At 41.8% G+C, this 140,361-nt stretch overlaps 3 long non-coding RNA genes and 5 pseudogenes across 5 annotated transcripts, besides 2 other annotated features; 4 read left to right on the forward strand and 4 right to left on the reverse strand.

Moving 5' to 3' along the window:
- BNIP3P32 (BCL2 interacting protein 3 pseudogene 32) lies at positions 12,363 to 13,206 on the reverse strand (annotated as a pseudogene).
- Positions 20,521 to 96,914, reverse strand: LOC105376917 (uncharacterized). 2 transcript variants are annotated; one of them, NR_160727.1, is made up of 3 exons: positions 96,768 to 96,914; positions 78,793 to 79,059; positions 20,521 to 20,699 (listed from the first exon to the last, which is right to left on the reverse strand). It is a non-coding gene; the product is annotated as an uncharacterized LOC105376917 (long non-coding RNA). The 2 variants fall into 2 exon arrangements; NR_160728.1 differs by lacking the exon at positions 78,793 to 79,059.
- Positions 21,758 to 22,641, reverse strand: BNIP3P33 (BCL2 interacting protein 3 pseudogene 33; annotated as a pseudogene).
- Positions 35,364 to 37,055, forward strand: ZNF209P (zinc finger protein 209, pseudogene; annotated as a pseudogene).
- VN1R86P (vomeronasal 1 receptor 86 pseudogene) lies at positions 40,935 to 41,243 on the forward strand (annotated as a pseudogene).
- LOC101929124 (uncharacterized) lies at positions 85,424 to 92,378 on the reverse strand. Its single transcript, NR_110427.1, has 5 exons — positions 89,737 to 92,378; positions 89,050 to 89,166; positions 87,982 to 88,062; positions 86,380 to 86,622; positions 85,424 to 85,695 (listed from the first exon to the last, which is right to left on the reverse strand). It is a non-coding gene; the product is annotated as an uncharacterized LOC101929124 (long non-coding RNA).
- Positions 96,915 to 97,054: 140 nt separating the features above from the next.
- On the forward strand, positions 97,055 to 97,923 carry LINC01233 (long intergenic non-protein coding RNA 1233). 2 transcript variants are annotated; one of them, NR_110663.1, is made up of 2 exons: positions 97,055 to 97,343; positions 97,600 to 97,923. It is a non-coding gene; the product is annotated as a long intergenic non-protein coding RNA 1233 (long non-coding RNA). The 2 variants fall into 2 exon arrangements; NR_110664.1 differs by having other exon boundaries at positions 97,645 to 97,923.
- Positions 104,756 to 105,301: an enhancer, noted in NCBI's record as "H3K27ac-H3K4me1 hESC enhancer chr19:22723129-22723674 (GRCh37/hg19 assembly coordinates)". NCBI's record gives its function as "activates a minimal SCP1, AML or CMV promoter by ChIP-STARR-seq in naive H9 embryonic stem cells {active_cell/tissue: H9 hESC(naive)}" and the evidence as "EXISTENCE:reporter gene assay evidence [ECO:0000049][PMID:30033119]".
- Positions 105,302 to 105,847: an enhancer, noted in NCBI's record as "H3K27ac-H3K4me1 hESC enhancer chr19:22723675-22724220 (GRCh37/hg19 assembly coordinates)". NCBI's record gives its function as "activates a minimal SCP1, AML or CMV promoter by ChIP-STARR-seq in naive H9 embryonic stem cells {active_cell/tissue: H9 hESC(naive)}" and the evidence as "EXISTENCE:reporter gene assay evidence [ECO:0000049][PMID:30033119]".
- RNU6-1179P (RNA, U6 small nuclear 1179, pseudogene) lies at positions 119,690 to 119,796 on the forward strand (annotated as a pseudogene).

The raw sequence follows: 140,361 nt of genomic DNA on the forward strand, positions 1-140,361 counted from the left end.
GCCATTTAATCATGGTTACAAAAATTTTATTCAATTATCATTTTTAATACATATTTTCTGGTAATATAAAAGCTTTCTTATGCAAGAAAACTGATGTTATAACAGTAGCTAAAAGGATATAAATAAATACATTTTTCTCATGGAACATTTCTGAAAAAGCCTCCAATGATAAAGATGTTTATTTCACTAGACAAATTGTAAAACTGTTACATAAGGAATTACAGATACAATAGTATTGTGCAAAGCTAACTACATTGACTGGATTGCTTTTGTAATTGCAGATTGATGACAATCAGATCCACTGAGAGAGGAAAAAATATGTTGTCCTGGTGGGTGTGGTTGCTCATGACTGCAATCCCGGCACTCTGGGAGGCCAAGGTGCGTGGATCAGGTTAGGAGTTCGAGCCCAGCCTGGCCAATATGGTGAAACCCCATCTATACGAAAAATACAGAAATTAGTCGGGCATGGTGGTACGCACCTGTAGTCCCAGCTATTTGGGAGGCTGAGGCAGAACAATCGCTTGAACCCGGGAGGTGGAGGTTGCAGTGAGCCAAGATTGTGCCACTGCACTCCAGCCTGAGTGACAGAGTGAGACTGCATCTCAAAAAAAAAAAAAAGTTGGCCCATATAATATACTCATTGGAAGGCCTATGCACCTAATAAAAGCTCATGTATCTTCTGCTACTGAAGTCCAGTGTTTTTTGTTTTTTTTTTTTAATTTACTTTAAGTTCTGGGATACATGTGCAGAATGTGCAGGTTTGTTACATAGGTATATGTGTGCCATGGTGGTCTGCTGCACCTATTGACCCATCTTCTAAGTTTTGCACCCTTGCCCCCAACCTCCCAACAGGCCTTGGTGTGTGTTGTTCCCCTTCCTGTGTCCATGTGTTCTCATTGTTAAACTCTCACTTATGAATGAGAACATGAGGTGTTTGGTTTTCTCTTCCTGTGTTTGTTTGCTGAGGATGAGACCTTCCAGCTTCATCCATGTCCCTGTAAAGGATATTATCTCATTCTTTTTTATGGCTATGTAGTATTCCATGGTGTATGTGTACCACATTTTCTTTATCCAGTCTATCATTGATGGGCATTTGGGTTTTCCATGAAAGTCTAATATTTCTTTTTTTTTTTAGACAGAGTTTCACTCTTGTTGCCCAGGCTGAAGTGTAATGGCATAATCTCAGCTCCCTGCAACCTTGGCCTCCTGGGTTCGACCGATTCTCCTGCCTCAACCTCTCAAGTAGCTGGGATTACAGACGCCCACCACAATGCCCAGCTAATTTTTTGTATTTTTAGGAGAGATGGGGTTTCACCATGTTGGCCAGGCTGGTCTCAAACTCCTGACCTCAGGTGGTCCACCCACCTCGGCCTCCCAAAGTGCTAGGATTACAGGCGTGAGCCACTGCTCCTGGCCAGAAGTCTAATATAGCATATTTTCACCAAGTGAAGAAAGTCTTGAACAGTCTATTGACTGAGGATAGTAGAACCCTTTATAATCTAGAATCCAGAGACTGAGTCTTACTGCCATCTACCCTGAAGCAAGACTTCAAGACCTTGAACATTGGGTTCATAGTCTCACAACTTAGAAGGGCCTATCCAAACTCTTTCAATTGTAAACTCATAGGAGATCTTAAGCAAAGGTAAGCAGGAAAGTTTCTCCTCAAAAGAAGATAGCAATCTTGATCTAGACAGCTTTCTTTATAAGATCAAAAATCAAGGCCGGGCGTGGTGGCTTACGCCTGTAATAACAGCACTTTGGGAGGCCGAGGTGGGTGGATTACGAGGTCAGGAGTTGAAGACCAGCCTGGCCAACATGGTGAAACCCTGTCTCTACTAAAAATACAAAAATTAGCAATTAGCCGGGTGTAGTGGTGTGCGCCTGTAATCCCAGCTACTCAGGAGGCTGAGGCAGGAGAATTACTTGAACCTGGGAGGCGGAGGTTGCAGTGAGCCAAGATTGCACCACTGCACTCCAGCCTGGGCAACAGAGCAAGACTCCATCTCAAAAAAAATAAAATAAAATAAAAAGTATAAAAATTAGCTGGGCATTGTGACACGTGCCTATAATCCCAGCTACTCAGGAGGCTGAGGCAGGAGAATTGCTTGAATCAGGATCCAGGAGGCGGAGTTTGCAGTGAGCGGAGATTGCACCACTGCACTCCAGCGTGGGCTACAGAGCGAGACTCCGTCTCGAAAGAAAAAATCAAGACATCTCTGCTATCATAGCAGAGTTTGTTCACAGTTTTCTAATGGCTCTACAAACAACAGAAATAAAAAAGGAATCTCTTGTATGCACTCATGGGGTATACTCATAGGTAGAGAATTTTGCTGACAACATTATATATAACAAAACTTTTGCCTTGATAGGTAAAAGATGAAGAGCTAATGTGGGTGAGAAGTTTTAATGAAACATTTGTTGCCTCATAATTTCAGAAAAAGAATATCGATCCACTGCTTTAAACTTACTTCATAAGTTAAAAATAACTTCTTCAGAATGGGTTAAAGAGCATTGCCAGCAGGCCATTACTCTTCTGAATGGGCATCATTTGTTAGATCATTTTTTCCATGGCTTAGCATAAATGAAGCAATGGTAAGAAATTTATCCCCAAAAATAGGGCTCTATAGCAGATTCTAATGTAAAGACTATGGTTACGCAACAGGTGTTAAATGTTGTTACTAAAGTTGTGCTAAATAATAGAATTTCTTTTGATTACTTACTGGATAAACAGAGAACTACCTGTGCTGTTGCTGATACTTGTAGTTGCACATGGTAGAATACATTGGGTATTACAAAGATGCAATTGTAGGGGATTAATGAACAGGCTGCTTGGTTGAAATGAGATCATTTATCTAGCTAATTATTTAATCTATTGAATTTTAGTTGGTTGTTCATGGGGACCCTGGCTAAGAAGCATGGTTTCAACATTTTTTTTTTTTTTTTCTGAGACAAAGTCGCACTCTGTAGTCCAGGCTGGAGTGCAGTGGCATAATCTCGACTCACCGCAACCTCCACTTCCTGGGTTCAAGTGATTCTCCTGCCTCAGCCTCCCGAGTGGCTGGGATTACAGGTGCACACCACTGCACCTGGCTAATTTTTAGTATTTTTAGTAGAGACGGGGTTTCACCATGTTGGCCAGGGTGATCCTGAACTCCTGACCTCAGGTAATCTGCCCTCCTCGGCCTCTCAAATTGCTAATATTACAGGCATGAGCCACTATGCCCGGCTGGTTTCAACTCTTGGTATTATCCTCCTGAAAATCAAAATAGTAGTCTCCCTACTGCACCGTATTCTCTCAAAAGTTCTAAAGGTTTGCATACAGTCATCTCTAGAATGTCAAATGGTGTCTTTTTAATGGGAATGACAGAAACTCAAAGACATATGTGACTATGAAGACACCATAACCTGTGAATAACATTATAAGGACAAAAACCCTAAATAATGGAAATTGAGAGTGGCACTAAGGCCCTGAGTTTTGGTCACACTCTGACCTACGTAAGAACTTTACCAAAAAGGGAGAGTTTTAAAAACAAAGTTGGCTCAGCGCGGTGGCTCACACCTGTAATCCCAGCACTTTGTGGGCCGAGGAGGGCAGATCACAAGGTCAGGAGATCGAGACCATCCTGCCAACAGGGTGAAACCCTGTCTCTAACAAAAATACAAAAATTAGCTGGGTGTGGTGGTGCGTGCCTGTAATCCCAGCTACTTGGGAGGCTGAAGCAGGAGAATGGCTTGAACCCACAAGGCAGAGGTTTCAATGAGCTGAGATCACACCACTGCACTCCAGCCTGGCGACAGAGCGAGACTCTGTCTCAAAACAAAAAGTTATTGGAGTCCATCATTGTAAACTGAGCTTGTGCACTAGTTCCAAACAGACCAAACCAAACTGAACCAAAACAAGTCACTTGTGCTAAATGTGACATAATCAAACTGAAAATTTAAGAAAATAGGTAGATCCTAAAACAGGCCAGGTTTATATTTTTCTTCTGGAAACAGCAGATTTCAACACAAGGAAGCCCCTTCTAACCTTTTAAAAATAAATAATAGGCCTGGTGCAGTGGCTTATGCCTGTAATCCCAGTACTTTGGGAGGCTGAGGCAGGCAGATCACCTGAGGTCAGGAGTTCGAGACTAGTCTGGCCAACATGGTGAAACTCTGTCTCTACCAAAAATACAAAAATTAGCCAGCAGTGGTGGCAGGCACTTGTAATCACAGCTACTTGGGAGGCCCAGGCAGGAGAATTGCCTGAAGCCAGGAGGCGGAGTTTGCAGTGAGCCGAGATCACACCATTGCACTCCAGCCTGGGTGACTGAGCGAAACTTCATCTCAAAAAATAAAAACACAAATAAAATAAAATAACCTGAATCCATGTTTCCACTTAAAAAACCCCCACAGTTCTGCTTTTTTACAGTAGGATTTGACACTAAATAAGTAAATTTTTATTTTTATTTTTTGAAACAGTCTTGCTTTGTTGCCCAGGTTGGAGTGCAGTGGCGCGATCTCGGCTCATTATAACCTCCGCCTCCCCAGTTCAAGTGATTCTCCTGCCGCAGCCTCCCAAGTAGCTGGGATTATAGGCACTTACCATCATGCTCGGCTAATTTTTGTATTTTTGTAGAGACAGGGTTTCACCATGTGGGCCAGCCTGGTCTTGAACGCTGACCTTAGGTGATCTGCCTGCCTCGGCCTCCCAAAGTGCTGGGATTACACACGTGAGCCACCATGCCAGGCCAATAAGTACATTTTTGATGGTGACGGAGTGATATTAATATCTAAAGTTGGTTTTTTTTTTTTTTTGAGATGGAGTTTTGCTCTTGTTGCCCAGGCTGGAGTGCAATGGCGCGATCTCAGCTCACGCGCAACCTCTGCCTCCCGAGTTCAAGCAATTCTCCTGCCTCAGCCCCTCTAGTAGCTGAAATTACAGGAATGCACCACCATGCCCAGCTAATTTGTATTTTTAGTAGAGACAGGGTTTCTCCATGTTGGTTAGGCTGGTCTTGAACTCCAGCTCAAAAAAAAAAATAATTATGGGAGCCACCACAAAAATATTAAAGAATTTAATCAAAGAGAGTTGTTCAAAAATTATAGAGCACCCCTATGGGTTGTAGTTTGTGGTCCATTGCAGGGGCTTTAAGAAAAGACTTTTATAAAGTGCATGATGAAAAAATCCAAATTCAGTAATCAGATATAGTTACGTAGTTTCCTAATTTCCACCTTGAGCCTACAAATTTCCTGGTTATGCAATCAAAGCTTAATTGGCAGATTATAGTTGGTTAAACTTGAATTTTGTTTCCTCTAATGTAGTAATTTATAAAAAATCGAACTCATTTGAGTTCGATTTTTTTTTAAATAGGAATCCTTCTTTTCTCTTCTCTCTTCTCTTCTTTTCTTTGCTTCTCCCTCCCTTCCTTCTTTCTTTCTTTCTTTTTTTTGAGACGGAGTTTCGTTATTGTTGCCCAGGCTGGAGTGCAGTGGCGCGATCTCAGCCAACGGCAACTCCGCCCCCCGGGTTCAAGCGATTCTCCTGCCTCAGCCTCCCGAGTAGCTGGGATTACAGGCACCCGCCACCATGCTCGGCTGTTTACATGTTTTTCAAGCAGGGTCTCGAATGTACCCCCCAATAACTTTTTTTTTTTTTTTGAGATGGAGTCTCCCTCTGTTGTCCAGGCTGGAGTGCTATGGCTCACCGTAACCTCCGCCTCTCGGGTTCAAGCAATTCTCCTGTCTAGCCTCAGGAGTAGCTGGGATTACAGGCGCCTGCCACCACGCCCGGCTAATTTTTTTTTTTTTTTCCAGATGGAGTCTCGCTCTTGTTGCCCAGGCTGGAGTGCAACGGTGCAGTCTTGGCTCACTGCAACCTCCACCTCCCGGGTTCAAGCGATTCTACTGCCTCAGCCTCCTGAGTAGCTGGGATTACAGGCATGCACCACCATGCCCGGCTAATTTTTGTATTTTTAGTAGAGAAGGAGTTTCACCATGTTGGTCAGGCTGGTCTTGAACTCCTGACCTCAGATGATCCATTCACCTCAGCCTCCCAAAGTGTTGAGATTATAGGTGTGAGCCACTGAGCCCAGCCTTTTTTTTTTTTTTTTTTTTTGAGATGGAGTCTCTCTCTGTTTCCCAGGCTAGAGTGCAGTGGCATAATCTCAGCTTTGCCTCCCGGGGTTCAAGCAATTCTCTTGCCTCAGCCTCCCCAGTAGCTGGGACTACAGGTGCATGACACCGCATCCAGCTAATTTTTTTGTTTTTGTTTTTGTGTTTGTGTTTTTTTTGAGTTGGAGTTTTGCTCTTGTTGCCCAGGCTGGAGTGCAATGGTGGGATCTCAGCTCACCACAACCTTCAAATCCCGGGTTCAAGGGCTTCTCCTGCCTCAGCCTCCTGAGGAGCTGGGATTACAGCCATGCACCCCTACGCCCGGCTAATTTTGTATTTTTAGTAGAGATGGGGTTTCTCCATGTTGGTCAGGCTGGTCTCGATCTCCTGACCTCAGGTAATCTGCCTACCTCGGCCTTCCAAAGAAAGTACTGGGATTATAGGCGTGAGCCATCATGCCTGGCTTTTTTTTTTTTTTGTATTTTAGTAGAGATGGCTTTTCACCATATTGGGCAGGCTGATCTCGAACTTCTGACCGCAGGTGAATTGCCTGCTTCAGCCTCCTGTTTTTAATATTTTCATCATAAAATCTTTGTCAGTTTCTATGTCTAGAATGGTATTTCCTAGGTTGTTTTCCAGGGCATTTCTTCCTTATAATTTTAAATTTTACATTTAAGTCTTGAATTCATCTTGAGTTTATTTTTGTATATGGTGTAAGGATGGGGTGCAGTTTCAATCTTCTACATAGTATTTGCTAGTTATTTCAGCATCATTTATTAAATAGGGAATTATTCCCGCATTCCTCTTGTCAGCCTTGTCAAAAATCAGATGGTTGTAAGTGTGAGGCATTATTTCTGGGCTCTCTGTCCTGTTGCATTGGTCTATGAGTCTGCTTTTGTACTAGTACCATGCTGCTTTGGTGTCTATAGCCCTGTAATATAGTTTGAAGTTGGGTAATGTAATGCCTCTAGCTTTATTCTTTTTGCTTAGGATTACCTTGGCTGTTTGGGCTCTTTTTTGGTTCCATATGAATTTTAAAATAGTGTTTTTTAGTTCTATTAAGAATGTTGCTGGGTGTGGTGGCTCACGCCTGTAATCCCAGCACTTTGGGAGGCCGAGGTGGGTGGATCACAAGGTCAGGAGATTGAGACCAACCTGGCTAACACAGTGAAACCTTGTCTCTACTAAAAATACAAAAAATTAGCCAGGCGTGGTGGCACCCGCCTGTAGTCCCAGCTACTTGTGAGGCTGAGGCGGGAGAATCACTTGAACCTGGGAAGTGGAGGTTGCAGTGAGCCAAGACCACGACATTGTACTTCAGCCTGGGTGACAGAGTAAGATTCTGTCTCAAAAAAAAAAAAAGAAAAAGAAAAAAGAAAAGAATGTCTTGGTAGTTTAATAGAAATAGCACTAAATCTGTAAAAAAATTTTAGGCAGTATGGCTATTTTTTTTTTTTTTTTTTGAGACTGGGTCTCACTCTGTGGTCAGGCTGGAGTACAGTGGTGCCGCCTTGGCTCACGGCAACCTCTCTCTCCTGGGTTCAAGTGATTCTCCCACCTAAGCCTTCCCAGTACCTGGGACTACAGGTGTGTGCCACCACATCATCTAATTTTTGTATTTTTTTGTAGAAACGGGGTTTCACTATGTTGACCAGCCTGGTCTCAAACTCCTGACCTCACGTGATCCAGCCACCTCAGCCTTCCAGGCTATGAAACAGTTTTCCATTTGTTTGTGTCATCTCTGACTTCTTAGCAGTGCCCTGTAATTTTCGTCTTAGAGATCTTTCACCTCCGTGGTTAGCTATATTCCTAGATATTTTATTCTTTTTGTGGCAATTGTGAATGGGATTATGTTTTTGATTTGGCTTTTGGCTTGGATGTTTTTTATGTACAGGGATGGTACTGATTTCTTTACATTTATTTTTTATCCTGAAACTTTGCTGAAGTTGTCAGTTTAAGAAGCTTTTCCAGGCCAGGCATGGTGGCTCACACCTGTAATCTCAGCACCTTGGGAGGCCAAGGCAGGTGGATCACCTGAGGTGAGGAGTTCGAGATCAGCCTGGCCAACATTGTGAAACCCGTCTCTGCTAAAAATACAAAAATTAGCTGAGCATGGTGGCGCATGCCTGTAATTCCAGCTACTCGAGAGGCTGAGGCAGGAGAATCGCTTGAACCCAGGAGGTGGAGGTTGAAGTGAGCTAAGATCATGCCATTGCACTCTAGCCTGGGTGACAGAGCAAAACTCTGTCTCAAAAAAAAAAAAAAAAAGAAGAAGCTTTTCTGCAAAGATTATAGGGTTTTCTAGATATAGAATCATGCCATCTGAAAACAAGGATAATTTGATTTTTTTTTTCTTTTTGGATGCCTTTTATTTCTTTCTCTTGCTTGATTGCTCTGGCCAAGACTTCCAATTCTATGTTGAATACAAGTGGTGAGAGAAGGCATCCTTGTCTTGTGCCATTTTTCAAGAAGGAATGCTTGCAGCTTGTGTCCATTCTGTATGGTATCTATGGATTTCTCATAAATAACTCATTATTTTGAAATATGTGCTTTTAAGGCTTTTAGTTTTTTGAGGGTTTTAAACATGAAGGATGCTAGATTTTATTGAAATATTTTTCTGCATCTATTGAAATAATCTTGTGATTCTTGTATTTAGTTCTGTTTATGTGATGAATCAGATTTATTAATTTGTGTGCACTGAACCAACCTTGCATCCCAGGACTAAAGCCTAATTGATCATAGTGCATTAGCTTTTTAATTTGCTGCTGGATTTGCTTTGCCAGTATTTTGTTGAGGATTTTTGAAGCAACATTCGTCAATGATATTGGCGTGAAGTTTTCTTTTTTGTTTTGTTTCTATCAGGTTTTGGTGTCAGAATGATGTTGTTCTTACATAATGAGTTAAGGGTTAAGGGGGAGTCCCTTCTTTTCAATTTTTAATAATAGTTATAGAAGGTATAATACCAGCTTTTCTTCGTACATCTGCTAAAATTCAGCTGTGAATCTGTCTGGTCTTTTTTTTTCCCCTGTTTTTGGTTGGTAGGCTATTTACTACTAATTCAATTTTGGAGCTTGTTATTGGTCTATTCAGGGCTGCAATTTAGTATTTTTTTAGTCTTGGGAGAGTTTACTCATCCAGGAATTTATTCACTTCTTTCAGATTTTCTAGTTTGTGTGCATAGTGGTGTTCATAGTAGACTTCAATAGTTATTTGTATTTTTGTGGGACTCAATGGTAATGTCCCTTTTGTCATTTCTAATTGTGTTTATTTGGATCTTCTTTCTTCACAGTCTTGCTATGGTTCATCTCATTATTTTTTCCAAAAGATTTAACTCCTGGATTTCTTGATACTTTGTATAACTTTTCATGTCTAAATCTCGTTCAGTGCAGATCTGATTTTGGTTATTTCTTGTCTTCTGCTAGCTTAGGGGTTGGTCTTCTCTTGCTTCTCTCATTCTTTTATTTATGATGTTAGGTTTTAAAATTTATTTTTAACTTTTTTATTTGAGTTTTTAGTGCTATAAAGTTTTTTCTTAAGACTGCCTTAGCTGTGTTGCAGAGATTCTGGTAGGTTGTATCTTCGTTGTCATTTGTTTCAAAGAACTTCTTGATTTTTGCCTTAATTTCATTATTTTCCCAAAAGTCATCCAGGTTCAGATTGTTTAATTTCCATGTAATTATATGGTTTCAGGTGGTTTCCTATATATTGAATTATATCCTTATCAAGCTGTGGTCTGTTTGTGTTTTTGGTATGATTTTGGGAAGACTGAATTTGCTGAGAATTGTTTTATTTCTGATCATGTGGTCAATTTTAGAGTATGTGACACGTGGTGATGAGAAGAATGAATACAATGTTGGTTTTAGATGGACACTTCTATAGATGTCTAGTAGGACTATTTGATCAAGTGTTGAGTTTAGGTTTTAAAATCTTTGTTAATTTTCTGCCTAATAATCTGTCTAATAGAGTCTGTGGGGTGTTGTAGTCTCCCACTATTATTTTTTCAGAATCTAACTCTCTTCATAAGTCTCTAAGAAATTGCTTTATACATATACACCCATGCATTTTTTAGAACACTTTTCTCTCTTCTGCTTTTTTGTTTTTGAGATGGAGTCTCACTCTGTCGTCCAGGCTGGAGTGCAGTGGTGCGTTCTCGGCTATTTTTTATGTTTTTAGTAGAGACAAGGTATCACCGCGTTAGCCAGGATGGTCTCGATTTCCTGACCTCTTGATCCGCCTGACTCGGCCTCCCAAAGTGCTGGGATTACAGGCGTAAGCCACCACGCCCGGATATAAGCATTCTTTCAAGTGCACACACGGTATGCCCAAGGCTGCTTCTTAGATGTCTGAATACAGTGTCTAATTAAATTCAGATGTCCAAGAGTTTAAGAACATGTCCAGAGACTTGGCTGTTGTAGGAGAAAATATAAATTAGAAATAAGAAGCTTTATTCTGTTAACTGAAAATAAGGGAGGATATTGTGTTTCTCTCTTTTCTTAAAGCATTTAGATTATATGTACATATTTTTCTCTGCTTTTAAAAAATATTTGTAAATCTTTTTTGTTGTTGTTTGTTTTGTTTTGTTTTTTGAAATGGAGTCTTGCTCTGTCGCCCAGGCTGGGGTGCAGTGGCACAATCTCAGCTCACTGCAGCCAATCTCTGTCTCCCAGGTTTAATCAATTCTCTGCTTCAGCCTCCCAGTACCTGGGATTACAGGCACCCGCCACCACGCCCGGCTAATTGTTTTGTATTTTTAGTAGAGACGGGGTTTCACCATCTTGGCCAGGTTGGTCTTGAACTCCTGACCTTGTGATCCACCAGCCCTGGCCTCCCAAAGTGCTGGGATTACAGGCGTGAGCCACTGCACCTGGCCAATATTTGTAAATCATATTTACAGCTAGATCAATCTTGTGGTTTTTTGTTTTGTTTTGTTTTTTACTCAGAATCGTCTTAATTGAGAACCACAGAACCATTGCTTTGTTTTTGCTTTGGCAAAAGTATATACATATATATATATTTTTTTTTAGTCTTTTAAAGTAGACATAGATTTGTTTAGATTAAAGCTCATTTTAAGAGCCACAAAAATTGAACACAAAGATAGGATTACATTTAGCACTACAGAGTGATAGAGATTAAAAGATGCTGAGTAAGGTTCTTTGACAGAAAATTGATAATCCAAGGTAATTATCTAATATTTGCAGGCTGAAGTACTTACACTGCAAAATCAAAAACCGTTCAGTGTATAAACTGAACAGTGGAGTCTGTAGTTGTATTTGGTTTCGATTTATTACTTCAGAACAATTAGCATAGTTATTTGTAGTGTTTGTAGACAACTTGCATTCATATAAATTATGCAGTATTTTCTACAATAGTATGAATATGACACAATATTTAGTAAATTTTTTTTTTTTTGAGATGGAGTCTCACTCTGTTGCCCAGGCTGGAGTGCAGTGGTGCCATTTTGGCTCACTACAACCTCTGCCTCCTCGGTTCAAGCAGTTTTCCTGCCTCAGCCTCCTGAGTAGCTGGGATTATAGGAGCACGCCACCACGCCTGGGTAATTTTTGTATTTTTAGTAGGTACGGGGTTTCACCATGTTGGCCAGGCTGGCCTCAGACTCCTGCCTCCCAAAGTGCTGGGATTTCAGATGTGAGCCACCATGCCTGGCCACAATATTTACTTTCAATGAGTTTCCTTTATTTTTTTTTTTTTTTGAAGCAGAGTCTTGCTCTGTCTCCCAAGCTGGAGTGCAGTGGCACAATCACGGCTCACTGCAACCTCTGCCTCCCAGGTACAAGCGATTCTCCTGCCTCAGCTTCCCCAGTAGCTGGGATTACAGGCGCGCACCACCATGCCCGGCTAGAATTTCTTAAATAGTTATTTTAATATTGTTATTCATACTTTTTAAATATAAAATGTTTTAACTGAATTATGGTTACAAGTAATTTTTAATAATTCTACATTATGACTAGTACATTAAAATTATTTATCCTTAGATATTTATATCTAATATCCAAAGAAAATTCACTACAAAATTGTTGTAGTAGATATGAGTCTGACATGCTTATTAGTTTATCCAATAGGGATAATTATAGGTAAGCATGATTTTAATGTCTATTATGTCACTAAATTTGAATGCTGCTATTACAGGACAAGCAAACATGACAAGTGATGTGGCCATGCCAAGATTGTAATAGCTCTTCAGTTAGCTATGCTGCAAGCTCAAATATATTCCAGTGTGTAAACAAAGCCAGATTCAAATTCTTCATCTAATGTGCTAGTGGAAATTGTCAGATGTGTTTCAATATAGTTCCCCCATCTAATGGTTAGGAGATGAGACAGCAGCAGAGATGAAAGAGAAACCTTATAAAATTTTGCTGAGAATTTGTACCCCCTGCTTTTTTTTTCGAGACAGAGTCTTGCTCTGTTGCCCAGGCTGGAGGGCAGTGGCACGATCTCGGCTCACTGCAACCTCTGCTTCCCAGGTTCAAGCGATCCTTTTGCCTCAGCCCCCCTAGTAGCTGGGATTACAGGCACGCAACACCAGGCCTGGCCAATTTTTGTATTTTTAGTAGAGACGGGGTTTTGCCATGTTGGCCGGGCAGGTCTTGAATTCCTGTCCTCAGGTGATCCGCCCTCCTCAGCCTCCCAAAGTGCTGGGATTACAGGAGTGAGCCACCACGCCTGGCTCATCCCCTTTTTAAATAATGTTCATGTTTCTCATGCTGAGAATAGTTGTGCACTTTGGGTATTTAAAGAGAAATTTTTAACTTTTTATTTTCTCTCAATATAATCTTGCTCAGATAGAGAGCTGTTTTTTGCTCAAATCCTTTGGGTGTCTGTTTCAGGGGTCCTATTAGTATCCCATGGTGTCTGTGAATAAGGTGGGCTGTCACAGGGAGAATTCTTAGATCTATCTCTATCTGGACTCATGCTGGAAATCCAGCAGTATTTTTTTCATGTCACCATTATAAATAGAAGCTGAGGCTGAAACACTGCTCCCATTCCCATTATCGTGAAGGTGCAATTTCACCCAGGAGGCCTGCAGGCTCTCCTCCTGCAGCTCAGGCTTCATTGTCTGATGGGACGCTGGAGTGCTGCTGTGGCAACTGGGGTTCATGTAAGATGTGAGCTGCCAGTGACAAGCTTTATGTTGTGGCCTCTGCGTCAGTGGCAGATGGTAGGCGTCAAGAGAGGACATGGCCATCAGGAGAGGGCAAGCAGGGTGCTCTAGCCCAGTGCTAAAGGAGTAAAGAGCCATTGCTTTAAAATATAAATAGCCAAAAAGATAACACCCTATTCAACCATTTCTGTAGGAGAGTGGGAGCCTACCTTCAGCAGGCACCTGGCTTCAAGTTGCAAAATTACCTCCTGTTATGAAGATGTGAAAAGTTTATTTTGTCATTGAATATAACCAATTAGCATACACGGATGGCCTTGCCAATTACCAGCGGAATTTAGGATGAACTACGTATGACATGGTGCTGTAAATTTTTCTACTTGTGGACTAACTATGGTGACTGTCTTTCTGTCTTTGCAATCTGTTGAGCAGATTGACTGTGATGCGTGTCACATTCAGGTTAAATTGTGTAATAAAACAGTTTTCTTTCTGTTCTCTCATTTTGGAGATTTTCTGGGGCTGGAGAAAATTTTTCTTTTAATTATATTTTCCATACACTGTCTAGAATTAGCAGACATGATATAAACACATGCCAACCAAGCTTTACTCTAGAGAGGATTTTTCCTCTCAGGCTTCCAGTCAGCTCATACATTTCTACAAACTTCACAGGATGGCAATCAACCATTTCACCTCTTTCAGTGACTCTTGTATCTTCAGACCTGAAACTAATTCAGAGACCAGGGGGCCCAGAAACCCAATCAGAGTAACATGTGAGTGTTGAGTAGACATGTAGATATGAGAATCTCCACTTTCCCCTTCCTCCTATTGCTAAAATACCCACAAATATGCAAATAACACCTGCTGAAGCTCCAAATTCTAAATCTAGGTCTTGAGATTTGGAAAACAAAAAAAAAAACAAAAAACCTTTCATCTGAGGAATGCAAGTTCTTTTAGTTGTCAAACTCAGAGAGACATTAAAATGACAACACAGTTTTGTCTTTTTCCCATCTTTAAATTATGTGTTTTTTTTTTTTTTTTTTTTGAGACAGAGTCTTGCTCTATGACCAAGGCCAGGGTACAGTGGTGCGATCTCTGCTCACTGCAACCTCCGCCTCCTGGGTTCAAGTGATTCTCCTGCCTCAGCTTCCCAAGTAGCTGGAATTACAGGCACGTGCCCTGGCTAATTTTTGTATTTTTAGTAGAGACAGGGTTTCACCATGTTGGCCAGGCTGGTCTTGAACTCCTGACCTCAAGTGATCCACCTGCCTCGACCTCCCAGACTGCTGGAAAATTACAGGCGTGAGCCGCTGCGCCCGGCCCTGAATTATGTATTTATCTCTTAAAACTGTTAGCTACTGCCACCAATAGCTATAAATTAAACTAATAATGCCACACTGGACACTATAACCATACTCTAAATTTTAACGATGTATATCCAATCAATAATCAATGTCATTTCTGTAAATTAATGAAAATTTCTGATAAACAATTTTATATCAGCCATCTCTCTGTCCTTCTCTTTTTGCCTTTTCGGATCGACTTATAACTGCTCCTAATCAAAGTGTAGATGACCTGCAACTTGAAGGTTTGCTCCCAGGTTACAATCCTCAAGCTTTGCCTCAATAAACTGTCTACTTATATTCATGTTGCCTTAGCTTTATTTCTTTTAGGTAGACATATCATTTAGAACGTGCTAAAGCAGCCTCTATAAAGGGATCTTTCCTTTGATTGTACTCTGCTTGCTGTAACACCCAAGAATGAAAAGCCAGGTTGATCCCACCTAGAATCTGTAAATAAGGTCTGGCGTCTTCCTGGAATTTATAAGATAAGGCCAGACTTTGAATTGAGAATGTAGAAAAAACCAACAAGAGACATTTTCTGCATTGTCAGATGTCAACATAGACATCTTAAAGTTCCCCTTTGAGAATGTGATTCTTTCAGCTTCTCAGATCTTGTCCGGTGACATGCTACAGTTATGTAAGGGGCATCAGGTATAAATAGAATCTGATGGCAGAATATGTAAGTGTGAACAAGTATCTTCAGAGTGAGAGATCAAGATGATAATGTATCCAGAGCCATAACCAAAACTATACCTACCTATAAAATGTGGGACTGGAGTAGAATATTCCTGTTCTTCCTCTTACCTAAGAGCTAGATAATCAGGACAGGTGATCCAGATTCTCGAGCTTCTCCAGGGCAGTTTAATTTTTTATTTAGAATTAGCCTGAGTCGGCCGAGCGCAGTGGCTCACACCTGTAATCCCAGCTCTTTGGGAGGTCAAGGTGGGCAGATCACCTAAGGTCAGGAGACCAGCCTGGACAACATGGTGAAACCCTGTCCCTACTAAAAATACAAAAATTAGCCAGACGTGTTGGCATGTGTCTGTAATCCCAGCTACTCAGGAGGCTGAGGCAGGAGAATCGCTTGAACTTGGGAGGTGGAGGTTGCAGTGAGCCGAGATTGTGTCACTGCACTCTAGCCTGGGAGACAGAGCGAGACTCCGTCTCAAAGAAAAAAAAAAAAAAAGAATTAGCTAATTAGCTTGAGTCTCTCCTGCCTGGCTTATCATTGGGCCATCAGCCCAGGGTCACTGGGAACTCTCACAATCAGCTGGGTGTCTTTGAGACATTTGAGCACGTCCGGAGCAGAATTGTGCCAGGTTAACAAAAGTGGTTAATTCTGCTTGTCTCAGTGTAAAAATTGAGTCATCCTGTGTTTGCTCCTTCCCTCACACAAGAGATGACTTTGGTGGGTACCCAGATGAGAGTTTCTCCAGTTTTCTGGTACTTGGGTGAAAAACAACCAGGATGTCTGGAGACTCAAACGAATAAACTAATTGCTTTTATTTCATATGGCCATTAGAAAAATAGATGAAGCAGTCATAGTTCCTACCATCCAGGAACTTTTAGTCTAGACTAGCACCTGAATAAAGGGTTGAAGTAAGCATCGTATGGTTGATACAATGAACAGATGTGTGCAAAAAACCTTGGGCTTTATCTGGGCCCCTTTCTTTATCTTGTAGTGACTTCTTATGTCATCAACTAAAGGGATATTTATGAAAAGAAGAGTTGTTATTATTACATGCATTTCTATTACCTAAGAATATATATTTATCTTCTAATAATTACCCTAGAAAGCCTTACGATATTTATTTAAATTGCTTATTAGTATGCATTATATAATCGACAGGGCAGTGGCTAAAAAAAAATTATATAAACTCTGAGATATAAGTTTCTCTTAGGCAAGCTTAGGGAAACACAACTGGAAATACCCCAGTGGCACAGAGAACAGAATTCTACATAAGGTCCACTCCCTGCCCAGTTCTGTTCAGATTCACTCTATTTGAGGGTCTTATTTAGATCTGGCCCCACTCTGGAGTCTTGCCTCACAGAACTGATTGGAAGAGATCAGAGTTTTGGCTGGTGAATCCTGCTGCCTTTCTAAAGCTGGTACTCACAATTTTCTGCACCCCGAAGGAGATAAATGGGAAAAATAAAGTATATATTTTAAGGTCTTCATTTTTAAATTTTCTATTAAATCAGTGCTTGCAGAGACATTCCATTTAGCAACTTGTTTTCTATTCCTGCAGATTCAGTAGTTGCTCCACAAGTCACAAAAAAGCAAATATAAACCACAATAAAAGTTTCTCTAAACTGCATTAAACTTTTCTGTATTCCAGTCATCTGTCTACATTTAGCTTTTATTGTATACATTTTCTTTAAAAAACCAAGAACAGAAACAGAAGATGAAATACATATGCTGGGCCCTTAACCTAATGCTGGGAATTATCAAACACTTAGTACCAACTCCCAGTGTGTTATGAGGATTAAATCACATAATGCATTATTTCTAGCGCAGTGCTCTGCAACATACTCTTGCTTACCTAGTACCTGCTTAGTAAACATTGCATTAGTCCATGTGTACATGTTGTTTTCCAAATGCAGGCTTATTCAGGCACTGCTACCTTTTGTTGCCTCTGTAAACTTTAAAGAGCCAGCGAAGAATTTGATGCTTTAGGATGGAGATTAGTTGTCTTCATTTGTGCCAGAAGTATTTGTGTTGTGACAACAGTGCCAAGTATAAGGGACTCTGTGCTGTGCCTGCTTTCTCTAACTAATGCTAATAATGAGCCTGGGGGAGCATCATCCGCATTGACAGGGGACTTATTTAAAACACACATTCATGTACTCTTTGAAAACCTGAAGAATCACATTACACAGAAAGAGATTAAAATTACCGAGTGGTTTATAAACTCATTAAAGCTTGAGAGACAATGCTTAGCTAAGTGGTTATAAACCCAGGGTTCTATTAGTTTGGTGCAAAAGTTATTACAGTTTCTGCCATTGTAATTAATGTGGATTACTTAGATGTGGATACTCAGATTACATGGCCAATTCACAGAAATATCTTTGCTCGTGCCCTTTCCACGGGTTCTTTTTATTGTTGGACACATCCATGTTGTTTTAATTAAGAGCCTCATGTGATTCTAAGGTGAGGCCAGAATCACGTATGAGGGGTTGAAGATACACTCATGAGAGTTCAGTTTCACCTCTTTACTACAGGGTGATCATAGGGCCTGTTCTGTTTGGTTTTGGTATGGACAGGGCAGTGTGGCCCATATTTTCATTACTGTAGCAGAGATTGTTGGTATCTGTGCCAGGGAAGGGCACCTAAGACAGGAAAGGAGAAACACATATTTCTATAATCATGGAGCAACTAATTGTTCCTGAATTTTTCATGTTATAAAGGACAGAAATGGGTGGACTTTTTCAGCGGGTCTTGGTACTTCTGCCTGTGGGTGTGGTGGTAGCAGGTAAACAGGTGGTGCTGACACCTTTAAAGGCATATTCTCAAGATGCAGGTCTAATTTGTCCAGAGAATCTCAACTGAAAAGGAATCCCAGGGAAGGAGGAGATACGGAAAAAATATGCCTTTTTTTAAGCTAAACACGTCTCAGATCAAGAGCTGTGTCCATTCTGCCTCCTGAAATTCCATGCGTTTAGTACTTGCAAACCTTTACTTCTCTTCTTGTGTTTTTCCTCCCTAATGAGTTTAACTACTTTTTAAAAATTTTATTGATAGTCAAGGGTCTCTGAAAAATATTTCTTATTTATTTATTTATTATTTTTATTTATTTATTTATTTTTTTAGAAGGAGTCTCGCTCTGACACCCAGGCTGGAGTGCAGTGGCGCGATCTCGGCTCACCGCAAGCTCCGCCTCCCGGGTTCACGCCATTCTCTGCCTCAACCTCCCGAGTAGCTGGGACTACAAGCGCCTGCCACCACGACCGGCTAATTTTTGTATTTTTAGTAGAGATAAGGTTTCACTGTGCTAGCCAGGATGGTCTCGATCTCCTGACCTCGTGATCCGCCCGTCTCGGCCTCCCAAAGTGTAGGGATTACCGTCGTGAGCCACCACGACCGGCCCCTGAGAGAAGGCATTCTTGTCTTGTGCCAGTTTTCAAAAAGAAATGGTTTCAACTTGCATCTATTTGGTATATTGGCTGTGGGTTTTTCATAGATAACTCATTATTTTGAAGAATGTACCTTCAATGCCTAGTCTATTGAGGGTGATAACATAAAGGATGTTAAACTTTATTGAAAGATTTTTCTGCATCTATTGAGATAATCTTGTGGGTTTTGTCTTTATTTCTGTTTATGCGATGAATCACTTTTATTGATTTGAAGCAACCCTGCATCCAGGGATAAAGCTTACTTGATCATAGTCGACTGACTTTTATTTTATTTATTTATTTTTTGAGATGGAGTCTCATTTTCTCGCCTAGGCTGGAGTGCAGTGGCGTGATATCAGCTCACCGCAACCTCCGCCTCCCGGGTTCAAGCGATTCTCCTGCCTCAGCCTTCCAAGTAGCTGGGATTACAGGTGCCTGTCACCATGCCCGCCTAATTTTTGTATTTTTAGTAGAAACGAGGTTTCACCATTTTGGCCAGGCTGGTCTCGAACTCCTGACCTCAGGTGATCCACCCACCTCGGCTTCCCAAAGTGCTGGGATTACAGGCGTGAGCCACCACACCCAACCCATAGTCGATTAACTTTTTGATGTGCTTCTGGATTTGGTTTGTCAGTATTTTGTTGGGAATTTTTTATCAATGTTTATTAAGAATATTGGCCTGAGGTTTTCTTTGTTTTGTTTTGTCTCTGCTAGGTTTTGGTATCAGAATGATGCTGTTCTTATATAACGAGTTGGGGAGGAGTTCCTTCTCAATTATTTGGAATAGTTTTAGTAGGAATAATAGCAGTTCTTTGTACATCTGGTAGAATTCAGCTGTAAGTCTGTCTGGTCCTGGGCTTTTTTTGGTTGGTAGGCTGTTTATTACTAATTAAATTTTGGAGCTTTTTATTGTTCTATTAAGGGATTCAGTTTTTGTTGTTGTTGTTGTTCAATCTTGGGAAGATGTATTTGTCCAGGAATTCATTCATTTCTTCTAGATTTTCTAGTTTGTGTGCGTAGAAATGTTCACTGTAGACTTTAATTATTATTTGTATTTTTGTTGGGTATTGTCTGTTTTATCATTTCTAATTGTTTCTTCATTAATCTAGCTAGTGGCTTATTTATTCTTCATTAATCTAGCTAGTGGCTTATTTATTCTTCATTAATCTAGCTAGTGGTTTATATTATTAATTTTTTCAAAAAATTTACTCTTCGATTTCTCCATCTTTCTTGTAGTTTTTTATGTTTAAATCTTCTTCAGTTCAGATGTGATTTTTGTTATATCTTGTCTTCTGCTAGCTTAAGGGTTGATTTGTTCTTGCTTCTCTCATTCTTCTATTTATGACATCGGGTTGTTAAATGGAGATTTTTCTAACTTTTTGATGTGAGCACTTAGTTTATAGCACTGCCTTAGTTGTGTTGCAGTGATTCTGCTGTGTTGTATTTTTGTTCTCACGTATTTCAAAGAACTTCTCAATTTCATTTTAGTCATTCAAGTGTAGGTTGTTTAATTTTTTATGTGTCTGGTTTCAAGTGCTTTTATTTGTATTGAATTATATTTTTATCAAGCTGCAGTCTGAGTGTGTTGCTGATATGATTTGGGGATTTTTGAATTTGCTGAGGATTGCTTTAGTTTTAAATGTGTGGTCAGTTTTAAAGTATGTGCTCTGTGGTAATGAGAACGATGTATATTATGTTGTCTTTAGATGGAGAGTTCTGTAGGTGTCTGTTAGGACAATTTGGTCAAGTGTTGAGTTCAGGTCCTAATATCTTTGTGGTTTTTTTTTCCTCAGTAATCCATTTATTAGTGTCTGTGGGGTGTTGTAGTTTCCTCCTATTATTGTGTCAGAGTCTGTCTTCATAAGTCACTAAGAACTTGCTTTATTTATTTGCACCCATAAATTTATATAACACATTTTTCTCTTCTGCTTTTTTCCCCATAAACACAGTGTGCCCAAGGCTATTCCACAGATGTCTGAATTCATTGTCTACTGAAATTCCGACGTCTTGACAGTTCAACATGTTCCAGGACATGGCTGTTGTAGGAAAAAATATGAATTAGAAATAAGAGGATTTATTCACATACCTTAAAATAAAGGAGAATATTTTGCTCTTCTCTCTTTTCTTATAGCATTTATATTATATGTAGACAATTTTCTCTGTTTTTTTTGAAATATATGGAAGTCATATTAACAGCTAAATAAACCTTTTGGCATTCTTTTTTACTCGGGATTGTCTTTATCTAGGACCTTAGATTCATTGCTTGTTTTTGCTTTGGCAAAAGTTTATATTTTTTGTTATTAGCCTTCTAAGGTAGACACAGATTTGTTTAGATAAATGTCATTTTAAGTGCACACAAAAGTTTGGCACCAAGATAGGATTAAATTTAGCAATACAGAATGATTAAAGCCAAGAGATACTGAGTAAGTTCCTTTGACAGAAAACTGATTATCTGAGGTAATGATCTAATATTTGCAGGTTGAAGTACTTACACTGCAAAAGCAAGTGTAGTTCAGTGTATAAACTGTGGAGTCTGTAGTTGTACTTTGCTTTCTATTTTATACTTCAGAATAATTAGCATAGTTATGTGTACTGTTAGTAAACAACCTGCATTTATATAAATTAAACGGTATTTTCTACAATAGTATTCATACAATAGTAGGAATATAAGGGCAAAATATTTACTTTGAATAATTGTTTTAAATAATCATTTTAATATTGTTAATCATACTGTTGAAATGAAGTTTTTTAACTGAATTATGGCTACAGATACTTTTAAAATATTTTACATACATTATGACTATTACATTAATTTATACTTATTTATATCTAATATCCAAAAAATTGCTACCAAATTGTTACAGTAAATATTTGTCTAACATGCTTATTAATTGATCCCATATGGGTAGTTACAGATAAGCATAATTTTAGTGTCTTTCATTTCACTAAATTGGAATGCTGCTATTACGGGACAAATAAACACCAGTGAAGTGGTCACTGAGAAACCATAATAACTGTTAATTTAGCTGGGTTGCAAGGTCAAATGTATTTCACTATATAAACAAAGTCAGATTTCAATTTTTCACCTACAAGGGCTTATGAAAATTGTCAGATGTATTCCATTGTAGATCTCCCATTCATTGGCTAGGAGATAAGAGAGCAGCAGAGATAAAAGAGAAACCTTATAAAATTCTGCTGAGAATATTTTTTCCTTTTTCATAATGCTCATGTTTCTCATGCTGAGAGTACCTGTGCACTTTGGGTTTTTTTGTTGGTTTGTTTTTTGAGACAGAGTCTCGCTCTGTCACCCAGGCTGGAGTGCAGTGGCGTGATCTTGGCTCACTGCAACCTCCTCCTCCCAGGCTCAACTGATTCTCCTGCCTCAGCCTCCTGAGTGGCTGGGATCACAGGCACACGCCACCAAGTCCAGCTGATTTTTGTACTTTTAGTAGAGATGGGGTTTCACCATGTTGGCCAGATTGGTCTTGAACTCCCGGCCACAAGTGATCCGCCTGCCTCGGCCTCCCAAAGTGCTGGGATTACAGGCATGAGCCACCACACCCAGCAGCACTTTGGGGTTTTAGAGAGAAATTCCTTTAAGGAGAATATTTTCTGGCTGATTTGATCAAGTTTATGTCTAATCAAAGTGTTGTTCTTAAGATGCCTTTAACTTTTTTTTTCTCCATATAATCTTGCTCAGACTGAGAGCTGTTTTTCTCTCCAGTGCTTTGTATGGCTGTTTCAGGGATCCTGTTAGTATCCCATGGTGTCTGTGAATAAGGTGAGCTGTCACAGTGAGAATTCTTAGACCTATTTCTATCTGGACTCATGCTGGAAATCCAGCAGTATTTTTTTCATGTCACCATTATAAATAGAAACTGAGGCTGAAACACTGCTTTCATTTCCATTATCATGAAGGTGCAGTTCTACCCAGGAGGCCTGCAGGCTCTCCTCCTGCTACTCAGGCTTCATTGTCTGATGGGACGCTGGAGTGCTGCTGTGGCAACTGGGGTTCATGTAAGATGTGAGCTGCCAGCTGTATGCCCTGTGCTGTATGTAGGCTGTACCTCAGTGGCAGATGGTAGGGTTCAAGAGAGGACACTAGCCATCAGGAGAGGGCAAGCAGGATTGCTATAACCCAGTGCTCAGGGAGTAGAGAGCCATTGCTTTAAAATGTAAATAGCCAAAAAGATAGCACCCTAATCAACCGTTTGTGTAGCAGAGTGAGCCGACTTTCAGCAGGCATCTGGCTTCAAGTTGCAAAACTACCTCATATCATGAAGATGGGAAAAGTTTATTTTATCACTAAATATAACCAATTAGCATACATGAATGGCCTCTCCAGTTACCAGGTGAGTTCAGGATGAACTATGTATGACATGGTGCTATATATTCTTCTACTTGTGGACTAATTATGGTGACCACTAATTATGGTGACAGACTAATTCTGTCTTTGCAATCTGTTAAGCAGATTGACTGTGATGCATGACACATTCTCGATTAATTGTGTAATAAAACATCATTCTTACTGTTCTGTCATTGTGGTGTTTCTCTGGGGATGCAGAAAATTTTTCTTTTAATTATATTTTCCAAACACTGTCAAGAATTATCAGACACAATAAAAACATATAAGGTGCCAACCAGAATTTACTATAGAGAGGACTTTCCCTCTCAGGCTTCCAGTCAACTAACAAATTTGCTGCAAAGTGCCTGCTTTCTCTTAAATATGCAGGCAGAATTATGTCTCTGCCTGTTAGATACCTGTAGTTTTCTATAGTCACTTCTAGAGAGACTAGACCAGATTTCTACAGACTTGACAGGGCAACAATCAACCATTTTACCTCTTTCTATGACTCTTGTATCTTCAGTCCTGAAACTGACTCACAGACCCTGGACCCCAGGTACCCAATCAGAGTAACGTGTGCACTGAGTAGACATGTGGAAATGAGAGTCTCCACGTTCCCCTTTCTCCTCTTGCTAAAATGCCCACAAATGTGCAGGTACCACCTGCTGCTACTCTATCCATCCAGAGCCTAAATCTGCAGCTCCAAATTCTGAATCTAGGTCTTGAGATTTGGAAAATAAAAAAAAACTTTTCTCTGAGGAATGCAAGTCTTTTTAGTTGTCAAACTCAGAGAGAGATTAAAATGAGAGCACATTTATGTCCTTCTCCCCTTTTTGAATAATGTACTTATCTCTTGAAAGCATTTGCTATTGCCACCAGTAGCTATAACCTAAACTAATAATGCCACTCTGGACACTATAATTCATACTGTAAACCTTAATGATGTACATCGAATCAATAATCAATGTTATTTCTGTAAATAAATAAAAATTTCTGATAAATTTGTACCAGCCCCATCTCTGTCCATCTTTTTTTGGCTTTACAAATCCACTTGTAACTGTTGCTAAACAAAGTTTAGATTTCAGGCAACTTGAATCTTTGCTCCCAGGTTATAATCCTCAAGCTTGGCCCAAATAAACTGTCTACATATATTCATGTTACCTCAGCTTATTTCTTTTAGGTAGGCATATTATTTAGAATGTACTAGAGCAGCCTCTATGAGGGGATTTCTCTTTTGACTGTACTCCACTTGCTGTCACACCCGAGAATGCAAAGCCAGGCTGATCTGACATAGAATCTGCATGTAAGATCTGACCTCTGCCTGGGATTCACAAAGCAAGGTCAGGCTTTGGATTTAGAATGTACAGAAAACAAACAGGAAACATTTTCTGCATGGTGAGATGTCAACATAGATGTCTTGAAGTTCCCATTTGAGAATGTGGCTCTTTGAGTTTTTCAGGTCTTGTCTAGTGACCTGCTGCAGTTATGTGAGGGGCTCCAGGTGTAAATAGAATCTGATGGCAGAATCTATAAGCGTAAACAAGCATCTTCAGAGTAAGAGATTAAGGCCACAAAGTATCCAGAGCCTCCACCAAACTACACCTATGTGTTAAATGTGATACTGGAGTAGAGTATTCTTGTCCTTTGTTTGTTTGTTTGTTTTTAACCCAAAAGCTAGCTAATCAGGATGGGTGATTAAAGTTCTGGAGCTTCACCAGGGCAGTTCAATTTTTCATTTAGCCTGAGTGTCTCTTCCCGGACTTATCAATGGGCCATCAGCTCAGAAGCACTGGGAACCTCTCACAATCACCAGGACATCTACTAGAAATTTGAAAATGTCCAAAACAGAATTGTGTCGAGCTGACAAAAGTGTATAATTCTGCTTTTGTTCAGTTTAAGTAAAATAGTTTACTCTGTGTTTTCCTCCCCTCATACATGAGATATCTTTGGTTGGTACCCAGATGAGAGTTTCTCCAGTTTCCTGGTACTTGAGTGAAAAACAAGGAAGATGTCTGGAGACTCAAACAGATCAACTAATAGTTTCCATTTCATATGACCATTAGAAAAATAGCTGAAGTAGTTATGGCCCCTACCATCCAGGAAATTTTAGTCTAGGCCATCAACTAGAGAAAATGGCTAATTTGAGCATCATATGGTGGGTACAATGAATAGATGTGTGCAACAAAACTTGGGCTTTATTTGGGTCACTTTCTTTATATTGTTGCGACTTCTGATGTTATCACCTAAAGGGATATTTATGGAGAGAAGACTTATTATTTCTGTTCTTTTTACCTTGCTAGGAATACATATTTATCTTCAAATAAAATTATCCTAGAAAACTTTAAGAGATTTGTTTAAATTGCCTGTTAGTATGTGTTATAAAATTAACAGGGCAGTGGCTAAAAAAGATTAAAGTTACACAAACTCTGGGATTTAAGTTTCTCTTAGGTAAGTTTACAAAAACAGAACTCAAAATACCCACTGTCATAGAGAACAGAATTCTGCTTAGGAACCTCTCCCTGTCCCAGTTCTGTTTAGATTCACCCTCTATGAAGGCCTTACTAAGGTCTGGCCCAACCCTGGAGTTTTGCCTCACAGAACTGATAAGAAGAGATGAGAGTTTTGAATCCTTTTGCCTCTCTAGAGCTGATGCTCAAAATTTTTTAAAAATCCAAAAGCAGATGAATGGGATAAATAATGTATTTTAGGTTCTTAATTTATTATTATTATTATTATTATTGAGATGGAATTTCACTCTTGTCACCCAGGCTGGAGTGCAGTGGCGTGATCTTGGCTCACTGCAACCTCCACCTCCAGAGTTCAAGCGATTCTTGTGCCTCAGCCTCCAAAGTAGCTGGGATTACAGGCACCCGCCACCATGCCTGACTAATTTTTCATATTTTTAGTAGAGGTGGGGTTTCATCATGTTGCCCAGGCTGGTGTCCAACTCCTGACCTCAGGTGATCCACCCACCTCAGCCTCCCAAACTGCAGGGATTACAGGTGTGAGCCAATGTGCCTGGCCTTTTTTAATTTTTTTAAACAGTGCTAGCAGAGACAGTCCAAGTACTACTTGTTCTCTATTTCTGCAGATCCAGTAGTTGTTCCACAAGTCACAAAAAAAGTAAATATAAACACAATACAAATTCTGCTAAACTATACAAACTCTTTCTATATCCCTTTCACCTGTCTATATTTAAGTTTTATTCTATACATTTAAAAAAAGTCAATGACAGATAATCAGAAGAAGACATAAAAATGCTAGCCCCCCCCTCTCTAAAATCTGGGAATTATTAAAGACAGTACCAGGGAATTATTAAAGACAGTACCAGCTCCCAGGGTGTTATGAGGATTAAATCACAAAGTACGTTATACCCAGCACAGTGCTCTGTAACATACTCTTGAGCACATAGTACCTGCTTAATAAACATTGCATTAGTACATGTGCACATGTTGGTTTCCAAATGTAAATTTATTCAAACGTTGCTGACTTCTGTTTGTTCTGTAAACTTTAAAGAACCAGCAAAGAATAAGGAAATTGGTTGTCTTCATTTGTCCTAGAAGTATGTGTGTTGTGACGAGGGTGTTCAGTGTAAGGGACTCTTTGCTGTGCCTGCTTTCTCTAATTACTGCTAATGATGAGCCCAGGGGAAGCAACATCAGCATTAACAGGGAACTTGTGTAAAATACCCACTTACAGACACTTTCCAAGCCTGCAGGATTATATCACACAGAGTGGGGCCAAAGTTACCACGTGATTTTAAAGCTTATTAAAGCTTGAGGGGCAATGCTTAGCTAAATGGTTATCAGCCCATGTTTCTAGTTAGGATTACATGGTTAATTTGCCAAAATCTCTTTACTTATGCCTTTTTTATTTTACAGGTTCTATTTATTATTCTGAGTAGAAGCATCCATGTTGTTTAAATTAAGTGCCTCATGTGACCCTTAGGTGAGGCCAGAATCAAGTATGAGAGGTTCGAGATACATTTATGAAAGTTAAGTTCCACCTTTGAACTAAAGGGTGGTCACAGGGCCTGTTCTGTTTGGATTTGGTAGTGACAGGAAAGTGTAGCTCATATTTTCATTACTGTAGCAGAAATTGATGGAGTCTGTTAAAAGGGAGGTCACCTGAGGACAGGAAAGAAGAAGCTTTTACTTTTATTTCCATGGAGCAGCTCATCATTCCTGAGTCTTTATTTTAATATAAAAAACAGAAATGGGTGGACTTTTTTTGCAGCTCTGGGTCCTTCTGCTTGTGGGCGTGGTGGTAGTAGGTGAACATGTGGTGCTGACACCTTTAAAGGCATATTCTCCAGATCCAGGTGTAATTTGTCCGGAGAATCTCATCTGAAGTGAATTTCCAGAGAAGGAGTAGAAAGAGGAAAAAATGACTTTTTTTCAGCTAAACATGCCTCAGATAAAGAGCTGTGTCCACTCTGCCTCCTGGAATGCCGTGCTTTCAGTACTTGCAAACCTTAATCTCTCTACTTGTGTTTTTTCTCCCTAATAAGTTTGTTTTAAGTATGTTTTAAATTTTTTATGGTAGTCAAAGTTCTCTGAAAAATATTTCTTTCCTATATACCAGAGCTTTCTCTACATTCTCTACATCATGGCTTCTTATATGCCATGCAAAATTCTCACCAGGAATTTATGGTCTGCAATATTAAAAATGTTCCCCTTGTGGTGTTGAACATGGGAAGTCACGGATACTGAAGATTCCTATTGGGAAAAGCTGGGGTCCTTAGTAAAGATGAAGAACATCTAATGTTGAGATTCCATCTGAGCTCCCCCTTAGCTCTATGCAGAACACTGTTTAGAAAATGCTGATTTAAACAAGATGGTATTTATTACACAAAAACTTCTAAAAAATTTATTAGGAGATACTTGCTATTAGAGTGTTAAAGACAGACTATTTAAAATCACTACTAAAAATGACAAATTTTCGAGGTAACTTCTAACTCAACATATCTTTTACATCTGAAACATATACATAACTGATTCTCTATGATGCAAGTAGAACACTGAAAAGTGTACACATTTGTGTTTATACTTTATCATCCAGAAAAGTATTATAGATACACTGGTGTTGTGGATCTTATGCCATTCTCTTTTCTCAGGATTAGAGATATTAGGAAATATTTCTGTGTAAATAAATATTTTATTGGATAATTTCAGTCACTCCTGTAAGTCAGAACCAGTTCTTTTTACTCTCTCATTTTGCCTTTAGTCAAGTTATAAATTTTGCTGGCTACCTGGTGTGTGTGTGTGTGTGTGTGTGTGTGTGTGTGTGTGTGTGTGTGTGTGTGTGTGTATGTGTCTATGTGTGAGTGTTTGTGTTTTTCAGGGACTGTTGACATTTACAGATGTGGCCATAGAATTCTCTCTGATGGAGTGGCAATTCTTGGACACTGCACAGTGGAATTTATATAGGAACGTGATGTTAGAGAACTACAGGAATCTGGTCTTCCCAGGTGATGACAACTTCAACACACAATTCCAAATATACCCTAATGGTTTCATTTCTCTTTTTTGTAGAATGTGTTTTGGTAATTTATGCTTTGCATAAATGAGTTTCAGATCTGTGTTTTCAAGAAAATCTTGGGGATTTGTCCATGTATAAAATAACTTTTTCAGGATGTTTCATCTTGACCTGAAATTTCCACATTCCTGAGCTGATCTGTGTCCTTTACTCTAGATTAGCAGTAATTTCATTAATTTAGTGACATAAAATATTGTTGTCCATAACTTAAAATCTAATTGCCAACACCAAGTTTTGACTCAGTATTACTGGATAGTGAAATTAATAACCTACAAATTTAAAATATTTAATAAAATTCCCTGTTAGAAATCAGTATTTTGTGATTACTTTATGAAAATATTTTATTACACCCTCTTTTCTGAACACAGAAGTAGGTTGGTAACTGGAGAATATGAGCAAAATTTACATTATTCATTTGTAATGAAATAGGTATTGCTGTCTCTAAGCCAGACCTGATCATCTGTCTGGAGCAAAAAAAAGAGCCCTGAAATATGAAGAGACATGAGATGGTGGATGAACACCCAGGTAGGTGAGAGTGAAGGTGAATACAATGTTTAACACAAATGAGAGGTCTAAAAATTAAGGAGAAAGCCAGTTGTTAAAATATGAGTTGGAAAGCTGTGTTTTATAGGAAATAGTTTCTGGGAAGCCTAAGGGTTTTTTGTTTGTTTGTTTTGTTTTGTTTTATCTCAAATTTGGACATCTTCTGTTTTATGCTTTTAAATTTTCTAAGGATTCTGCTTTCTTTTTAGTGATCTTCTTTCAAGTTTTCAGTGCGAGCCACTACCCTGTTCATGGCATATAAAAAACTGCACAGTCTGACTACTTTTACATTCTTTTTGGGAACACACAAATCTGCATAATTTTAAGAAACTCTGTGTTAAACAATTTTTTAAGTTTTCTTTTTGTATCATGTGTAAAATGTGAATTGTAGTTTCTGTTCCTTTTTTTTGGTTCATTTTTCTGCACATTTCATCTTGTTTATATTACTATAGTCTTCAAATATAGTTTGAAGTTAAAAAGTATGATGCCCTGTGCTTTGTTTTTATTTTTAAGATTGCTTTGACTATTCAAAGTTTATTGCAGTTTCATGGAAATTCTAAAATTGTATTTTCCATTACTTAAAAAATTGCCACTGAAATTTTGATAGAGAGTTTATCGAATCTATAGATCACTTTGGATAACACGGCACTTTAACAGTATTTATTTTTTAAATGCATAGACATGAAATATTTTTAAATTTATTTATGTCTTTTCTAATTTCTATTACTGATGTATCATTATAAAGACTTTTTACCTCCTTTGTTAAATTTGTTCTCAGAAATTTATCATTTTAATGCTATTGTAAATAAGATTGTTTTCTTCCTGTATTTTATCAGAGAGCTTGTCTTAAGTGTATGGAACCCTAACTTGTAAGTTAATTTTATATTTTCCTAATTTATTGATTGTATTTAGTAGTTTAGACAGGTTTTAATGTACTGTTTATGATTTTATATACATAGGATCATATGATCTACAACCAGCAACTTTTTACTTGTTTTCCATTTGAATGGCTCTTTTTTATTTTTCGACTAATTCTTCTGCCACATACTTTCAATGCTATGTTAAAATAAAAGCATTGACAATGGGCACAATATAGTTTTGCGTTGGTGTATGTGAATTTGAAGGAGCAAAGACCTCTTCAAGTTTTTTAAACTGCTTTCAGGAGGTAAAGATCATCTTTTGTTGGGCCCCCAGGGTGATGGGATGCCCTCTGGGTTTGTAGTAAAGAGGGGTTGCAGCTTGGTCACCAGGCTGCTGGATCTGCACTAGGGTCCACCTTTAGCTGGCTTGTTACAAGGGGATTTGGTAGTTGTAATTCCCATTTTATATTTTGGATAGATTGAATTTCTTTTGGTACTTTGCTCTGTAGGGCAGACACTAGTGCAGGTTTCTGCAGTCCAGTCTGCATAAGGTGGGCCTTATGTCAAAATGTGGATGAGTACAGCTTTCACTGAGTACCAGAAAGAATTTTTCCAGGTCATTGTGTGGGTTCCTAGGTAGGCAGAACTGGCCATTAACTGTGGCTCATGGAGCTGAAACTGAGTCATTGAACTGCTTCAAGAACCATGGTAAAGGCCAAGGTCTGCAGGCCTGCCTGCGTGGCTATAAATGAATGTCTTCCTCCAGGCCTCTGGAAGGGCAGGACCTCTCTCAGATTGTGGCTGGAAGGAGTTTGAGATGGTTACACCGTAAGTTCAGAATTTTCTGTTGTGCCAAGCTAGGTAGGCCACTTCCTAGTCTGTAGTTAAGAACTTCCTAGTCTGTAGTTTACCACCTAAATAAGGGCCTGCCTTCTGAAAAGAAGACTTTTCAATCTTGGGCTTTATCAGATCTTCACAACTCCCTCTCTGGATCTCAAAGCTCTCTTAAAGGCACTTATATTTGAGATGGGGTCTTGCTACACAATCCAGGCTGGTCTTGAAATCCTGGCCTGAAGCAATTCTCTAACCTGAATGTACCATGTAGCTGTCATTACAGGTTTGAGCCATGAGGGCCTGGCTCTCTCATGTAGGTATTTTTGTGAGAGATGGCTGACAAATTATCTTGCTGTGCAGGGAGTAAGAAAATAGGGTACCCTTCCTTCTTCCATCTTACTGATTTCACTCTCTTTATACATTTTTATTCTTTATTTTCTATTACAAATTTGTAATTTTAGATTCAGAGATTTAGAACAATATTCTAGAATTTACATGTTATGCCTGAAGTAAATTAGATAATTAGTAGACACTCCATATTTACTAAAACAGTTACTTATAAATTTAAGCTTGCTGTAGGCAAAAAGGAATTATAGGATTTGCACCCACTTTTTCAGCCTATATCTAAATAATCACATAATTTTCTCCCATATATTTGTTTTAGGCTCTAACCATATTCTGCTTACATTTAGCAATGTAAGGCTATTCTTTGCTTCTAAAGTTGGGTCACAGCAGTTTTATTTTGTGTAAGAATAGCATATATTTAAAACATAAAAATTATTTCTAGTTTTAAAAAAATGTTTAAAGTTTCTCATGAGAATCTTTTATTTATGACTATACTGCAATTTCTCTGAAATTTTACAGCCATATAGTGTATGTCAATGATTTAAAATACCTGCCTTCCATGAGTACACAGTTAGTCAAATACTGTAGTTATCTAGACAAATCCTTTCTTCATAGTACATCAATATTGCAAACCAGAATTTATGAATAAACATTTCTCTTATTATTGTTTTCCAGTCTATATTGGTGTTTTATAATGTTGGTTTCTTAACATCAGTTTATTGTGGGTTTTGATTTTACTTAGGTACTATAATATTAGACAATTTGCAATTCTATTTGTACACTTTAAGTCAATGTGGGGTTTAATTATAAATCAGCCATATGTCTATCACAATCAGATTATATACATGTGTGTGTATCTATAAATATAACCCTAATTTTTGTTATGGCTTATCTTGTATACATTCTCTCTTAGCTGAATGGTTGTTTTTTCTTGTCCAAGTGAAAAGTCAAGGAAATAGTCTTATTTTCACCATGTGTTTAATGATGAATATATATGTCCTTTGTGTGAGAGAGGCACTTTTGTGATTTGAAGGTAATTTTTGAAAAAAATTATAATTCTGTATTTTTTCAGTTTTTCTTTGAAAAACATTGTTGTAAAAACATAAAATTTACCATCTTAAATCTATTAAAGTGTACATTTCAGGGCTAGGCATGGTGGTGGCTCACATTTGTCATCCCAGGATTTTGGGAGGTGAAGACAGAAGAATCGCTTGAGCCCAAAAGTTTGAGAGCAGCCTGGGAAACATATGGAGATTCTCTCTCTACAAAAAAATTATAAAAATAGCCAGGCATGGTGGTATGCACCTGTAGTCTCAGCTCTTTAGGAGATTGATGGTGGAGGATTACTTGAGCCTGGGAGCTTGAGGCTACAGTGCGCCTCAAGCTTGGGTGACAGTGAGACCCTGTCTCGAAAAAAGAAGCTGTACATTTCAGTATTGTTTAGTATATTCATATTATATAAAAGAGTTCCGTAAATTTTTCATTTTGAGAAACTAAAACTCAATACTCATTAAGTAACAACTGCCCATTTTACCCTCTCCCCAGCCCTTGAGACTCATAGAAACAAAACACCCTTCCATGTTTTGTTTCTATGAGTGTGACTAATTAAGATATCTCATATAAGTGAAATCATATAGTATCCATCATTTTGTTACTGGCTTATTTCAGGTAACATAGTATTATCATAGTTTATCTTAAAATATGACAGGATTTACTTAAGGCTGAGTAATATTCTACTGTGTGTGTATGTGTGTGTGTGTTCGTGTGTGTGTGTGTATAACATGGTTTTTGATGTGTTTATAAGTCAAGGAATATCTAAGTTGCTTCAGCCTTTTAGCTTTTGTGAGCACTGGCACAAAAAACACAGATGTTCAAACTTGTCTTTCAGGTCCTGTGTTGCATATTTTGGATATAAATTCATAAATGAGATTGCTGTATTTGATGATACTTTTATTTTAATAACTTGAGGAACATTTATACATTTTGAAATAATGACTACATCCTTGTTTTCCACCCACAATCAACATGACTGTCATTTTTATTGAATCATCAACAGATTTGGTATTTCTAAAAAATTGATATCTGTCATTCTATTAAGTATAAGGTGATCTTGTTTTTCAATGTAATTTTTATTCATTTCTTTACAAATGGTAATTCTGCATGTTTTTTCAAAGCGTTTTCCCATTTGTGTATTTTTTTGATAAAAATTTAGTTCAATTATTTCTAAATCAAGTTATTCAACTTCATTGTTCAGTTTTAAGAGTTGCTTATATACTTTTAATATTAATTCCTATCATATGTGATTTGCAAATACTTTCACCCACTTTCTGAAAGGCATTGTTACTCTATTGAATGTTTTCATTGACATGCAGAAATTTTGGAGTATAGTGTAGTTAAATTTTTCTTTTTTTCTTTGTTGCTCATCCATTTAATGTCGTATCTAAGAGAATGGTGCCAAGACCAATGTCATGTCTTCTCCCTATATTTTTTTCTAAGAGATTTGTTAGTTTTTTAATGTCTAAGTATTTTATTTAAAATACTTTTCATATTTGGTTCAAGGAAATGATCTAACTTTATTTTATCGGTGTTGATATCTAGTTTTCAACATTATGTTTTGAAGAGATTAGCTTCTCTCTATTGTGTGCTCATGGCAACTTTGTGGAAAATCATTTGATTATACGTGGAAGGGTTTATTTCTGGGCTCTCTATTGTCTTTCACCTGTTTATCTATGTGTTAGTACCATATTGTTTGTCTTATTTAGCTTTTAATACGTTTTGAAATCAGGAAATATAATGCTTCCTTGTTTTTTAATGGGTGTTTGGCTATAGTTTATCATTAAATTAAAAAATTTTAAACAATATGTTTGTAAAAAATTGTGCTATTCAGATTTTTATAGAGATTATAATAAATCTGTTCACCACTCTAGGTTGTATCGACATCTTTGAAGGATTAAATATTTTTACCCTCAAGCCAAGAATATGCTAAAGAGTGTGTTTTATTTTCATATATATTTGGATTTGCCAGTTTTACTTTTGCTCTTAATTTCTTGTGTTATTCAGTTCTGGTCAGAGAACACATATGATTTTGGTCTTCTTAAATTTATGTCTTGTTGTTTGAGGCAGGATCTTACTCTGTCACTCAGGCCGTAGTGCAGTGGAATAATTTTGGCTCACTGCAGCCATAACCTCCCAGGCTCAAGTGATCATTTCAGCTCAATCTCCCAAGTAGCTGACACTATAGCAATGCATTACCCTGCCTCACTAATTTTGTGATTATTTGTAAGGACAGGGTTTCACTGTGTTGCCCAGGCTGGTCTCAAATTTCTGGCTCCACATGTTTCTCCCATCTCAGTTTTCCAAAATGTTGAGATTATAGGCATCAGCCACTGCACCCAGCTGGTATTCTCAAATTTAATAAGACTTGGTATGTGTCCTAACAGAATATACCAGGCACAAATAAGAATATTGTGTATTCTCTTGCTTTTGATTAAAAAGGTTTGTATATGCCTGTTAAGCCTGATTGGTCTGCAATATTGTTTGGATTTCCATGTTCTCCAAATCTTATGCTGCAATGTAATCCTCAGTGTTTAATGTGGAACAGGTGGGAGGTGTTTGTGTCATGGGGGCAAATTCCTCATGAATGGCTTGGCACTAGCTTGTTAATCAAAGTGTTTACACTCTGTTAATTCAAAGATTGGTTCATTAAAAGAACCTGGCTTCATTATCTCACACTTGCTCTTTGTCTTACCATCTAATACGTCCTGTTACTCTTTGCCTTTCACCTAATTGTAAGCTTCTGAGATTCTCACCAGAAGCAGATGCTGACACACACTTTTTCTACAGTCTGCCAAACTGTGAGCCAAAAAAACCTCTTTGCTTGATGAATTATCCACTCTCAGGTATTCCTCTCTGCAAAACAATTGAATTTGGCAATTTGCTTCTAGAGGCATTATGTTATATTGGGGAGCAGAAAAACCGTGTTGGGTAAATATAACAGACTTTTCTTTTTCTTCTGTGAGGTTCTTTATATTGTGCTCACCTGGGACACTGTCCACACTTAACTCATTTATAAATTTTCCACAAAAGTATTTTGGTCAGTATGATTTTGTTAACTTTATATGTCTAGGAAGAAATTATGGTCTGTGGTATTGTGCTATGTCATCTTGCTTATGTAGTTTGTGTAATTTTATAGATTAGACTTAGAAAGTATATTAGAGTCTAGCAATTAAAGTAATGTGTTATTTTTATTTCTTTCAGTAATGTGTTCTCATTTCACCCAAGACTTTTTGCCAGAGAAGAACATAGAAGAGTCTTTGCACAAAGTAACACTGAGAAGATATGAAAAATGTGGACATTAAGAAATTTCTGTTAAAAGAAGGCTATAAAAGTGTGGATGAGTGTAAGGTGCACAAAGAAGGTTATAATGAACTTAACCAATGTTTCCCAACTACCCAGAGCAAAATATTTCAATGTGATAAATATGTGAAAGTCTTTCATAAATTTTCACATTTAAAAGCATATAAGATAAGACATGCTGATAAGAAACCTTTCAAATGTAAAGAATGTGGCAAATCATTTTGCATGCTGTTACACCTAATTCAACATAAAAGAATTCATGCTACAGTGAAGTTTTACAAATGTAAAGAATGTGGAAAAGTCTATAACAGATCCTCAACCTTTACTACACATAAGAGAATTCATACTGGAGAGAAACCTTACAAATGTGAAGAATGTGGCAAAGCTTTTAACCAGTCTACAAACCTTACTAGACATAAGAGAATTCATACTGCAGAGAAACCCTACAAATGTGAAGAATGTGGCAAAGCTTTTAACCATCCCTAAAACCTTACTGAACATAAGAAAATTCATACTTGAGAGAAACCGTACAAATGTGAAGAATGTGGCAAAGCTTTTAACCAGTCCTCAATACTTTCTAAACATAAGAAAACTCATACTGGAGAGAAACCCTACAAATATAAAGAATGTGGCAAAGCTTTTAATCGGTCCTCAAATCTTACTACACATAAGATAATTCATACTGGTGAGAAACCCTACAAATGTGAAGAATGTGGCAAAGCTTTTCACCAATCCTCAAAACTTGCTAAACATAAGAAAATTCATACTGGAGAGAAACCCTACAAATGTGAAGACTGTTGCAGAGCTTTTACAGACTCTGCAACCCTTACTAGACATAAGAGAATTCATACTGGAGAAAAACCATACAAATATGAAGACTGTGGCAAAGCTTTTACATATTCTACAACCCTTACTAGACATAAGATAATTCATACTGGAGAAAAACCATATAAATATAAAGACTGTGGCAAAGCTTTCAACGAATCCTCAATGCTTACTACACACAAGAAAATTCACACTGGAGAGAAACCATACAAATGTGAACAATGTGGCAAAGCTTTTACAGACTCTGCAACCCTTACTAGACGTAAGAGAATTCATACTGGAGAAAAACCATACAAATATGAAGACTGTGGCAAAGCTTTTACAGACTCTGCAATCCTTAGTAGACGTAAGAGAATTCATACTGGAGAAAAACCATACAGATGTGAAGAGTGTGGCAAAGCTTTCACAGACTCTGCAACCCTTCCTAAACATAAGAGAATTCATACTGGAGAAAAAAACCATACAAATGTGAAGACTGTGGCAAAGCTTTTAACGAATCCTCAACACTTACTGCACATAAGAGAATTCATACTGGAGAGACACCTTACAAATGTGAAGAATGTGGCAAAGCTTTTAACCATTCCTCACACCTTACTACACATAAGAGAATTCATACTGGAGAGAAACCATACAAATGTGAAGAATATGGCAAAGCTTTTAGCCAATCTTCATCACTTACTAAACATAAGATAATTTATACTGGGGAGCAACCTTACAAATGTGAAGAATGTGACAAAGCTTTTAACCTATCTGCAAGCCTTATTAAGAATAAGAAAATTCATACCAGGGAGAAACTCTACAAAACCAGAAAGTGACAATGATTTTGACAACACCTCAAACCTTTTCTAAATATAAAAGAAATTGTACTGGTGACAAATCCTAGAAATGTGAAGAATGTGACAAAACCTTTAAAAGATTGTCCCACTTATTTTTAAGTAAGATAATTTTTACTGGAGAAAACACCTACAAGAGTGAACAATATTGTGAAATTTCTAATTAATAGTCGCAAGTTATTGCACAGGAAAGCATTTATACTTGAGAAAAATTGTATAAATACAAATAATGTGAAATAACCATTAATATCTGCTCACATCTTACTCAACGTTAGAGAGTTGGTAAATAATAAAAGCATTATAAATGCAATTACTGTAAAAAAATGTCAGCCTTTAAAGTGAAGAAAAGGCTGGGCACAGTGGCTCATGCCTGTAATCCCAGCACTTTGGGAGTGCTCAGGTGGGTAGATCATGGGGTCAGTAGTTTGAGACCAACATGGCCATAGAAACCCCATCTCTACTAAAAATACAAAAATTTAGCCAGGCATGTTGGTACACACCTGTAATCCTAGCTACTAAAGAGGCTGAGGCAGGAGAATTCCTTGAACCTGGGAGGTGGAGATTGCAGTGAGCCGAGATCATACCACTGCACTCCAGCTTGGGTGACAGAGCAAGACTCCATCTCATAAAAAAAAGTGAGGAAGAGTATTCATTCTGAAGACAAAGATTACGAACATAAAGAGGGTTGTAGTACCCTTACTTGTATCACAGATTTTATTGCACACATTTTGTACTACAAAAAAACCCTGAAGCAATTTCTCAAACTTGGCTCAACATCAGGAAATTTATGTTGGGAAAAAAATCTTGCAAATGGCAATAAATTTGGAGAAAAATTGTTTCAATAACTATTTCTTAGAAAACACCAGAGGTTTCATACTAAAATATATTTTTGCAGATGCAGTACATAGGAAACAATGTTTAATCCAAAATGAAATCAATGTAAATATCAGAAAATTCACAGTAGAAATACCTAAGGCACTGAAGCTGTAGACATTACACTAAATCAGAGTGCTAAGTATAGAAAATAATCTAGAACTAAGTTGGTAAATAAATTATTTGTACATCACTTTAAAAGAAATAGAATTTTTTAAATGTTATAATTACAAGTATACTTTGGTCCTTAAAATTAGATATTTTAAACAAGAATAATGATGCAATTCTACTCTCAAATTACTTCATGCTCTATTTTCCTTCCTACTGTATTCACCTGTGAAAGCATGTTACTAATTGCTGCATCAAAAATATAAGAGGTTTTTTTTTATTAGGTGGGCATTATTTATGACCTTTTCTATGGAAGAGAAAAGGCATTATAATGTAAGACGTGATGAAATTGTAAGTGGAGAGACTCTTTTTAGTTAACACGTAGTATTAAGTAATGCATGAGTTAGATGTTCAGAGTAATATTCTACATTATGGTGATAACATTTTTAATTTTAGTTAATTAAAATTTATTAGTAGTATATCATTTTACTAATAGTACTTTTATGTAATAGAATATAGTACATTATTAAATTTTTAGATTAAGTGTGAACTTATTTTTTTTTTGAGACAGAGTTTCCCTCTTGTTGCCCAGGCTGGAGTACAGTGGCACGATCTTAGCTCACTGTAACCTATGCCTCCCGGGTTCAAGTAATTCTCCTGCCTCAGCCTCCTGAGTAGCTGGGATTACAGGTGCCCGCCACCATGCTCGGCTAATTTTTTTGTATTTTTAGTAGAGGCAGGGTTTCCCCATGTTGGTCAGGCCGGTCTCGAACTCCTCACCTCAGGTGATCTACCTGCCTCAGCCTCCCAAAGTGCTGGGATTACAGGCATAAGCCACCGCGTCCGGCCATGTGAACTTAAATTTTTAAAGTTTGTTAAAACCATTGTGCATTCAATAAAGTGTTATTATGCCACTAACTTTAATCTATTCAACCTTACTCAAGGATGTAGGTAAAAGATGGTAACAATATACTATTTGGTAACATAATGGACTAACATTTCTAGTAATCTCTTTTGCCAGTGACTTTAAAGTGCGAAGAAGTTAAAGAATATTGTTTCCATAGGTTAAATATTTACTCGTTTTTTCTTATTTTAGCTTATTTGTCTTAATTTTTGTGAGTACATAGTATGTGTAGGTATTTATGCTATATATAGCCTATTTGGATACAGGAATAAAATAGGTAATAATCACATCAGGGTAAATTAAGTATCCATCATCTCCAGTATTTATCCTTTGTATTAGAAACGAATTCTACATTTTTCGATATTTTAAAATGTACAATTAAATTGTTATTCACTACAAGGTCATGTTTATGATCATAATAAAAGTTATATACAATTATAAATAAAATCCATACATTTCTGAGTCCAAAATAAACATTAAAAATTGTTACATATCTTTCTTTGAATATATGACATCTCTGCCTGCAAACACATACAGACTTTTAGTTTTGATTTACATAGAGTTAAATATACACATACATTACTCTAAAGATAAAACCTAATTTTCTTAGGTTTAAGAAAATTATGGAGTAAGTAAGCATGTTTGAATGAGTTTGTACCTATTTTCAGAAGAAAAAAGCAATATTGGAAGAAAATGAATCATTTTAATAAGGTGACTAGAAGACTAAAAACCTCAAAAATGCTAAAAGCAAATTGATACCCTCTGCTTTTTATTGAATTGATTACTGTAAAATCTTACAGCTAATGGATCAGAATCTCCTTATGCAAATTTTTTGTCTTTATTTGTCTGGTACTCATGCTAGACCCATAATTTTCTTGTTTCTCATAATTTTTCCCTTTTATAGCTTATGAGATTTTCATTATGTGAGCTGGTCGAGGATTGTATGAATGATTTTTATACAACTTAGTAGTGCACAGAAAATAATTTCTAGATGTAATTCCACAATTCGTTTATTAAGTTATATTTTATTGAGTTAGAACATTCCATTTAGTTCTTTTAACTGGAGAACCCTATAGAAGCCTACTTTTTTTAAGTTATTGTTCCTTTCACTTTTTATAATTGACAGAAGTAAAATTGACCTATTGATCCAGCCAGTTTGTTCAGGTAAGTACTAGGGAAGTTTCATAAGTCATGAGGATGTTTATATATATAAATATAGCAAACAAACATGGCAGTGTAACTGATGCTCCATAGAAAGGCAGAAATATTCCCGTGAAAGTTAGTTTCAACTTCATGTAAGAGATAGAAAATATTAATGGTGAACAAATAACTAATTCTTCATGTGAAGAGTCATTTTTTTTTCAGGCTGCAAAGCTGGATCTTGCTGAATTTAAAGAGGAATTTTGCTTCTTTTATATTCGAATTATCTTTAGTTTTCTTTGTCTAATTCTGTGTTTTTCAACTGTGTGTGCATCACAGCCCTTCTTTGTCTTTTTCTGTTTTATGGCTACAATTTTCTCATAATCATTTTCATGCCATGTCATTTAGGATGGTAATTTGTTGGTTTTGATAAGAAAGTTGGTATTTTTAATGCACTTTAAAAAATGGTTTTAACTGGAGAGTTTGCTTATGCATATAGCTTTCAAATGAGTTAATTAAGATAAAAGGCACACACTGTTCACAGGTAAGAGAATTAAATCAGTTAGCATCATTTTTCTCTGTACACAGAAAATCTCATTAAATTCTTACAAAGTTTGGCAAGTATAAAATGTGCTAAAATATATATCTTAGAATTTAAATTTTTAAGAGCTAATAAGTGAATTGTAAATTTAATTTTCTATGATATAGAACAATGTACATTTCCATGCAGAATCTTCTATTTTTAAGTGTAATGTTAAACATTTCAAAGTAATAAAGTGACCTCTGTAGATTTAAAATTTGGAATAATATTTTTTGCATATTGATATTACAATTTGGGGAATTTCTCACTCTTATATCAGTTTTTTTGGTGGGTGAAGTTTACAGTTTTTATTCTTAATCACCTAATGGTAGACAACTTTTTGGTCATTTTCTCTGGAAAACATTTGGAGATCATGTCAGATTTTGGATTAAAGCTTTTTTTAATTATTTCGTATGCAAACTTGTTTACTGTGTTCTGAGTGGCCAGTCATGAGACCATAAGCAACACCTGCCCTCTTAGTGTCTTTTGTACCATCTGTAATGAATAAATGTAAATTTATTCTGTAAAACATGACATTTTGAAGTATGTATATACATTGTCAAATGCTTAATTCTGGGTAATTAATGCTTTACCTCATATAGTTAGTTAACACTTTTGTGGTGAGAGCACATAATATTGTCTCAGAATTTTTTAAAAAATGCAAATACATTATTATTAACTATAGTCACTGTGCAGTAGAAAAAAATTTTTGAACTTATTTCTCCTCTCCAACTATAGTTATGTATTCTTTGACAGACATCTTTCCAAACCCCCCTTTCTTCTAAATACTTTGATATCTATTGATCATAATTTTACTCCCTACTTCAGTGAGATTAAGTTGTTTAGAAGCCATGTATAAGTAAAATGAAATAATTATCTTTCTGGCTCTTATTTCAATTAATATGTACTCTAGGTCAATCCATGTAATTGAAAATAATAAAATTCGCTTTTTTTTTTTTTTGAGATGGAGTCTCACTCTGTTGCCCAGGCTGGAGTGCAGTGGCATGATCTAGGCTCACTGCAAGCTCCACCTCCTGGGTTCATGCCATTCTCCTGCCTCAGCCTCCCAAGTAGCTAGGACTACAGGCGCCCGCCACCAAGCCCAGCTAATTTTTATTGTATTTTTAGTAGAGACGGGGTTTCACCATGTTGGCCAGGATGGTCTAGATCTCCTGACCTCATGATCCGCCCACCTCAGCCTCCCAAAGTGCTGGGATTACAGGCGTAAGCCACCGTGCCCGGCCTAAAATTTGCTTTTAAAAAGATGAATAGTATTCTCTTGTGTATATACACCACATTTTTGTTTTGTTTTGTTTTGTTTTGTTTTGAGATGGAGTCTCACTCTGTCAACCAGGCTGGAGTGCAATGGTGCAATTTTGGCTCACTGCAACCTCAGCCTCCCAGGTTCAAGCGATTCTCCTGCCTCAGCCTCCTGAGAAGCTGGGATTACAGGCGTATGCCCCCACGCCTGTCTAATTTTTGTGTTTTTATTAGAAATGGGGTTTCACCAAGTTGGTCAGGCTGGTCTCAAACTCCTGACCTCATCATCTGCTCGCCTCAGCCTCCCAAAGTGCTGGGATTACAGGTGAGAACCACTGCACCCAGCCTACCACATTGTCTTGATGTACTCATTAGATACTGAACAATTGATTCTATATTTTGGCCACTGCGAAGAGTGTTGCAAACTACACAGAAGTACAAATGTTTCTTTATTCTAATTTTATTTGTTTGAGATATATATCCAATATTGCAATTGCTGTATTGTAGTTTGATTTTAAACTTTTTCAGGTATCTGTATTTTGTTTTCCATAACGGTTGTCATTTACATTCAACCCAGAATGTGGAAGAATTTCCTTTTCTTCCCACCTTTGCTAAGACTTTTTTTTTTAAATAAGAGTAATTTTAACAGGTGTGAGTTATTTCCTAGGGTTTTTTTTTTTCGCTTTCCTTTCCCTGATAATAATTGATATTGAGTAATTTTGTTTTTGAGACGGAGTCTCACTCTGTCACCCAGGCTGGAGTACAATGGCACAGTCTTGGCTCACTGCAACCTCTGCCTCCCAGGTTCAAGTGGTTCTCCTGTCTCAGCCTTTGGAGTAGCTGGGATTACAGGCGCCTGCCACCAAGCCTGGCTAATTTTTATATTTTTAGTAGAGAAGGGGTTTCACCATGTTGGCCAGGCTGGTCTCGAACTGCTGACCTTGTGATCCACCCACCTTTGCCTCCCAAAGCGCTGGGAGTACAGGCATGAGCCACTGTGTGCGGCTGATATTGAGCATTTTTTTATACATCTCTTGGCCACATGTATGTCTTTTCTTGAAAATATTTACTTAAGACTTTTGCTCATGTTTATTTGTTTTTGTTGTATAGTCATTTGAGTTTCTTATATATTTTTGACATTAACTCCTTGTTACCTGCGTGATTTGCAAATATTATCTCCCATTTTTCAGTTGTTTAATTTTGGTGATTGTATCAGATTGTGGGCAGCATTTTAAAAATTTCAAGTAATCTAACTCATCAATTTTTGTTTGTTTTCTGGAATTTGAAGATTAAATAAAAACAGTCACTGCCTGTTATGGGGCTTTCACTCTATTTTTTTGTAGTAATTTTAGAGTTTCAAGCCTTACTTTTAAGTATCTAATTTATTTAGGGTTGATTTTTATATGTGGTATGAGATGCAGATCTTGTTTTATTGCTCTAAATGTAGCTATAAAGTTTTCTAAACACCATTTATTTAGGATACTGTCCCTAAGAAATTGTCACCTATTTATATAATCACCTATTTATATATAACTGATATAATCAGTTAGCTGTAAATACATGGATATGTTTCTGCTCTCTCCCTTTTGCTCCATTAATCTATGTGTCCACTTTTATTCAAGTACCATACGTTTTTGTTATTATAGCTATGTAGTATATTTCAAAGTCAGCTAGGGTGATACCTTCAGCCTATTTTTTCTTTACTGTTTTGACTATTGAAGGTCTTTTTTGGTACTGTATACATTTTAAATACGTTTTAAAAGTTATATTTAGTATGTTGCTGGTATTTTGATAGAGGTTGCATTATATCTGTAGATCATTTTGTGTAATGCAGGTATTTAACATTATTAAAAATACCAATTCATGAATAATATTTTTTCATTTTGTATTAGTTTATTTTAACGTTCCTCAATTTATAATGTAAGGTGTTTCAAATTTTTGTTTAAATTTAATTCAAAGTATAGTTACTATACTTTATAACTAATTCCAAGTATAGTTATTATAGATGAGATTGTTTTTTATTTTATTTTGAGATAGTTAATTGTTAGTATATTGAAATTCTACTGACTTTTGTATGTTGATTTTGTATACTGCCAGTTCAATAAATTGGTTTACTGGTTCTACTGGTTCTCAGTAAAGTGTTAGGCTTTTCTCTACTTAAAATTATGTCATCTGCAAACAGCTATAATTTTTTTCCAATCTGGATGCCTTTGATTTTATTTTCCAATTTTTCTGTCTTGGACATTTAGTACCATGCTTAGTAAGACTGAAAAGCTTATAACATTTCCATGTTTAGTATGTTAACTGTGCAATTTTTGTTATAAGCAGCATTTATTAACTTGAGGTGCATTTGTCCTATACCTAATTTTTTCAGAGATTTATTATGAGGAAATGTGACTTTTGTCAAATTTTTATTCTGCATGTATCTAAATGTTATGGATGTGAAATCACAATTTATCCCACTTAAATACAAAACATCTTCGGAGACTACTATGAACATCTCTATGCATGCAAACTAGAAAATTTAGAGAAAATAAATATACTCTTGATATACAAAACTTCCCAAAATTGAATCAGGAAGGAACAAAAATCTTGGGCATAGCAAAAATGTGTAATAATATTGAATTAGTGATATAAAACCCACCAACCATAAACAGCTCTGGATCAGACGAATTTACAGCCAAATTTTACTACATATAATAAAGATGAGCTGGTACTAATCCTACTAAATGTATTCCAACAATCAAGGTGGAAATTATTTCTAACTTATTATATGAAACCAGCATCATTCTAATACCAAAATCTAGTAAAGATACAACAAAAAAGACAACTATAGGCCAATATTGTTGGTGAACATAAAACAAAAATTCTCCATTAAATACTAGCAAGCTGAGTTCATAAGCACATCAAAAAGTTATTTTTCCACAATCATGTGAGCTTTACTTCATGACTGCAAGAATGTTTCATCATGTGCAAGTCAATAAGTGTGATTCACCAGTAAAGATGATTAAAAGCAAAAACTTATTATCACAGTAAATGCAGAAAAAGCATTCAAGAAAATTCAATATTCATTCATAAAAATATTCTTAACAAACCAGAAATTGAAGAAACGTACCTCAAAATAAAAGCCATTTATGACAAAACTTTATTTGACATCATATTGAACAGGCAAAAGCTGGGTGCATTCTCAATAAGAAGAAAAATAAGACAAAAATATCCACTCTGAACGCTTTTATTTAACATAGTTCTGGAAGTCCTAGCCAGAGCAATCCAACAAAATAGTGAAATAAAAGGTATCCAGATAGGAAAATAAGTCAAATTGTCTTCACAGAAGATATAATTCTCTACCTGGGAAACTTCAAAGATTTCCCCCAAAGATTCTTAAGCCTAAAAAATGACTTCAGCAAATTCTTAAGATAGAAAATCGACATACCCAAACGAGTAACATTTCTGTATACCAATAACATTAAAATCAAGAACACAGTTCTGTTTACAATAGCCACAATCAAAAAATAATATCTAGGACTACATTAAATCAAGGAGGTAAAATATCTCTACAAGGAGAATTACAATACACTACTGAAAGATATCAGAAAACACAAATAAATGGAAAAGCATTCCATGCTCATGGATTTTGAAAACTCAATATAATTTAAATGTCCTAAAGCAACGTACAGATTAAATGCTATCTCTATCAAACTGTCAATGCCATTTTTTATAAATTCAATAAAACTATTATAAAATTTATATTTATAATAAAAAAGCCTAAATAGCTAAAGCAACATTAAAAGGAATAAACCTGGAGGTGTCACATTACCTGACTTCAAACTTTACTACAAGTTACAATAACCAATATAACCTAGTTCTGGTACAAAAATATACATATAGACCAATGAAATAGATAAGAGATATCTGAAATAAAGCTACACTCCTGCAACCAACTAATTTTTGACAAAGTCAACAGAAATAAAAAGGAAATAAATCCCTATTTAATAAATAGTACTGGGAAAACTTGTTAGTCATATGCAGAAGAAAATTAGACCCTTACCTCTCATTATATAAAAAATATAACTTAAGATAGATTAAAAACTTAACTGTGAGACTTCAAGCTATATAAATGTTAAAAAAACACTTAGTACTCTAGACACTAGAAAGAATTTGTAGCTAACACTATAAAAATGAATGCAACAAAAATAAAAATAGAAAATTGGCACCTACTTAAACTAAAGAGCTGCACAGCAAAAGAAGCTATTGACAAAGAGACATCCTACAGTATAAAATAAAATATTTGCAAATTGCAAACAACAAAGAATTAACAAATACTATCTATCAGAATTTATTAAAAAACAGACAAATAATATGAATAGACATTTTTAAAAGGAAGACATAAAATCTGCCAATAAACATGCAAACAATGCTCAACATTCCTAGTCATCAGAGAAATGTAAATCAAAATGACAATGTGATACCATCTCACACCAGTTAGAATGACTTATTAAAAGTTAAAAACTGACAAAGACAAAAGTTGTGGAAAAAAGGGAATCTTTATATACTATCGGTGGAAATGCAAATTAATTCAGCCCCTGTGGAACACAGTTCGGAGATTTCTCAAAGAACTACAAATAGAATTGCCATTTGACCCATCAATACAATTACTGAGTATATATCCAAAATAAATTATTTGACACAAAAGTCCTGCACTCACATGTTTACTGCAGCACTATTCACGATAGCAAAGACACAGAATTAAACCAGGTACCTTTGAATCTTAGATCCATGTTGCTGCAAGGAACATTTTTTTTTTTGTGGCTGCATAGTATTGCATGGTGTATAAGTACCTCAAATACCACCTGTTCTCACTTATAAGTGGGTGCTAAACATTGGACAAATACAGAAACAAAGATGGAAATAATAAACACTGGAAGTTGTTTTTTTAAAGGAAAGCATTGAAAAACTACTTATCAGGTGTGATGTACACTACTTCGGCAATTTTTACTAAGTGCCCAAACCTTAACATCTTGCAGTATACGTATGTTACAAATCTTTTCATGTACCCCTTGAATATAAAATAAAAATAATAAAATGTCCTGTGGTATAATGACATGTTACATTTCTCCAGTTCTGGGGTGGTAATTTATATTAGAGGTGAAAGAAACAAAATTATGCTCCCTTTGGGCATTGGGGTGAATGTTTCTCCAGGTCTGCCCACATCCTGAAAGCTAACATATCTGAAAGGTCTTGCCCTTTAACCCAAGAAGTGTTTTATTCCCAAGTGTGCAGCTAAAATAAATGACTATATCTTTATGTTTTATTTTAGGGCTATAGGGTTAACTTGTTACTCCACTCTTTTTGGGAAAATCATGGTAAGTTGTTTAATCACATGTCTTATTTTAGAATAAACCATTTTTGTAAATGTGAGGCTGTGAAAATTATGTTACATTCCTGAATTAAAATAAAAACATTTTTCTAGTGAAAAAATGCATAAAAATCTTATGGCCATAGCCCAAGAACCATAAAACAGAGAGTGTTGGTTATTTAAGACCACACTCCTGAAACCATTTCATCACAACCATACTGGTGAGTAAAGGAATAATGGATCAGAAGGTTCTTTCAGAATACTTTTCTTATTCTATTGCAGTGCTAAATTTTTACTTGTCTTTATTATTTGCCATATAGAAGTCTGTACTTCTAAAAAAGATGCCATGAATTTCAGGTTAATATGCTCACACATATATGCTCACCAGAGCCTCTAGAAGGATTCTGGTGTGTTTGCAATCGAGGTGTGTCCATTCTGGCCTTTCTTGTGTTGCTTTGTTTGTGTAAAATATGAAGGCAAGAAGTAAAGCAGAGTCAACCAGGACATTTCTAGTTTCTACAGCAACAGCAGCTACATTTTCATGTTAGGTCAACTAGAAATAATGATAGTATTCCAAAACAAAAAAAAACTGATACTTTATATTTTTTTTCTTACAATTTATAGCATAAAATTTTTATAGTGTCTGAATTATAGAAGTTAAACAACTTGAACATAAAAGTGTCATCTAGATAATAGTATTATTTCAATAGCTTATTGTGAGTCACAATTGCCCCATTGGGTTTACCGGAAAACACTTATTTATTTATTTATTTATTTATTTATTTATTTATTTATTTATTTTTTGAGACTGAGTTTCGTTCTTGTTGCCCAGGCTGGAGTGCAATGGTGCGATCTCGGCTCACCGCAAACTCTGCCTCCTGAGTTCAAGCGATTCTCCTGCCTCAGCCTCTGGAGTAGCTGGAATTACAGGCATGTGCCACCACACCTGGCTAATTTTGTATTTTTAGTAGAGACGGGGTTTCTCCATGTTGGTCAAACTGGTCTGGAACTCCCGACCTCAGGTGATCTGCCTGCCTTGGCTTCCCAAAGTGCTGGGATTACAGGTGTGAGCCATCATGCCCGGCCTGGAGAGCACTTATTTATCTTCTAAGTGTAAATAAAGAATAGGTTTTCCATAATCCTAAGCATACAGATCTTTTAAGACTAGCGGCTGAGCACGGTTGCTCATGCTGTTGCAGGAAATTAAGGAACCAGAGATACTGATAGGGATGCAGGAGAGCTTTTATTTTAGGTGTACACCAGCTCAGCAGACAAGTGTCCTCAAAGTCTGATCCCTGAACAAAGAAAGCGAGCAACTTTTAAGCGTTTTGTGGTGGGAAAAACGTAAAGCAGGAAGCAGGTTTACGGAAGTGAGAACAAAAGCGGTTAATCATTCATGCCATGTCTTACAACTTAGGAGAAACATGAGTTGCAACTTTCACTTATCTATCTTGTGACCTTGCAGCTGCACAGCAAGAATAACAGGGACTTACAGAACTTACAAAATATGTGGGAAAGAGGTATGGTTAATGTTTCACAGACCCTTAGAGGCCTTTAGAGGAGCAGTTAATATTCTTTTTATACCTTTTCTTCAGGGGGTTACTTCACGCCTATTCTAACCTAACCTAAAAGTGTAAATTTAATTTCTTTTTAATTTTCTACTTCATCCCCCCCTTTTGGTGCTCTATATATAATAATGTTTAATAGACAGCACCACAATTATCTAGTTCTTCTTGGGTTGGTATATATTCTTCTTGGGGCGAAGCCTGATACTTAGCTAATGCCATTATTTGGGTAGTGGTGTGTGGCCATGATTGCCTCTATAGTTGACTGAACACTTCTGATAAGAAAAGGCAGGAGACAAGGGAGAATTAGGCAGGCACCTGTGATAAGGAGGAACCCACCTATTAAGATCTTGAACCCATGAAAGGTAAAAAACCGTCCTCTAAACAGAGAATTTGGAGATCATCTTGACCAGGTTTGAACTGGAACATGGGCTAACATCTGCATCCTGGCCGTAATTTCCATGACAGCTCACCTATTATCATCTATTTCTAGACAGCAGTTTGTTGAGTTAAACTTTCCACATACTCCTTCTTCTGAGGCTAGGAAGTAATCTAGTGCCCGCCTGTTTTGATATATGGCATTCTTCATTTGTGTAGCTTGTACAGCCAGTAAATGTAAAGCTCTTGATGTTTCATTGATTATTATTTTGAGCACAGTTTGGAGCCTTATGATACAGTTGAGCATGTAAACTGGGGTGCGGTACCCCCATGACTCATCTTGTGCCCAGGTAGCAGGCCCATGGTATTTGATGATTTTTTCAGGAGGTCACTCATTATCTTCCTAGTTCCCTATGTCTACATCCTTTTGATGTTTGTGTCTATTCTTGTGATTATGCTTCCTTTAGTTCTTCCATTTTCATCATAAACTGATTATCTTAAGAGTTCCCCTTGCTTTAGAGGAATTAGAAAGAAGGTGGCTTGATTGTTCCTAATACACATGTCCCTGACCGTTTAGCCAGCAGTTGCTGATATGCCTGCACTCCACAAATCCAATATAGGCCAGAGGGTGCTTTCCAAGCATTTGGAGCCTCTAGTGGATGCCAAGAATGGCTTAGAATAGAGAATCAAGAGAAAAAGTTTGGATCTGGTAAGCAGGAGTCATTCTGGGCATTTCTCCATAGAGTCTTATTTTTAGTCTCAAGATAATACTGTTGCCCTAGGCAGGTAGCCTTATGGAAGGCTGCACCTTTGAACCTTGCTTGACCAATATTAAAGTACAAGGATAAGGTTCCTTTGTAGGTAGATGAGACCCAGGTTTTATTTAGAAGGGCTCCTTCTATTGACCCATCGTGGGTCTCAAATCTCCAGGCACAAGTTCAGGCTCATAGCATATATAAAGCTGGCCATCTCCTGAGTCACAGGATGAGTAGGTTGTTTGGTTGTAAGTACAGAATCCTAAGAGAGTCCTGGTGCATTCATAGTATGTATGGTATAATAAAGTTTTAACTACTGTGTTTCTCTCCATGTGGAATGTATGCAATGTGGATATCTTTCTTTCAATTGTATTTCTTTTTGCTTAGCCTCAAGTACCACTATTAGTAAAACAAGCAAGCAAACAAACAAACAATATTTTTATACTAGACATGGGCAGGTAAGGTTTTTCCCTAGACAGAAAGACTGGCAATAATGATAGCATAGTAACACGGCAATCAACAACACTAAGACAGCAATAAAACTTAAAATTTCTATCCACATTTACTTATCTGATGACAACTCCTTAAGCTTTGGCTGAGTGTAGACTACTCAGCTTCCAGTGTGACTAGAGCGGGGCTTGCTATTTTCTCAAGCTTCCGCCATGTGTAGACTGGTCAGCTTCCGAAGTGACCAGAGCAGGGCTGTTGTCATCTCCACTGACAATGCGATCTCGTCGCAGGATCAGCCAGGTTGGATGGTCTGGGTCCTGTTGGCTGGTCCACTGGTCCTGGGCTGCTGGTTTTAGCCAACTGTGGTGGATTTAAGGCATGATAACCTGCAACTTTAACAGCAGTGGGAGTGGACAAAATTACAGTATGGGGCCCTTCCTATATAGGTCCCAGAGTAGTTGGATTCCACTTCTTAACCTAAACAAAGTCCTCAGGTTTGAAAAAGTGTGCTGGGTCTGCCACATTTATAGGCATTTTTTTTTTCTTGCACCTAACAATGAATCTTTTGCATAGCCAGCCCTAAGTCTTGCATCTGCCTTTTTAAAGTTAATTCCCTTAGTTCCTGTAGGTCACCTTTAACCTGATTTATAACTGGGGGTGGCCGACCAAACAAAATCTCATAGGGCTAATACCCAGTTTGTTTTGTGGGGCTGCACCTGACTCAGAGGAGGACCATGGGCAAGACCTGATGCTATCTTAGATGAGTTTCTTGACAAAATTTCTTCAACAGCTGCTTGAGTGTCCAGTTAATGCGCTCCACTTTTCCTGAGCTCTGCAGCTGGTGGGCTATGAGTAACTTCCACTTTATTTTTGATAGTCAAGTTAAGTCCTGAACTATTTCAGCCACAAATGCTGGTCCATTGTCTGATCCTAGAGTTAGAGGCAGTTCAAATCTGGGGATAGTGTCTCTTAACAACACTTTGATCACCTCTTGTGCTTTCTCCATCTGGGCGGGGAAGGCCTTGACCCATCCTGAAAAGGTGCAAACGAATACCAACATGTATCAATAACCCCCCGCTTGCAGCAATTTGGGGAAGTCCATAAGCAGGTTTTCACAGGGTGTGGCTCTTGTTTCTTCAGTTCTCGGTGGCCGGGTAGGCCCTTGATGAGGGTTGTTCTGAGCACAAGTCAAACACTGCTCACAAACAGTTTGAGTGATGGCAGTGAGCTATGGCACACAGAAATGACGCTCTAATAATGTCTCTAGTGCCGTCTTTCTTATGTGAGTTCCTTAGTGGAACTATTTCAAAAATCTGGGGGCTACCATCTCAGGTATGGCTAGTTTTCTATTGGAGAACTTCCACCATCCTCCTTCAATATAATTCCCATATTCCTGGGCAAACCAATCCCTTTTATTAGGAGCGTTGCTTGGGGTCTCTGGGAAGGGGATCTCCGGGAGGAGAAGCATAGCTAAAGCTTCCTCTTCAGAAGGTGGATATGTCATTGCAGCCCACTTTGCCTTTTTGTCTGCCTTTCTGGTTTTTGTTTGTTTGTTTTTGGTGTCTAATGTTCCTGCCTTCTGGTGCCCCTTGCAGTGCATTACTGCTACTTGTTTTGGGGCTCATACAGCATCTAAGAGCTGTAGAATTTTTCCTTATATTTTATGTCTTTACTTTCAGCAGGTAAGAGTCCTCTTTCTTTGTAAATAGCCCCATGAACATGCAAAGTAGCAAAAGCATATTTGGAATCTGTGTAAATATTTGCCTTCTGGTCTTTTGCTAGCCAGAGAGCTCTTGTTAGAGCTATTAGCTTTGCCTTTTGAGCAGAAGTTCCCATAGACAAAGACTGCACCTCTACTACTGAGTCAAAAGTCACCACTGCATACCTTGCTCGGTGGACCCCCTGTAGTATGAAGCTGCTTCCATCAGTGAAATATTTAACGTCCAGGTCCCTGAGGGGCCTATCTGTCAAATTTCTCTGGCCTGAGAACACTTCATTTGTCACATCCACTTAGCAATGAAGGGGGGCCTCCTGGCACTGACTCGATGTGAAGCAAGGTAACCAGGTTTAGGGTATTCACAGTTTCTAAAGTTATGCAGGGACTTTTACATTAGATCCCTTTGTATTGGGTTATTTTCGGATTTGATAACTAATGGTGCCCCCTTAAGTCCATTAAAATTATAACTCCCATAACCCAGTGTGGTACCCAGTTTGTTAGTTGTTGTCTTAAAGTCAGTTTATTAGCTTCCTATGCCAGCAGGAAAGTAGTTAATTATTATTTGCAGATGATATCTTCATTTACTTACATAACAAAAGCAACTAAAAGACTGTTTTAAAAGTCTATTGAGACGGGTAGGCAAAATTCTAAGATAATCCCCAGGATTCCCAGTCTGTTGCACACCCACTGTGTAATTCTTTTTGAGTGTAAAAATATGTGTGAATGTGGTACGAAATGTCTCATAAAATTTGATTACTCGTGTTGACTTTGTGTTTTTCAAAAGAGACATTATCCTGATTGGGCTGAACTTAATCAGAGGTGTTTTTTAGAGAAAGAGACACATCATAGAAAAACACTCCTGCTGACCTGGAAGTGAATTCTAATTGGGCTATGTTGTAAGCTACTTATAGTGGCCACATGACAGAAAATATATTTGTATATTGTCATCATTCCTGCCTCTTGCATATTGCTTCTGGTAAAGAGGGCAGGAGGATCCCATGGCAGAGGAATAAAAGAGGTTCTTATTCACGCAAGAAATAATTACTTCTCATCTGAGATAGCTTAAGATAAACAGAGAAGATGACAACATGACTATATCAATGGCAGGAGAAAGAAAATCTGGCTGAAAGGGCTCACTGGCATTATGGAGCAATATTTAGTAAGCCACAGTGAGTGATCAGCCTCTGAGATATCAACAGTCCACAAAGAAGGCTGAACTCATTCTTATTCTGATTAAATCAGCATGTGTGCCCTATTCTGGTCGCCCAGTTTTACCACCATTACAGAAATTACCATGGAGACCAGTGGGCACCCTCCTAGAATTAACATTATCATGAAAAAGCATACCTAAATATTTGTTTTTACAGTTGAAAAATATTGAAAGCCTAATAAACTTATTAATAATGAATTTATCTTCTGATAATTTTAGAGGAATTCTCCTATACTGTAATACAATACTTAGCTTTAAACACCTATATACATATGTATATATATTTCTTTTTTTTTGGAAGTAGAGTCTCACTCTGTTGCCCAGGCTGGAGTGCAGTTGCATGATTTCGGCTCACTGCAACCTCCACTTTCTAGGTTCAAGTGATTCTTCTGCTTCAGCCTCCAGAGTGGCTGGGACTACAGGTACACACCACCACACCTGGCTAACTTGTGTATTTTTAGTAGAGATGCAGTTTTACTATGTTGGCCAGCCTAGTTTCAAACTTCTGACCTCAAGTGAGCCACCCACCTTGGCCTCCCAAAGTACTGGGATTACAGGTGTGAGCCACTGCACCTGGCTATAATATAAATGTTTCTTAACTGCATGAGCAAATATGTAGATAGTTTCCCTTAGATTAACATGATAAAGTTACAATTAGAGAAAGCATCTGAAATTAGATAAAATTAAAACCACATTTTTTCAGTGGCTTGGAATAACTGCCCTACTTTATGAAATGGCCAGATTACTAACTAGAAGCAAAGACAAGATTTTGGCTTTGCTCAATTATTAAGTCCTTGACCTTTTAAAATCTAAAATCATGACTAATGGATTTGAATGGACTATTTTTTAGGTGTCTTCCTAGGATTTCCAAGGCAATACAAAAAGAATTTTAATAGGCAAAAAAAATGCACTCAACACACACACATTGTTTTTTTCTGATTTCCTGTATTATTGAAAAGTTGAAGATTGCAAATCTAGTCTATTAATTTAGAGTTAATAACAAAAGATTTTTCAGTCAAGCAAATAATTGTGTAAAACTAATGGGTAATGGATGCTCTTAGCTGCCAAATAATAGTATGACTAGATTCAGTAAGTATCCAGCCATGCAAATGACAGCCCAATTAAATTAAGACCCTAATAGGTGCATGTGGAAAGCACTGATGTGCAATATGGTGCACCTTCACTCAGCACCTTTATCTGCTTGTTTACAGAAATGCCAGTTTCCCCTGAATGACTCTGGGTAAATGCTAAACCATATTGAAAACATGGTTAACACATTTCTTCTATATTATAAAGAAATTTCATGAATTTTACTCTGCCTCAGAAAGGCTTTTAGTAAAAGAGTATTCATTTATAGTATTCTTTGGATGCATTAAAAATTTCAATATTCCAGGTAAGTCAGAGACATTTAAATGTCAACAAAATTCCATAAAACGTATTTCAATGAGATCAAGTCTTCCTAGCTAAAAATTTTATTTTATCAGTAAATTTAGAGAAAAATAGAAAATCAGTACTTTGGGTCAAATAACAGTGTTTGGAATGTGAGTATCACCCAGATAAATGCTCTTAATCATTATTATTAAAGTAGCAATGGCACCACGTGCTTTCCTGAGACCCGCTGGTCTGTTTTCCACTGATATAAAGTGAAGAAGGCATTGAAATAGCGAAGGGAGGTGATACAAATTGAATACTCACATAAAATACAATTTTTAATAAAAAGCATTTAATGTTGTACAAGTATAGATGAGACTATTAGTATGAGGTCATAATATTTTTACTTCTATTGACAGAATAACTTTATTCACAAAATTTTTATTTCAAATAATATTGTTTTTTCTGCTGTATATTTGCAAGCTTTTAGTCAAATGTTATCTGAGCTCAATAGAAATCAACAAAATGAATCTTTATTTTTCCACAAGCATTTTATTCAGGCATATGCTTATTTTTCTTAAAATATGTTAGCTTTTAATGAATGATTTATACTTTTTTTCAGTGTGTTGTTTATCGCTAAGAAGTGGTTGTCCTCCCAGGAAACTGCTATTCTCAGCTCTACCTACATTGACTAATAGTGAGAGGAAGTGATGTGTGGATAAGAAGCAAATGTGTCTTCACTGCATCTCTTTTTTAATTCGTTCACTGAAGAAAGGAGGATGCTAAAAGAAAATGAAAGAAGATATAAGCCCTGAAAGATCATGAAGAAGTCCTCTTAACCAGAAAAAAAAACCCACAGGGGATGGTGATGTGAGCAGAAAATATATTATTTTGCTAAGGCTCTGAAATTTCAGTAAAAAACCTGCATTGCTTTAACAAATATATTGTTTCTTCAGTTTTGATTCTTGAGGATACGATTCAATTCACTGGTGAATCAAAACTGAGAGAATAACATATTTGTTAAGGTAAGTGATGTATGGAAGACCCATTACGTTAGACCAACATCTTCTCCACCTCCAGCTGCAGACAATCATCATTCCACTCTCTGTTGCCATGAGTTTGAAAGTTTTTAACTTTACACAGAAATGAAATCATGTGTGTGTGTGTTTCCTGTGCTGGCTTATTTTACTTAGCATAATATCCTTCAGGTTTATCAATGTTGTATCAAATAACAAGATTTCCTTTTTTTTTTTAAGGGCTGAATAGCATTCCAATGTGTAAATATACCACATTTTCTAGAAGTGTTTTAATTTTAAACTATAAACTATGACTGTTAAATACTTTTATTTTCATGCCTTCTTTTGATTCATATTTTGGCTGATTGACAAACTATGTTTTAAAAAAATTTCTTGGATCAAGATTATTGATATGGGAGGGGGGCATGGAGGTGTTAGGTAGAGAAGGGTGGGGTCCCTGGTGAGGACTCTGCCCACAGGCCTGTGCCCACGGACCTAAGTGAGAACAGGCACTCTTGTTTTTGCATGCAAATGTTGCATTTTTCAAGACCACTCTGGCCCACCATGCCTCCATTGCTGTGCCCATATAAACCAAGACCTTAGTGGGCACACACACAAACAACTGAATGAGAGGAGTAGAAGAACACAGTGGCAGACAGCAGAAGAAAGTGGCAGAGAAAAAGGAAAGAGGCATCTGAATGTTGAGAGGAGTTCAGCCGAGAATGGCCAAACTCCAGGGGAAGATTATCTCCTCTCCCTCCACCTTCCCACTACAGCTCCCCATCCTGCTGTAAGTCACCTCCACTGCTTAATAAAGTCTCTGCATTTATCACCTTTCAAACAGTATGTGTGACCTGATTCATCCAGAATGCCAGACAAGAATCCAAGGCGGGGTGAACACTCAGCTGTTCCTGGATGGCAAGGCTAAAAGAGCACACTGTAACACACATCCATTGGGCTCCAGCATCTGCCTGTCTGAGTGCTCCTGCTTCCCTCAGGGGTTTGAGCTGTGGGGTGACTGAACAGGTGAGCCACACCCCTGTTGCACATCCTTCAAGGGGAATCAGGGAACTCTCTTGTTTCAGCCGAAGGCTTGTCTGGGATAATCATCAGCAGAGTGATTTACAAATGTGAAATTGTTGGATGTGCCTCTTTTGTAAGACCCTGTCACCCCTCTCTTTTCTCGGGTAAAAGCCTTTGTTTCCCTTCACAGAGGTCTCATTGGCACACGGGACTGGAGCAGAGACCTGGGGCAACTGAAGACATCATTTGCTGGAAGACTCCGACACTGAACTTTGTCAGCCAGGACCCCCAGACTTCACTTGGTGTCTTTTCTTTTCTCACAGTTTACAGTGGCTCTTATCACTTCCTTTATAATGTTAAGGGTTTTGCTACAGGCTGCAGCAGTGATATTAAATAAAGTGAGCATTTGGCTCAGCTATCAAAGGTACAAATCAGAGCAATGTGGTTTTCATTTAGAGGTGCCATCCTTACTCCCACCCTGGTAGCCAAAGGGGCACATGGCACAGGACACCTCCTCTCTGTACCGCCTCCCCTCCCAGCTCAGGTGCCTGGTGTGTCCACTGCATGCAAAAGCTGTGCCCAACAACCATGAAGGGTGGAAGAAAACCACAGCTGCTTCTGGGACCCCACAGGGCTGGCTGGCCAGTGCTTCCTGCTCACCACACCAACAGAACTTTTTACCCTGGCCAAGGAATACAAACAGTCTGAACCAACAGAAAGATACAATGATCAAAGGGACCTATTTGCACTGTGCAAGGGCTACCTCCTCTTTTGCCTTTAAACTCCTTTTTCTTTTCTTTTCTTTTCTTTCTTTTCAAGTGAAAGCATTTCCCTCCCCAGCACGCTGCTTCTGACAGGGAAGTTAACAGAGGAGTGACCCCTGCTGGCAGATAACTGTAAATTTGGCAGGGCTCATTTGAGACAATCTAAACAGATAGCTTCAGCCCCTTGAAGTATTTTTAGTCCCAAATTTGATTCCAAGCTTCAGGTTGAGTCCCTAGAAAGAAAAATCAGATCTGAGGGACCCAAAGCCAGGCAGCAGGCACAATGTAAATGGGCAGGACAAAATTCTGCTGACTAAACCCCCGCCCCATGGAAGGAGGCCATGCCCCTTGGCATAAATGAGGCCCAGGGAACTCAAAGGTTGTCAACAGCAGGGGGAGATGGAGGCATAGGTGAGGACAGATCATTCTTTTGATTTCTTTCTTTCTTTCTTTTTTTTTTTGGTTTGTTTGTTTGAGAGACAAAGTTTTGCTCTTGTTGTTCAGGCTGGAGTGCAATGGCACAATACTGGCTCACCCCAACCTCTGCCTCTTGGGTTCCAGTGATTCTCCTGCTTTGGCCTCCCGAGTAGCTGGGATTACAGGGATTTGCCAACACACCCAGCTTTTTTTGTATTTTATTAGTAGAGACGGGGTTTCTCCATGTTGGTCAGGCTGGTCTTGAACTCCTGACCTTAGATAGTCTGCCTGCCTCGGCCTCCCAAAGTGCTGGGATTACAGGTGTAAGCCACTGCGCCTGGCCTCAGATCATTCGTTTTCTATGGGCCTTCCCTGCTTCATAGATGAATGCTACATTGGCACTCATGGGTGGCACCTGCCAAGGTCACCAGGACTTGGTGATAAAAAGATGAAAGAGAAAGGGAAAATGCTTGCTTTCTCTCCCCATCACACCTTGAGTTTTCACTGAAAGAAGGAAGGGAAATGAGGAATGCCTGTATTCCCTGTCTTTCAAAACAAGCAAGTAGCTCTCTTCACCACTCCTAGCTTATACTTCTTTGGAGTGTATCCTGAACCATTGCAACTGCCTTGACCCTCAGAATCTGGAGGAAAAATGCTTCATAGCCCTCTGTACACAGGTTTGGCCAAATTATGACTTACAACAAAGACTAGCTTGGCCTTAGGAATGAACCATTCATTCTGATGCCATGTGGCTATTAGACCTTTTCTGCAAACATGAGAACAAGTGGTCTGAGGCCCGATATGTGCAGGCTTTCTATATTTTTCAGGGCAATCCCAACCTTTGCCATCAGCGGGATTGATCCAGCTTTCCTGTATGCCATCTCAGGAGAGGCTGCCAGGAGCAATCTCAGGGAACTAAAGAAACAAACTCCAGATGTTCCCCCAGCAGAGAAGCCAGTTCCCTCTAGCCCTGCTCATCCAGGCCACCCTGACCTCCCAATTCAGCTTCAGCCTCTCACTTGCCCCCTCCTAGAAATTCTCACCCTAGACAAGCCCTGGTTTCACTCTTGCTCCTTCAACAGATGCCTGGTAAATTTGGCCCCAGTAAGGTCCAGATCCCCTTCTCTCTACAGGGTTTAAAACATATTAAGGGGAATCTTTGAAACTTATCAGATGACCCTGAAAGACATATAAAGGCTTTCCAGAATTTCATCCAAATATTTGAACTCTCCTGGAGAGATATTATGTTACTTTTGAATTAGACCCTGATGGACAGTGAGAAGCAAGCCCCTTTGCAGGCAGTAGAGAGATTTGGGGATGAGCTTTGTGTTACCTATGGCATGAGGAAAGGGGGCAAATGTTATTCAACTGGAAGAGAAGCAGTACCAGTAAATGACCCTGGATGGTATTCCAATGATGAGATGGGAGACTGGATAGGGAGACAGTTTCAGGTGTGCATAAGGAGGGCTTATGTAGGGCCAGGACCAAACATCTCAATTATACTACGTTATCCATGATGGACCAGGGATTTGATGAAAATCTCACTGCCTTCTTGGAAAGGCTAAGAGAGGCCTTGGTAAAGCACACCTCTCTATCTCCTGATTCAGCCAAGGGACAACTAATCCTAAAGGATAAATTTATTGCTCAGGCAGCCCCTGATATCAGGAGGAAGCTGCAGGAACAGGCCCTGGGACCAGACAGTATTTTAGAGAACCTCTTGAAAGTGGCCACCTCGGCCTTTTGCAATAAGTCACTGGAATAGATTCTTGAATTCATTATACCCAAGTAAAGACCTGGGAATCTGATGGAGCCACCTCTGTCAACCCAGAAGAGTACCCAAAGTACCAATGTGAAGAGATCAGAGACCTCCAGCTAAAAATCACAAAAGGTAAGTGTTAATAATTAACCTTCCATGGATTTCCTCTTTATAGTCTTGTCTATGCTTGCTGTTCTTACCTTTGTTCTGATCTATAACCACAGGGCACAATAGTGTTTTTAGAATAATTAGTATATTTCACTTTTTATTTCTGAAATCTTTGGCACTAAATTCTTTACTAGTATAATACATGTTTTACCCCTGCGTATCTAACCTTATGGAAGTTTTTTTTCTTTCTCACACCTAGAGGCCATCAAATTCCAAAAAGGCAAGCAACTGAGGTCTCGGACAATGACTCCCCTTTGCCAGGAACCCTTAGGTAGACATCTGGGACAAATCTGACTGCTGTTTTTCTCAAAACAATGCCCCCTATTGGCAGGAAGTAGCTAATACCAGTGGTCATGTATATTCTAACGGCGATTAGATGTGCCTCTTCAGAGGGGAAAATGATACGGGAGGGGACAAGGAAGTGCTTGGTAGAGAATAATAGGGTCCCTTGTTAGGGCTTCATCTTCAGGCCTGTGCTCGCAGATCTAAGTGAGAACAGGCCCTCCTGTTTTTGTACCCAAATGTTGCATTTTCCAAGACCCATCTGGCATGCCATGCCCCCAATTATGTGCCCATATAAACCTGAGACCTTAGTGGGCACACACACAAGTGGCTGAATGCCAAGTGGAACAGAGGAACAGAGTGGTGGAGAGTGGCAGAGTACAGCAGGGCGGCACAGCAGAGGAGGGAAAGGGTGTCTGAACGTCCAGAGGAGTTCAGCAAAGAATGGCCAAACTTCAGGGGAAGATTATCTTCCCCACCTCCACCTTCCCACTCCAGCTCCACATTCTGATGGAAGCCACCTCCACTGCTCAGTAAAGTCTCTGCATTCACCACCTTTCAAACAGTTCATGTGACCTGATTTATCAAGGACGCTGGACAAGAATCTGGTGGGGTTAACACTCAGCGGTTACTGAGCAGCAAGGCTAAAAAAGCACAGTAACACACACCCACTTAGGACCTAGCATCTGTCCATCGACATCCTCCCCCTTCTCTCAGGGGTTTGAGCTGTGGGGCGACCAAACAGGCAAGCCACGCACCTTCGCACATCCTGTGAGGGGAATCAGAGAACCATTACTTCATCATCAGCATAATTCAAGACAAAATGGTAATGAAAATCAACCTTGATTAGTGAAACAACAATTATCTGACCCCTGGTAATCATTTTCACTCCCACCCAACATGAAAGCTGCATCTCTGTGTCACCTCTCCCAGTTGTAAAAAAGAGGATTCTGATAAAATTAATCAGCATAAAGTTTTCTGACTTTTTTGGTCTGAAAATTTAACTGATCTCTTACCAAAAAAGTTGATATTTTACATTTATCATTTTACTCTATTCTATTAAATTTTTTAGAAAACCGAATCTGACAAAGCATACATTTAAAAATTAAAAATACTTATGAAACATTCTTATAGAAACTAAAACTAAAAATAATTTTAGATTCTTAGAGAGCATCTCTCAAATACTTCAAATTATATGCCTTTAACCATAGATATTTATTTTTTATTTTGCTGTGATACAGTTTGGCTGTCCTTTGTGTCAAACTCCATCATCATTTTTATTCTATTTTGTTGTGTAGTATTTATGTTATGCATTTTATATATTTAAAAGTTGTAGTCCCGGCCAGGTATGGTGACTCAGGCCTGTAATCCCAGGACTTTGGGAGGCTGAGGCAGGCAGATCACTTGAGATCAGGAGTTTGAGACCAGCCTGGCCAACATAGCAAAACCACGTCTCTACTAAAAATACAAGCAAATTAGCTGGGCATGGTGGCACACACCTGTAATCCTAGCTACTCGGGAGGTTGAGCCACAAGAATCGCTTGAGCCTGAGAGGCAGAGGTTGCAGTAAGCCAAGACTGCATCACTGCACTCCAGCCTGGGTGACAGAGTGAGACTCCATCTCAAAAAAAAGAAAAAGACTAACTTGAAAGTGAAGAAGCTTGGCAGTCACCACCTTAAGCAAGTGATCAAAGTGAGTATCATTAGAAATAGAATAAATCAAATTCTGCCCCATAGAATACAATGAGTAGAAAATGGCATCGCTTCTGTTATTCCTGCCAACGATGCATATCTGAATCTAATGGAAAGGAAACGGACAAATGCAGATCAAGACACACACTACAAAACAACTGGCCTGTCACCTCCAAACATGACATGGGTTTAAGTCACAGAAGCACCAAGGAACTCTTCCAGACTGAAGAAGACAGCAGACGCATGGCAACTAAATGCAACGCATGATTGTCAGCTGGGTTCTTTTGCTAGAAGGGACAATACTGAGACTACTGGTGAAACTTATATGGGACCTGAGGATTGCATGGCAGTAACACAACATCAATCCCCTGATTTAGTGGTTGCATTGTGGCTATGCAGGAGAATGTCCGGTTGTAAGAACTGTACACCAAAGCTTTAGGGGTGATGGGACATCAGGTTGGCAATTGACCCTCAAATGGGTCAAGAAAAAAGTTCTTTGTACTGTACCTGCAACCATTCTCTAAGTTGATTATTGTTTTGGAATGATTTATTGTAAACATTTATTTTTAAAAATTATTTTTAAAATGACATTTTGAATTTCAAAGGATGAGAAATTCTTGACAAAACTGATGAAATCTTAAAATGCTTCTGCAAATCAGGCCTCAGAAGTCATGCTGTGTCCGGAATGGGTGGGTGTCTTGGTCTCACTGACTTCAAGAATGAAGCCGCGGACCCTCGCGGTGAGTGTTACAGCTCTTAAGATGGCGCGTCTAGAGTTTGTTCCTTCTGATGTTCAGATGTGTTCGGAGTTTCTTCCTTCTCGTGGTCTCGCTGGCTCAGGAGTGAAGCTGCAGACCTTCCCCGTGAGTGTCACAGCTCTTAAGGCGGCGTGTCTGGAGTTGTTGTTCCTCCTGGTGGGCTCGTGGTCTCGCTGCCTTCAGGAGTGAAGCTGCAGACCTTCGCAGTGAGTGTTACAGCCCATAAAAGCAGTGTGGACCCAAAGAGTAAGCAGTAGCAAGATTTATTGCAAAGAGTGAAAGAACAAAGCTTCCACAGTGTGGAAGGGGACCCGAGTGGGTTGCCACTGCTGGCTGAGGCAGCCTGCTTTTATTCTCTTCTCTGGCACCACCCACATCCTGCTGATTGGTAGAGCCCAGTGGTCTGTTTTGACAGGGCGCTGATTGGTGCGTTTACAATCCCTGAGCTAGACACAAAGGTTCTCCACGTCCCCACCAGATTAGCTAGATACAGAGTGTTGACACAAAGGTTCTCCAAGGCCCCACCAGAGTAGCTAGACACAGAGTGTCGACTGGTGCATTCACAAACCCTGAGCCAGACACATGGTGCTGATTGGTGTGTTTACAATCCCTGAGCTAGACATAAAGGTTCTCCACGTCCCACCAGACTCAGGAGCTCAGCTGGCTTCACCCAGTGGATCCCGCACCGGGGCTGCAGATGGAGCTGCCTGCCAGTCCCGCGCTGTGCGCCCGCACTCCTCAGCCCTTGGGTGGTCGATGGGACTGGGCGCCGTGGAGCAGGGGGTGGCGCTCGTCCAGGAGGCTTGGGCCGCACAGGAGCCCACAGAGTGGGTGGGAGGCTCAGGCATGGCGGGCTGCAGGTCCCGAGCCCTGCCCCACAGGAAGGCAGCTAAGGCTCGGTGAGAAATCGAGCACAGTGCCGATGGGCTGGCACTGCTGGGAGACCCAGTACACCCTCCTCAGCCGTTGGCCCAGGTGCTAAGCCCCTCATTGCCTGGGGCCGGCATGGCCGGTCAGTTGTTCCGAGTGCAGGGCCTGCCAAGCCCACGCCGACCCGGAACTCCAGCTGGCCCGCAAGTGCCACGCGCAGCCCCGGTTCCCGCTCGCGCCTCTCCCTCCACACCTCCCTGCAAGCTGAGGGAGCGGGCTACGGCCTTGGCCAGCCCAGAAAGGGGCTCCCACAGTGCAGTGGTGGGCTGAAGGGCTCCTCAAGTGCCGCCAAAGTGGGAGCCCAGGCAGAGGAGGCGCTGAGAGCAAGCGAGGGCTGTGAGGACTGCCAGCACGCTGTCACCTCTCAATACTTGATAGAAGTGACATACACTGTGTATAAAAATCTCAAACACTGATTCCTCCTTGGTTTGTTTTACAAATTAGCACTCTTCCAATTAACAAACTTGGTTAGCTAAAAACACTAAAAACTGAGTGTCTTGTTCCCTTTTGTGAATAAAATTCCAGCCAGAACATTTGTTTTTTACTAGGAAACATTAGTCCCCACTCTAAATTAAAGTACTATACGTGGCCTATGCCCGGGATCAATTATCCTTGGAAAACAAGGACCTCCCGTACATACTTGCTACTAGTACTGCCAAGCAAAGGCCTGCTATGCTACTGCAGAGGCTCCTGTCCCAGCCCAGATCCAACAGGACTGGCAGGAAGGTGTAGCCAGGGGGGTCACCATGAGAATGACATGATGATACCTACCTGACAAGGCTCAATGAGAATTAAATGCAAGTCAGATTTTCACCTTGATACTAGCATTTGTGGAAGCATTACTCGTTTTTGTTTTGTTTTGTTTTGTTTTTGTTTGTTTTGTGTTTGTTTGTTTGAGACAGAGTCTTGCTCTGTTGCCCAGGCTGGAGTGCAGTGGCACGATCTCAGCTCACTGCAACCTCCGCCTCCTGGGTTCAAGCAATTCTTCTGCCTAAGCCTCCTGAGTAGCTGGGATTACAAGTGTGTGCTACCATGCTTGGCTAATTTTTGTATTTTTAGTAGAGACAGGGTTTCACCATATTGGCCAGGCTGGTCTCGAACTCCTGATCTTGTGATTTGCCTGCCTTACCTCCCAAAGTGCTGGGATTACAGGCGGAGCCACCTCGCCCAGCCGAAGCATTACTCTTATTAACTTAAATATCAGGTTTGAGGTCTAGCTCACATCATTTCTTCACTCCTTTTTGTTCTGTTCTCAGTCATTCCATGACAGTTCATGTAGTAGTAACAGGATTTCTGTCTCCTATGGGTTGACTGGCCTGGGAAATCTTTTATCTCAAGTGGTCAGAATGTGAAAATCTAGACTAAGCATATGTACAAATGAATTCTTAGAACACAGTAATCAAATCAGAAACAAAAGCCAAGGCCACCCCCCACCCACCAGCCAGCAGGAAGCCTGCAAGACCTCAAATCAGAGCACAGCATTGGTGAGAGCCGAGTGAGAAAACTCAAAAACTCTGGCTGCAAACAGAGCTGGCATGCCTGTGGCTTATTATTGCTCACTAATCAATGTTGATTGCTCATGAGTCCAGAAAATTTGATGATATCTGTTCAACTGAACATTGACATGACAGGTACTATGCCAGATACTTTGCTGACATGATGTCACTTGAAGTTAGTTATCTTATATACAGGGTAGGTACAATTATTATACTCATTCTTCAGACAGTAAAACTGAGGACTAGAGAAGTCAGTAGCTCATTCAAGGTCACACAGCTAGCAAGTGCTAAAACCAGGGTTTAAACCTCAGCAATTGGTCTCCACAGCCTACCCTCAACTTCTACTCTAAACTGCCTCTCACCAACCATAATTTGTGACTCAACGGCACCCAGTCTCTTATATCACACATGCGACATGTTTGTCACAGCACACTTGCTTCACATTTCCACACACCTTCCTTATTTCAACAGTAACTGTGTTGCAGGGTAACATAAAGCATGGGGCCTCATTTGTGTAACACTAGTTCACAGCAAAGGCAAAAAGTCCACCTTCTGGACTTGGAGACGCATGCTGCTACTTCTGGGTTTCTCTTTAGTTGACAAAGTAATAAGAGCTGTTACAATAAACTTCTTTGTTATTTCATTTAAAATGTTGCCTTTTTTTGCCAGGCAAAAAAAAAATTTAGTATAATCATGCATGCATGCCTCTTTATGTATGGCAAGCTACTTACTTCTTTTTTCTAGAGATCATAGGGTCCAGAAAACCTTTCGATGGGTTAAATAGGGTCATTTAAAAGAGAAACTTAAGTCTACATTGGATGGTTCTGGAGGAGTTTCCCCTTCCCTGGAGCTGCTCACCAGTTAATTTAGGAATAAAATAGTCTCCCAACCTAGCAAATCCCACCACCCTACCCAGGGGTTTTCACAAAATTATCTTGTTTTAATCATGTTTTAGCATGGAAAAATGACACATATCTCAAAGTATACATTTTGAGGTTTTTGATATGTATATGGCTAATTTAGGAAGGAATATTTTACCACACTCCTGGTTTAGGAGATAACTCCAGTCACAGATGTCACACTCTGGTGACAAGTGTGTGCCAGCTCACCACTGCCACCATCTGCCTAGGGCCTTTCCTCTTCATTCTTCAAGCCAAAAGCACAGCTGATTTGTTGGGTAATGTTTCTTGATAGCTCTCTAGCCAAAAATATATGTGGTTCAGAAGTGTTGTTACTATAGCTCTACTCAGCTGGGTCTCGTTTCTGGAAACCATATTTAGTTGTCAAACAGTATAATGTGACAGAAAGATTTTGATGACTTAAACCAATAAATTTCAAAGTTTTCAATAGTAAGGTTTCATTTAAGTGATAAGGGCAATGCTTAAGTTATGATGGCGAGAAAAACATTGCTCAATTGACTGTATTTTGTTCTTCTATAATCTTAAAATGTTCCACAACAGGCAACTGCATTAAAAATATTGTAGCATGGAACAGATCCTCTACTTTACAATGAACAAAGCACTTCTGTTACACAATTAACATGCAAGGAAAAACTAAGGTAGCCACCTGCACATGTCCAAACACTGTGACCATATCACAACCCAACCATCCAGTTTGGCCAACAGGAAAATCTACTCCTGCTATTGCAGAATGACATCTGTCTTCTGGTGTCAAGCTTGGAACCCACTTATTTGACCCATACTGCTATTATTTAAGTTTTTCTGCTCCGAGCTCCATCTTGAGCTCCAAGCTCCATCATTCCTGAGCTCCATCTTGCTCTCAGCTTTCTCTTGCTCCAGCCTCCATCTCCTTCAAACTCCATCTGGTTTGGAGCTCCATTTGGCTCATAGCTCTATATGCTCTGAGCTGCATCTTGATCTGAGCTCCACCTTGCTCGGATCTCCATTTGCTCTGAGCTCCATCTGCTCTCAACTCCATTTTGATTGGAGCTCCATCATGCTCAGAGTTCCACCCTACTCTGAGCTCCATCTGCTCCAAGCTCCATCTTGTTTTGAGCTCCACCTTCTTTGGAGCTTTATCTTGCTCTGAACTCCATCTGGCTTGGAGTTCCATCTGCTTTGAGCACCATCTTGCTCCAAAATCCTTTTACTCCTTGCTCCATCTTGCTTGAAGCTTGACTTTGCTCAGAGCTCCATCTGCTCCAATCTCCATCTGTTTGAGTTCCATCTGCTCGGAGCTCCATCTTGCTAAGAATTCAGAGCTCCTGCTCTGAGCTGCATCTTGCTCGGAACTCCATCTACTCATCTTGCACAGAGCTCCATCTGCTCAGAGCTCTGACTTGCTGGGAGTTCCATCTTGCTCGGAGCTGCATCTGCTCAGAGATCCAACTTGGTTGAAGCTCCATCTGTTCAGAACTCCATCTTCCTGAGAGTTCCACCTGCTCTGAGCTCCATCTTGCCAGCAGCTCCATCTTGCTCAAAGCTCCATCTTGCCAGAGTGCCATCTGCCCAGAGCTTCATCTTGCTCTGATCCAGCTACTCTGAGCTCCATCTGCTCTGAGCTCCCTCTTGCTCTGAACTCCATCTTGTTCAGAGTTCCATCTTGCTCAGAATTCCATTTGCTCTAAACTGCATCTGCTCAGAGCTCCATCTGCTCTGAGCTCCCTCTTGCTCTGCTCTGAGTACCATCTTGCAGGAGCAGACAAGGAGTTCAAGTCTGTTTGTAGGGTAGTACCATGCTGCCAGGTTACCGCTGGGTAGTTTCCCCTGCCCTGCAGCATGAAAACCAAAAGGACGTTTCCAAGGTCCATAAGATGGAATGGGTCAGAAAGAAAAACAAAGTTCTGATGAGCAGGACCTCCTCCCACTAAGGCTGACAAATACAAGATGAACACACAGTGAGGGAGGCACCCATGCCCCCTGGGCTTGGGAGGCCAACAAGAGCTGCCCACACACCCATCACAAGTCATCACCCAGCTTAGGGGTGACTTGTTTTTAATCTGAAAGGTCAATGTTCTACAGCAGAGCACAAAGCGCAGATGTTTCCACTGAACTAAGAGACAGTGTGGGGGCAGAACTTAGCACTATGACTGGCACATTGCACTCAAAAATGTTGGCAGACATGGTGGTCCTTCCCCTCTGCTCGCCTCTGTCCTCATGAGCCTTGCCACCTGGCATGGCATGTGTCTGCCTGGTGCAAGCATAGCCCATCTGGCTGGGAACTTCCTGAGGCAGGAGCACACTTTGCACATCTCTGTATTCCTAAGAACCCAAAAGCAAATGCAACAAGAACAAAAATAAGTAAATGGGACCTAATTAAACTAAAAAGCTTCCACACAGCAAAAGAGATAATCATCAGAGTAAAGACAACTCACAGAATAGGAGAAAATATTTGCAAACTTTCATCCATTAAAGTACTAATATCCAAAATCTACAAGGAACTCAAATCAGCAAGAGAAAAAAGGAATGTCATCAAAAAGTGGGCAAATCACATGAATAGGATCTGAGCCCCCTCCCAGCCCTCAGAGGTGTCATCTTTGGGAGCTCCAGGGAGATGTCTTGGGGAAACCCTGGCCTTTGGGACAGGTGAAGTGCAAGGCCTTCTTGGGCATTGCTAGGTGGGCCTGGCTGGCCAGAGGGGTGCAGAGGACCCAGGACTAGCAGGAACCCTGGCTCGTCACTGTCCTTCATTCTACCCATCCTCACCCCACCCTCACCCAGGACCCTCACTCAGGGCCTTTTCCTCCTCATTCACCTCTGGCCTTGCAGAGACAGATTCCTCCTTCCATCTGCTATATCATCCAAGCCTCACGGAACCATGCAGGGAGGCAGGAGAGGGAGGACCGTGCCCATTTCACAGCATGAACATTGAAGCTCAGGAGATCAAGTGGCTTGCCCAAGGTCACAGTAGCCAGGAGGTGGAAGAGCTGTTGCTTGAAGCCAGGGCTCTAGACTCCAAGTCCAGTGCTCCTCAGTTCCACCCTCGAGCTTCCCTTCCTTTCCTCTCCCCACTGCTACCCAGGCCCCTCTCTACAACCACCTCCACTCCTTCTGTCTTTCCTCTTTTCTCTTTCTGTCTTTTGGTTCCACCAAACCCCTGTGGAGGTGAGGCAAGGAATGCCCCATGAGGAGAAAGGGAGGGGTGAGACTAGAGCAGGGAGCTGGAAAGTGGAGGTCAGGCTGCTGTGCTGCAATCCCAGCAGGTGGCCTCTACACCATGGTTTATATGAATGGAGTTGTGCAATGCAGGGCCTAGGCAGCTGGATGCTGCAACCCTAGAGACAGGGAATGGTGCTGAGCTTTGGAGTCAGGATGAAGCAAACTCCAGGGCAGTGGGAAACTTAGAATTGAACAGGATGGGTGGGCGAGGTCCTGGCCTTGTGCTTGTTCCAGTCAACTTCTCAGGAGAATCCAAGGCTTGGACAAAGATGGCACTGGGAGAGAGCAGGCAGGCTCAGTGTGGCCAAGGAGTGGGGGAGGATCTGAACTCGGCAGGGGTCTTGTATGCAGCAGGGGCTTGGTCCCTCACAACATGGAGCCCAGGGAATGCTTGGCAGCACCTGGGAGGTGCCAATCCCCAGTGGCAGTAGAGAGGGCTGGTTCCACACTCACACTGTCTTCTGTTCTATCTGTGTCAGCATCCCTCTCTCTCCTTTCCCATGCCTGTGACATCCTCTCCACCCCTGGATTCCTGTCCCTGCTTGGCTGCCAGCCCCCTTCTCCTCCCCACCCACGACTGCTCCTCCTACTGTCCCCACCTTCTCCCCAGGTGCAGGATATGCCTCTTCACACCTGACCTCGCTTTTGAAGCCACAGTGAAAAAGCAGATGCAGAAGCTCTAAGAGCCCAGTATCAAGTGTGTGGATATTGTAGTCAGTGAGTTCACAGCCACCATCAGAAAGTGCAGTGAAAAGGTAGGACAGATGCCTGGGTGGGGCTGGACTTGACCATCCATCCTCGTGGCCATAGCTTCCTGTAGCCAGAACGATCTGCTGACCAGGCCTCTCAGCCACCCACAGGGACCCAGCCCTAGTGTGTCCTGCCAGCTTCTAACCCTGGGTCTATTTGCACTTTTGACCCTCCAGACCCCCATCCCTGCCCAAGGACTTTACTCCAACCCAAGTTTCCTTGGTGGCATCTTTGCATCAATAAGAATGCCAGTGATTAAAATGATGTTAAGGAGATGGCAGCTGTTTATTGAGCACCTACTATGTGCTGAGTACTGGGCTAAGCACTTGCCCTTACTATCTGACTCAGTCCTCTCAACCACCCTAAGACATGGGTAGTGTTGTTTTTCCCATCCTACAGACAGCAAAACAGAGTCTCAGAAAGGAAAAGCAGAGAGTGATTCATATTTAGGAAGGTCAGAGGAAGGGTTCTGAGGTCTGGACCTCCTGGGCACAGGGAGCTGTCTTGGTTCCTCAAAACCAATTTGCCTAAAGGCATATTAAATTACTTGCTTTACAATAATCCACATGTGATGGGGCAGCCTCTTTTGAGTTGTCTGTAACTTCTTTTTGTTTGTTTTTTGAGATGGAGTCTTGCTCTGTCGCCAGGCTGGAGTGCAGCGGCACGATCTTGGCTCACTGCAACCTCCACTTCCCAGGTTCAAGCGACTCCCCTGCCTCAGCCTCCCAAGTAGCTGGGACTACAGGCACGCACCACCATGCCCGGCTAATTTTTTGTCTTTTAGCAGAAACGGGGTTTCACCATGTTGGCCAGGATGGTCTCAATCTCCTGACCTTGTGATCTACCCACCTCGGCCTCCCAAGTGTCTGTGACTTTTTAGATGCCTTTTTCCTATTTGTCTGCTTTTGGGCATTTTGAGGATTTTTAACCAGGTTTTCTAAAGCAGTTCTTCCCAGGGGAGTGCAAAAGAATCAACTGGCTGTAGGAGCTTCTCCAGCAGACTGCATCAGAGCTGCTGGGGCAGAGCTCAGCCTTGCCTGTATCTGAAGGAGTTCGCTATGCTGGGGGGTGGAGGCACATCCTCCTTAGCTTCAAGTTTCAAGTAAGCATCAATCATCTCCTTTCTTTTTTACTGAGCAGTGTGTTGTGGAATCCTTGTATATTGCTACACAAAGATTAGTCTCATGCCCCCCACCTTTTTTTTTTTTGAGACAGAGTCCCACTCTCTTGCCCAGGCTGGAGTGCAATGGCATGATCTTGGCTCACTGCAACCTCTGCCTCCTGGGTTCAAGTTAAGTAAAGATTGGTCTCATGAACTTGAACTTTACATTCAAGCGATTCTTCTTCCTCAGCCTCCCGTAGCTGGGATTACAGGCACATGCCACCATGCCCGGCTAATTTTTGTATTTTTTTTTTTTTGTAGAGATAGGGTTTCACCATGTTGGCCAGGCTGGTCTCGAACTCCTGACCTCAAATGATCCACCCGCCTCAGCATCCCAAAGTGCTAGAATTACAGACGTGAGCTACCACACCAGCTGGTCTCATGCCCATTAACTGCTGAGTTGTATTTCACATGATTCACATGTTCGATGTCCTATTGATGGACATTTAGGTTTCAACTTTTTTACTTTTTTCTTTTTTTTCTTGCCTTCACAGTGCTACAATGAACATCTTTACACATGTATTTGTAGTACTTATCCCATTGTTTCTTTCTTTTTTAGAGACAGGGTTTTGCTGTGTCACCCAGAGTGAAATGCAGTGGCACGATCGTAGCTCACTGCAGCCTCAAACTGGGCTCAAGCAATCCTCCCGCCTCAGCCTCCCAAGGAGCTGGGACTACAAGCGTGCACCACCACACCCAGCTAATTTTTTTGTTGAGACAAGATCTTAATATATTGCCCAGCCTGCTCTGAAACTCCAGGCCTCAAGCAATCCTGCTCAGACTCCATCAGTCCCTTCTTGATAGATATTTGGGTTGTTTCCAAATTTTACTGTAATTACTTCTTTCCTTTTGGAAGGAGAATCAAAGTGTTCCATGGTTTTTAAATGTTTATATCTAACAATCAATCTTCTAGGAATCTATCCTAAGGAAAAAATCCTAGAGAAAGAGAAACAAAATTCTTTATCCACAAAGATATTCATTGTTAGGTTATTTAGAATATTGAGAAATCAGAGATTATTAAAATGTCCACTAATAGGACAATGGTTAAGTAAACTTAAATAAATCTATCCAATAAGATATTATGCACCCATTAAAAATGTTTATTTAGGCTGGGCACTGTGGGTCACGCCTATAATCCCAACACTTTGAAAGGCTGAAGCGGGAGGTTGCTTGAGGCCAGAAGTTTGAGATTACCCTGGGCTACACAGAAAAACCCTGTCTCTACAAAAGCTTAAAAAAAATTAGCCAGGCATGGCTGTGTGCACCTGCAGTCCTAGCTACTCAGGAGGCTGAGGCAGGAGGATTGCTTGAACCGAGGAGTTCAGTTAAACCACTGCACTCCAGCCTCTGCAACAGAGTGAGAGACCCTGTCTCTAAAATCAATTTTAAAAAAGTTAGAGACCAGCCTGGGCAACATAGGAAGACCCCATCTCTACAAAAAATAAAAAAGTTAGGTGGGCATGGTGGCTCATGCCTGTAGTTCCAGCTACTTGGGTGGCTGAGATGGGTGGATTGGTTGAGCCTGAGAAGTCAAGGCTGCAGTGAGCCATGATTGCGCCATTGCACCCCAGCCTGGAAGACAGAGCAAGACCCTGTTTTTAAAAACAAAACAAAAAAGGGATTCACATGTCCCGCCACAGTGTACTGTGGGAAAAAAAGGGAGTTTCTGAAAAGAATGTATGGTATTTTGGAGAAAAAATAGTATTTATGAATGATAAAATCCCAAAGGCATATTCACCACAGAAATATTTTCATGTCCAAGTCACAAATTTTAGCCATGCTCTAATCTTTTACAGTGAGTCTGTGTGATTTTTGTGGGCAGAAAAAACTGATCAACAAAATCTTTGAAAAGAAAAGCTTTAGTCTAAAAGGAGGAAAATAATACTTTTGCCTTTTGATTTGTTTAAGGATCATAATTATTTTTTCTTTATAGGCAAAACTCACCCATCTTTGTATACTCATATTTTTCCTCTCCAAGTTTCTAAGTTTAGCAAGCCACTTCTGCCAGAGGTTTGATAAGTGTTAATAAGTGAATCCTAATTAATCCTAGCCCTGCTGGGATTAGACTTGCCATCTCTGAATAAAATCTAGAGTTTAAGGCCAAGGTGGGTGGGTCACTTGAGGTCAGGAGTTCGAGACCATCCTGGCCAACAGGATGAAACCCTGTCTCTACTAAAAATACAAAAATGCACCCTCAACAGAATCCTAACAACAACTGAGATCTGGCCAGGCACTCCCCACTTTCCCCAGCCTCTGCCTTCCAAGCACAAGCTCATTGAATCCAAACAGCCTTCGGTGGTAGGTACTGCTATCAACCCTCTTCCTGAGGCCCACATGACCAAACCACTCAGCCAAGGCCACACAGCAAGGCAGTGCTGAAGTGAGGATTCAAACCCAAGCAGACCAGCTTCAGAGCTGTGCCATGCAACCCAGAGGCATCCGGGAGTCCAAAACACGGGCCCTGGTGAGAGAGGGCTGCACAATGTGTACCCTGAACTGTGCCTCCTCACACGGCCCAGACAACCCGCAGGAGGCTGGGACTAGGCCAGAGGCAGGGGGGTCCCTAAAAGTACAAAGTCCCAGTGGCACAAGGTCCCCAGGCAGGACTGGATGTCAAGTGATACCCACCTATTAAGGGCTGGGTTTTGGGCTATCTCATTATCATTTATTCCCCATAAAACAAAAACCCTGAGGTAGGGATTCTTTTATCCCCATGTGACAGATGAGGACACAGACTCAGAAAGGCCAAGTGACTCCCCGAAAGCCACACACTGGTTAGCAGTGGAGCCTTGATTCAAACCCAGAAGGGCAAACCCAAAGCCCCTTCCTCTCACACCTCATCCCTCCTCACCTCAAGGCCAGTTTACTGAGCAGAGAGGAACTCACGCTTCCAGATTCACCCCATACATTTAACCTGCTGCGCAGCAAATGCCTGGACTTTGCCTGGCAGAAAATGATCATGAAATCCCTGGGATGGGGGCAGCCTGGGCCCTCAAGAAACATCCCAACCCACATTCCCATTGCCCTTGTTGAGGAGGTCAGTCCTGGGAAATCCTACTCCCTTGTTCCTTCCCAGGTTCCATCTGAGCTAAGTGCCTCCAGGAAGGGCAGGGAGCCCCATCTCCACACACAGCACGGGAAGAGGGGGTGTGACACAGGCCTACATCAGAACTCTCACCAGCCTCAGCCCCTGCAGACCCGGTGGGACTGGGCTTTGCTTCTTGTTAGACTAAGGGAAAGGGGGCTTCAATGACAGTCTAGCTCACTAGAGGCAGAACAAACTGCCACCAGTTCCCTGCCCACTTCTTGCCTGGAGAAAACACCCGCTCCTAGGTGGTGAGTGTGAGCAGCAAATTCAGGCCCACGTGGGCCAGGTAAATTGGGCTGGCTGCCATGCCCCTCTCACCTCTCCCAGGCTTCCCGCACAAGCACGCAGGCAGGTTGCTTCAGCCCCAAATACAGCAGCAGAGGTGGTGGTGGCAAAGGGTGGGGCAGGAGGTGGAGGGTCAGGCTTACAGACGGGACGGACCCTCAGGCACAGTGACAGCAGCCCAGCCACTAGGGCCTGTCCACAAGCCAGGGCTGGCCAGGATCAAGCGAGTCACTCAGGGTCCTCCCAGCTCCTTCCTTCCCTCCAACACTGAAGGCTCTCAGAAGAACCAGCTCCAAAAAGGGAGCTTGAAGCCTCTTTCCAACCTCCCAGTGCCCACCTCAGAAGCAGGGCTGAGGGCAGAGATGTTTTATAAGCCAGGACCCCTCCCCATGCAAGGGTCGTATGGACCGGTGTGTGTAGGGGCAGACCTGTGACTGACATCCACCTACACCTGACCCTCATCTCTGAACTCACCCCACTTCCTTGCATACATTGAAGAGGAAATGGCCCACACTCCATGAATGCCGGGGTCTGAGGTGGGTGACGGCACCCATGAGCCCCTGCCAGAGTCTGTCCACTTCCCAACAGACCCCTTTCCCACCTTCCCATCCCCAACCATGCCAAGGCCTTCAGGGATGGAGAATGAAATCCTTCCTCCTGCCTCACAGGAACCACTCACCCACACCTGCAGCCTCTTTCCATACAGGACTCTGGGACACAGGGCCATCAGCTCCAGCAGCATCTAACACGAGCAGGTCCACAGCAACCTTGCTGGTAGCCTCTCTTCTGCTACTTCCTGGGTCCACACTCAGCCTAGGTGGGACCAGCCTCCCCCCTGCCAAGGTGAGGACAGGAAGAGGCATGGCTAGGGAGCTGTCAGTCATACCTCATGGTGGTAGGCAGCATTTAAAGCCAGGTGGCACCTCTCACCTGGTTACTCGTCACCCCACTCACACAGCCTGACACAGCCTCACTGCCTCCCCATACTCACAGAGAAGCAGATTCAGCTCCTGCTGCTCTAGGCTGGGAAAGGAGCAGCGGGTCAGCCTCTACCCTCTTTCTCTGAGAACCAGACCATGCCCCAGGCTGCACACTGCTGGCAGAATCAGCCTAGGGGGTAAAAAGCTTGGGTTCTCAGCCCACTCCAGGACCAGGATGGGGCCTTTCATCTAGGCTTCTGACACCCACACACTCGGAGGTCCTGGTCCCCATGGTACCCCAGTGCCCAGCACAGAGCCTGGCACAGATCAGGTGCTCAAATATGTGTTAAATGAAAACAAAATAGGATGAGATCAGTCCCTTACTCCTACTATATGAAACTGCTTCTCCCTCCATCGTATGGCGTGTGGACCAGGAGGCCTCGGGTCCTTCCGGACCAGACAGTCTGTGATAGCCATGAGCACCTGAAGCCTGGGGTCCATGGTTCCCTGAACCTGTTACAATCTCTGCCAGGCAGAGAATGCACTGACCAGCTCCCAGAGTGGATAGGGACCCAGGTGTCCCTGAGCCATCCCAGGTGCCAGAGCGTGACCTAGCTCTGAATGGAGACACAGGTTTCTTCTGGACTGACCCAGGACTGGCAGGAGCAGGATCAGAAGGGCCACCTTAACCTGCTCACTCCTCCTCTGTACCAGCCAAATGTCCACAGCCAGGCCAAGTGTCTAGATTTGCTCAGCCTGACCTCTCGACACATGTTAGCACAAGTGGTTTCCCACCCGTCTTTGTTGTTGTTTAGCATCTGTTGAGGGCTAAGTGCTGGGGTGAATGCCTCGCCTATATCACTCAACCTTCTCAGCCTATCTATGAAGCCGGGTTTTTGTTTGTTTGTTTGTTTTGTTTTGTTTTTTGTTTTTTTGAGATGGAGTTTCATTCTTGTCACCCAGGCTGGAGTGCAGTGGTGCAATCTCGGCTCACTGCAACCTCTGCCTCCCAGGTTCAAGCGATTCTCCCGCCTCAGCCTCCCAAGTAGCTGAGATTACAGGCTATGCCACCACACTCAGCTAATTTTTGTATTTTTAGTAGAGATGAGGTTTCACCATGTTGGCCAGGCTGGTCTCAAACTCCTGACCTCAGGTGATCTGCCCGCCTTGGCCTCCCAAAGTGATGGGATTACAAGTGTGAGCCACCATGCCTGGCCGAAGCAGGTATTTTATCATGACTCTGCAGACAAGGAAATAAAGGCTCAGAAAGATTATGTCATATGCCTAAGATCACACAGCAGGACAGTGATGGGACAGAATCAGAACTCGGGACTGTCAGCCTCAGGGCACACTCCCCTAGACCAGCACCCAAGTCAGACTATGCCCAGCCAACCCTGGACATCCAGGGCTCACCCCATGGGGTCCACCACATCTCTGGGAAAGCTGCATGATGGGCTGCCTGGAGGCAGTGGCCAGGCCAGAATAACCCATGCCAGCATTCTTCCATCTCACTCTTCCCGAGACCAGCCTCCAGCCCTGACCCTGGGGTACCCTGCTGCCTTAGCCCTTTCCCATCCTGGAATTAGCACCACCAACCCAAGGGGCAATATGTTGATTCCAGAACAGGCAGATGTGCTGATGAAGAGAGAGGCAGCTGCTAGGACTCTCCTACCTGTCACTGGGCCAGGTGTGGAAGGAGGGGCAGGAGCCAGGGGAAAGCAGAGAAGCAGGGGATTACACGACAGAGCCTTTGCAGGGGCGAGGGTTACATATCCGGACTAGGAGCTCCCCAGAGCCCACTGTCTGTCCCATCCACCCAGGTGCTCATGCTCCCAACTTGTTAGTGCCAACTCCTGGCCATGGGACAGCAAAACCTCAGACAACATCTACTCATCCCTCAACCAACCCACGTCAAATCTTGCCTGGGCCCAGCCCAATCTCTTCTACGGCCTCCTGCCTCATCTCCTTCCCTCACCCCCTGCCGTTCAGCTAACTTCCTAAAACAAAGGTGGCAATTGTGCCATTCCCTTCCTTCCAACCTACTGTGCCTATCCATCACCTGGCTGGGCGAACCCTTCCACCTTTCTCTACCCACATGTCCACTACCCACACCTCTCCAGTCACCCCATCTCTCCAGGCTCTTGCTCTTGCAGTTTTCTTGGCCAAGTAAGTGGCCCTTCCCAACAGAGCAAAATTCTACTTACATGAGAAGGCCCAGCTACCCCTTCCCCGAGGCTCCCCAGCAGACTCATGGCAGCATCCCTGAACCCACAGCTCAAAGTTCTGTGGACATCAAGCACCGTGTCTTGTTGGAGAACCACTTGTGTGGGGTTGACTTCCCAGCCTCACAGAGCTTCCTGAGGGCAGGGCTAGGTCTGATTCATCTCTGGAGTATAGGTGTAGAGCAGAACCTGGCACAGAGAGGGAACCAGCACACCCTGTTTTAACTGACTGCCCAGTGAGCCTGGTCAGCAGACATTGGGTAGGCCGTAGGGCTTGTCCACTTGAGCTTTCCAGGCAAAAAAAACTGTCAGAGCTGGGGATTCGTGCTTAGTTTGGCAAGGCTCAGTATTAGAGGCTGAAGAACCCTTGGCAGAACTGCCAGCCCATCCAGTTGCGGCAGTGCCACCCCACAGCATAGCAAGAGGCTACATTGGCAAGCCCTGACTCACCATAGGTTGTAAGAACAGCCAGACGCCCATGGGGTGCTAGTGATGCTGGGTTCATCTATGACTGCAGTACTCTGGACATTCTGAGCTGCTCATCTGGTTCCACTAGATCCCCAGGCCCTCTCCCAACTAGGCGGTTTGAGGTCTAAGGAAATGCCATATCCCCTGGGTATGGAGCTTGGAATCTTACCTCTTCAGCCATTCTGCTGACCCCTAACCCTGCCCTTTTAGCCCTCAAGGGCCTACAACTACCGCAGGAGAGCTGAGGGGTGGAAAGCACAGAAACAGCATGACATAAGCCCAAAGAGTGGCCAGAATCTGAATGGCTTGGGCTGATAGCACTGGCCCCAAATGGAGATGGAAAGAGGGATGACAACAAGAGGAAGCAGCGGACCAAAGTCTGGCAGAAGCTAGGGACTCATAGTGGTATCATCCACTGTATTTGAAAATCCTTGAGTAGCCGTGGGCAAGGAGAACTAGACTCAGACAAGTAGAAAGCCCGCAAATGGATTCCCGGGGCAGAAGTCCAGGCTAAATCTGGAAGGCGCTTCAAGCTCACAGGGGAGGGGTCTGCAGGGCCAGCTGGAGGATTTTCCTACCCTTTCCTCAGCAACCAAAACTACCCTCCCCAAAGAAGCCCTGGCCCACTAGGTCCATCCATGGGGCAGAACCCCATGGAGGCTCCTTACCATGCAGGGTTGTCCTAGTGGACAGCGATGGAGCAGAGTTTGGGGGAGATGCTGCAGCTCTGGTGAGAAGCCACCCAGTCTCACCATAGGGCTCCACATGGAACTTGTAGGGATGGGGGGTGAGCCGGCACTCACTGCCACCCCAGCCAACTGCCCTGAGTACCCGGCAAAGCCCAGCAGCATCAGCAGCAGTAACAGAGTCAGGTCCAGTAGTAACAGTAACAGGTCCGACATGGCTCTGGACCCCTGCACCGCACCCCAAGGCAGCTGCAACAGAGAAAGAAGGGAGAGGAGGCTGGTAGCCATCTCCAACAATGTGCCCACCTGACCACCAACCAGTTCTGCCCCCAGCTCCTCAGCCCTGCCTTGGGTGCTTTGACCCAGGAGGTGGAGGGGCCAGAGGTGTCAGCACATAGTGACCTAGAAGAGAGCTATAAAGGATGACTGAAGCCACAAGCCTCTTTATTTCTTAATCACAGTAGGTGAGGATCTCAGAACAGCTTTACCTGTCAGCTGGCAGCCCTGGTCACACCTGGGGAAACTGAGTCACAGAGGGGCACAGAAGTGAGTCATCCAGGGACATACTCCTGGCCTGGACAACTCTACCCCAAGATATGGCAGATGCCAGCCAGCCTGCCTTTCTTCCACAATACCATACTCCTTGCCTGGACAAGTCTCCCCCAAGATGTGCCAGATGCCAGCCAGCCTGCCTTTCCTCCACAATACCACTTCTTTCCCACAGCAGAGCCACACTGCCAGTCCAGCCTCCTGAAGCCTCAGGGGCTACTGCCAGAGGGAGGGCAGACGAATACCAGGGTCCACACACCTATCAACAAACAGGGAAACCATAAGGAACAAAATTCCCTGGGGGGAAATGTGAGACGGGAAGAGAATTTCATAGGAAACTCTCCTTTGCTAAGTACATCTGGCCTGCAGGGACCTTGCTCTCCAGCAAGCTCACCCATCCAGAACCAGAGGGAAGACCACAGCAAAATGGCCTGAGCAGCTAGAACAAAGTCCACCATTAAGCTTCCCAGACTTGAACCACCCATGTTAACAAGCCTCATCCTAATTTTCTACCCCGAAGAAACAGTGAGGAGTGAGAGGAAAAGGTTGCCAGAAGGGGAGTCTCAGAACAGGAAGCAGTAACAGTTACGCATAGAGGAAGGGAAGCTGTTCAAGAGCGGGCCCAGGAACACAACACAGAACCACTGTGTGAGCTATTCCAGGCAGGCTGCCTAGGTTTCCAGGCAGCTCGGGACCAGAGGCCTAACCCTCTTACACAGAGGCCTTGACCTGAGTTGCCTGGAGAGGGGGGAATTGTAGCCCAGAGAATACTGTTTAAAGAGGAAGGGAAGCATGTGACCCACTGGGGGAACATTCCCACCCCAATTATTTAAAACTAATACTTAACATTTAAAAGGTTTTGAAGCTGAAAAGGCCACACTGCAGCTTTGTGGAAAACTTAGCTCTGTGGAAATATTTGTTCCCTGTAGGTTCTGGGTGTTGATTTTACATTTAAAAAAATTATTTTTGGAGTCAATGAACACACAGTATTTGCTCACAAAGAGGCAAAGTAAATTTCTTTCTTTTTTTTTCTTTTTTTTTTTGAGATGGAGTTTTGCTCTAGTTGCCCAGGCTGGAGTGCAGTGGTGCGATCTTGGCTCACTGCAACCTCCACCTCCCTGGTTCAAGCAATTCTCATACCTCAGCCTCCTGAGCAGCTGGGACTACAGGCACTTGCCACCACACCCGGCTAATTTTTGTATTTTTCGTAGAGATGGGTTTCACCATGTTGGCCAAGCTAGTCTCGAACTCCTGACCTCAGGTGATCTGCCCGCCTCAGCCTCCCAAAGTGCTGGGATTACAGGCGTGAGTCACCGGGCCCGGCAAAGGTAAAGTAAATTTCTAAACTTTTGGTGTCAGGACACAGAGGTGCTGCCCACTGGTCTCAGCCATCTGTGCTCCTACCCATCAGTATCTCTCTCTCTTTTCTGCCTGTCCTACTCATCTTGTCTCCAGTTAGTTTCATTCCTGTTGTCTTTGATGATAATGATAAGAAATCTTCCACCGAGCACTTACTATACGCCAGGCACTAAGTGTCGAAACACAGCTGCTTCATTCATCCTCAAAGCAATCCGACAAGACAGGTATGGCTAAGGGCGCAAGAGGTTAGAGGTTAAGAGACTTGCACAAGGTCACACAGGTATTAAACAGAGCCACGTGGACCAAAATGCAGGCAACATGAACCCAAACACTCAGACTCCAGGCCCCCATTTCCACTTCCTCTCTCCTCTCTGGTGACTGGCTTCCAGAAAGACTCAAGAATTTAATCTTTGTTGGACATCTCTGAGCCCAAAGCTGCAAAACTCTTAGCATCTAGGCCCCCCACTTGCCATGGGAATGACAAGCCCTCACTCTGATCTGCCATCTCAGCTGAGCACTTCCTGTCCCCTGAAGGGAACTTAGTATCCACCTTTCTCTTCTTCTCACCTCCCAAACTGTTCAGAAAGGGGAAAAATGCACCTGCAGGCCCCAGGGCTTTGGTCAGCACGGGGAGGGGTAATGTAAATTTCCCCTGTATTCAAGAGAAAAGGGGCCGGGCATGGTGGCTCAGGACTGTAATCCCAGCACTTTGGGAGGCCAAGGCGGGCAGATCACCAGAGGTTGGGAGTTCAAAACCAGCTTGGCCAACATGGTGAAACCCGGTCTTTACTAAAAATACAAAAATTAGCCGGGTGTGCTGGCGCGCGCCTGTAATCCCAGCTACTCGGGAGGCTGAGGCAGGAGAATCGCTTGAACCCCCAGAAGGCGGAGGCTGCAGTGAGCCGAGATCTCGCCGCTGCACTCCAGCCTGGGGGACAAAGTGAGACTCCATCTCAAAAAAATAAAAAGAAAAAGAAAAGAGAAAAGGAAGACGGGCTGGGAGCTTGCCTGAAACTCCAGGCTTACGTTAGTTAACTCATGGCCTCCAGTGTGGCCGGTACGAGTGCTTCAATGCCGGGAGCTGAAAAGGAACAGTCACTCCGGAACAGGAAATAACCTCTGAGCCGAGCACCACGCCCTGACTCCCTTCTTCAGGGAAAGCCCCCCGGGGCCTCTGAAGCACCCTCGCCCCACTCTCAACCCCCTTGGGGGAAATCAGAAGCCAAACCTAGATTCACAGTGTCAGGGATCTTCCCTAGAGTCTGGGTCACGCCCCTCTTCCTGGAGGGCTTCAGGCACACCTGGCGCCCAGGAACTGCCGCCGACCGGGCTGCGCCCTCTCTCAAGCCTGGGTGTCCCCTCCGCTCAGAGGTCGGCGCGGGCGAGCGTCAGGGAAGGCTGTCCCCGCGGGCTTCCTGCTGCCGACCCCGTGCGCGGGGCCCGGAGGCCGGGTCCTTTAGGGTCCCCGCCGCAGGCTAAACTTCAGTGCTGGAGGTGCAGGGGCCACCGCCTCGCGCGGTCGGATTCCAGCCCCTGCTCACCCTGTCCTCGCCTGTTAACTTACAGCTTTTCTTGTCTCCCACCTCCTTGCCGAGTCCCGCACATCTGTAACTTCAGCGACGCTGAAGTTTGCAGCCCGCGTGAGAGGCGCGGCCCTGGGGGACAGGGCAGAGTTAAAACGCGACTCGGGCCTCCCTCCCCAGCTCCACTGCCCCGGGCGTGCCCTGAGCCTGCGGCCTTGGCAGTGGGCCCGGAAGGGTGGGTGCTGCCCCAAGGTCGCATCCAGGCCCTCGGACCCTGCCGGGGCCAGTAGTGGGCAAGACGAGACTCCAAGAGCGGCCGGGCCGCTGGGGTCACTGGGGATAGTCCTGAGGTCTTGCCGGGTAGGATGGGGGTCCCAGACCCACGCTCCAGCGGGGACGCCCCGACTCCAGCCCGGCCCCGGCTCCGGACCGGCCGGGTCTCCGACACCGTCCGCCACGCACGCCGATCCGCCCCCTCTCTGGCAGAACTGGGCCCTGGGCGTGGCCGTGGCCGTGGGCGTGGCTCTACCCATGGCCTGAGCGCGCGGGACCCGGAGGGCTGATGCCTCCCCGCCCCGTCTCCACAGCAACGGGCGTGTGCGGGGACCCAGAGCTGGCTGGGGTGGAAACCGCGGCCTACTTTCCCGCCTCCAGCAAACTCTGCAATTGCTGAGGTTGATTTAGCAGCACCCAAGGGATCTGGGTCGGCAAGAGCACCTCAGTGACAGCCTGGCACCGGGGTCCGCAGGAGAAGGCCAGGCTGGGGCCAGGGAGCTGAGGCTGAGGAGGAGCGTTTGCACAGGCTAGGGAGACACGGCACAGCAGTATCCGCCTCAGACATTTGTAGCACCGTTAGTCCTGCCACTTTCTCTCACTGTAGCTTCGCAACAGACTTGGGAACCAAGCAAGGCATGGCTGAGGAAGCTTAAGCCCAGTCTGGGCTCGCGGAAGAAGCTGGTGGATCCAAATATCTGCTTCCTGCCTCCACCCACCCCTCCCCGCTCCGTGAGCACATTCATCCATCCAACATTTATGATCACTCCCTGCCAGGGCAATTCTAGGGGCTGGGGATACAGTGAACAAGACCAAGGCTCCGCCCTCCTGGAGTCCACATCCCAGGGACATGCCCTTCTTCCAGGCTCCTCCCTCAGTGCCCTGGTGGTGGCTGGGGGAGGCTGGTCTGCCTTTCTGGTTAGCGATAGCTTAGGTGACTCCCAGGTCAAGTGTAAGCTCCTTGATGATGGCAGGAAACTGGTGGTGGAAACAGTCAGTAATCATGGGGTGGTTCACCTTGTGGATCCCACTACTGCATTAGCAAAGAGCAGGCTGGGCACACAGGGGCAGTCATCATCCCGCTTCCTTTCTCTCTGCTTCACGTTCTTCCTTCCGCAGGCAGGGGAGATGGAACCTGGTCCACAGGGCCAAGCCTGTCCCAGCCCTCCAGGCAGACCGGCGGAATAGGTAGCTGGCCCCTCACAGGCACTGCGATCCGGGTCAGTGCAGATCGCGGCAGTTATTTTACCTATGAACGCCCAGCACACCGTCAAACGCTCAGCTCAGGTGCCCCAGGCGGGCAGGCTTTTCACTTGGGAGCATTTCCTTTGACACAAAGGGGACCATGGCACTGGCTCAGAGACTAACAGCCTCTGCCTGCAGGGTCTGCTGGTCAGTTCTCCTGCTTCTCAGGAGGTGGTCAACTTTTCCCAGGAAGCCATTGTAAGGAGGCGCCCATTCTTCATCTTGTCCTCTCTGCTCACTTCCTTTAGCGTGGTTGGGGAACTCCAGAGCCCCACATCACAGTTCAGCACGTGCCTCAGGAGCTTCAGCACCTCCTTCGTGAAAGGAGAGTCTGCCGGTAACGGGGGAAGCAGGCCATCAGCCTGCCCAGCTTCATCTCAGGCCGCTTCCAACAGCGCCAAGCAAACTCCCTTGGCAAGATCCATGCAAGGCCGCGGCTGACCACCGGGAGGCAGCAGCCTACTCTGCAAGGCACTCTCTTTACCCGACCCCCACCCCCTTTTAACAGGTGGCAGGAAACCTGCTGGCCCAGCCATCTGCCGCACCCACCCTTCACTCCCAGTCCCATCTCCCCATAGCACAGATTTCCCTATCATGAGCCCAGACGTGGCCTGCATCTCCTCTTGCCTTCCTCTGCCCAAGGAATCCCTACAGAGATTCTTTCTCTATCTTCCTTTATACATTTCCACAGAATTGTTTCCCCAGGGCCCCTCCCCTTGAAGAAATTAGACAGGAAGCTGGAGTAGATGGTTCCCTCTTTCCCACCTCTCACACTCCCAAGCTCTGGTTAACTCTCTGTGGGCCAGTGGCTAGATTCCCCAACACAGATGACAACTGAACAATACACATGCAGCGTAAGAATGTTGTCGCTGCCACCAGCCACTTACAGATACACCATTGCTAAGGTCCACCCAACTGGACTGTTTCCCCCTTCCATAGACTAAGCCCCAAAGGCCAAAAATAAAACCCCCTACCCCAAACCTGCCTATAACTGTTTGACCAGAGGCCAGCTGTCCCAGGATGCGGTTAAGATGTCTACCTTGCACAACAGAACTGGCAAGAAAAACATCTCCAGGAAGCGGTCAGATACACGGCACAAAGGACTCCCCCCTCCCCGCTTTTCCTTTTCCTTCACCCTGACCCAGTTCTACGCCCTGTAAGACGTTGCTCCAGCCTATAAGTGGGGCTGCCTCCTCTGCTTTTGTCAAGAGATAGCCCGGCAGGACTGACAATAAATCAGTTTGCCTGAACTTGGGTCTATTGGCCTCATTCCTTTCTTGGCTGTCCTTCCAATTATCCCTTACAACCATCTCCCACCCTCTGAAGGCACTGCACCCAATCCCCAGCCGTTCGCAGTCTGGTCAGGGCTGTCTGTGCAGGACTTGTCATGGCTGAGGCCCACATAGCCTCAAGCCACTCTGAAGTCAGCTTGCTGTTTCCCCTGGAGCCTGGAAATACATCCCTCTTCAGGTAAACAAAAGCAGAAAAAGCCCAGTGAACCCCACTGTAACAAAGAAACTGCCAGCAATCTTCCTTCTGTTCCTGCCTGTCTCACCACCCAAGGACTATCGCAGAGCCCACTGTGTTCTAAGATCTATTCTTTTCACTACCACCCAGCCAACCCGGTGTCCAGACCATTCCTTGATCAAATAACACTGTCTTCTGGAGTTTTAATTTTATCTTACAAAAAGTGAAATAAGGAAAACTGATAGGCAATTATACTGACTTACAATTTTTCTGTTTGCTTTTTTTTTTTAAGCAACATGAAACGCCAGTAAAAATAAATATGTCACAGAAACAGCCACTTGTCCAGTCTCTGGGGCAAGAACTCCAGCCCTGCTGAGAGAAGGGAAGCCCACCATCACCCCAGCAGCTGGATCGCCAAGCCACAGATGCTCCTCAAAGCCAGGCACAGGTCCCAGGCCTCAGGGGCATCCTGAGGAAAGAAGATGGAAAACCAAAGCCAGTTGCCCAGACCCTGGGGCCACCTCATCAACCCCCACTCCTCCTGGCAGCCGTCTGGCCTTAGTGGTTAATCATTTGCGGCATCTCCGCCTTTGCCCACCTGGACCCTCTTTCCCTGACCTCTCTGAAGAGGGCACAAGGAAAAAACCTGTCTTGGGCAGGCTGGGGGGATTCTTCCAGTGAGTCCCCAGCCCACCCTGAGTAACACAACCAGCTAACAGTCATTTTACACCCAGGTGCACATGAGCACAGCACACACATAACTCTCTCTCTCTCTCACACACACACACACACACACACACACACACACACACACACAGCTGGACTGAGCTGTCTTCCAGGAAGGGTCTTGGGTCTGGTCACAGTATGAGGTCCTCTCTCTTCTGAATATCATCTCAATAGTGGTGGCAGAGAGAACCCAAACCTCCCCAAGCCCCTGCATTGCAGACTCTGTAGCCGGCCTGGCTACCCCTCCCCAGCACACAGGATTACTATGTCCAATAGACCTGCAAAAGGGAAAGGAGCACACTCAGGACCCGGAAGAGCAAAGAAGGTGGACACTGTCTGCTCAGGACACTCTTCGTTGTAAGACTCGGGTATAAATAAAAGGCCCAGGGCCAAGCTAGTGGCACAGAACAGACATTAAGGGGTTCACCATGGAATACACAGGGCAGAAGAGAAGACTTGGCAGCAGGGAAATGGAGTCTGAAGGTGACCAATGGAGAGCACAGCATTCTCAGTGCTTGAGATGCAGATTCCAGGGAGCAGTCAGCAGAGGGCCAGAACATCTTGTGGGGATCCTTTTGGGGAGAGATGACTTCTCTTAGGAGTTTTGGTGGGGAAGAGCCACTGAGCTCGGTGCACAGAAGGCCACGGTTTACAGGGAGACACTGGTCTTCTGAGAAATCAAAAAAGAAAGTGGGAAGCAGGAAGTTATATCCAGAACACTAGTATAAAGGAATGAAAAGCCCCCAGAGACCTTCCCCCATGGGATGAGGACTCAATTGCAAAGCAATACCAGGCTTGAATTGACTGACACAGAGGGCCTTTCTCTGCTGACAGCTTTGGGAGTGATGGTCCCACCCAGGCCGCTTAAGTCTGGCTAAGTGTTTCAACCAGTCTGCACAACTTTAACCCAGCTCTTTGCTGTTTGCTGCTGGATTGGGAAATTTCATATTTAGCAGTGAATCACAAGTATACAGAGTCTCCACACACTAATTCCTAGAGAAGAGAACTCTGAATAAAGGAGGAGAACACCCCTCATATTGTCTTATGCCCAATTTCTGCCTCCAAAGAAAGAAGAAGTAAAAACTAAAAGGCAGAAATGAAATCCACAAGCAGACAGCCCAGCGCCACACCCTGGGCCTGGTAGTTAAAGATCGACCCCTGACCTAATCGGTTACTAGTGGTGCATGCAGCCCCCAGTCATGTACCCCCTCCTTGCTCAATCAATCACGACCATCTCACACGCACCCCCTTAGAGTTGTGAGCCCTTAAAAGGGACAGGAATTCTCATTCAGGGAGCTCAGCTCTTGAGACAGGAGCCTTGCCGATGCTCCCAGCCAAATAAACCGCATCCCTCTTTAACTCGGTGTCTGAAGGGTTTTGTCTGTGGCTTGTCCTGTTACACAAGCACCAGATAGAATTATCCCTAAATCAAGAGATGATGAGATAGACGCTTAAGAAGCATAACTCAGGGCCAAGTGCAGTGGCTCACACCTGTAATCCCAGACTTTGGGAGGCCAAGTTGGGCAGATCATGAGGTCGAGAGATCAAGACCATTCTGGCCAACATGGTGAAACCCCGTCCGTACTAAAAATACAAAAATTAGCCAGGTGTGGTGGCAGGCGCCTGTAATCCCAGCTACTCAGGAGGCTGAGACAGGAGAATTGCTTGAATTTGTGGAGGTTGCAGTGAGCTGAGATCACACCACTACACTCCAGTCTGGGCGAGAGAGTGAGACTTTGTCTCTAAGAAAAAAAGCCCCAAATTCCATATGCCTGCCCTTAAAGTTATTCCCAAATTACCTCTAACCTTTAAGATATGTCTCACTTTCTCCAAGATAATAAAAGATGTGGGTGAAGGAAAAGAAAAACCCAATCAATCAAATAGGTGAAGAAGCAGACATAAACAGGCAGAAGGGAAATGGCAGCAACATAAAATAAGCCAGAGGCAAAGTATCCCCCAAACCAGAGGAGCCTTGGGGCATGCACAGCTGGAGAGAGCAAGTCAGAGAGGGATCTTGGCACTGCCTCACCTTCCACTTGTCCAGTGTGGGGAGCACTACCCCATTGGAACGGTTAAGGTCAGACACCAGGACATTCAGAATGTCCTGAATCTACAGGAGGTGAAAAGGGTAGAACAAGGGCAGGGGGAGAAAGACAGAAGTGGCTTAGAGAGAGGCAAGAGAGTCAGAGGAGGAGGAAGAGGTAGCTTTAGGGAAACGAAATGCTGAAGAAGAGCAAAGGAGATCAAGACCATGGTCTGGCCTTCAAAATGGCTGCCTGCTGCCTTGCCAGGGGCAGAAACAAATAGATGGAGAAGTCCCCTGAGCGATGCAGTCACACAGGGTGGAGTCACCTGACCGATGCCACTCTGAATACTCTCATTGGATCCCTCTCCTCAGGCCCAGGATGTGGGGATGAATCTGGCAGAGCACCAGACCTCCACTTCCATTTTAAAAACCAGACTTTTGAGTAAGGGTTCACTTGAACAAAGGGGACTCCCGCAAAAAAAACAAGTTTGAACACACTGATCTTATCCAATGTCATCTTACAGAGGAGGTAACTGAGGCCCAGGGGAAGAAGTGACTTTTCTGTGGTCACCCAGCACGCTGGCGGCAAAGATGAGATTAAAAGTTAGATCTTCTCCTAATCTTAGTGCCTGGGGCTCTCCTCACCACATCCTGGGGCCCTTTCGGTGACTCCAAAAAAGACAGCCTGATGGCAAGTGGCTGTTCTCATTGGCCTGGCTTCCCCTTGAGACTGGGGATGAGGAAAATGAAACAGCAACTGTCATTTCCTGGGTGCCTTGGGTGTTTATGGCAGGCCCTGTACTTGGCATTAACCTAAAAACAACAATAACAAATCTCATTTAAGCTTCACAAGTGTAAGTCAAACAATACCACCCCTATTTTACAGATGTGAAAAGAGAGGCCCAAAGAGATCAAGTAATTTGCCCTACATCATATCCTTAGCAGCTGGAGAGGTAGGATTAAAACACAGAATTCTTAACCAGGACCCAACAGTTCTTCCACAATCTAAACAACTACCCTCTACTGCCCTTGGGCCCCCTGTCCCCAGGAGCCTGGCCAGCCAAGACTCACATCCCCAGGTGAGTGGCAACCACCAGAAGTGGTTGTCTCAGGGTTACTGCCATTTTAAATTTTCTCTTTCGCTCCTCTAGGAACACCAAGGCTGTTCCTCCACTGATAGTTTCTTATCTGTGGAAAAGAAGAGCAGGAATTCTCATGAGAAGTCCCTGCAGTCGCATCTGACTTTACAGTTTTTACTGAGGCAAAAATTTAAAAATAATAATAAGTACTACGTTTATTTACTTCAAGAAAAGTAAAAGCTAAGGCCCAGAATGTGGCAAGGCAAGGGTTAAAAAAAAAAAAGAACAAGTTTTCCTCTACCTAGCAAGCTCACTTCAAGGACAGTTATAATACTGTCCAAATAGCCAAGGCCAGAGGAATGGGCTCCAGACACCCCATCCCTTCCAGAGCAAGGTTAAAAAAAATATATATATATTTTACTGTTACTCTTTTCCCAGGCTTCTTAAGCATTATTATGTTTTACAAATGTCTATATTTATCCAGGTCTTGTTTTTCTTTCAATGCAGCTACAAGGTCACCAACTATACAAGGTCACAACTTATGCTATAGATTACATGACCTATGACTGTATAATTAACTGCTTTTGTTTTGCTTCTGTAAGGCTGCTTACAAAAACCCCACTCTGACTTTGTTCAATGTTCAGCTTTTTAAATATAAATCCACTGAGCCGGTGCGTACCTAAAATAAACAACAATCCTCCTGTACTCCATATTGGTCTCTCCGTTCCTCAGTTTACCACATTTTTGGCAGCCATGAAGGGACCGGAGACTGCAGGCTGACTGTCTCCTTTGCCTCTGGGGTCTGGAGCCCTGGGCCAGGGGAAACCTGTGACCCCAGGTGCCACCAGAAAATCTTCAGCCCGGAGGGGAAATCAGCTTTCCCCTGACCTGGTTCCCCCTACGCAGCAGCACGACAAAACCTGAAAAGAACTACAGGACAATTTCAGAAACAGAGCACTTCAGGAACCACAGTAAGGTTTTGGGGGCCCAAGGCAGGACCCGCCCATAGGGACAGAAAGAAAGCTAATCGCCTCCCGGGGTGTGCCAAATAGTCCGACCCAGAGGGGCTGGGGGCAACAGGAGTGGCTCAATTCAGATAAAACTCACACCCCAGCTGACACAGGACACGAAAGTAGCTCACTAAGTCAGCTAGAAAACTGACGAGAGTGGCTTACCACCCCAACTACAAAACTAGAGGTGGCAAAAGTGGCTCGCCACCCCAACTGCAAAACTAGAGGTAGCAAAAGTGGCTTGCCACCCCAGGTACAAACATGAGAACTAAAAGTATATAAAAGTGTGTAAATGGAGGGACCTAATTAGGCTCATCAGTCGCAAAATAAGAAATCACAAATCTCTTAACGTAAACTGTATGCTCCAAGAAAATTGTGGGGCAAACTGAGACTAATAACAATCTACATATGACTAATAGGAGCTGCCCTACAACTCCAAGTTATAACAAAAATAAAAAACTCTCCAAAGCCAAGCAGCGTCTGAAAACTCCTGTAATAGGAGACAGCATATAGTCGGCCAAAATGAGAAGAAAAATAACTGTACAAAAGTAAATGTGCAGCATCATAACTGGGAGAAAATGGGAAAAAACTCATCAAAACCTAGTCCCTTAAAATATATATTTAAAAACTTAAAAGTTTTACAGAAAATTATAAAGTTAAGTTAACCCCCCAAAAGTTAAAAACTCTCTGTAAATTAAAATAACCCTCTTTTAGTATTAAATAGCCAACCAAAGGAACTGTAAACTAAAAAACAATTAGCCATATATTTAAGGTGGTGACAGGGGTCAGAGGACAGCCAGGGCACCCAGACCAAATTCTTTTAAATTGACTCATGGTTAAATATAATATAAACAAAACCGACATAAATCCAGCCCTGTTTAATGGCTTATTACAAAAAGCCAAAAATAAAAATAAAAACAGCTTCGCCGGCAGACACAGAGTTAAAGGAAAAGTCCCAGAAAAAGCAAAAGAAGCTAGTTTATAGGAGCCACCAGAGGGAACAAAAATTCTCCTTCCATATGTCCCAGCCTACCCCCCTTTACCGAGGCCAACAGCTCCAGCTCTCCAGAAACCAGATTCAGGAGCCAGCATGCTCCAAGTCTCACCCCAAAGGGAAAGACTGGAGCCTCAAGAGGCTAAGGAAGGAAGTCAAAATAGTCAAGCAGGCCGTCCCAAATCTGGTTGTGCTCGAGCTATACAAATGCCTCTCAGGGAGATACGAAGACCCATCTATTATAATGACCAGGGCCACATCCCAGTGGCGGGGGGGCAACGGACTTTCTTCTATCAGCCCTTTTCAACCACTCATCTACTAAACTGAAAACACCACACACCCTCCTACACGGAGAAGCCCCAAGCTCTTATAAATCTGATGCATTCCATCTTTCTGACACATAATCTAACCTGGCCAAATTGCAGGCAGCTTTTCCTAACGTTGTTTAACATTAAAGAGTGCCAGAGAATGACATAAGCAGCTCTCCGCTAGCTAGAAGCCCATGCACTAGCAGAAGCAGTGAATGCTCAAGCACATGCTCAAGGCTGGTTCCCAGAAGCAGACCCCAATCAGGACCCAGCTTCAGCGCCTGCAGAGGTACAAAGAGGTCGCTTTTACAGGGGTAAAGAGCTGGTAAAAAGAGAACAATTAATATAAGGAAAATTTCAAAAGTGCTTCAGAGAGCTAACGAGAGCCCAAGTTAGTTTTATAAAAGACTCTGTAAAACATTCTGGCTTTACACCCCATTTGACCCTAAGGCTGCCAAAAATCAGCACGTGGTGAACACAGCATTTGTCAGGCAAGCCCAGGGTAACATCAAGCAGAAGCTGCAGACATGAATGCCACCCAACTTATAAAAGTGGCCACCAAGGTATATGTTAACTGTAACCAAGGAACAAAATGGGAAAGAGCAAAAGTAACAAGCTAGGCACGCCAAGGGTTAAGTCCCTCTCCCCAGCCCAGCTCTATCTAGAAAAAGAGGGGGCGGGAACCAGCGCCAGGAGAAGAGCAAAGAAAAGAAAAAAATAAAAGTGTAAAAAAGGAAAGGAAAAAGAAAAAAAAAATTGGAAAAAAATAGAAAAAATAGAAGGCAGTGCATAGGGGCAGCGCCCGTGCCGTTGTCCGGCCCCACCAGCCAGCCGCAGGAGCAGGAGAACTCAAAAAGAAAAAGAAAAATGTAAATTAAAGGCTTAAGAAAAAGGCCAATCTGTTGGCAACAGCTCTTATAAAAAGAGAAATTAACAATGTGAGAGGACGTGGACGCGGGCATAGACATGAAAGAGGTCAAGTTAAGCAAGGATTCGAGAGCCAGACAAGGTTAAAAAAAAGATCAATGCGTGAGATGCAAAAAAAAGGACACTAAAAAAAATAAATGTCCAGAAGGTAATAAAGAGAGTAGTAAAGGCTGTGGTATAAAAAAGTCACCAGCTAAAAGCTGTCACACCCTAAAAAAAAAAAAAAAAAATACTGATCTAATCCGGGCTGGCAGGGGCTAAAAAATATAAAGACTAGAGACAGACTGAGCACCTTCTCATTAGGCTTCCAGAAGCCCACAGTCACATTACAAGTTAAAGGCAGCAGGATTCTGCCATATCTGGATTCCAATTTCTCACTAATGGCTAAGTCACTATATGAAGTTACAAAGTGGGGGGAACCCCTCCTCTGGGAAACTAAACAGGAGAAAGAGCCATGCTTTATGAAAACTTGCTTATAAACTTCATAAAATTGCCCCATGCCAGAGGCTATCGGTACATGCTAGTGCTTATTTACACCTTTTCAGGGTGGGTTGAGGCTTTCCCCACCAGGACAAAAAAAGCACAAGAAGTGACTGAAGTACTGCTAAAAGACTTTATCCCCAAGTTTGAACTCCCTCTAACTTTAAAGTCAGACAATGGCCAGCATTTATAGCTAAAATAGTGCAAAATTTAACAAAACTGTTAAAAATAAAATAGAAGTTACACACAGCCTATCGGCCACAAAGTTCAGGAAAAGTGGAACGCATGAACCAGACACTCAAGCAGCTACTAAAAAATTATTGCCAGGAAATTAATCTATAATAAAATCAGGTTTTACCTATGAACCTCCTCTGAGTCAGGTACACCCCCACCGAACAAACTGGGTATTTGCCCTATAAAATTTTGTTCGGTCGGCCACCCCCAAATCACAAATCAAATTAAAGGTAATCTCCAAGAACTAGGGGAATTAACCTTCAAAAAAAAAATGCAGGCTTTAAAAATAGCCATGCAAGAAGTCCATGACTGGGTATGGGAAAAAATGCCTATAAGTCTAACAGACCCAGCACACCCCTTTAAACCTAGTAACTCTGTTTCAGTTAAAAAGTAAAACCCAACTTCTCTAAGACCCATGTGGGATGGGCCCCATACAGTAATCTTGTCCACTGCCACTGCTGTTAAAGTTACAGGAATCATGCCTTGAATCCATCACAGGCAGCTAAAACCGGCAGCTCAGGACAAGTAAACCAACCAGCAGGACCCAGAACATTCAACCCGGCTAATCTTGAGACGAGACCAAGCTGCTGCTGAGGACAACAACCCTGCCCTGGTCACTCCGGAGGCTGACCAGTCTACACACGGCTGAAGCTTGAGGAAACAAGCCCTGTTCTAATCACACATTGGAAGCTGACTAGTCTACGCACGGCCAAAGCTTGAGGACTCGTCAAGCAAGTAAATGTAATTAAAAATCTTAAAACTAATAGTTTTTCTGTAATACTATTTTCCTATTTGTTCTGTCACTGTGCTCAACCTCCTCCCCCAAGTAAAGACCTCCTTTGTCCTTACTAAATATAAGTATGCTGTACATTGTTTTGCTGTTGTTACCCCCCCCTTAACCATACTAAAAAAAACACCTATAGAAGGGTGTCCCCACTGTACACATACTACTTGGTCAGGGAACAGTACAACTAAAACCCTGTTACACTATATGTATTATAAATGTACAGAGACTCGCTTAGAAACTTGTACTTACAATCAGACCACCTATTCAATTAATAACCCTGGAAATGGCCAGCCTTATATATGCTATAACCCTAAGTCTTTACCTGGGACTTGGTTTAAAATTCATACCAAGTCAAAGGAAGGAAGTCTTATAAGTGGCGGGGGGGCTATATCCATATACTTTAATATTTGTCAGTTCACATCCATGAACCCAACCTATTTCACAGTCTCTGGTCCTACAGGGTACTATACAAACTGCCAGTACAAAATTATATATACACCCCCTGTTTGTCCCTCCAAGGCCCTAGCAATAGTTTGCTGGAACTGCACAACGCAGTTCACTGACGGATCATCACCGAGGCCAAAGCGAATCTTGCTCATCAAAATACCAGCAAAACCAAATTGTAAGACAAACACTTACAGTCCTATAAATCTTACTATCTTAAAGCCAGATATACCTATATGGACTACAGGTTACTCCATGACATTACGAAGCTACAGTCAAAAAGCTAAAATAGCTTTATACATTATAAAGAGGACTCAAACCAAGCAGTCAGCCCAGCAGCAATTCCGAGTCTTTACGTCATTCTTTGAACATATAAACCAGAAGTTACCAGAGCCTCCTCCTTTAACCAAAAACCTATTTGCTCAGCTGGCTGAAAACATTGCCAGCAGCCTAGGCATTTCCTCATGTTATGTTTGTAAAGGGACTAACATGGGAAACCAATGGCCTTGGGAAGCAAGAGTTAATGCCTCAAGATAACTTTAACTGACTCTTTCCCCAGACTGATGCCCACAAGTTCAAGCGTCTGGCTCTTAAAAACTTCTATTATTAAAAGATACTGTATTGCTCATTGGGGAAAAGTTTTTACAGACCCAGTAGGAGAACTAACCTGCTTAAAACAGCAATATTATAATAAAACATTAAACAAAACTTTGTAGCAGGGCAGAGATAACTACAAAACACCCCATCCAGACCCATTCTCCCGCTTCTCTTCTCTAAACCACACTTAATATCCAAATACTTAGCAAGTATTTGGAAGTATTTGCAAGTATTTGGAAGCTCCAAATACTTGGCAAGCATCCCCTGGTCTTTATTAGATCTGTGGGCCATGGGCATATCAACAGTTGCTAGCTAAATGAACAGGGGCCTGTGTGCTTGGAACAATTAGACTGTCTTTCTTCCTACTCCCACTGCAACAGAGAGAAACTTTAGGGTATCTTATCTATAATAAAGTTGAAAAAATACAGATATAAGAAGAAATATAAAAATTAAAAATTAAAAAGGCACAAATTGGCACCCTAAAAAAAAAATTCAATACTATAGGCCAGCTACCTGGACACAAAATAAGTCATAGGCATACCGCAGTCCTATTTACATGCTTAACCACATCATAAGGTTGCAGGCAGTACTTAAAATCATCACTAATAAGACAGCAAATGCATTAAGTTTACTAACCCAGCAAACCACAAAAATAAAAAACGCCATCAGAACAGATTAACTTTAGTCTGCCCCCTAGCCCACGAAGGAGGAGTATGTAAAAAATTCAATCTAACTAATTGTTGCCTGAAAATCAAAAATAATAAAAAAGCAATTATAAAAATAACTACAAAAATAAAAAAATTAGCCCACGTTCCAGTTCAAACTTGGAAAGAGTAGTCTCCAGATTCTCTCTTTGGAGGCTAGTTTTCATTTTTTGGAGGGTTCAAAACTTTAATAGGAGTGGTTTTAGCCACACTAAAAAGTTTCCTAATACTCCCTTGTCTGTTACCTCTCATTGTTAGAAGTATTCAATCAACTATAGAGGCAATAGTAGCTAGAAAAATCAACACTCAGCTAATAGCTCTGCGTAAATATCAACCTTTGTGTTAAAAAAAAACAAAACTTGTCTCTTCAGGCAAAACTAAGTAATAGTAATGCTTTCTATTAAACTTCTTTCATAAAAATCATCAAACGGGGGAAACTGAGGCAAAAATTTAAAAATAATAATAAGTACTACATGTATTCACTCCAAGAAAAGTAAAAGCTAAGGCCCAGAATGTGGCAAGGCAGGGGTTTAAAAAAAACAAAGAAAAGAACAAGTTTTCCTCCACCTAGCAAGCTCATTTCAAGGACAGTTATAAAATAACGCTGTCCAAATAGCCAAGGCCAAAGGAATGGGCTCCAAACACCCCATCCCTTCCAGAGCAAGGTTAAAAAAACAAAAACAAACAAACAAACAAAAAAACACACACACAAAAAACCAGATTCTTTACTGTTACTCTTTTCCCATGCGTCCTCACGGCAGAAGGCAGCCTTTCTGTTACATCTAGGAATTGAACAGAAAGAGGACAGCCCAAGCCTCATTTCAGAGAGGTCTGGTATACTCTTAGAAATCTATGAGACGGTCATCCCTAAATCCATTAATGTTTTTTCTCTCTGAAGAGAATCAAGGGAAACTGATGCTTCAGAAAGATGCCCCATATTACCCTGTGACACTCAAAGTCCCCCAGATTGAGACATGAGGAAGATTCAAGCTGTCAAGTTCAGTTTCCCAAGATCTCTTTCATGGTAAATAAGCAAATCTCACTCCAGGCAGGGTCTGGGCTGTTAAGGGGAGGGGCTGACTGACAAGACTTTGATGGGGGGAGCCCAGTGGCACTTGGGGGCCCAGCCCAGTAAGCCTCGGGAGTGGCATGAGCTCTGGCCGCAGTCCTGCCATCAGAGGGATTCTGGGGCTGGGTGGGGGAGGCCATCACCTGGCGATAGTACCTTTTTCTTTGCAGCCGCCAATTTGCTCTGTAGGGTTTCTTCAGACATTGCAGGGCAGGAAGGAATGTGGGGTTGGGGCCACGTCAGCTAGATTGCGGCTTACCACTGGGGAACAATTCCTGTCGGCCACCGCGCAACTGTGCGACTGACCAGAGGAGGCGTAACCAGGGCCTACTACAGCGCAGAATAGGGGGCGTGGCCGCCATCCTCCAAGTCCATTGGTCGATGAGAAAGATGACAGAGAAAGGAGGCGAGGCCAGGCAGCAGCGCGTCCAGGTGGGTGTGAGGCGTCACAAGGAAAGCTGAGCAGGCAATTGCTGCCCCGCCCACTCTGGGAAGAGGGGCGGGGCCGCCCGCTCCAGAGGGACGGAAGCGGCGGGGCCGCCGGATCCAGGGACAATGGGGTGGGGCGGGCTTTCCCTGGGTGGGCGCAGCGGCTTCCTGGGTCCCCCTCACGCTCTGGGTCAGAGTTCCTTTACAGGCGGACCTGAGAGGCAACTCACCGACTCCTGCCCTGGACCCTCCTGCGCCACTGAACCCCCTGACCTGGGAGCCTCGGAACCTAGGGCTCAGGAGGTGGGTGAGGAACGGACTCCACAGTTTCTTTCCTGACTCCTCACAGCCCTGCCCCAGACCTTCCCTTCCCAGAAATCACCTCCAAGGACCCCTAATCAATGTTCCAGACGCCTACCTCTCGGAACGCCCCATTCCTAGAGGGTCCCTACCCTGATTCCGGGAGCACATTTGCCCCCCTTTCCAGCTGGATCCAGTCCCGGGCTCTCCTGCTTCCCAGCTCCTCCTCCCGCACCCAACAGCACCCCTTTCCTCTCAGAGCGGCCGTGGGTCCCATCAGGCTTTCCCCTCGGATCCTCTGCAGATGAACCAGGACTTATCCGAAGGTACCAAGTGAACTTCTAGGAAAAGTCCAATTCTCAGATGCTGGATGTCTTCCAAAAATGAAGCAAATTAGTAACTTAGTAGCTGAGTCAACTAATCCTGTTAGATGGTCAACACTGGTTTTTTTATTTTAATATTTTTAAGTGGCAACTCTAGTGTGTGAGAAAATTAATGTGACAGCTGAATTTGTAGAAAGCTGCTTTGACTCTCTTGGGCCCCTTCATAAGCCCTGGAACTAAATAAAAGTCTAGTGAATACAGGTAAGCTCCCTTCTTTTTCTCCATATTTACCCCTCACTTCAACTATAATTTCACAGGTCCCTTTTTCCACATTCAAGGTGGTTGATAATAAAGTGGGAATGTACAGGATTCTCTTTAATCCTGAATTAGCAATCCAAAAATTAGAATTTGTTGCATTCTTAGAACTACGGTCAGGGTTCCTGAGCAGGTACTCAAGCAGACACAAAGACAAAACTTCCATTTTATTTCAGAAGAACCTCCATAATCCCATGCATTAATTCCCATCATAAATCATCTCATCTCATCCATCTATCTTTCATCTATCTATCATCTATCTGTCATCTGTTATCTATCATATAACGATAATTCATCTATCATCTATCATTCATCTGTCTATAATCCATCTATTTATCATCTATGTATCATATATCGATCATTCATCTATCATCTATCATGTATTGATCATTCATCTATCTGTCATCTATCATTCATCTATCATCTATCATTCATCTATCACCTATCATCTATCATATATCGATAATTCATCTATCATCTATCATATTCATCTATCATCTATTATTCATCTGTCGATCATCTATCATTCATCTATTTATCATCTATCATATATTGATAATCTATCATCTATCGTGTATCAATCATCTATTATCTATCATCTATCTGTCATCTATCATATATTGATCATCTATCTATCACCTATCTATCTATATATCATCTATCTATTTATTATCTCTCTCTCTCTCTCCTCTATTAGTACTGTTTCTTTGGAGAACCCCTAGTACATATACTCTTTTTCCTGGCTCTTTGAGTATAAGGTGATTTGCTAGGGTTAAGAATGTAGCCTCCTGGTAGGCTGCAGCGAGTTGAGATCGCACCACTGCACTCCAGCATGGGTGAAAGAGCGAGACTTCATCAAAAAAACAACAAAAAAAGAATGTAGCCTCCTGTAACCACTAGCTCATTCCTTATTTAAATGGATCCCCCCCACCCTCCCAGAGCGCCACACTTTTTGTCCATTGATCATTTGTCTTGATATACTTGACAAATGTCATTGTCATGCATGAAACACCTCCGTAGCCAATAGTATGTGTATTAAAAATAACGCTTCTTCCTCTTCCACTCAAAAGAGAATTCTAATATAATGGTTATATATAAGGAAAATTTTAAATCTGAGTTTACTTTTTAAATTATATTAAAACATTCACAAAGTGCAACACTTTATTTTTTATAACAGATTATTTGCAAGTTACCCTTACCACAAAATAGGACAGTCCATTGTGTCCTATCTAATGCAAAGATTAAAATAAAAGAAATATACTTCAGCAAAAAGAACTATAGTCAATGAATGCTGTTTGTCAGGAAGATATAAGTTCATATAAGGAAGTTTGTTTCTGATTATTTTACTCTAGGGTGTAAAAACTCCTCAACAAAAATCAGTTTGTACTGGAATACAGTCTGTCATGTTTAAGTCATAGCAGCTGAGCCAGGACTATATTCTTCACTACATCAAGTAGGATGAAGGAGCTCCAGAAATACTTTTGAAGCAGGAATTTAAAGTGCGGATAGGATGGCTACCATTTAAGTGATATTTAAGTTTCTCCCTTATGAGGCTTGCAAGGCCCTTTGGAATCTGACTTCTACATCCTTCCTTTCCAACATCATATCTCATCATTTCCCCTTTTCCCTCCTCTAACAACCTCCATTCATCCACATCATGCACTTCAGCTATTCTGAACTTCCCTCCTGAAACCAGCCACTCACAGAGCAACACTTTTCAAATCCTGGCTCTACCTGTGTAACCTGAGGCAGGTTTCCAAATTCTGTGTGTCCCAGTTTCCTCATCCTCATTCCTAAATTTGGAACAATAACACTCAAGTCATAGGGTCACTGTAAAGATCAAATGAGATTACAACTACTCATGTGAAATTCTTAGCATAGTACCTTTCATTTAGGATATGCCCCCAAAATACTGGTTGTTGTTAACAGTGTTGATGTGTCTGCTCATAACACTCATTCCCCTCCTCACCTCCTTTTGTATACTTAGTTCCTACACATCTTTCAAACATCAGCTTAAATAGGAAACCTTCCCCAAATAACTCCTCCCTACCTAGGTGAATATTCCTCCTGTTTGTATGACCGTAATCCCTGCACATCCCATATCAAAGGACTTAATGTCACTTTCTGCCATCTCTTGTATGTTGTTCATATTTTTTCATTATACTGAAAGCTCCTTGAAGACAAGTGCTACATGTATTGGGATCTGCATTTCATCTCTATCCCCTGTCATAACACTTGCTACATATTATGCCTTCTATGTTTGTTGAAAAAAAATGAATGAATGAAACTCAGCTGGCAAGGGAAAGTTACTTTGGCTTTCATTTAGATTTGGGGTTTTTTGTTTTATTTTCAACATAGTCATGAGCTCTTCTGCTAAAAGATAAAATCTAGACATATTCAATTTTACAGAGTTTAATTAAGCAAAGAACAATTCACTAATGGTGCAGTCCCTGAAACAGAATAGATTCAGAGAGAGTCCAGGACTAGATGGTCAAAGATTTATGGACAGAAAAAAGGAAAATATGCAGAAAACAGAAGTGAAGTACAGAAACAGTAGGATTGGTTCCAGCTTGGCGTTTGCCTTACTTAAACATGGGTTTTCAAAGTTGGCTGCCTTGGATTGGCTGAAACTCAGTGATTGGTACAAGAGTAGGTGACAGCCTGTTTACATGTCTAATTAACTTACATTTCACCATGTACAAAGAAACCTTTAGGCTGAACTTAAAATTGTAAAATTGTTTAGCTGTGGGCTAAACTTAATGTCACATTTCTAGATCGTGTTCAATTAGCTAACCATAGGCGTCACTTCTCTTCTACCCTCCAAAACCACTAATGCTGCTGCAAAAGAGAACTTCCAGCAGCTGTTTACCTGGAAACAAGTTGAAAATGTATTTGAAATGGAAGCCACTAGAATTGTAAACACTTCTGTCATCTTTCTCCTTTGTGTGCCTCTGCAGATAAGGCTGCTCCAGTGCCCCCAAATTTGGACCTTATGCTCTGTAGTTTCCTGTTATAACCAATTTGCTATTTGTGTTACCAAAGTATATTTAGTAGATTTTATTTGAAAAAAGAAATAAAGTTAGAAAATATTGACAGTATTACATAACATAAGTTCTTTGTTTAAATTTGTCATATTTAATTTTTGAAAGCTAAATAACTAAAATCTCATTTCTACTAAATTATTCTTTTTTTCATGCTAAGGCTAAATGTGAGAGCTAACATTTTACAAAATTTTGTGTTTTTCTTTCAAAATACATGACAAAGCACAAAAGCATTTTTATCAGGATTAAAGTAATTTATGGAAAATCTAACTCTACGACTATGTAAGTGATGATCTAGTTATATTACAATATTATGTTGTTTTAATATCCATTATTATTGTGTGTTAAGTGCTTTCCTTGTCTCTATCGTAAAGTTACATACATAGTAAGCAATTATAGGTATAATGCTTACAACTGTAATGATGAATAATAAATAATGACATTTGTTAAACCCCAGATATTCATTTATTTATTCAGGCAATATTTATTATGTATCAGATACTGTGCTAAGCAATGAGTATATCATGATGAACAAAGAAATGGGACTGGACTCTTGGAACAAGATGAAAACATTACAGGAATAAGCCTAAAACACATTTATATAGTTATAATTATAAATCACAATAAAACCTACAAAGAAAAAAAAGACACTAAAAGAGATCATAGCAGAGGGAATCTAATTTAGATTGGAATGCCAGGAAAGTCTTTCCAAGGATATGGTATTGTAAATTAAGCTAAAAAGCATGAAAACCAATTCTACACAAACTATTCCAGAAAATACAAGAGGAGGGAACACTGCATGAAAATCATTCAGTAAGGCCAGCACTCTACTGACACCCAAACCAGACAAAGATACTACAAGAAAGAAAGCAAGGAAAGGAAACTCCCAATAATATTCCTCATAAAATAGGAGACATAGTATTGAAATTGATGTGAAAATCCTCAAGAAAATATGAGCAAGTTGAATTCAGGTATAAAAAGAAGATAACATGCTATGATTAAATATATCAGGAAATGTAAATCTGGTTGAACATTTTAAAATCAATAGATGTAATTTATCGTATTAACAGGTGAAAGCAGAAAACCATATAATCATCCCACAGGATGTAGAAAAAATATTTGACAAAATTTAATATCCACTCATGATAAAATCTCTCAGCATAGAGGGATAGTGGAGAACTTCCTCAACTTGATAGTGAGCATCTCTGAAATACTTCTAGCTAACTTCTCAGTTAGTAAGGAAAGACTGGATGCTTTCTCTCTGAATGCGAGAACAAAGCAAGGATGTCCTCTCTCACAACTTATATTCAAGATTTTGCTTGAGGTCCTTGTCAGTGCAATAAAAGGAAAAAAAAAATACAATAAAGGCATCCAGATTGGAATAAATGAAATAAAAACAAAATTGTTTTTATTTTTAGTTAGCATGATTGCTTGTGGAGAAAAATCTCAAAGAACTTAACAAAAACTTAGTAGAACTAATAAGCAATACTATCTAGAGTGAAAGAAACAAGGTCAAGTTTATTTTGTACCCTGTATTTCTGTATTTCTGTTTTATTTCTGTATGGCAGCAATGAACAGTTGGAAATTAAAATTTTAAAACAGCATCAAAAACATAAAATGCTTAGCTATAAATCTAACAAAACATATACAGATTCTGTGCCAAAAACTGTAAATGTCTATTTAAAAAATCAAAGAAGAGCTGAACAGAGAGCTACATCATGTCTATTGTTGGAAAATTCAATAGAATTAAGATACAAATTTCCTCAAAGTGATCTGGATGCAACACAATTCCATTCAAATCCAAGCAGACATTTCCTTTTAAAATCCACAAGCTGTTTCTAAATTCACACGAAAATTCATAAGAATAAAAAAGCCAAAATACTTCTGAAAGAGAACAAATTTAGAAGACTCCTACTATCTGACTTCAGGATTTATTATAACACAGTGTAATTCTGGTGAAAAGACAGACATGTAGATTAATGAAATAGAATAGATACTAGAAATACAGTAACTATACACAGGCAATTTTTCACAAAAATGCAAAATGCAATTCAATAGAGAAAGTATAGGTTTTTAACAAATGGTGCTGGAACAATTGGACATCTGTATATAAAAAAAAGAGTTTTAATTCATACCTTGTATCATATACCAAAACTAAAATAGATCGTATTCATAAATATAAAACTATAAAACACATAGAGGAGAACCTACAATAAAAATCTTTGTGACCTTAACTTAGACAAAAATTTCTTGGACATGACACCAAAAATATGATCCATAAAATTATGATAAATTAGACATTATCATAATTTAAAAGTTTTTGTCCAAAAGATACTGTTAGAATAAAAACACAAACCAGAAACTTGGAGAAAACATTTGCAAAACACAAATCTAATAAAGGGCTTGTATCCAGGTTATGTAAAGACCTCTTGAGCTCAATAATAAGGAAACAAATAATTTCATAAAAATACATAGGCAACAGATTTGAGTATAGAGTTCAACAAAGAAGATATAAGGATGGCAAAAAAGCTCATAATAAGATGTTGAACATCAGGTGTCATTGGAGAAATTAAAGCCACAATGATATACCATTATATTCTATTAAAAGAGCCTAAATTTAAAAAAAAATTTTTTTAAATGACAGCACCGGCCAGGCGCAGTGGCTCACACCTGTAATCCCAGCACTTTGGGAGTCCAAGGCAGGTGGATCACCTGAGGTCAGGAGTTCGAGACCAGCCTAGCCAACATGGTGAAACCCTGTCTCTACTAAAAATATAAAAATTAGCCAGGTGGGGTGGAAGACATCTGTAATCCCAGCTACTCAGGAGGCTGAGGCAGAAGAATCTCTTGAACCTGGGAGGCGGAGGTTGCAGTGAGTGGAGATTACACCACTGCACTCCAGCCTGGGCAACAAAGTGAGACTCCATCTCAAAAAAAAAAAAAAAAAAAAATGATGACAGCACCAAGTTCTGACCAGGATATAGTGCACCTGGAACACTCATACATTGCTGGTGGAATACAAAATGGAACAGCCATTTTGAAAAACATTTTAGCAGTTTCTTATACAATTGTTTATTATTAGTAGTAGTAGTATTGGGATAGGGTCTTGCTCTGTCACACAGGCTGGAGTACAGCGGTGCGATCACAGTTGAATCCAGCCTTTACCTCCCGGGCTCAAGCTTCCTCATGCCTCAGCCTCTGGAGTAGCTGAGACTACAGGCACATGCCACCACACCCAGCTAAGTTTCTTAAAAATTAAACACACTTTAGCATAAGACACAGCAATTTTACTGCTAGGTATTTATCCCGGAGAAATGAACATATTATGTCCGTATACAAACCTATAAGCAAATATATACATAATGAGTTTATTCATAATATCAAAAACTGGAAACAACTCAAATGCCTTTCAACTGGTAAATAGATAAACAAATTGTGGTGGATCTGTGCAATGAAATTATACTCAGAAATAAAAAGAACTACCAATACCCACAACAATCTGGATGAATCTGAAATGTATAACACTTAGTGAAAGAAACCAGATTCAAAAATTTATATACTTGTTTAATCACATTTACGTGTCACTCTGGAAGAGATCATTGTTTGGCAAGGGCTGGGAATGGAGTGAGGAGTTAATTAGAAATACACGCAAAGTGGCCCGGTGCGATGGCTTACGCCTGTAATCCAGCACTTTGGGAGGTCGAGGCCGGCAGATCACTTGAGGTTAGGTGTTCAAGACAGCCTGGCTAACATGGGGAAAGCCAGTCTCTACTAAAAGTACAAATAATTAGCCGGGTGTGATGGCGCACGCCTGTAGTCCCAGATACTCGGGAGGCTGAGGCAGGAGAATCGCTTGAACCCGGGAGGCGGAGGTTGCAGTGAGCCGAGATCACGCCACTGCACTCCAGCCTGGGCAACAGAGCGAGACTCTGGCTCAAAAAAAATTAAAATAAAAAAATAAAAAAATTAGCCAGGTGCAATGGTGCACACCTGTGGTCCCAACTACTTGGAAGGCTGAGGTGAGAAGATCACATGAGCCCAGGATGTCGACGCTGCAGTGAGCTCTGATTGTTCCACTGCACTCTAGCCTGGGCTATAGAGCAAGACCCTGTCTTAAAGAAAAAGAGAGAGAAAGAAAGAAAGAAAAAAGATAGAAGAAAAAGAGGGAAGGAAGGGAGGGAAGGAGGGAGGGGAGGGGGAAGAGGAGAGGAGGAGGAGAGGGGAGAGGGAGCAGAGGGGAGGGGCGGAAGGAAGGGAAGGAAATGAGGCTTGGAACCAGAGCCATGGAACTCTGTTCTTGATGGCGGCATCTCCCTCATCAAGTCGGGGCGTCCATCTCCCTGCTGGCTAAGGAGGCTCCCACCCCAGTGGAGGGCAGGACTCACCTCTGGCTTCAGTGTCAGGAACATGGTTGGCTGCGAGTAGACGGTGGGAAGATGGATAGATATTTGCTGGCCCAATGAAGGAGTGGGGGTTGTGACTAAACACGATGCCTGATCCTCTTCTGGGGCTCCAGCTGGCACCCGGAGCTGAAGAGAAAGGCTTTATGATGAAACTTCCCTTCTGCCAAAAATAACCAGTGCAAGCTGGGCATGGTGGCACAAGTCTATAGTCCCAACTACTCAGGAGGCTGAGGCAGGAGGACTGTTTAAGCCTGGGAGCTTGAAGCCAGTCTAGGCAACATAGCAAGACTCTGTCTCTTTTCAATTAAAAACTATTGCAGCTTCCTCAATCTTCCCCGGCAGCCTGGGGTGGGGCGCTCTGCTTTTCAGAGCTGCCTCCAGAACTTCATCCTTCCTCCTTCCCTCCTCCACCCTCCTCTTCTTGTTTCCATCACAGCCCCGCCACCCTCAAGCCACACCCCATTGATCATTTGCTAAAGATTTTAGTACCTGGCTCTGGCCTGCTTTCCACCGTCAACACTCACATCAAGGCACCTGGATCTCTTCTCCGCCGGCAATCCTGCCTTCCGCCTTCAGGTATGGATGCTGTCAGGAGAGATCTCCATCTGCTCCCAAGGCCAAGTTTCCCAACACCCTGCAGCAAGGTCTGCCCTCCCTCCTAGCATTGTAGATGGGCCTGCCAGGGCCAGGACTAGGATGAAACAGGCCAGCAAGGCACCCAGGGCATAAAGGTTAAAGAGGCACTCATCCCCAGGGTCATACCAGTAGAGAGTCGGCACCTGAGAATGAGTGCCTCCTCAATTTTACACTTGCTTGCCTTGCTGTAGTCCCAGCTCTGGGACCTACCTTATGAACACAAGGCTCTGGTCCCCTCCCACTTCCTCAGGGCTGTCTCTTTTGTGGCATCCCTCCCATCAGCTGCAAACAGATCCTGTGTAAATACCACCATACAAAGCCGGCCTTGACCCACTTTGCCCTCCAGCTATTGCTCCATTCTTCTGTTCTTTTTTCTTTCTTTCTTTCCTTTTTTTTTTTTTTTAGGGTTTTTTTTTTTTTTTTTAGTTTTTGACCAGGTCTTGCTCTGTCACCCGGGCTTCAGTGCAGTGGCATGATCTTGGCTCACTGCCGCCTTGACCTCCTGGGTCCAAGTGATCCTCCCACCTCAGCCTCCCAAGTAGCTGGGACTACAGGTGTGTGCCATCATGACTGGCTAATTTTTTATTTTTTGTATTTTTTTTTTTTGTAGAGACGGGGTCTCCCCATTTTGCCCAGGATGGTCCGAACTCCTGGGCTCAAGCAATCCTCCTGCCTCCACCTCCCAAAGTGCTAGGATTATAGGTGTGAACCACCATGACTGGCCCTTCTTTTTTTTTTTTTTTTTTTTTTTTTGAGACGGAGTCTCGCTCTGTCGCCCAGGCTGGAGTGCAGTGGCGGGATCTCGGCTCACTGCAAGCTCCGCCTCCCGGGTTCACGCCATTCTCCTGCCTCAGCCTCCCGAGTAGCTGGGACTACAGGCGCCCGCCACTACGCCCGGCTAATTTTTTGTATTTTTAGTAGAGACGGGGTTTCACCGTTTTAGCCGGGATGGTCTCGATCTCCTGACCTCGTGATCCGCCCGCCTCGGCCTCCCAAAGTGCTGGGATTACAGGCGTGAGCCACCGCGCCCGGCCATGACTGGCCCTTCTGTTCTTATTTCTAGCAAAGCTAAAGTCATCCACCTTTGACGTCTCTACTTTCTCTCCTTCCAGTCTCCCCAAGAAGTTGCTCTTGACCTCCACCCAACAGCACAGCCTGTTGTTGATTCAGTGTCTCCCATCCAACATGGCTGTGGCCCCAGCCATCCTCCCAGCCTCCTGCCTTGGTAGATGCTATCTCTGCCCTTAGTTCTCATGCCCTAATTAATAGCCGGGCTGTGGGTGCTAAGAGGTACCCAGCTCCTCCTAGCTCAGAATCCAGTGACAAATCTTCTTTATGTTAACAGGGCAACTCCTTCCAAATCCCTGGGCTGCTGTGTATGACTGCTGGGGTGAACGTCGCCATGTACTCTACCCCTTACTGTGCTATCGTTCAGAGGTCTTGTCATTGATGATGATTAAGGAAATCATAAAAATGTTAAACGAAGGCCAGGCATTGTGGCTCACGCCTGTAATCCCAGCACTTTGGGAGGCTGAGGCAGAAGGATCACTTGAGCCCAGAGCTCAAGACCAGCCTGGGTAACATAGTAAGAACCTGTCTCTACAGATTTTTTTTTTTTTTTTTTTCAGCTGGGCTGGTGGTGCATGCCTGTAGTTCCAGCTACTCAGGAGTCTGAGGTGGGAGGATTACCTGAGCCCAGGAAGTCAAGGCTGCAGTGAGCCATGATCCTGCCACTGCACTCCAGCCTGGGTAATAAAAACCAGCCTGTTTCAAAAACCCAAACAAATAACAAACAAAAAAAATGCAAAATGAAGAAAGAGTCGTCTCAGGAGCACGTTCCTCTGTGTGTGTGAGGAAATGTTACATATATAGTATATGTAGAGCGACAGAGACTCACAGAGAGAGAGAACGAGTCTAAAGCAGAAGCTAAAAGCCCAAGGAACCAAATGCAATGAGATGCCACTAAATACCCATTAAAAATAAATCAGTCAGTCATGATGGCTCACACCTGTAATCCTAGCAATTTGGGAGGCTCAGGCAAGAGGATCACTTGAGCCCAGGAGTTCAAGACTAGCCTGGGCAACATAATGAGATCCCATCTCTACAAAATTTTTTAAAGTGCCTGCAGTCCTAGCTACTCAGGAGGCTGACGTGGAAGGATTCCTTTGAGCCCAGAAGTTTAAGGTTACAGCGGGCTCTGATCGTGCCACTGCACTCTAGCCTTGGTGACAGAGCCAGATCCCAATTCTAGAAAAAAACGAAAACTGAAAAAGTCAGATTTAAGGCCCACAAGAGCAAATGTTGGTGAGGATAGGAAGCATCTGGAACCTTCATAGGTGGCTGATGGGGATGCAAAAATCATACAGTCATTTTGGAAAATAGTTAGACTTTTTTTTAAAAAATTCTACTTATTTATTGGCTAGTGTAGATCTTTATTTATTTGTTTGTTTTGAGACAGAGTCTGCTCTGTAGCCCAGGCTGGAGTGCAGTGGCGCCATCTTGGCTCACTCCAACCTCCGCCTCCCAGGTTGAAGCGATTCTTGTGCCTCAGCCTCCCAAGAAGCTGAGATTACAGGCATGTGCTACCACGCCCAGCTAATTTTTGTATTTTTAGTAGAGACAGGGTTTTGCCATGTTGGCCAGGCTGGTCTCAAACTCCTCGTCTCAAGCTGTCTGCCTACCTCGGCCTCTCAAAGTGCTGGGACTACAGGCGTGAGCCACCCTACCTGGCCTAGTGTAGATCTTTAAATACGAGGTATTTTCTTTAAAAGTTAAACACACACTCGCCACATCACCCAGCAATGGTGCCATGTGGTGAATATCCATTCAGGTATCTAGGTATCTGCGCCAAAGAAACGAAAGACTGTCTGAAAATGTTCAAGGCAGCTTTATAAAAATACCCAAAGAATGGAAATCACTCAAATGTGCATCAACTGATGGATGGAAAAAATGGGAGTATATTGGCCAGGCACAGTGGCTTACATCTATAATCCCAGAATTCTGGGAGGCTGAGGCAGGAGGATTGTTTAAGCCCAGGAGTTCAAGACCAGCCTCAGCAACATAGCAAGACCCTGTCTCTAAAGAAAAGGAAAGATGGTCTGGAATACCACTCAGTGATAAAAGAAAAGAACTACTGGGCTGAGCGCGGTGGCTCATGCCTGTAATCCCAGCAATTTGGGAGGCCGGGGGGTGCGGATCACCTGAGGTCAGGAGTTCGAAACCAGCCTGGCCAACATGGCGAAACTCCATCTCTACTAAAAATACAAAAATTAGCCAGTGCGCTGGTGGGTGCCTGGAATCCCAGCTACTCTGGAGGCTAAGGCAGGAGAACTGCTTGAACCCGGGAGGTGGAGGTGGAGGTTGCAGTGAGCTGAGATCACGCCATTGCACTCCAGCCTGAGTGACAGAGTAAGACTACACCTCAAAAAAAAAAAAAAAAAAAAAGAAAAAAAGAACTGAACTACTGGTTGAATCTCAATAACACGATTGACAGAGCCAATCACAAATTATTTTATTTATATAATTACTATTATTATATTAATTTATAATTTATATTATTTCATTTATATTCTAGAAAAGGGAAACTATAGCAACGAAAAGCAATTTGGTGGTTGCCTAGAAGTGTGGGTCAGGACAATGACTCACTGCAAAAGGGTGTGCGGGAATTTTTGGAGTGATAGAAACATTCTAAAACTTCTCGTGATGGTGTTTGCATGTCTTATACATTTACTCAAAGTGATCAAACTGTACACTTAAAATGGGTGAGTTTAGGCTGAGCATGGTGGCTCACGCCTGCCTGTAATCCCACCAGTTTGGGAGGTCAAGATGGGAGGATCGATTGATTCCAAAAGTTGGAGACCAGCTGGGCAACATAGTGAGTCTTCGTCCCTACAAAAGAAAAATTTTTTAAAGTTAGCCAGCCATGGTGGTGTGCGCCTGTGGTCCCAGCTAGTTGGGAGGCTGAAGTGAGGGATGACTTGAGTCCAGGAGGTGGAGGCTGAAGTGAGCTGTGATCGTGCCACTGCATTCCAGCCTGGGTGACAGAATAAGACTTCGTCTCAAAAAAAAAAGGGGGGGTAGGGGGTAAGTTTAATTGTAAGTTATTTTACCATAAAGCTGTTAAAAAATAACTATTAAGTCTAAACAGTAATCCTGGAAACCCACTTTGGGAACAGAGACATGCATGCAGCCTGTGCTCAAAAAATGCTTTCAGACTGTCGGGGAAACATTATGCACCAGTCAGTGTCCACTAAAAGGAAAGCCTCTTCCCTCCCTCAAGTTCGAGTCAGCCCAGGCTTAATGTTATCCTTGTCTGCCACCTGGTGGTCAAAATGGGCCATGTCGGTGTCCTGGTCTTTCACCCCAAACTCCATGAGGCTCTGTGGTTGGGCTGAAAAGCCGTGGATGGAAAGAAGGGGAACTTTACCCCTGGAAAACTGGTTCCCTGAGAGGCAAGTTGGTCAGAGGTACGGGCATAAGGGGATTACTAGGGGTCTATGGGACAGGAATACAGCCTCTTAATGACAGAGAAAATACTTTGGTGCAACCAAGAGGCCGATTGAACACAACTCACCCACCTTTGCACACTGAGATAAAATATGGGAAGGTTTTTTGCAAAGAGGGGAAGGAGAAAAGTTTAGGGACAACAATGAGCTAAGTAGGAAAGGTAGTCATGTGGACACCGATGGTGAGTTCGGGGATGCTCAGAAGATTGACAGGTTAGCAGGGGATTCTGAAAGGCATGGATGGGACACTTCAAGATATGTTGTTTCAATTGATAAAGATGCATAAACCTAACATTGTGCTTATTGGCTACTTAAATATTGGTGACATACTGCTTCCTCAATAATAAGGATTATAGCAAACTTAATTATAGTTTCCTAAAACCTTTTATCTGGTGGAAATTTCTATTAATTATCAAGAGGCCTTAAAATAAACTTCAATACACATAAACCCTTGTATTCATTTTAAATCTATCCAACCTACAAAAACAGAAGAGCATATTGGCCACAATTCAAGGCCATGTTACATTGGAAAAACATTCTCTATCATGTGGCCTGGCACAAGGGTTGGCAGCAACAGAGCAGACAGAACCAAAGGAAGAAGGGCCTGAAAAACCCGCTAGTGCATTTGGGCTGGCATTTTGTTACAGGAGGTTCTGATCCAATTTTAAATTCTGTATTGCAGTCTAGTGAGGCAGCGAGAGTTCATTATCCCAACCGCAACCTACAGTCTACCAGGAGACATGCGACCCACCAGCTGGTATTTGAAACAATATAGTTTAGTGCCTAACTGCTCAAAGTGTGGTCCCTGGCTGGGGAGCATCAGCATCTCCTGGGAGCTTGTTAGAAATGCAGAATTTCAAGCCTTTCGTGGATGTTATTTGTTAGCTAGCCTACAAAACATATGATAATAATTCATAAACATGCACTAAAGTGAAAAATAAACACTCACCTACACACAGGCACACACACAAACATAGGGCTTGCTAATACTAACTGCAAAATGTTTTATCCAATAAATGATGATAACCAATTTGTTTTCAAAATGAGAATGTAGGATTTGGGTACCCATTTCTGTGTAACTAAAAATAACAAAATTCGATGGCTTAAAATAATTATTTAACATGAATCATTTCTACAGGTTAAAAATATGGAAAGGCCTTGGCTCAGTGATTCTGCACGCAGTCAAATAGTATCTGGGACTGGAATCACCTGCAGTCTCACTCATTGACATGGCCGAAGTGGCACCTGCAGCCTCTCTCTCTATCCTTATGTGATTTTTCCATATGGGCTTTCCAGCATGGAGTCCTCAGGGTAGCCAGACTTTTTATATGGCAGGGAAGGTGGTCTTCTCATTCTATCAGAAATGAAAGTGATATTTTTGGCCTCTCTCATTTCTCTTCTATTTTTCAACTTGTTTAGGACCTGGGCAGGAAATACAGCTGCTATTTGCTAGACTAGTGCCTTATAGTCTCAACACTTTACAATGACTTTTCTTTCATTCCCATGGTATCTTCCCACTTGGGGCCCTGCGTTGCTTGGTGCCCTAGTACACCCATACTCTTATCTCCCCAGCCCCTTTGGGGCGTCAGTCTGCAGACTTACTCCACCTGCCCCCCACTCCACTAGAGGACCCAACAGCAACCCTGTGGCTTCTGTCACGCCCTTGGCTATCTGCTCATCTCCTGCTAACACTCCAAATCCTGAGTATTAGGCAGCACTAGGAGATTGCTTCATTGCCTAGGACTCCAAAAGGGGAAGTCCTGGATTGATGTGGAGCAGCCTATAAAGTTTCCCAGGGGATGTGAGGTGAGAGAATCAACAAGGAGTGGTTGAGACATAAGTATAATGAGGAGAGAAGAGCATGCCCCTCCTCATCCCCACCCACCTGTAGTTCCAAAAGAAGGAAACCTTTTTTCTTTATCTCTTGAAAGAAGACAAAGTTGTCCAATTTAATGACATCACGTATATAACAGTGAAATGTCACAATATTCTTTGTGCTGCAACAGTATCAATAACTAGTGAAGCCATATGACCAACCACCATCACAGGAAGCCATCAGTGCCTTTCAAACAATGTTTTCATGCTATGCTTGAGGCCAAAGAGCAGGAACCTCGGGGAGAGGTAGAGGGAGTGAAATGTATCCAAACCTGTGAAGATACTACAGCCAACCTCAGCCTAAAAACACACAGGTGATACTCTGCCTGCCAGATACCAGGTTTCTCAGAGCTGGGAGAGTAGGTGAGGGCTGTGAGACCCTTAACTCTGACTCAGGAGCAGAGGAATACATCTCTGGTTTTCACAGCATCAGTGACAATTTCCTGAGCAGTGGTGGGCCTGGCTGCAGAAAACGGGAGCCGCACACCTCACGCACACACAACAGTGCACAACAGTCTGCCTGGGGCAGAAGAATGCAGCGACCTGTGCTCCCAACCACACAAATCCCTGAAGGTACTGCTGGTGCCCAGCTGTCATTCAAGGCAATAGACACACTAGCAGGGACAGAGGCAGCAAAACGAGTTTCCTAGGTGATGGCAGGGCAGGCAGCCTGAGGCATATCTCAGCCAGCTAGGCACAGAAGGAAAAAGCTGAATGACTCTAAAGAGAAATCACCCCTTTTGTACTAAAGGGAGAGAATTAGAAGGGTTACAGCTCAGAATGAATCCCATTTACAATCGCATCAAAAAGAATAAAATACTTATGAATATATTTAACCAAGTAAGTAAAAGAACTGTACAGTGAAAACTATAAAATATTAATTTTAAAAGATTTAAGAAGACAAATGGAAAGATACACTGTGTTTATGACAAAATCATGACCTTTACAGCAACATGGATGCAGTTGGGAGCCATTATCCTACATGAGTTAACACAGAAACAGAAAACCAAATATCCCACATTCTCACTTATAAGTGGGAGCTAAACATTGAGTACACATGGACATAAACATGAAAACAATAGACAATGGAGACTCCAAAAGGCTTAAGCGAGTGGGATCAAGGGTTGAAAAACTACCTGCTGGGTACTATGTTCACTATTTGAGTGATGGGATACCAAGCCCAAACCTCAACATTATACAATATATTCATGTAACAAACCTGCACATGTGCCCCCTGAATCTAAACAAGCAAACAAAAACAAAACCAATAAATGGTTTATGTTAAAGAGTAAAAGAAATTCTGAGGTACAAAAAAAGAAAGGATATACTGAGTTCATGGATTGGAAGAATTAATATTGTTAAATACTAACCAAAGTGATCTACAGAGTCAATGCAATCCCTATCAAAGTTCTAATTGCATTTTTCACAGAAATGTAAAAAAATCCTAAAATTCATATGGAACCACAAAGACCCTGAATAGCTAAAACAATATTGAAAAGGAAGAACAAAGCTGGAGGCATCACACTTCCTGATTTCAAATTATAATTCAAAGCTATAGTAATCAAAACAGTGTGGCACTAGCATAAATGTAGACATATAGACCAATAGAACAAAATAGAGAGCCTGGAAATAATCCCACCTATAGTAACAAATTTTTGGCAAAGGCACCAAAAATACCCAATAAGGAAAGGATAGTCTTTTCAATAAAAGGTGGGACAACTGGATATCCATATTCAAAGAAATGATATTGGACCTTTATGTTACGCCATACACAAAAACCAATTCAAAATGGATTAAAGACAAGTGTAAGACCTGAAACCATTAAACTCCTTGAAGAAAACATGGGAAAAACTCCATGACATTGGTCTTGGCAATGACTTGTTGGTTATCATACCAAAATCACAGGCAACAAAAGCAAAAATAAACAAATGGAACTGCATCAAACTAAAAAGTTTCTACACAGCAAAGAAAACAATCAACAAAATGAAAAGACATATGGAATGCAAGAAATATGTGCGCATCCTCTATCTGATAAGTAGTTAATATCTAAACTATCTTAGGAATACAGCTCTATGGCAATAGAACAACCCAATTCAAAAATGAGCAAAGGACCTGAGTAGACATATTCCCAAAGAAGACATACAAATGGCAAACAGGTATATGAAACGATGATCAATATCACTAATCATCAGAGAAATGAAAGTCAAAACCACAATGAGATATTACCTCACACATGTTAGGTTGGCTATTACCAAAAAGTCAAAAGATAAGTGTTGGGAAGGAAATGGAGAAAGGGGAGCCCTTCCACACCATCAGTGGCAATGTAAATTGGTGTAGCCATTACAGAAAACAGCGTGAAGAAAACAGTAGTTTTCTCAGAAAACTAAAAATAGAAATACCGTAGGATCCAGCAATTCCACTATTGGGTATATACCCAAAGGAAATTAAATCAGTACGTTGAAGAAATGTCTGCACTCCCATGCTCATTGTAGCATTATACACAATAACCAAGATATGGAATCAACCTAAGTGTCTGGTGACAGATGAATAGGATGGTATGTATGTATACAATGGAATATTATTCCACCTTAAAAAGAAGGAGATCCTGCCAGCTGAGACAACATGGATGAACCTGAAGGACATTATGCTAAGTGAAATAGCCAGATGCAGAAAGACATGTACTGCATGAACTCACTTACGTGTGGTAAAAACAGATATTAGAATGATGGTTATTAGGGACTAGGGGTGTGGGAAATGAGAAGATGTTAGCCTAAGGGCATAAATTTTCAGTTATAAGATAAATAAGTTCTAGAGACCTAATGTACAGCACGTTTAATAGTAATGCATACTTGAAATTTGCTAAGATAGTAGATCTTAAGTATTATCAACACAAAAAGGAAGGCAAAGTTAGAATGGCGGTCATTAAAAAGTCAGAAAACAACAGATGCTGGAGAGGATGTGGAGAAATAGGAACACTTTTACACTGTTGGTGGGAGTGTAAATTAGTTCAACCATTGTGGAAGACAGTGTGGTGATTCCTCAAGGATCTAGAACTAGAAATACCATTTGACCCAGCAATCCCATTACTGGGTATATACCCAAAAGATTATAAATCATTCAACTGTAAAGACACATGCACACATATGTTTATTGTGGCACTATTCACAATAGCAAAGACTTGGAACCAACCCAAATGTCCAGCAATAATAGACTGGATAAAGAAAATGTGGCACATATACACCATGGAATACTATGCAGCCATTAAAAAGGATAAGTTAATGTCCTTTGCAGAGACATGGATGAAGCTGGAAACCATCATTCTTAGCAAACTATCACAAGAACAGAAAACCAAACACCGCATGTTCTTACTCGTAAATGGGAGTTTAACAGTGAAAACACACGGACACAGGGAGGGGAACATCACACACCAGGGCCTGTCAGGGGGTGGGGAGCTGGGGGTGGGATACCATTAGGAGGAATACCTAATGGAGGTGACAGGTTGATGGGGTTGATGGGTACAGCAAACCACCATGGCACGTGTATACCTATGTAACAAAACTGCACGTTCTGCACGTGTACCCCAGAACTTAAAGTATAATAAAAAAGGGGGGGACAAATATATGAGGTAATAGATATATGAATTAGCTTGATTGTGATGATTATTTCATGATGCATATGTGTATCAAACCATCACACTGTATACCATAAACATATACAATTTTTGTTTGTCAATTTTTCTTCAATAGCACCTAGGGAAAAATTAAACTTTGATGCTATTGATTTTTTTCCATCTGTACCCATCGGTGGTCTTCTTGGAGAGAAAGAAGAAAACTTGGGAACATTGCCATTTTCTAACTTCTGACATAAAATGCTTTCTTCTTCTCCAAGTATTTTGGTGGATTGAGTTGCCTTAGTCTGGGTTCTGCCAGAAGGCAACTCTGAGACAAGATTTATGTGCCAATAGTTTACTTGGGAGGTGCTACAGGAAAACGCTGGTAGGGTACAGAGAAAAGAGGCAAGGAAGGGAAGGAAGCCGAGGGCATGATCATGCCAGTTTCCACCATAGGCAATTGGAGCACCAGGAATTGGTACAGAACACTCACCTCACAGTTATCACTCAAAAGGTGAGGTAGGTGGGCATTTTTCCACCAATCCACATCAGTGACTGGTTGAGAAAAATAATTTCCCTTTCCTGGAAGCAGTAATTTCCCTTTACTTTCAGCCTCCCGAGCAATCAAAGAGAATTCAGACAAAAAAAAAACCAAAAAACGAAAGGTGTTAACAGTTTGCCGACGACCTGGGTGCATAGAAATGTAACTTGTTTACTACAAAAGTCAATTTCTGTCTTTTCAGGTGACTCAGTCTTTTAACAATGCAAAGGCTCTTCCCCTAATTCCTGCAGTTCTAAATTACTGAGTGCCCCATTCTAGAATAGTGTGAGACTCAACTTGATCTTTCAGGCAAGCTTACCTGCACTGTTGCTTAGGCCTGGCCAGTCCCTCTACAGTCCTTTCCTACCCCTATTGGACTCCCTGGGGGAAATATTAATCAATGAAACAAGATAGGTCCACTAGGGAAAGAAACTATTGATGCCTTTTCAATATCATAAAGGCATAAAACATCTATTGTTTCAGTCTGACATGTTAAGGAGAGAGAGGAATAAAACTGAAAAATAAACAAAAAACAACTCTAGCATCTTCGAAGGAGAAAATGATTTCCAGTTTAGTGACACAGCCTCAAAGACCTAAGCACAAACATTAATGGAAGTACTTACCTGGAAATCACTGAAAGGGTTTTGTGGTTGTTTTTCTTATGTTTTTTCAAAGTACTCTGTAGAAAAAATCTTGAAAAGAAAGCGCTCTGAGATGTCTACATCTTAAAAGAATAGAATTTTTATAATGCTTATGACAACTACTTATAAAGTACATCAGTTAAAAAAAAATCTCATTGTGTTTTGCTGTAATAACCTAAAAGCTGCTTCTGAAAGTGCCCACCAGCCCAGGAAGCAGTTCGTACACTCAGAGATCACAACTAAGCTGAGAAGGAGCATTGCTGTCCTCAGACAAGGGCTGGGGATGGGGGCAGGAGAAATGCAACATAAAGGCAGGTGTTTTCTTTTTCCTGACCCAAATGTCAGGAAGTGAAAAAGTCTACAAAACAATGTTAACTCATCTGTTCCTCATAATTTGATTTGGAAAATAATTAAGTTGTTATTATTAACTCCAATAAAGCACACAGGGAGCCTCTGTGACATAACTATTATGAGATTCATTGGACTCAAACTTTGTAGGACTTTTTAACTTTGAAGTTGTAAGCTTGAGGTTGAACCAATGTAGTATTTCTCACTTTATTTTTTATAGACTTTAAAGCCGGAAAATGTACTGACCTTGGGAATAGCAAGAGAAAGTACTTCCTTTCCCTCTCCTGACACCAAGTGATCCCATCCCTGTGTTTAGGCCTAGTCCAACCTTCTAAGCTGTGCGTCGCTTCCATGCTTTGGAGCATTTTACATATATTTACCCACTTCATCCTCAAGACAATACCATTAAGTATGCACGATCATCAACTCCATTCTACAAATGAAGAAACCGGCACAGTGAAGGTAAGTAGTTTTCCCTGGTCTCATAGTTAGTAAGGGTAGAGCAAGAATTTGATTCCAGGCAGCCCTGGAGTTCATGGCTCCTAGAGATTGTCCTTACCTGGCTTGACCAACAGTCCCAGGAAACAAGTTGTGAAGGAGACGCAGTGGATTTTATTTTGTTGTGTTTTGTTTGGAGGGTTTGTTTGTTGTTTGATAACATTGATCTTCATGTCTCCTTACCCTTTCTAGAACTTCCTTAAAATCATCTAAAGTCTCCTGGCCTGTTGTCATAGGCCTGAACATTTTCTAACCAATGTTATTTAAACATTTACATGCCGTCTTCTCCAGGACACTGTCTTATTTGTCTTTGTAGCTCTCATAGGATTTAGTATCCTTGTTTATACATAGTAGGTTATATATATTTTTATGTGTGTGTAGATTTATATTTATATGTATATGTATAGTTGTATGTGCATATGGATGTATATGTATGTATGTATACATTTAGTATATACCATGTCTTAATCAATTACACAATGTTTTGACTCTACCATTCTGCATGAGAAAACCAAGCCATTTCTCACACTCAAATTTGACCATGCAACCACATGAATATGACAGCACTCGACATATCAGACACATTGGAAAACATTCTGACTTTCCCAAGGTCTCAGGCTATTTATCAAGCTCAATACAAAAAAGCATTTCATGTACATGTGTTTTGAAACATTTCAGCTGTTTCATATCACATGCTACTTAGAAGTAGGAAATGATTGCAGTATGGTTTTAAAAATATGGTACACAGGTATTTCTTGTATTTCTATAAGTTTCAAAAGAAAATGACAATTCACCAATTTCTTGCTGAAGACATGCGCATAGGCACACATGGTTTTCTCACCTGCGCTTATCATGGTACCTGGTTAGTAAGAGTAAACTCTTTAGGGCTAGTGAGAGAAGGAAGTAACATTTCACAAATTCGAGAAAGAAATGTAAAGCAAAATAGTTAAAATAGAGGAATGGAACTAGTAAAGAAAACATAAGATACTCTTCCAGGAAAATTATTATTATTATTATTATTATTATTTTTTGAGATGGAGTCTCGCTCTGTCGCCTAGGCTGGAGTGCAGTAGCACAATCCTGGCTCACTGCAACCTCTGCCTCCCAGGTTAAAGCGATTCTCTTGCCTCAGCCTCCCGAGTAGCTGGGATTACAGGTGCATGCCACCATGCTGGCTAATTTTTGGTATTTTTAGTAGAGACAGGTTTTCACCATGTTGGCCAGGATGGTCTTGATCTCCTGACCTCGGGATCCACCCATCTCGGCCTCCCAAAGTGCTGGGATTTCAGACATGAGCCACCGCACCCTGCCGAAAATTCTTTACACTAAAAAATGATAACTCTTGTTACTGTAAGTTTCTTAAAATTTCAATATAGCAATTTTTAGCATTGTGCCTACATAGTTCTTAGGACAAGGAAGGCTACTTCTGATATTCTTTGAAGAATCCTTCTATGGATTTTTAGATCCTTTTTGTCAAGAAATACCTCAGGTAATCCTTGCTTAGCAATGTTTTATTAGGTAGAGAACATGGCAGTATATTTTGGATATAATCCAAATCTACAGTGGGGTGGTACATGTGAGAAGTTTGATACAACTTAAAAAGACCTAGTCTGGTGCTCGCTTTGGCAGCACATATACTAAAATTGGAACAATACAGTGAAGATCAGCATGGCCTCTGCACAAGGATGACAAGCAAATTTGTGAACTGTTCCATATGTTTTTGAACAATGATAACACGTGGAAACAGGGAGGGGAACATCACACATTGGTGCCTGTCAGGGGATGGGAGACAAGGGGAGGGAGAGCATTAGTACAAATTCCTAATGCATACAGGACTTAAAACCTAAATGACGGGTTGATAGGTGCAGCAAACCACCATGGCACATGAATACCTAGGTAACAAACCTGCATGTTCTGTACATGTATCCCAGAACTCAAAGTAAAATTTAAAACAATGAAAAAAAATACTTTAAATTTTAAAATAAACTTAAAATTTACTTAGAAAACAAAAGGCTTAGTCTCAAATTCTAGTCCAGACTCTGCTAGGCATGACCTCCTACATTCCTATTGTCCCTCTAGAGTAATGACTTTAATCACCAAAAAGGGGTTGAGTCCGAAGCTTCTGTAGTTTCTTCCTTTTCTAGAATGCTATCAAAAGCATCTGATTTTGGCAGCTCATATTCCAAATGTGCCATTAAAGTCACAATTTATGTGTCTGACTCAAGTAGATTAATAAAGAGTACAGTCATTACCACATGTATTGGATCAAAAAAACTGTTTACTCTTATTTTCCCTCTTATTGTATTGGCAACCTACTTCCCTAAATTGACTAAAACTAATCTGTTGTTTAGAAAGTCATGTAGACATAAATTAGGTGAGGTAAAGATGGTTTTAGTTTAGATCCCTAAATAGGGATCAACAATACTCTTTTTCCTCCTAACATTCCTGGCTTAGTGACCTGACTTTATTTTGACTATATTATAAAGCAAAGGATATGGTAGTTTTAGTTAAATTGTTATTATAAGCTAGTTTGGAATAGTAGTATCATATAATGTGTGTTCAATAAAGGAAATTAGTAGACTTGAAAACAATTCTTTCTATCCTAGAGCTCGTAGTAGAATAGATTTAACTTATTATTTTAAGCACCTTCTAAATTGTTAATAAGATTTGCTGATGACACCCTACACAGTAGCAGTCAGTCCCCCACGGCTAATTTTAAACATCTGCCTTCATAATTAAACTTATTGTTTATTTCATCTTAAAATGAGAATAATACAGCACACAGCTATTTCAGAAATAGATCTATCACTCCTAAATAATTACTAGTCAGAGCATTATCCTACAGATAAAGAAAATTTATATCAATAATTCAATAAATAGATCCCAGTTTCAAGACAAATCACAATACAGACCCTGCCATAGACTAAATTGTGCTTCTTCTCCCCGCACCCCCTCACCACCACCAAATTCATAGATTGAATCCCTGATCCCCGTTGTGACTTTATTTGGAGATACAACTGTTACTGAAGTAATGAAAGATAAATGAGGTTATAGGGTGGAGCCCTGATCAGACAGTCTTAGAGTCCTTATAAGTAGAGAGAATGAGACCAGAGCTTTCTCCTTTGCTCTCCACTCCAACAGACCAAGGAATGACCACATGAGAACACAGCAAGAAGGCATCCACCTGCACGCCAGGAAGAGAGCCCTCACCTGCAACTGAATTGGCTGACTTCTTGATCTTGGACTTCCAGCCTCCAGAACTGTAAGAAATAGATTTTGTTCTTTTCTAGTTCCTGACCTCATCTTCCATCAGCCTCACCTAGCTCCCTCTGCTCCAGCTGTAGAGCCTCCTTGCTGTTTGTTGAATATGCCAAGTAGTTCTTTGCCTTAAGATCTTTGCAGGGGCTGTTCCCTCTACTTGGATTTTTTTGTCCCTCAGGGTATCTCCCTCATCCTCTTCAGCCTTTGTTCAAAACTCAATTTCTCAATGGTGATTACCTTATTTAAAACTGTCATCTACCTCCTATAACCACCCCTCCAGCATGACTGATTTACCTGTCCTGTTCTACTTTTGTTTCCATAGCATTTAATTTACTTATTTATTACAGTTATGGTTTATTTTGTTTTCCCCTAATAGAATGTAACCTTCTACATCACAAAGATTTGTGTCTGTTTTGTTAATGGTTTTGTTCATAGGACTAAAAGAGTGTCTGACAAATAGTAGGTATTCAAAAATTGCTGAATGAATAATCTAATATACCACGAAGATATTAATATGTTACTAATCATCTGAATATACTAAAAATCACTTATAAGTCTAATCTTCTAATATAGTAATATGGTAATCTAATATAAGTTGGTAAGCATTTGAAGTGTCACAGGTTTCCATGGAAGAGACACATCCTTTTGAGTGTGCTGACTGAGCATTATTGCTAGAGGTAGGCCTCTCACAGGCCTGGTTAGAACAGTCAGGTATTGCTAGACAAGAAAGCAATAAAAAGGAAAGAATCTTACTGGGCTTCACTGTGGAGATGACCAGCAAACCCATTTGGGGATGCAGTGGTAATAGCTTAATGATCAAATTGAGGCTGTGAATCAGAATTTTAGGTGAATAACTTAAATCAGGATCATCCAGCAAGTCTTTTGAAAAATAAATCCATTGGCCTGATAGATTATGTGATGGATCATTAATCTCTGGATGTAAAATTTCCAGAAACTGAGGCATGAGTACACAGAGGAAACTGCACTTGCCATGCTCCCCAAAAAGAAGAGTTCATAAAGTCAACATATTCATCATCATGTATGTCAATAAACATCTTTAGAGGGAGACTTTTGCTCTGACCCTGGGTGCTGCTGTGCCCCTGATAACAGATGAATTTCTTTCCTTCTGCACCACCCCCAAGGCCCGCAATCTGTATGGCATGGACATATTCATATGGAAGCAACAAAATTTCTCCCACTTCTTCCCCGGACACATTGTTTATCATTTTCAACTTCTACCTAAAGTGTGGAATATATATTTTCCTTTTACCAAGACAAGGTCCTGTTCTCAACAATTTGTTTCAATGGCCCACAGGGGAGAATAGGTGTTTTTTCGCATAACCACATGTGAAATGTGGATTTTTCTTTCAGCAATTTCTGACATATATTTTCTCTTTCTCTTTTCTTTGCTTTCGTGTCTTTCAAATCTCTTATGGTGACACAAAATTTTGTGAGCAAAATAAAATGTCTAGAACTCGTCAATGAAATTTATTTGAGGATAACTTTTTTTTAAACTGTAATATATATTTTCATTTCAATTAAAATGTGAATTCCCTTTGGTTTTCTTCACTTAGAGAAATGAAGGAATTTTAATTTAAATACGGGAAAGTTCTACATTTTTTACTATATACTGTAGTAAGTACTACGTGAATGCAAATTGGAAAGGGCTATTTCCTTAAAAGTAGAAATCATGCCTGGAAAAAAAATTTTTTAAAAACTTCCAAATTCCAAGCAATAACAAAGCATATGTTAACACTTTCTCTGTTAAAAGTTTTATGTTAGTGTAGGTGGCTTATTACAAAGGTCTTTCTATTGGTTTCAGTTGCTAATGACTATAAGCATTGTCACCTGGTTTTGTTATTTCAGAATGATGTTGCAGCATGTTCCCTTACATTACAACAATCTCTGGCCTTTTTTCTGAGTCAAGGTCAAGGTAGGAAACATCAAGTTTGAAAGGAAAAGGGCTACTGCCTACTCTTTTAAGCAAGAACCATCTTTATAAGGACTTAAAGAGTCTCAAAATCATCTCAAATATTATTAAAATGATAGGATATGAATAATAAATAAAGGTTGTAATCAAAAACATCAGGCAAGATGGCCTAGCTATCTAATGAAACACCAGGCTCTTCCATGAGAGCTAGTGACTAGGAAGAGCCAAGAGGAGGTTAATGGTACCTCTTTAGATCATTCAGCATGGGCTGTGTGACGTGATTCCATAGTGTCTTGCAATGGCCATCAACCTCTATAGGAAATGGCTAAGTCACACAAGAAAGATGCATAGCTTCACATGGTGTCAGGGAGCCCCATACATGACTTCAGCTGACAATGTATTTTAGTTCAGTGGTTTTCATCACTGAGCTCTAAGATATAGCTAGGCATGCCAAGAGGAACAAACTTTCAATAACTTGAAAAAAAAGTTTTTGTGTCTTACCTTGTTGAAGGCTATGCTCAGTAGCAATCTTCTAATACCCACAGGTGTTAGAACCACTGAATCCTGAATTTGTTTGGATACTGTGTGCTCTATAGATTTTTTTTTAACTTCTAACAATCTCTGAAATGCATCTAATAATAGATCTTCTGTTACTGACTCTAGAGTCAAGGAAAATTAAGCATTTCTTCCAGATTTGGTCTAGGGCAACTTCTTTTAATAAGAGGTGAAGTCAGTGAGGTTTCAATTTGACTTTCAGAGTAATTCAGGTTAATTTATTTTTAAAGAGCACACATTTGGTTGCTATGTAGGGATTTGCACACTTGCCGTTATGGGTAGGATGAAAGGAAATGGGAATCATTTCTCCCAGAATGCTTGCTTTCATGAGTTAGACTCAGAGTGATTCATTTCACCCTATTGGTAGTATTCAGCAGAGAAACAGTCATTGTACTGTTCAGTTCATCATTGATATGAATTTGGCTTTAGTTACAGAGAAAAAGATGCCCACTTAGGTATATGAAGGGATTGTGTCAGTCTCCTAAGAGACTCAGAAGGGTTAAGCACAGCTTGAGGAAAACCCCCACCATGGCATTTAGGATCTGAAAGTCCTTAGAGGTGTTGCTATGCCAAGTTCAAGTCCATAAAGCTCACAGCACTTTCCACCTGCTTGAGTCCATTCACCCTTAGTTTTCAACCACACCCAAAGGCCTCAGGAAGATGTATTTTTAACTCCTACTACACCAAGAAACTGATCTGGCTGGCTGTCATCCATTCCCAAAACTCTTTCTGCCTCCACCATTTCTCTGGCAGGAAATCCTCCAACGCTGCCTTGCTTTACCATTTAATTGTGAACTATTCATGCATGGCCCTCCCCAGTGAGTCTGAGGGCCTGTCAAGTATAAAGTCAGACCTCAGCTTATGTTGGTGGTTTTTCCCCTCCTTCCCTTTACCCCTCCCATAGTGCTTTATCCTGTGTACATTTTAAGTAAATTGCTTTACTGAATAGGACTATAATCTTTTTTTTAATTATTATTATACTTTAAGTCTGGGGTACCTGTGCAGAACGGTGAGGTTTGTTACATAGGTACACATGTGCCATGGTGGTTTGCTGCACCCAACAACCTGTCATCTACATTAGGTATTTCTCCTAATGCTATCCCTTCCCTAGCCTCCCACCACTCTGCAGGCCCCGGTGTGTGATGTTCCCCTCCCTGTGTCCATGTGTTCTCATTGTTCAACTCCCACTTATGAGTGAGAATATGTGGTGTTTGGTTTTCTCTTCTTGTGACAGTTTGCTGAGAATGATGGTTCCCAGCTTCATCCATGTCCCTGCCAAGGTCATGAACTCATCCTTTTTTATGGCTGTATAGTGTTCCATGGTGTATATGTGCCACACTTTCTTTATCCAGTCTATCATTGATGGGTATTTGGGTTGGTTCCAAGTCTTTGCTATTGTGAACAGTGCTGTAATAAACATATGTGTGCATGTGTCTTTATAGTTGAATGATTTATAAGCTTTTGGGTATATAGCCAGTAATGGGATTGCTGGGTCAAATGGTATTTCTAGTTCTAGATCCTTAAGGAATCACTACACTGTCTTCCACAATGGTTGAACGAATTTACACTCTTACACTAACAGTGTAAAAGTGCTTCTATTTCTCCATATCCTCTCCAGCATCTGTTGTTTCCTGACTTGTTAATGATCGCCATTATAACTGACATGAGATGGTATCTCATTGTGGTTTTGATTTGCATTTCTCTAATGACCAGTGATGATAAGCATTTTTTCATATGTTTGTTGGCTGCATAAATGTCTTCTTTTGAGAAGTGTCTGTTCACATCCTTTGCCCACTTTTTGATGGGGTGGTTTGTTTTTTCTTGTAAATTTGTGTAAGTTCTCTGTAGATTCTGGATATTAGCCCTTTGTCAGATGGATAGATTGCAAAAATTTTCTCCCATTCTGTAGGTTGCCTGTTCACTCTGATGATAGTTTCTTTTGCTGTTCAGAAGCTCTTTAGATTAATTAGATTCCATTTGTCTATTTTGGCTTTGGTTGCCATTGGTCTTGGTGTTTTAGTCAGGAAGTCTTTGCCCATGCCTATGTCCTGAATGGTATTGCCTATGTTTTCTTCTAGGGTTTTTATGGTTTTAGGTCTTATGTTTAAGTTCTTAATCCATCTTGAGTTAATTTTTCTATAAGGTGTAAGGAAGGGATCCAGTTTCAGCTTTCTGCATATGGCTAGCCAGTTTTTCCGACACCATTTATTAAATAGGGAATCTTTTCCCCATTGCTTGTTTTTGTCAGGTTTGTCAAAGATCAGATGGTTGTAGATGGGTGGTGTTGTTTCTGAGGCCTCTATTCTGTTCCATTGGTCTATATATCTGTTTTGGTACCAGTACCATGCTGTTTTTATTACTACAGCCTTGTAGTATAGTTTGAAGTCAAGTAACATGATGCCTCCAGCTTTTTTCTTTTTGCTTAGGGTTGTCTTGGCTACATGGGCTCTTTTTTGGTTCCATATGAAATTTAAAGTAGTTTTTTCCAATTCTGTGAAGAAAGTCAATGGTAACTTGATGGGGATAGCATTGAATCTATGAATTACTTTGGGCAGTATGGCCATTTTCACAATACTGATTCTTCCTATCCATGAGCATGGAATGTTTTTCCATTTGTTTGTGTCCTCTCTTATTTCCTTGAGCAGTGGTTTATAGTTCTCCTTGAAGAGGTCCTTCATATCCCTTTTAAGTTGTATTCCTAGGTATTTTATTCTCTTTGTAGCAATAGTGAATGGGAGTTCACTCATGATTTGGCTCTCTGTTTGTCTGTTATTAGTGTATAGGAATGCTAGTGATTTTTGCACTTTGATTTTGTAACCTGAAACTTTGCTGAAGTTGCTTATCAGCTTAAGGAGATTTGAGGCTGAGATGATGGGGTTTCCTAAATATACAATCATGCCACCTGCCAACAGAGACCATTTGACTTCCTCTTTTACTAATTGAATACTCTTTATTTCTTTTTCTTGCCTGATTGCCCTGGCCAGAACTTCCAATACTATGTTGAATAGGAGTGGTGAGAGAGGGCACCTTGTCTTCTGCCAGTTTTCAAAGGGAATGCTTCCAATTTTTGCTAGTTCAGTGTGATATTGGCTGTGGGTTTGTCATCAATAGCTCTTGTTATTTTGAGGTATGTTCCATCAATACCTAGTTTATTGAGAGTTTTTAGCATGAAGGGCTGTTGAATTTTGTCGAAGGCCTTTTCTGCATCTATTGAGATAATCATGTGGTTTTTGTCATTGGTTCTGTTTATGTGATGGATTACATTTATTGATTTGCGTATGTTGAACCAGCCTTGCATCCCAGGGATGAAGCCAACTTGATCGTGGTGGATAAGCTTTTTGATGTGCTGCTGGATTCAGTTTGCCAGTATTTTGCTGAGGATTTTTGCATTGATGTTCATCAGGGATATTGGTCTAAAATTTTCTTTTTTTGTTGTGTCTCTGCCTGGTTTTGGTATCAGGAAAATGCTGGCCTCATAAAATGAGTTAGGGAGGATTCCCTCTTTTTCTATTGATTGGAACAGTTTCAGAAGGAATGGTACCAGCTCTTCTTTGTACCTCTGGTAGAATTCGGCTGTGAATCCATCTGGTCCTGGACCTTTTTTGGTTGGTAGGCTATTAATTACTGCCTCAATTTCAGAACTTATTATTGGTCTATTCAGGGATTTGAATTCTTCCTGGTTAATCTTGGGAGGGTGTATATGTCCAGGAATTTATCCATTTCTTCTAGATTTTCTAGTTTATTTGCATAGAGGTGTTCATAGTATTCTCTGATGGTAGTTTGTATTTCTGTGGGATCAGTGGTGATATCCGCTTTATCATTTTTTTATTGTGTCTACTTGATTCTTCTCTTTTTCTTGTTTATTAGTTTGCTAGTGGTCTATTTTGTCAATCTGTTTAAAAAAATGGGTCCTGGATTCATTGATTTTTTTAAAGGGATTTTTGTGTCTCTGTCTCCTTCAGTTCATCTCTGATGGTAGTTATTTCTTGTCTTCTGCTAGTTTTTGAATTTGTTTGCTCTTACTTCTCTAATGCTTTTAATTGTGTTGTTTGGGTGTTGATTTTAGATCTTTCCTGCTTTCTCTTGTGGACAGTTAGTGCTATAAATTTCCCTCTAAACACTGCTTTAGCTGCACCCCAGAGATTCTGCTACATTGTGTCTTTGTTCTCAAAGAAAGAACAAAGAAAATCTTTCTTTATGCCTTCATTTCATTATTTACCCAGTAGTCATTCAGGATCAGGTTGTTCAGTTTCCATGTAGTTGTGTGGTTTTGAGTGAGTTTCTTAATCTGAGTTCTAATTCGATTGCACTGTGGTCTGAGAGACTGTTTGTTATGATTTCTTTTCTTTCACATTTGCTGAGGATTGTTTTACTTCCCATTATGTGGTCAATTTTAGAATAAGTGTGATGTGGTGCTGAGAAGAATGCATATTCTGTTGATTTGGGATGGAGAGTTCTGTAGATGTCTATTAGGTGTGCTTGGTCCAGAGCTGAGTACAAGTCCTGGATATCCTTGTTAATTTTCTGTCTCGTTGATATATCTAGTGTTGAGAGTGGGGTGTTAAAGTCTCCCACTATTATTGTGTGGGAGTCTAAGTCTCTTTGTAGGTCTCTAAGAACTTGCTTTATGAATTTGGGTGCTCCTGTATTGGGTACATATATATTTAGGATAGTTAGCTTTTCTTGTTCCATTGATCCCTTTACCATTACACAATGGCCTTCTTTGTCTCTTTTCATCTTTGTTGGGTTAAAGTCTGTTTTATCAGAGACTAGGATTGCAACCCCTGCTTTTTTTTGCTTTCTGTTTGCTTGGTAAATATTCCTTCATGCCTTTATTTTGAGCCTATGTATGTCTTTTCGTGTGAGATGTGTCTCCTGAATACAGCACACCAATGGGTCTTGACTCTTTATCCAATTTGCCAGTCTGTGTCTTTTAATTGGGGCATTTAGCCCATTTACCTTTATGGTTAATATTATTATGTGTGAATCTGATCCTGTCATTATGATGCTAGCTGGTTATTTTGCCCATTGGTTGATGCAGTTTCTTCATAGCGTCAATGGTCTTTACAGTTTGGTATGTTTTTTCAGTGGCTGGTACCAGTTGTTCCTTTCCACGTTTAGTGCTTCCTTCAGGGCCTCCTGTAAGGCAGGCCTGGTGGTGACAAAATCTCTCAGCATTTGCTTGTCTGTAAAGAATTTTATTTCTCCTTCGCTTATGAAGCTTAGTTTGGCTGGATATAAAATTCTGGGTTGAAAATTCTTTTCTTTAAGAATGTTGAATATTGGCCCCCACTCTCTTCTGGCTTGCAGGGTTCCTGCTGAGAGATCCACTGTTAGTCTGATGGGCTTCTCTTTGTGAATAACCTGACCTTTCTCTCTGGCTGCCCTTAACATTTTTTCCTTCATTTCAACCTTGATGAATCTGATGATTATGTGTCTTGGCATTGCTCTTCTCAAGGAATATCTCTGTGGTGCTCTCTGTATTTCCTGAATTTGAATGTTGGCCAGCCTTGTTAGGTTGGGGAAGTTCTGCTGGATAATATCCTGAAGAGTGTTTTCCAACTTAGTTCCATTCTCCCTGTAACTTTCAGGTACACCAATCACACGTAGATTTGGCCTTTTCACATAGTCCTGTATTTCTTGGAGGCTTTCTTCATGACTTTTCACTCTTTTTTTCTCTAATCTTGTCTTCTCGCTTTATTTCATTGAGTTGATCTTCAATCTCTGATATCCTTTCTTCTTCTTGATTCATTTGGCTATTGATACTTGTGTGTGCTTCATGACGTTCTCATGCTGTGTTTTTCAGCTCCATCAGGTCATTTATGTTCTTCTCTAAACAGGTTATTCTAGTTAGCAATTCATCTAACCTTTTTTCAAGGTTCTTAACTTCCTTGCATTGCATTAGAACATGCTCATTTAGCTCACAGGAGTTTGTTATTACCCACCTTCTGAAGCCTACTTCTGTCAATTTGTCAAACTCATTCTCTGTCCAGTTTTGTTCCCATGCTGGCAAGGAGTTGTGATCCTTTGGAGGAGAAGAGGCATTCTGGTTTTTGGAGTTTTCAGCCTTTTTACACTGGTTTCTCCCCATCTTCATGGATTTATCTACCTTTGGTATTTGATGTTGGTAATCTTCAGATGGGGGTCTCTGAGTGGACGTCTTTTTTGTTGATGTTGCTACTATTCCTTTCTGTTCGTTAGTTTTCCTTCTAACAGTCAGGCCCCTCTTCTGCAGGTCTGCTGGAATTTGCTGGAGGTCCATTCCAGACCCTGTTTGCCTGAGTATCACCAGTGGAGTCTGCAGAACAGTAAGATTGCTGCCTGTTCCTTCCTCTGGAAGCTTTGTCCCAGAGCGGCACCTGCCAGATGCCAGCAAGAGTTCTCCTGTATGAGGTGTCTGTTGGCCCCTACTGGGAGGCGTCTCCCAGTCAGGACACATGAGTGTCTGGGACCCACTTGAGGAAGCAGCCTGTCCCTTATCAGAGCTTGAATGCTGTGCTGGGAGATCCACTGCTCTCTTAAGAGCTGTGAGGCAGGGATGTTTAAGTCTGCTGAAGTTGTGACCACAGTCACCCCCAGGGAGATGGGGGTTTTATCTATAAGTCCCTGGCTGGTGCCTTTTTAATCAGAGATGCCCTGCCTAGAGAGGCAGACTGGCCTCAGCAGCCTTGCTGGGCTGTGGGGGGCTCCATCCAGTTCAAACTTCCCTGCAGCTTTGTTTATACTGTGAAGGTAAAACTGCCTACTCAAACCTCAGCAATGGCATACGCCCCTCCCCCACCAAGCTTGAGCATCCCAGGTGGACCTCAGACTGCTGTGCTGGCAGCAAGAATTTCAAGCCAGTGGATCTTAGCTTGCTGGGCTCCATAAGGGTGGGACCCACCAAGCCAGGCACCGGAGGGAATCTCCTGGTCTGCTGGTTGTAAAGACCATGGGAAAATTGCAGTATCTGGGCAGGAGTTCACTGTTCCTCCCAGTACAGTCTCTCATGGCTTCCCTTGGCTCGGAACAGGAAATCCCCTGACCCCTTGTGCTTCCTGGGTGAGGTAATGCCCCACCCTGCTTCAGCTCACTCTCCATGGGCTGAACCCACTGTCCAATCAGTCCCAATGAGATGAACTGGGTACCTCAGTTGGAAATGCAGAAATCACCTGCCTTCTGCACTGATCTCACTGGGAGCTGCAGACTGGAGCTGTTCCTATTCACCCATCTTGCCAACAAGTTCCTAGGACTGTCATCTTTTATAGAAAAAAATGCCTTCAGACAGATTGGTTCTGTGACTGTTTATAAGTTTATATTCTAGCCCCATAGACAAATTTTTCAAAAAAGATCCCAACTGTAATAACATTTCTCCCAAGGAGTGATTAAAAACCAAATCTGAATGGACACTACTGTCTTACTAATGGGCTGTGGAAAATGCAATAATGATGCTTGTGAAATTATTAGATTCAGGAATAATGTATTATTCTAGAATTGTGCTAATTCATTTCCCACTTCTGATCATTTGAAGTTTACTTCTCTCTCATTGAAAAGGATTAATGATATGTTTATTAAATAAAGACTAATTTTATTTTATGTTTTTTGTGTTTTTTTTTTTGAGATGGAGTCTCGCTGTCACCCAGGCTAGAGTGCAGTGGCGCGATCTTGGCTCACTGCAGGATCCGCCCCACGGGGTTCAAGCCATTCTCCTGCCTCAGCCTCCCGCATAGCTGGGACTACAGATGCCCGCCACCTCGCCTGGCTAATTTTTTGTATTTTAGTAGAGACGGGGTTTCACCGTGTTAGCCAGGATGGTCTCGATCTCCTGATCTCATGATCCACCTGCCTCCACCTCCCAAAGTGCTAGATTACAGGCGTGAGCCACTGTGCTCGGCCCAAAAAAGACTAATTTTAAAAGAGCTTTGCTGGCTCGACTTTATGTAAAAATAGCATGAAAGAAAAGGAGATAATACCATATTTTATGAAATACCCTCTGAGACTCTTCTTTGTTAAAGAAACAATTTGTAAACTGTCCTGACATTATAAACTCTTTGTCTTCTTAGTCTGACATGAGGGTGCCAAGCTTAGTGATTTGTAGCATGGAAAGATGAGTGCTGTAGCTGGACACTCGTAGTCACACAAAGGTTCTGTTGGTTTGGAAGGTGAGCGTTTCATATTCTTGCCCCACAAGTAAGCCAATGTTCCACCCCAGGGACAAGTATATTTCCTGAATTATGAGAAGGAGCAAGAGAGCATGTCCATCCCATGTTCTTGAGAAGTCCTGGCTCGAGCCAATAAAGCTCATCGTTGTCTGAAAGAATGGAGATCAATTTCAGTCTGCTGTCACACAGACTCTGGCAGCCGGAGATCAACAGGATCTCATAACAGTAAACCTGGTGCTTTCCAGGGCAGAGCCCCAAGTTGCTAACAGCCTCTCAGACTTAAAAAAGTAAGTTCACACAGAACAATTGTATTCTCACAGTCAGCATTGTGATCTTCCTCTGGTTCTTCATATATTTAATAAACCTTTAAAACCAGAATCCTGAGAAATGTCCCATCCCTTCCCACACAAACACATCAGCCTCTTCTACTATGTACTCATACACACTGACCAGCATTTTCTTTTTTATCTTAGGAACTAACAGAATCAAAGATATGGAGTTTTAAGGTTATCTTTTGAAGCAGACCTTTACTTTATGAAGATAATTATTAAAGTATATTGATACTCTGTTGAGGCATATTGCTCCAGGGGTCTTGACATTTTGTTGGTCTAATTATCTGCAGCAAATACGGTATCCAAAGTTCCCAGTGTGGGGAAAAGAAAGAGAGATCAGATTGTTACTGTGTCTGTGTAGAAAGAAGTAGACATAGGAGACTCCATTTTGTTCTGTACTAAGTGTCAGGCCTCTGAGCCCAAGGCAAGCCATCGCATACCCTGTGACTTGCACGTATACACCCAGATGGCCTGAAGTAACTAAAGAATCACGAAAGAAGTAAATATGCCCTGCCCCACCTTAACTGATGACATTCCACCACAAAAGAAGTGTAAATGGCCGGTCCTTGCCTTAACTGATGACATTAACTTGTGAAAGTCCTTTTCCTGGCTCATCCTGGCTCAAAAAGCACCCCCACTGAGCACCTTGCGACCCCCCCTCCTGCCCACTGAGCACCTTGCAACCCCTACTCCTACCCGCCAGAGAACAAACCCCCTTTGACTGTAATTTTCCTTTACCTCCCCAAATCCTATAAAATGGCCCCACCCTTATCTCCCTTCGCTGACTCTCTTTTCGGACTCAGCCCGCCTGCACCCAGGTGAAATAAACAACCATGTTGCTCACACAAAGCCTGTTTGGTGGTCTCTTCACACGGACGCACATGAAATTTGGTGCCGTGACTCGGATTGGGGGACCTCCCTTGGGAGATCAATCCCCTGTCCTCCTGCTGTTTGCTCCATGAGAAACATCCACCTACGACCTCAGGTCCTCAGACCGACCAGCCCAAGAAACATCTCACCAATTTCAAATCTGGTAAGCGGCCTCTTTTTACTCTCTTCTCCAACCTCCCTCACTATCCCTCAAACTCTTTCTCCTTTCAATCTTGGTGCCACACTTCAATCTCTCCCTTCTCTTAATTTCAATTCCTTTCATTTTCTGGTAGAGACAGAAGAGGCATGTTTTATCTGTGAACCCAAAACTCTGGCGCCGGTCACGGACTGGGAAGGCAGCCTTCCCTTGGTGTTTAATCATTGCAGGGACACCTCTCTGATTATACAGTCACATTTCAAGGGTGTCAGACCACACAGGGATGCCTGCCTTGGTCCTTCACCCTTAGCGGCAAGTCCCGCTTTCCTGGGGCAGGGGCAAGTACCCCTCAACCCCTTCTCCTTCACCCTTAGTGGCAAGTCCCACTTTCCTAGGGGGCAAGAAGCCCCCAATTGCTTATTTCCGCAACCCAACCTCTTATCTCTGTGCCCCAATCCCTTATTTCTGCACCCTGACCTCTTATCTCTGTGCCCCAATCCCTTATTTCCATGCCCCAACCCCTTCTTTGCTTTTCTGGAGGGCAAGAACCCCCCGCCCCTTCTCCGTGTCTCTACTCTTTTCTCTGGGCTTGCCTCCTTCAGTATGGGTAAGCTTCCACCTTCCATTCCTCCTTCTCCCTTAGCCTGTGTTCTCAAAAACTTAAAACCTTTTCAACTCACACCTGACCTAAAACCTAAATGCCTTATTTTCTTCTGCAATGCCGCTTGACCCCAATACAAACTCGACAGTAGTTCCAAATAGCCAGAAAATGGCACTTTGAATTTTTCCATCCTGCAAGATCTAAATAATTATTGTCATAAAATAGGCAAATGGTCTGAGGTGCCTGACGTCCAGGCATTCTTTTACACACTCAGTCCCTTCCTAGTCCCTGTGCCCAGTGCAACTCGTCCCAAATCTTCCTTCTTTCCCTCCCACCTGTCCCCTCAGTACCAACCCCAAGCGTCGCTGAGTCTTTCTAATCTTCCTTTTCTACAGACCCATCTGACCTCTCCCTTCCTCCCCAGGCTGCTCCTCGCCAGGCCAAGCTAGGTCCCAATTCTTCCTCAGCCTCCGCTCCTCCACCCTATAATCTTTTCATCACCTCCCCTCCTCACAGCTGGTCCGGCTTACAGCTTCATTCCGTGACTAGCCCTCCCCCACCTGCCCAGCAATTTACTCTTAAAAAGGTGGCTGGAGCGAAAGGCATAGTCAAGGTGAATGCTCCTTTTTCTTTATCCCAAATCAGATAGCGTTTAGGCTCTTTTTCATCAAATATAAAAATCCAGCCCGGTTCATGACTTGTTTGGCAGCAACCCTGAGACACTTTACAGCCCTAGACCCTAAAAGGTCAAAAGGCCGTCTTATTCTCAAAATACATTTTATTACCCAATCTGCTCCTGACATTAAATAAAACTCCAAAAATTAAATTCTGACCCTCAAACCCCGTAACAGGATTTAATTAACTTCACCTTCAAGGTGTACGATAGTAGAAAAAAGTTTCAATTCCTTGCCTCCACTGTGAGACAAACCCCAGCCACATCTCCAGCACACAAGAAGTTCCAAACACCTGAACCGCAGTGGCCAGGCGTTCCTCCAGAACCTCCTCCCACAGGAGCTTGCTACACGTGCCGGAAATCTGGCCACTGGGCCAAGGAATGCCCGCTGCCCGGGATTCCTCCTAAGCTGCGTCCCATCTGTGTGGGACCCCACTGAAAATCGGACTGTTCGACTCACCTGGCAGCCACTCCCAGAGCCCCTGGAACTCTGGCCCAAGGCTCTCTGACTGACTCCTTCCCAGATCTTCTCGGCTTAGCGGCTGAAGACTGACACTGCCCGAACGCCTCGGAAGCCCCCTAGACCATCACGGATGCTGAGCTTTGGGTAACTCTCACAGTGGAAGGTAAGCCAGTCCCCTTCTTAATCAATACACAGGCTACCCACTCCACATTACCTTCTTTTCAAGGGCATGTTTCCCTTGCCTCCATAACTGTTGTGGGTATTGACGGCCAGGCTTCTAAACCTCTTAAAACTCCCCAACTCTGGTGCCAACTTAGACAATACTCTTTTAAGTACTCCTTTTATTTATCCCCACCTGCCCAGTTCCCTTATTAGGCTGAGACACTTTAACTAAATTATCTGCTTCCCTGCCTATTCCTGGACTACAGCTATATCTCATTGCCACCCTTCTTCCCAATCCAAAGCCTCCTTTGCGTCCTCCTCTTGTATCCCCCCACCTTAACCCACAAGTATAACATACCTCTACTCCCTCCTTGGTGACCGATCATGCACCCCTTACCATCCCATTAAAACCTAATCACCCTTACCCCACTCAACGCCAATATCCCATCCTGCAGCACACTTTAAAAAGATTAAAGCCTGTTATCACTCGCCTGCTACAGCATGGCCTTTTAAACCCTATAAACTCTCCTTACAATTCCCCCATTTTACCTGTCCTAAAACCAGACAAGCCTTACAAGTTAGTTCAGGATCTGCACCTTATCCACCAAATTGTTTTGCCTATCCACCCTGTGGTGCCCAACCCGTACACTCTTTTGTCCTCAATACCTTCCTTCACAACTCACTATTCCGTGCTTGATCTTAAAGATGCTTTTTTCACTATTCCCCTGCACCCCTCGTCCCAGCCTCTCTTTGCTTTCACTTAGACTGACCCTGACACCCATTAGGCTCAGCAAATTACCAAGGCTGTACTGCTGCAAAGCTTCACAGACAGCCCCCATTACTTCAATCAAGCCCAAATTTCTTCCTCATCTGTTACCTATCTTGGCATAATTCTCATAAAAACACACGTGCTCTCCCTGCCAATCATGTCTGACCTCTCAAACCCCAGCACCTTCTACAAAACAACAACTCCTTTCCTTCCTAGGCATGGTTAGTGTGGTCAGAATTCTTACATAGCCAGGACCACACCCTGTAGCCTTTCTGTCCAAACAACTTGACCTTACTGTTTTAGCCTAGCCCTCATGTCTGCGTGCAGTGGCTGCCGCTGCTTTAATACGTTTAGAGGCCCTCAAAATCACAAACTATGCTCAACTCACTCTCTACAGTTCTTATAACTTCCAAAATCTATTTTCTTCCTCATACCTGATGCATATACTTTCTGCTTCCTGGCTCCTTCAGCTACACTCACTCTTTGTTGAGTCTCCCACAATTACCATTGTTCCTGGCCTGGACTTCAATCCGGCCTCCCACATTACTCCTGATACCACACCTGACCCCCATGACTGTATCTCTCTGATCCACCTGACATTCACCCCATTTCCCCAAATTTCCTTCTTTCCTGTTCCTCACCCTGATCATGCTTGATTTATTGATGGCGGTTCCACCAGGCCTAATCACCACACACCAGCAAAGGCAGGCTATGCTATAGTATCTTCCACATCTATCATTGAGGCCACTGCTCTGCCTCCCTCCACTACCTCTCAGCAAGCTGAACTAGTTGCCTTAACTCAAGCCCTCACTCTTGCAAAAGGACTACGTGTCCATATCTATATTGATTCTAAATATGCCTTTCATATTCTGCAGCACCATGCAGTCATATGGGCTGAAAAAGGTTTCCTCACTACACAAGGGTCCTCCATCATTAATGCCTCTTTAATAAAAACTCTGCTCAAAGCCGCTTTACTTCTAAAAGAAGCTGGGGACATTCACTGCAAGGGGCATCAAAAGGCATCAGATCCCATTGCTCTAGGCAATGCTTATGCTGATAAAGTGGCTAGACAAGCAGCTAGCTTTCCAACTTCTGTCCCTCACGGCCAGTTTTTCTCCTTCACTTCAGTCACTCCCACCTACTCCCCCACTGAAACTTCCACCTATCAATCTCTTCCCACACAAGGCAAATGGTTCTTAGGCCAAGGAAAATATCTTCTTCTAGCCTCACAGGCCCATTCTATTCTGTCGTCATTTCATAACCTCTTCCATGTAGGTTACAAGCCGCTAGACCGTCTCTTAGAACCTCTCATTTCCTTTCCATCATGGAAATCTATCCTCAAGGAGATCACTTCTCAGTGTTCCATCTGCTATTCTACTACCCCTCAGGGATTGTTCAGGCCTCCTCCCTTCCCTACACATCAAGCTCGGGGATTTGCCCCTGCCCAGGACTAGCAAATTGACTTTACTCTCATGCCTCGAGTCAGAAAACTAGAATATCTCTTAGTCTGGGTAGACACTTTCACTGGATGGGTAGAGGCCTTCCCCACAGGGTCTGAGAAGGCCACCGCGGTCATTTCTTCCCTTCTGTCAGACATAATTCCTCGGTTTGGCCTTCCCACCTCTATACAGTCTGATAATGGACCAGCCTTTACTAGCCAAATCACCCAAGCAGTTTCTCAGGCTCTTGGTATTCAGTGGAAACTTCATATCCCTTACCATCCTCAATCTTCAGGAAAGGTAGAACGGACTAATGGTCTTTTAAAGACACACCTCACCAAGCTCAGCCTCCAACTTAAAACAGAATGGACAGTACTTTTACCTCTTGCCCTTCTCAGAATCAGAGCCTTTCCTCGAGAAGCTACAGGGTACAGTCCATTTGAACTTTCATATGGATGCACTTTCTTGCTTGGCCCCAACCTCATCCCAGGCACCAGCCCTCTAGGTGACTATCTTCCAGTACTCCAGCAGGCTAGACAGGAAATTCACCAGGCTGCTAATCTTCTCTTGCCTACTCCAGATCCCCAGCTATATGAAGACAACCTAGCTGGGCGATCAGTTCTTGTTAAGAATCTGACCCCTCAAACTCTACAACCTCGATGGACCGGACCCTACTTAGTCATCTATAGTACCCTGACTGCCGTCCGCCTGCAGGATCCTCCCCACTGGGTTCACCGTTCCAGAATAAAGCTGTGTCCATCGGACAGCCAGCCTAATCCCTCCTCTTCCTCCTGGAAGTCGCAAGTACTCTCCCCCACTTCCCTTAAACTCACTCGTATTTCTGAAGAACAGTAATAACACTTACGAGCCTAATACATCCCTTCATTCTATTAGGTCTGTTCGTCCTTACCCTACTTTTTGCAACAGGGCTTTAAGAAGTCACCCCACCACTTAGGCCAAGCCCCAAAAAACTAGTCATCCCTACTATCTTCTGTCCGGTCATACTCCTATTCTCCATTCTCAACTACTTATAAATGCTCTACTCTTGTTTACACCGCTGGTTTACACTGTTTTTCCAAGCCATCAAAGCTGATATCTCCTGGTGCTATCCCCAAACTGCCACTCTTAACTCTTGAAGTAAATAAATAATCTTTGCTGGCAGGGCTATGCTGAATCTCCTTAGGCACTCTCTAATTAGATGTCCTAGGTCCTCCCAATTCTTAGTCCTTTTATACCTGTTTTTCTCCTTCTCTTATTCCATTTAGTTTTTCAATTCATATAAAACCGTATCCAGGCCATCACCAATCATTCTATACGACAAATGTTTCTTCTAACATCCCCACAATATCACCCCTTACCACAAGACCTCCCTTCAGCTTAATCTCTCCCACTTTAGGTTACCACGCCGCCCCAATCCCCCTTGAAGCAGCCCTGAGAAACATCGCCCATTCTCTCTCCATATCACCCCCCAAAAATTTTCACCGCCCCAACACTTCAACACTATTTTATTTTTCTTATTAATATAAGAAGGCAGGAATGTCAGCCCTCTGAGCCCAAGCCAAGCCATCGCATCCCCTGTGACTTGCACGTATACACCCAGATGGCCTGAAGTAACTAAAGAATCACAAAAGAAGTGAATATGCCCTGCCCCACCTTAACTGATGACATTCCACCACAAAAGAAGTGTAAATGGCCAGTCCTTGCCTTAACTGATGACATTACCTTGTGAAAGTCCTTTTCCTGGCTCATCCTGGCTCAAAAAGCACCCCCCACTGAGCACCTTGCGACCCCTACTCCTGCCCACTGAGCACCTTGTGATCCCCACTCCTACCCGCCAGAGAACAAACCCCCTTTGACTGTAATTTTCCTTTACCTCCCCAAATCCTATAAAATGGCCCCACCCTTATCTCCCTTCGCTGACTCTCTTTTTGGACTCAGCCCACCTGCACCCAGGTGAAATAAACAGCCATGTTGCTCACACAAAGCCTGTTTGGTGGTCTCTTCACACGGATGCACATGAAACTAAGAAAAATTCTTCTGCCTTGAGATGCTGTTAATCTATAACCTTATCCCCAACCCCATGGTCTCTGAAACATGCTGTGTCCACTCAGGGTTAAATGGATTAAGGGCTGTGCAAGATGTGCTTTGTTAAACAGATGCTTGAAGGCAGCATGCTCCTTAAGAGTCATCACCACTCCCTAATCTCAAGTACCCAGGGACACAAACACTGCAGAAGGCCACAGGGACCTCTGCCTAGGAAAGCCAGGTATTGTCCAAGGTTTCTCCCCATGTGATAGTCTGAAATATGGCCTCGTGGGAAGGGAAAGACCTGACCATCCCCCAGCCCGACACCCATAAAAGTTCTGTGCTGAGGAGGATTAGTATAACAGGAAGGAATACCTCTTTGCAGTTGAGACAAGAGGAAGGCATCTGTCTCCTGCCCGTCCCTGTGCAATGGAATCTCTTGGTATAAAACCCGATTGTATGTTCCATCTACTGAGATAGGGGAAAACAGCCTTAGGGCTGGAGGTGGGACATGCGAGCAACAATACTGCTCTGTAAGGCATTGAGATGTTTATGTGTATGCATATCTAAAGCACAGCACTTAATTCTTTACCTTGTCTATGATGCAGAGACCTTTGTTCATGTGTTTATCTGCTGACCTTCTCTCCATTATTATCCTATGACCCTGCCACATCCCCCTCTCCAAAAAACACCCAAGAATGATCAATAAATACTAAGGGAACTCAGAGGCTGGCGGGATCCTCCGTATGCTGAACGCTGGTCCCCTGGGCCCCCTTATTTCTTTCTCTATACTTTGTCTTTTTCTTTTCCAAGTCTCTCATTCCACCTAATGAGAAACACCCACAGGCATGGAGGGGCAACCCACCCCTTCATCTGGTGCCCAACGTGGGGGCTTTTCTCTAGAGTG

This window comes from Homo sapiens, chromosome 19, assembly GCF_000001405.40.
Source record: "Homo sapiens chromosome 19, GRCh38.p14 Primary Assembly".
Classification (NCBI taxonomy): Eukaryota; Metazoa; Chordata; class Mammalia; order Primates; family Hominidae; genus Homo; species Homo sapiens.